The 144,179-nt window shown below is 39.7% G+C and overlaps 7 protein-coding genes across 7 annotated transcripts in view; 4 read left to right on the top strand and 3 right to left on the bottom strand.

Moving 5' to 3' along the window:
- Nucleotides 1-39,333, top strand: part of LOC143853553 (uncharacterized) — a 65,300-nt gene extending 25,967 nt beyond the window's left edge. Inside the window, exons 9-25 of the mRNA XM_077363363.1 lie at nucleotides 3,594-3,693; nucleotides 3,794-3,871; nucleotides 9,502-9,569; nucleotides 9,680-9,748; nucleotides 9,844-9,921; nucleotides 10,007-10,102; nucleotides 15,482-15,552; nucleotides 21,185-21,262; nucleotides 21,387-21,480; nucleotides 21,798-21,896; nucleotides 32,353-32,570; nucleotides 32,669-32,783; nucleotides 37,124-37,255; nucleotides 37,357-37,464; nucleotides 37,708-37,820; nucleotides 38,042-38,140; nucleotides 38,231-39,333. Of these exons, the coding sequence (XP_077219478.1) occupies nucleotides 3,594-3,693; nucleotides 3,794-3,871; nucleotides 9,502-9,569; nucleotides 9,680-9,748; nucleotides 9,844-9,921; nucleotides 10,007-10,102; nucleotides 15,482-15,552; nucleotides 21,185-21,262; nucleotides 21,387-21,480; nucleotides 21,798-21,896; nucleotides 32,353-32,570; nucleotides 32,669-32,783; nucleotides 37,124-37,255; nucleotides 37,357-37,464; nucleotides 37,708-37,820; nucleotides 38,042-38,140; nucleotides 38,231-38,726 (2,112 nt within the window). The 3' untranslated portion in view covers nucleotides 38,727-39,333. The remainder of the gene's footprint in view (nucleotides 1-3,593; nucleotides 3,694-3,793; nucleotides 3,872-9,501; nucleotides 9,570-9,679; nucleotides 9,749-9,843; nucleotides 9,922-10,006; nucleotides 10,103-15,481; nucleotides 15,553-21,184; nucleotides 21,263-21,386; nucleotides 21,481-21,797; nucleotides 21,897-32,352; nucleotides 32,571-32,668; nucleotides 32,784-37,123; nucleotides 37,256-37,356; nucleotides 37,465-37,707; nucleotides 37,821-38,041; nucleotides 38,141-38,230) is intronic.
- Nucleotides 39,334-40,082: 749 nt separating this feature from the next.
- Nucleotides 40,083-45,148, top strand: ATOEP16-2 (Mitochondrial import inner membrane translocase subunit Tim17/Tim22/Tim23 family protein). Its single transcript, XM_077362531.1, has 7 exons — nucleotides 40,083-40,307; nucleotides 40,393-40,444; nucleotides 42,970-43,041; nucleotides 43,805-43,836; nucleotides 44,016-44,049; nucleotides 44,591-44,658; nucleotides 44,788-45,148. The coding sequence occupies exons 1-7, from the start codon at nucleotides 40,191-40,193 to the stop codon at nucleotides 44,929-44,931; spliced, it is 519 nt and encodes a 172-aa protein (XP_077218646.1). The 5' UTR covers nucleotides 40,083-40,190; the 3' UTR covers nucleotides 44,932-45,148.
- Nucleotides 45,149-47,828: 2,680 nt separating this feature from the next.
- On the top strand, nucleotides 47,829-49,562 carry LOC143853072 (zinc knuckle (CCHC-type) family protein). Its single transcript, XM_077362795.1, has 2 exons — nucleotides 47,829-47,984; nucleotides 48,472-49,562. Exon 2 carries the CDS (start codon nucleotides 48,495-48,497, stop codon nucleotides 49,284-49,286), a length of 792 nt encoding a protein of 263 aa, XP_077218910.1. The 5' UTR covers nucleotides 47,829-47,984; nucleotides 48,472-48,494; the 3' UTR covers nucleotides 49,287-49,562.
- A 23,062-nt stretch (nucleotides 49,563-72,624) lies between these two features.
- Nucleotides 72,625-74,667, bottom strand: LOC143852283 (Pseudouridine synthase family protein). The gene is made up of 2 exons (XM_077361685.1): nucleotides 74,234-74,667; nucleotides 72,625-73,298 (listed from the first exon to the last, which is right to left on the bottom strand). The coding sequence occupies exons 1-2, from the start codon at nucleotides 74,622-74,624 to the stop codon at nucleotides 72,625-72,627; spliced, it is 1,065 nt and encodes a 354-aa protein (XP_077217800.1). The 5' UTR covers nucleotides 74,625-74,667.
- A 2,163-nt stretch (nucleotides 74,668-76,830) lies between these two features.
- Nucleotides 76,831-84,584, top strand: LOC143853095 (Cyclophilin-like peptidyl-prolyl cis-trans isomerase family protein). The gene is made up of 6 exons (XM_077362820.1): nucleotides 76,831-76,990; nucleotides 77,090-77,185; nucleotides 77,275-77,336; nucleotides 77,822-77,955; nucleotides 80,269-80,353; nucleotides 84,307-84,584. Exons 1-6 carry the CDS (start codon nucleotides 76,922-76,924, stop codon nucleotides 84,350-84,352), a joined length of 492 nt encoding a protein of 163 aa, XP_077218935.1. The 5' UTR covers nucleotides 76,831-76,921; the 3' UTR covers nucleotides 84,353-84,584.
- A 1,137-nt stretch (nucleotides 84,585-85,721) lies between these two features.
- DIM1A (Ribosomal RNA adenine dimethylase family protein) lies at nucleotides 85,722-91,621 on the bottom strand. Its single transcript, XM_077362995.1, has 2 exons — nucleotides 91,111-91,621; nucleotides 85,722-86,681 (listed from the first exon to the last, which is right to left on the bottom strand). Exons 1-2 carry the CDS (start codon nucleotides 91,423-91,425, stop codon nucleotides 85,920-85,922), a joined length of 1,077 nt encoding a protein of 358 aa, XP_077219110.1. The 5' UTR covers nucleotides 91,426-91,621; the 3' UTR covers nucleotides 85,722-85,919.
- Nucleotides 91,622-92,931: 1,310 nt separating this feature from the next.
- Nucleotides 92,932-143,170, bottom strand: LOC143853368 (uncharacterized). Its single transcript, XM_077363117.1, has 24 exons — nucleotides 142,655-143,170; nucleotides 135,448-135,817; nucleotides 134,478-134,632; nucleotides 133,916-134,155; nucleotides 128,190-128,299; nucleotides 128,024-128,101; nucleotides 127,802-127,908; nucleotides 126,779-126,873; nucleotides 126,574-126,686; nucleotides 126,281-126,384; nucleotides 126,092-126,169; nucleotides 125,863-125,941; nucleotides 125,314-125,482; nucleotides 122,532-122,602; nucleotides 109,469-109,549; nucleotides 109,027-109,097; nucleotides 106,850-106,946; nucleotides 106,705-106,764; nucleotides 105,034-105,088; nucleotides 104,513-104,922; nucleotides 101,601-103,688; nucleotides 100,678-101,250; nucleotides 100,515-100,573; nucleotides 92,932-93,408 (listed from the first exon to the last, which is right to left on the bottom strand). Exons 2-24 carry the CDS (start codon nucleotides 135,801-135,803, stop codon nucleotides 93,195-93,197), a joined length of 5,463 nt encoding a protein of 1,820 aa, XP_077219232.1. The 5' UTR covers nucleotides 135,804-135,817; nucleotides 142,655-143,170; the 3' UTR covers nucleotides 92,932-93,194.
- Nucleotides 143,171-144,179: the final 1,009 nt, after the last annotated feature.

Raw genomic sequence — 144,179 nt, 5'->3', positions numbered from 1 at the left:
TGTGAATTCGAGAAAGCAGCTGCGCTTTTTTTATTTTTCCATCCCACGTCACTAGTTCTTCAGTTTTTACTCCTTGAGCCAACTCTTCACATAACAGAGTTTTTGGCATATCACAACATCAGTCGGTCCATATACTACCGCTTCCTGCCACCAACCTCCCAATCTCTCCTCCATCTTAGGGATTTTAAGCTAAGCTTGCTCAAAGCGGAAATGGGTTGGACCTCACGGCTCCAACCTAGTATCCAAAAGAATGGGGGCAGCGATCCGATATTGTCCGAGGCCTAGAACATTGATGTGCGCCTGGAAAACCAAAGAGGAGATATATGAAACCTATGATTTGTGGAGACGGACACGGAGTGTCGGACACGGCAAACCCCCAAACTTTAGAAACAGGGACACAGCTAAAATAGATAGTATATGTGATCATGCTTTGTGGATATGAATTCGTGTGTCCATTTTCGACATGGATACAAGTTGTCGTCTAAATGAGGCAAACACAATATTCAATAAAAAAACATAATGTCTCACCTGACACGGTACAAAAACATGTCCACACACCCACATTAAGTCTAACGCTTCCAGCAACACAAGTAAAAGTGTCCAAAGGAGTGTCGACACATGTGGACACGGGTGTTGTGTCGGACACGACAGGACACGTGAGTCAGCAATAAATTCGAAGTGTCGGCCAAATCATAGTATGAAACTTATCAATCCTGCTCATGTTGGAATTCCTCGACCACGTATATTGCGCCTCACTCAAGGGAAGATCGATGAGTTCATTCCTGCTAATAAAATCCGAGATGGTCGTCATACTGGGCCTGCTTCTACAGCAACCAACCCGCATCCACAAATCTAGTCGCATTGAAATTTCCACCAATTCACCGCAGATTCAACCACTTGTTCCTGATGCCATCCAACTCTTCCCAAGGCAACTTGTGGTTTGCCATCTGGTTCGACACTTCGACCCTTAGACTCGTGAAAGTCCACTTGGAATTATTGACTACCTTCTTACCACCACTGTCACAGAGAATCTCCCTCCGAACTCCTCAACTAAACTAATTGCCCCATTGTCCCAAGTAACTAGGATCCCACCGGATGATCCCATTGCGTCTAGATTTACAAAATCCCAGCTGGAACGACCCCCAGCTCCCTGATCTGTCAAATTTTGTTTTCTGAATGCAAAGAAGCTTTGGTTTGTACTTAGACATTATTTGATTTACCTGGGCCTTTTTCTCAAGGGTTCCCAACCCTCTCACATTCCACACTAGAATCTTCTTAGCAAAACAGTCTACCGAGAGTTCTGCCCAAGAGGTAAATTCCCTTTATCTCTTCCTCTACGCCTGCCTCTAGGTTTGCTTGAGGATGCCGAAGGTGGACCATCTCCCTAATCATCTTTCTAAAATTCTCAAATCTTATTTTCTCTTCCGAATCTCGCATCTGATAGTCCCTTAACTCAGCCTTTGAAACATTCTCCTAAGATCCTCCTCTTGCCTTGAAAAGGACAAACCCAGCACCCTACTTGTTTCCACAATATGGTTGACAAAAAGTTCGCTCAGGTCCCTATCTGGTGCTTGCCATGGAATTGAGGGGCTTCTGCCTCATCAGATTGAATAATGTCTGAATGATTAACATCCCCAATGGCCGGCTCAGACTCCTTACTTTTCTTTTTGTTCCTCTTTGGGAAACCAATTCTGCCCACCTCAGCCTCTCCTCAAACCCTGCAACAAGTGAATGGTTCCATGCCGACCCGCCTTACCAATCTCTTATCAAATAAGGGCTTGGATCATTTGCAGCTTAATATTTGTTGTGGTCGTGGTTCTGGGCGGGGGGTTTCACCTACCACACCTTTGAACCTTATCCCTGCATCCTGCACCGAACCAAGAAATTGAGACAAAGATGCATAACTCAAGCAGGTTCTAGAACACGTACCTGAGATAGATGCCTCTATCATCGCCTGAGGAATCAGAAACGTGTCTAATGGCTTACAACTGGTTGAAGAAGAGTCACCCAAAGCCCTTTGAGAGCCCCCTTCCTCCGGTCTGACTACTCCATTATCCAGAACCGAGAGTTCCCTTGTGTTAGACAGGAAGGTTATCAGTGTCTTCTGGGGCTGCCAGCGGCCCAGTGCTGCAACGACCCTCTCATTGGCTAGCATCGAAGAATCAAGTCTCGGGCTCAACACCTTTTACCAATGGAATGGCTTCAATATTACTCGCACCATCATCTCTTGAGGGCCAAGCTATCAAGCTCTTAGGAACCGTCAACGGTGATTGCATTATGCCTGAAGGCTGTCTGCTACCTCTGCCGGCACCTTCAACAACCAACCAAACCTCCAGCAAGTTCCACCCGGGTTTGCATTCATCGGCTTTCACTTTATCAAGGAGGATTAACTCGACTGAGTCGTCCAACAACCTCCTATGGTCAGATCCAGGAGCTACGGGGGAAAGGGAGATTAGTTCTCCTTATGAGATGGGAGATACACTAGGAAGGGAAGGCAGCAAAAGGGAAGATCTGTGCTACTGGTAAGGAGCCACTCTGCCCAGCTCCACACTCTTATTGGAGTTGCAGATTCCTTCATCCAATTCTGCAGGCTCCCCATTCCGATTGTTCGAACCTGGGCCTTGAACTTGAGGAGCACTGCACCTCCCCCCCGCCCTCCATGCAGTAGCCTGCTGGGCCAGAATTGAAGGACATTGCTGGGTCCATCCCACAATCAAGTGGGCTTTCCGATAGTTGCTGCTGGAACATCGCTAGAACCAATCTTGCTCACTTATCACAAAACTTAAATAAGAACGAATAAATTCTTGAAAACCTTTTGCTGTTTCTTGTTGGCCTACTAACCAGAGGGTTTTGTGCTGCTCCATAGTCACTCTCCGGGTACAAAAAACTAAAAAAAGGAGGAGCCGTACCATTTTATAGAAATATTACTTGCTTCAGTTGCATGTGGTATAACTGAGAATCTGGTTATTTTGTTTGTTGGGAGGGACTAATTTTAAAAATTCTGTTTGAGTAGCCTCTTTGTCTGATTCCTTGGGAGGTCACCTTATTCTTTTGGTATTAGTGTAATGTCTTTCAGCATACTAGCTTACAGTGCATTTAATATGGTATAAATTAAATTAATGCTGGGAATCTTAAAAATATTTTGGAGGCAGACCCTGGGTCCTAAGTCTTCAACATTTGTATTTTTCTCTTGGTCTTACTGTATTGCATTCTTTCTCTCATTTCTGAGTTCTCAAAGGAGAGAATGTTTTGCATTGTCTGCTCTTTTTTCCCCATTTTTTAATTTTTTCGTATCTGTTTCTGCAGTGTAATTAGGGTGTGCTCTTTTTCGTTTTTATTTTTAAATTAAACTCATGGTATGGACTATGGATGTCATTTGTATGTGGGTTTCATCTTCAATTATGTATTATTTTTGTGAGCTTCATTTTGTGCCTTTTCTGTGGGGTTTGATAATTCAATTGTTATAAGAATGCTGTAACTTTGTTTTTCACTTTTTCTGCTCTTCCCTTTCTTTTATTCTCATTGATATTAATGGGTCTTTGGACTAATGTGTGTTACTGACTATTTTTCTGTTTTCTCTGTCTTTCTTGCAGCAAGAATTTTTTCCTAAGCTGACAGACTTGTTTAGGATCTGTGAAGACATTGAAAATATTGATGGTCTTCACATGATATTCAAATTAGTCAAGGGCATCAGTCAGTGCTTTGTTTTTACTATGCTATGCCACTTAATTTTAATCTGTTTTCTTGCCTATTGTTGTCACTTAGTAACGTGTTTTTTTTTGGTTTTCTGCAGTTTTACTGAACAGCGCTCAGATCTTTGATAAACTATTTGGGGATCAATTCATCATGGATATTATTGGCTCCCTCGAGTGTAGGTTCTTTTCTGTTTATTTCTCAATTTACATGCTTTGCTCTTATTGCATTTTTTGAACAAGATTTATGATAGCGTGATATACATATTGCAATTCATCTGGTGCTTGGCATGAGAAGCTTGTACTATGATAGAAGATTGGTTGGAGGATGGTGTCGATATTTACTGTTGTAGTTTGCATATTAAGTGACTCAAGGTTCTCCTGGTGATGCCAGTCTTAGCTGACACTGGAGTTTTATACCATGTTCAAGTGACATAGTCTGCAGGAGTCAGGCTGGTAATCTAGGTTCACCCCGCTTGGTTTAATTTTTCTTTCTACTTTTTCTTGCTGTTCATACATATGTTTAACTTCTTATTGCTTCTAGAGTTTATAGCAGTAGCAATTCCCTTGTTTTGTTGTCTTCCAATTGCAGAATTCGATCATAAAATTTTGTCAGTCAATGAACATCTTATATTGGTTTCGACTTTCTACAATACATTTTAATATTGCCAGTTTTTCAAAAATGTACCGCTTCCGCTGGAAATGATCTAATCTTATGTTTGTTGATGTTGGTTCTGCTGATCCATGTGCTGCTTTGCATGGTAGCATAGCCGCTCGATGCATTTGGCCGTTTGTAGTTTCCCATTAATGCAATTCAATTTTTTATGGCATTCACCTATGTAATCGATGATTTAGCGATTGCTATTAGGGAAAGTGCTGACTCAGATAAGGTAAGGTAAGCCAAGGGTGGTCCTGATGTTGCACGACAGAATATTTTGCATTTTCACTAGCATGTTTGGTCATGAATTTTTTTAAAAACTTGACATGTATACAATTCACCTGGCATATATTATGGAAAATAATAGGGGTGTAACTCGGGTCGGATTTAACCCGAAAAAAGTCAGGTCAGGTTGGGTTTGTTTCGGGTTGGGTTCGGGTTGGAAAATCCTAACCCGGGTTGAGTTCAGGTTGGGCTTGGGTTGAGGGCTCGGGCAACCCGACCCAAGGGAAACTTGCCATTTTTTATTTTTATGGTTTTAAAGCTTAAAAACTTTGGTTGGGTTGGGTTGGAACTCGGGTCTGGTTGGGTTTGGGTCGGAAAAAAGGGTTCCTAGTGTCGGGTCGGGTTGAACCTTGTCAGGTTGGAACTCTGGTTGGCTTAGGTTCGGGTTGAGTAAATGGTTCCTCGAGTCGGGTTCGGGTTGACCTCAAACCGACCCAACCCGACTCGAGTTGCACCCATAGAAAATAGTTGTTTGTCAATTCACTGGCACTTTTAGCTGTGAAGGAGTGAATGTTTTGCATTTCACTTGCATGTTTGGTCGGTGCTTCATGCCCTTTGGGATGTGTGCGCAATTGTTATTGAGTAGTAATGTGTTCCCACAGGTTGCTTTTGTCTTTTTCTCGCATGTTGCCTTTCAATTCACCTCCATGAAGAGAATATGATAATATATTCCCTTTGGGTTTCATGGTTGATATTGAACTTGTGTATTCCTTGCTAAGCATGCTTGGTCATTCCACAAGTAGGAGGGTGGAAATGATGTAATAATAATGTTTGAATGTTTCCATTCCTTCTACATTTCCAACTGATGATGCACTTGGTGTCCCTCTACCCTTGATGCTAGAGACCATTAGCACTTCTTTATTGGTACATTTCAACCTTATGTACCTTGCCTAATTTTGCAATTTTAGGGAGTTGAGGATTTTAGACTTTTAGTTCCATACGTGGTCATTTTATCTAAAAATTCTAGCTATTCTTGATCCCAAGCCAAGTTTTGATTCGTCAATCAACAAATCCATGCCCTCAAGCTAGAAAAAGGGAAGGAAGGTCTCATGGAATGAAGAACAAGGTTGTCTCTCACTCTTTGCATCCGGTGACCAAAGACGAGAGATAATGCCTTCATAGGAAAGAGAATTGGACGTGCAACAAATGCCGGTTCTGTATAGCGGAAGGCTTCTGCCAACATGATAGAGGCAAAGCTAGAAAATAATAAAGGAAGGTATTATGGGAAAAAGAAGCAATACACCAAAGGAACCAATGCCACGGCTGGCGGTATCCGCATCATCATATGTAGCAAGAGGGCCAAGCCCTCGCTAGGAAGAGTAGTAGACGAACCGCTAGGTAGGCTTTTTCATTAAATGGCAAAACTACCCTTCACATGCCATGTGGCATAGAGGAATTTGTTCTTCACATGCCATGTGTATCTGTTGTATACTTCATCTGTAGGATTCTAGTCCTAAGGGACATGGTTAATGCCGGTAAATCATAGGTGGGAAATACTACTTAATTGTAACGATAAGAGGTTCAAGGAGCAGTGGAGGAGAGGCTAAGACGGAATCTGGGCGACTGGGTGTGTTGCAGATGCTATTTTCTAACTTCAAATGGCAGACAATATGCTTTTGATGTGGTAAATGCTGGTCTAGTGCTCTTATCATGACATCCCGATGACTTCTGGGCAAGTGTGAGGTGGCCCTGATAGGTCACAACTAGAAGTCTAGTTTCCCCATGTGAGGTACCCATGTCCGACAGGGGAAGGTATTGCACCTTCTTCCGGACAGGATCAGGGGAGCCCCCACTATTTCCACACCAGGAGGCTGTTAGTGACAGCTTGCTCCAGGAACGAAGCTGCTTCTCTAATAGCCCCGTTGAATAGGGCTAAGGCTTTTTTCTAAGGTGTTTTTTGTCTTGTCTTACATATAATAGATTATATAGATATAATTTGGAGTTGATTACGATCTATGATTTGTGGACACGGAGTGTCGGACACGGCAATCCCCAAAAATCAAGACACGGGGGCACGGCTAGAAACAGGGGCACCATGTAAATTTGTTATAGTTATGTTGTTGCACAGTTCCCTATGAGTTTCTTTCCTTATTAAAATATTATCACATAGTTTTTTACGTTATACCTTATAATAGAAGGAAATGATATTAGCACCACCATGTTTTAATAATTGCACAAATCCACCTTGCTTTTTCTTTTTTAATTGACCTTTGAGAGCTTTTTGGGAACTGTAATAACCCTCTTTAATTAATAAAAGACAAGATGAGTTGGTGCAAATATCAAAACATGGTTGTGTTGATATCATTTCCCATAATATATTATTTAAAATCTGTCAAATAGATTGTTGTTTTTTAAGATACATATGTTCCTTCATATCTACCTTCACAGCCCAGAGATGATGTTAAGTCTATAAAAAACAGGTCTGTTTGCACAGTTCCCAATACTTATATACACATGTCATTGTTAAACTGCTCCCAGAGATAGTCTATCAGTCAGTAAAAAAACAAAGCAGATATGACAGTCATTTCTAAGTGTGACAACTCATATCAGACTGAGATGTCATTGTCAACTCAGTATTTTGTGACAGCTTATATCTGTTTCTGCTGAGAGATGTGTATGTAAATTAATAAACTTTACTGAAGTAGCTAAACGAAGTTTGATATTTTGAAATTACAATAGAAACATTTTGTACGCAGAAAGAGAAACTGGCAAAAAAAACCTGATGTGTCTGAACCTATGATTTGGCCGACACTTTAAATTTATTGTCGACACGCGTGTCCTGTCGTGTCCGACAAGACACGCGTGTCCACCCGTGTCCTGTCGTGTCCGACAAGACACGCGTGTCCACCCGTGTCGACACTCCTCTGGACACTTTTAAATGTATTGCTAGGAATGTTTTAATGCCGGCGTGTAGACACGTATTATGTAATAGTCAATGATTTTATGTGTATGTACATGTCACCGTTTCTATATTTTTAGATGTTGCCATGTCAGGCAACTCATATCCGTGTCAAAACTCGACACACGAATCCGTATCAACAAATTATGATTGTATATACTTTCTATTTTAGCCGTGTCCCCGTTTCTAAACTTTGAGGGTTTGCCGTGTCTGATACTCCGTGTCAGTGTCGACACGCGACACTCGTGTCCGTGTCTACAAATCATAGGTCTGAACACGTGTCGACACGTGTCCACATCCGTGTCCGTGTCGACACGTGTTGACACGGGTCTTTGCTGCAAAGTTGATGTGTCCACTAATCATAGATTATGATAGCCAGAAAGCCAAGCTAGCCACCAGCCATAAACAGAGCTAGTTTCCCACTTACGTGAACCCGAAGCTAGAGCACAGGTAGAGCCAGTTGAAGCGCATTATTGATTGAGGCAAGTTAATCCAGTTATCCTCCGATACCCTGACTCGACCCTTACTCAATAGGGCAATGAACTCGACCTGACTCAAGATCATCAGTGAGAAGCCATGTATTGCTAGCTTCAAGCTCTCCAACTAGGAGTTGTCAAATCGATTGGGAGCTTCCTGTATGTCGACTCCTGCACAGATACGTGCACAAGATAGGTTTGCCTATGTAGCTGTCGCTTCAGAATTCTTGAGGAAACGGTTTCCTATGAGCCGGTTGCAAGAAGTTCTAAGGTAGAAATGGTAAATTCACCCGGGAAGTATGTCGGTGTTTAAGGAGTTTGACCGTTGATGTATGATATAAAACACTGGTTCTGGCGAGTGGGGGGGTTGAAATACAGTGGTGGCTTGGGTACTGAGACCTTTCTCTGTCTCCATTGAGGTGGTACCAACAGACTGTTTCGAAGAGATGATTTCTTGGCTACGATGACAGACTAGTTGCCCCTTCCATATGTTAGATTTGGAACAAATGGAGTGGATCGGTGGATCCTTGACCTCAAAGATTTCGTGGGAGATCCGAGGAGTCCCTCATGCTTGGACACTTGAAACCTTCTTCGACTTGGGGAAGTTGTTTCATCGGACCAATCTTTCAAGAGAGTTTCGGATTTTTGGTGGTTCGAATATGCACCAAAATTGCTGGCGATTCCCTCGGAGCCTACTCCTTTAGCCTTGGGTGGATGGATGCCTTTTTGGTTTCAATGGTGAAGGAAGCGGCGGAGGGTGTTTCGTCTTGACGGACACTTTGCATCCTTGCTCGGACCGTCTTGCTACTCTGGTGGCGGGGCAAGCGGGCTTGGGTATGCAATCGATGAATGCAGTGGTACTGTCAGCATTTTTTAGCAAGGTGATGGCTCCACGGCACACATCCATTTTTGAGCAAGGCGCTTGCTCCTCTAGTCGTTACTTGTTGTCCTACCCTCTAACACTTCGGCTTCGAATGTGGCACCCAAATATGAATTTTTTTATTTTTATTTTTGTACATTATGATTAGAAGGTACAGTACTTGGTGTCCGCGATCACACTTGTCAAGCTTCTCTTAATTCTTTCTCATTTTAACTATGCTTGGACTTTTGACATTCATAATAAAGCGATGGTGTTGTTGATCATGGTGTGGTTTTTATTTCTTTTTTTTTTGTAATTGATGATAGATTCTTTGCTCTCTAGTATTTGTTTTCTCCCTTTTTGTTCAGCCTAATGCACCTCTATGTGTTCCTAAGAAATACACACACCTTGACTATTTTGCATTAAATCTGAGTGTGGATGTATTGTTTCTTTTGATTGTTTGAGAATTTTGAAAATTCTAATCAGCCCTATAGTTGCATTCGTGGGATGGAAATATAATGATTGATTGTTTGCTGCTTTTTTGTGTTATTTATCATGATGCCATAATAAATATAATTCCATTAAATCTGAAATATAATTTTCTGCTTTTACCATTATCCATTGTTCTACAGATGATCCCGAGGTTTCTCAAGTCCAGCAACATCGTGCTTTTCTAAAAGAACATGTCATTTTTAAGGAGGTAGTCTATTGTAATCTTTTCCTCATTGCAAGGCAATTTCCACCAAATGATATATTATGCTTATTTTTTTTTAATCTTACATGATGATTTTTGCATCCTTGTATTCATAGGTCATTCCCATTAAGGATTCCATAGTACTGTCAAAGATTCATCAGACGCACAAAGTTGGTTATATAAAGGTTCGTAAGCTTTTATTTATCTGTTTAGGCCAAATGATTATTATTTATTTCTTGTACGTGTTTTGGTGTGCTTACCTTATTCACTCTACTCTTAGGATGTCATTTTACCAAGAGTACTGGATGAGGCAACGATTGCAAATCTCAATTTCATCATCCATGCGAATAATGCTGTTGTAAGATTCTTAACTTAAAGTTTTCAAAATTTTGATTAATTTTATCTTATTTTAATTTATTAAATTTAATGCTTTTTGATTGCAGGTTATTTCTTTGTTGAAGGATGATAGTACTTTTATTCAAGAGCTGTTTGCAAAGATGAAATCACCCACCACTTCTGCAGAATCAAAGAGGAATTTGGTAAGTTTGTGATAGACTCATAGATATATTTCTATCTCTAAGTCTAAGCTTTGGCGATGAATGTTTCAGCATGATATTAATTGTGTTTGGTTATAATGGCCACGGAATGTCATTGTTGTATCATTTGGTTTTATACTGTGAACAATAAAAAATGTGCAACCATGTGCTGAAATTGTATTTGTGATTTGTCTCTATTATTGCTTTTTTTTTTAAATCCGGAATTTATCTTGGAACTCAGGCCAACACTTTCAATTTTATTGATGTGATAAAATAGTACAAAAAGGGGGGCCATACCACCTTACCTCCAAATCCACTAAACTCTCATAATGTTGGGCCACCAAGAAGCAGCATGTGCATAAGATGAGTGTTGCGGAGATGTGAATGTTTAGATGGATGTGCGGCCACACAAGGTTAGATAGAATAAAAAATGAAGACATCCGTGAAAAGGTTGGGGTGACACCAATTGTGGAGAAGATGAGAGAGCGCCGCTTAAGATGGTTTGGGCATATCCAACTTTGGCCTTTGGATGCTCCAGTGAGAAGAAGTGACTCCTGCCAAGTTGATGGAGTAAAAAGAGGTAGGGGCAGATAAAAAACAACTTGGGTAGAAACAATGAGGAAAGACTTGATGGCTAGGAACATAAGAGAGAACATGACCTTGGATAAGAGAGAATGGAAGAAAATGATATATGTGGACGAACCCAACTAGTGTCAGGATTAGACTTAGTCAATTTGAGCCGGGTAGATTCTTTCACCTTCTTCATGAAAATTTTCTAAGGATTCATTAGCCAACCCCAACTAGTTTGGGACAAAGGCTTAGTTGAGTTGAGTTGAGTTATCTGCTACAAATACTTGGAATGGCCAAGGCGTCGAAAAAGTATACGAGGGGACTTACCTGAAGAAATAAAAAACTAAAAAATACACAAAAATCTTGCCTTCTACAAATGCCGGAATTCCCAAGAAATCACATCTCACAACTCCTTTAGCCAATGTAGGAGGATCTCTCCAGTACCAAAGAACATTATTTTTCTTACACTTACAAGCATAGTTAGCTAGGTTATCCGCAGCCTAGTTGCACTCTCTGAACTGATGTGTCATTTTAGGCTTCAAATCAAGGATAAGAGAGTGAAGCTCCTGCTAATAGTATTTAATCGACCAAGGAGGATCCTTATTAGAAACGATCATGTCCTTTACGACCTTTCTTTTCGTTTCAATCCAAACTTTCATGGATCCAAGTGCTTTACAATATATAAGGCCGTGAAGAATGCATCTAGCTTCCGCTTGGATGTTGCTTCCTTGCCAACATGATTTCTAACAACCTCAATAAGTCCGGATGTCCTTTGATGCCTTATTAGTATTCAATTTTAGCTCACCTAGCTTGGGCCTTTCCCAGCACACACGAGCAACTCTAAAACTTTTCGATGGTTGAGGAAATAATTGAATGTCACAAAGAGCCATCTCTTCCCAAGAAGAGCAATCCATAGATGGAGTGTTGGCAAACATTTTTTTTCAAGCAATCACAACTTTAATTAACAAACTGAGTGGCTTAGAGGAACCCTCCATACGCTTAATGCATCCCTCCCGTCATATCTCCTAGGATATAAGTGAAGGAATGGGCCCAAAGAGCAAAATGAAAATTGACTTACTTTTCCTCTTGGGTAGCTCAGATCATTGAAGCAGCCTAGCGATAATGGATTGGTTCTCAAGGAGAGGTACCCCAAGATAGATAGAAAAGTTATACCATTCGCCGCATCACTGTCAATGAATACATGATTCAACTCCTCTTGTTTAGGCATGAAACAACACATGCACTTGGAAGGCAAATATATGAATATATCCTTCAATTGGCTATCAACATGGATTTCTTTCATAAAATTTTGCAAATAAAGCATCCAATTTTCGCTGGAAGACCTTTCCAAATGAATGTAGGCTACACTCTCCTAGGAAATTTAGTTCACAGCATTTTATGCTGATTTAATAGTGAGTCGCTCGATTCATTAGGAGTCCAAACTAGCACATCTTCAATACCAAATATCCGACCATAGATGCTCATTAACAATTCCTTGCGAAATATTATGCTCTACCTGATAAAGATTCAACACTCATTTATAACATCCTTGATTAGTAACTTCAAATTTAACTGCTCCTTGTTGGAAACATGATTAATCAATAGGTAATTATCAAACCATTTATTATTCCAAAAGGCAATCTTACTTTTCCCTATGATCCATTTACTGTTTCTAATCCACCCATCTTTCATCAGAATCAAATCATTCCATTGCTGGGAATAATCTATTTTCCTTTTCCTAAGATAGAAGCTTCCACCTTTTAGATACTTGGCTTCCATAAAGTTCCCCCAACAATTGGATTTGATACGCTGATTATGTATAGTTTTGATCCTGAAGGCATTGCTAACATCCTATGAGGACTTAATGTCAATACGTCTTTCATTGGGCTTACAAATATTTTTCCATTCTACCCAGTGATGCCTTTTTCCTTGATTTGTCATTCCCGCCAAAAGTTTGTATATGTGGTGCGTGTGGATGTGTCTCTCTCTCTCTCTCTCTCTCTCTCTCTCTATATATATATATATATATATATATATATATATATATATATATATATATATATATATTCAACCCTCCTTTGGACACACGTGTTATGTTGGACATAGCACGACACTCGTGTTTGTAATAAATTCGAAGTGTCGGCTAAATCATAGGTTTCCATTGCTGAAGAACCCATGATCCCCTAGGGAAACATTTTGGGGACGTATTAACCTGAACTGATTACTAGCACGAGGAGCAGCAACTTATCATCCATCCTCTCCATCTATCTTCAAACCCCGTGCGATTCATTATACAAGCTAAGATGTCCCAATCCGCATGGTCATATGCCTTCTCCATGCCAATATTACATAGAATTTTCCCAACAATTCTTAAAATGTGAATCAATGCATTCGGCAATCAAAGCTCCATCAAGAATTTCATGGCTCGACTTGAAAGCACTTTGAGAACTCAAAATGACCTGCTTATGAACTCCCCGATTTTTGACGAAAGAACCTTGACAATGATATTGTTGACGTCCCCTCCCGGCTAGTGGGATGAAAATCCCAAAGCAGATCATCATCATCTTTCATAGTGTTTAAACTAATGAAAGAAACACCTGTGCTTTTGTACAAGCTCAACCTATAATAGAACTTCCTAAACACCACCATGACATCTTTCTTCACAACGTCCCAACATTCTTGAAAGAAAGTTAGATAGAAGTTATCTGGTCTAGGGGCTGTAACACCCTCTATACCAAGCACATCTCCTTTCATCTCAATGGCTCAATCTTGAAACGCAGTTTTAAGACATCATGACTCGCATAATCAAGAGACTCCATCTGTAAACCCTATAGGTTGGGACAAAATCCCCTCCTTCGAATAGAGAAGTCAACAATATATCTAAATATCGAGGTTGTATCTTCGCATCTAACACCATTCGCCATAACAGGCGAGACTTTGTTGTGCATATGTACCAGCAATGTTATGGAAGAATGCTGTATTTTGGCTCCTCTTCTTGAAGCCATCTCACTCTAGTCCTTGCCTTCACTTAAATCGTCTTGGTTTGGTATCGATTAGACTTCCTCTTTAAGGCTTTGCCTCACATGAAGTTCGCCCTCTGAGAGCAGCCCTCCTTCCTATCAAACTAGGCAATAAGTCTGGGTCCTTCTTCCGTATCTTGATGCTTGTATCTTGACGCTTGTCTATCTGTCCCTTTCCTTTAATTTCAACTTGATAAAGATATTAAAAGTGGTTTTAGTTGTTCACCCTATAGCATTTTGCTTCCGAATATAAACCAATGGCGACATGGTACACATCCCTGAAATGAACCTAATTAGCTGTTATTTATTGTCTAGTAGTTTAAAAGAGGTTATAAAGCCCAAGACTAAACATAGATTAAATCTAGTAGGAACTCATTGGACATTAAGTTACAATAGATGAACAGAACAAATTTATGTTAAAATATAGAATCTACTTGTGATTTGGAGGATGATTACCATGAGGAGCAACGTTACATACTTCAAGATTGGAGTCTGGATAGTGCCAACCTTTCCTTATATTGAACTGAACTTTGGTCGGAGCAAGGTTTTAAATTTTGGTTTCGGTTTTGGCCGTCATGGAAATGGAAACATTTCGTTTTTGGTTGAAAATTTCAGTGGAAATCTTGTAAAATCATGGAAACATATGCAAATGATAGAATTTAAAGATGAAACTTAAGGGAGTGCTAGAATAAGCACAAAGACATCTATCACATAAGCAATACAACCATCCATAATGGTTGAAAAACATCAAATACCTAATGACGTGCACGGTTGCACATATCTAATAATTTAGTAGATATCAAATTGCACATGTAATTCTTATAAATTTTTATACATAATACATGCACCACATTTCATATGCAATTCATATAAATATAATTATGTCATACATATTGATATAGTATACCATTTTTACACTTACGATTTTGGTTTATGCATTCGGTTTCCGTGGGGATCGAAATAGAAACATTTCGTTCGTTTGCTATCGGTTTGGGTGGAAATTTAAAACCATGGGTGGGAGATCACATGGTAATTTGGTTAAGCCAGAATATGTGGGGGATTAGTAATTCAATGGTAGAAATTAATATGGACATATTTTGTGCCTATTGGAAACTGAGTCAAAAGAATTGGATTTGAGAGCACTCCTCGCATATCCATACATTGTTTAGGAGGAACTGTTGAATTTGTTAGTTGTTTAAGGGGATTCAAAGAATGCATTGAGCGCGCAAGAAACTTTCTCGGGCCGTGGAGGTTAGTGAAATTCATTTAGGAAATATTTCACATCATTCGGGAAATGCATTCATGATTTTATTATATTCCTAGATCTGCAATGAATTGGTTAATGGCCTAGCCAGAGAGGCAATGGAAAGGGATCTATTCACTATTATATTCCGAGATCTTGATTTACCTTTTTGTGCATCTAGTCCCATTCTTACTGTCCTTTTCCTTCAATAAAAATTTTCATTAATTTCTGAATACAAAAGGAGATGAGCATTTGCACTTTCACATGTGTACAATGTGGGTGTAAAAACTTATAAACCTTGCAATTTTGCAAGTGAGACACAAGTTGGTGTTGACAAATATTGAAGGTACAAATTGGTATATCTATAAAACTATAAAGTAATCGTAGATCTCATAAGATGTAGGGTGATTTGTGGTGCAATTTTTTGTCCTGATAGTTTCATTTCTTTTCCTCTGATAGCTATTTGGTGTAATTTTTTTTGTTTTAATAATTTATGATTTGTCTGGTATTTTATGGGGATTGACTCTATATAAACCTTTTCTCAAACAGGTATTATTTTTGCGAGAGTTTTGTAGTTTAAGCAAGAGCTTGCAGTTGGTCCAGCAATTGCGACTATTTCGGTATGTGATTTATTGGAGTTACCTGATTTATTTTTTGATATAGTGTTTTGGTCATCAGTACATGGAAACTGATCTTTGGAATTTGTTATGGATATATATGGAAATTTTGATCCTTGCCTGTTTTTTAAAGGTGAGACTGGGGGTGAGGGGTAATACATAATTAATGAGGTTGTTTGATCGAAAGGTGAGAGATAAAGAGTCTCACCCATTGACGGTGATAGTTAGCAGCTATATATATATATATATATATATATATATGAATATGTTATTTTTTATTTATAGGTATATTCATCTCAACTCAACGGTGAGGACGAGCCTTGGCGCAACGGTAAGGTTGCTCCATTGTGACCTGGTGGTCACGGGTTCGAGTCACGGAAACAGCCTCTCTGAAAAGCAGGGGTAAGGCTGCGTACATCTAGCCCTCCCCAGACCCCGTAATGGTGGGAGCCTCGTGCATTGGGCCGCCCTTTTTATTCATCTCAACTCAAACTCAAACTAAGCCTTTGTCCCAAACTTGTTGGGGTTGGCTAATGAATCCTTTAGAAATAAATAAATAAATATATTCATATAAATAAATAAACACATGCGCACACACAGATATTTATGCACACACATGAGATGAGGGGATATTTATGCCCCTTTATCTAATAGACACCCCTTTTTAGTGGTTTCAGCTCTAAAAACTACTCATGAAACCACTAAAACGGGCATTTATGGTAGGCCAATTTCTCATATTCTTATCTATAATATATATGGGAATGCTAAACTTAAGGGTTGATAGCTTGTTAGAAATCCAAAGAGAAAAAGTGTAAATTAAGAGAGAAGATTTTCAAAAACAAGGGAGTGAGGATATCAGATCCGTGTATGTTTATTATCTCTATGTGTGAGTGTGTGTGTGTGTTTCAAAAAAATATGTACATTATATATATATATTGTATGTAGGTATTTGGAAGGCAAAACAAAATTCCATCAAGAGCAGAGATGCTCCAACACTCAGTTAGAAGCAACCACAACCTATTTTGCTTTCCTAAGATCGTGACAAATGAGCGTTGTAATTCCTTTATAAAAATAAAAAAAATTCCTCTATAATGTTCGCCAAAAGCCCTTGACCAAATTCGTCATTAACACCCACAGAACCAAACTTTGAACTCGTTGCCTTCCATATAAAAGGTCATTTTTTTCAAAATGGCCTTTTTTTAATGGTAATATTTCATTTATTGAGAGACAACAAAATAATATATGGAACAAGATGGTCACAAACGGAAAAGCAATGACCTGCGTGAACAGGAAAAACTACATCTCCCTAGAAATAAAGAAGTATATCGATGACAACATGGAAGTTTGGCATACCTCCTCCTTGGCTAAGGAGAAGGCTTTCCCCTTGGCTGACCAACAGGTAAGATGGAATGAGATCTCATGACCACCCAAGAGATTATTGATTTCTTCGAACTAATCAGCAAACGACCAAGCAAGACCATCCTAGATCGTGCCCCATTTGATCACATTGCTAGAATCACCTTCTACATTAAGCGGAGTCCAGTGTGATGCCAGCCAAAATGGCATACACGTTTTAAGGGTCAGTAGATCCGCATCATTGTTGTCTTAACCCCAATCGCACCCGAGCAGGCAAGTTTGATTGCTCCTTCATGGTCCTTTAGGATTCTCTCAACTTCAGCTAGATGGGTTTGCCAAAGCTAGAACTAAAAAATATTAGCTTGATAGTACCCAAGGATCTATTAGCCGTGCAATGGATAAGAAGATGTTCACATAGTTTCAAAACTCCCCTACATCATTGTCGACGCCCTATTACCTTGGTCACATTCTTATCAGAGAGTGCATTTTGCACTACAAAGTCAATCAAAACCAAGGTTTTAAATTTTGACCGAAATCCGAAATTTCGGTTTTCGGTGGCTAGCGAAATCGAAATATGGAAAATCCGAAACATTACTTTGTTTTGACCGAAATTTCGGTCGAAATTTTGTTTTCCTGAAATTTCGGTTTCGGTCCGAAATTTCAGGGAGATCACGTTAAAAATTATCTTTTATTCTTTATTTAATATTTCCCTGAAATTTCGGGCGAAATTACCGAAATTTCGGTGATTTCGCCCGAAATTTCAGGCGAGATAAATATTACCTTTAATTGATTTCGTCAAATTTCGAACGAAATTTCAAAATTTCAGCAAAAATTTCGGTTTCGGTGAGCACTGAAACACATTCTGAAACCGAAATTTAAAACCTTTATCAAAACTCACTTGATTCTCTCGAGTTATGATTGCGTCAATCGAGTATTCAAGGATCGACCCAGGGCCTGATTCAGGGAATCAAGCAGCAAGAAAGAAATTAGTGACTTGGCAATTGTCTTTCTTTTTGCTTTTCTTGCTGGCTTTCAGTGAGCAGCCGTGGCCCCTTCCTGTGCGGTCATCAAATTCTCAATCAGGTTTAGTTCCTTGAACCATTCAAGCTCAAATCTATATAGGACAAGGCCTGATGGACCAAGGGAGGACTCAAAGCATGATAGAGCAATGGTTAAACTTGGGTTAGGCACAACACATTGGATAGAATCACGAAACTTCTCCAATAAATCATAGAAGGGGGACCATGATTCCGAGATCAAGTAAATTGTTCACCAGTGACCAGGAGGTCCACCAGTGATTTCCTATCTACAAAAATCTTATACTCCATCAATTTTAATGCATGCTGAAATATTACATCACTTATAAACACCCTCCGACATAGGCAGGCGATGCATTTAGCAACGAGCTACCGTGTATTTGAGGCTATGTTGCCTTCAGAGTAGGATGGAATGAAATTCATAACTCAATTCCACAATCCTTGAGCTGAGATTCCCACTAATTCCTTCCCTCCCAAAGCTTGAATGGTCATTGACCTCTTTTATCGTTGATATTAATGTTTAAAAAGTTTATCCTAGAGATCTATCATTCTCCTTTCAAGAACTAATATTTGGATTTTGGAGTTCATTACTTGTGAGGTAAGGCATCGAATTGCTTGTAGAGTTTCTGAGTACCAATGTTGATATGGTGGCATGAATAGGGGTATAATCATACATGGTTTTAAATTGCCACCGAAACGAAATTAACTGACCGAAATATTTATGTTTTCATCCTCACTGAAACAAAATCTCAATGAATTCATTCCACTTAATTATTTCGAAATTTGACCGAAATGAAAAAATGGAAAGATGTCCGATTTACAACTAGTAAAATTGTTTTTTTCTCAAAACTAAAAAATCCTGCCATAATCTATTGTAAATCGAAAAACCTGGGAAATCAAAGAAACACGTTTTTCCTACGTTTTCATGGATTTTTTTTTCTGAAAAAAAAACCTGTTTTGAAAATCCCGAAAAAAGTTTAAAATTTGTCTCAAAAACTCTTTCTTAGAAACTCTAAAAAGTTTGGATTCCCCCCCCCCCCCCCCCCCCCCCCCCCCATAAAACGTGTTTCTTTGATTTTCAACCTTTGATTTGTTGCATTTCTAGATAAATTGTCATTCGGATGGTGCAAAATAGGATGGTGCAAATAGTGGTGCCGATACCAATTGCAAAGTTGGAAAAACATTTAAGATTTAAAAAAAAAATCTATGTCAACCTTCTTTGCTGAATCAAAGGTGGGCCCACTCTTCATTTTAATGCGAAGTCACGAGAATTTCAAATTTCGAAAACCTATGCATCATACAAGTGGGATGTCAGATCGGCATGGGAGCAATACCAACTCATAAATCTAGGATGATTGGTCATTGTACTTTCTTATATTTCATTACATTGTATTTCTTTATTGACTGTACTGCTCCTGACATGTGCGACAACGCATGTCACTAAGTTTCGAAGTGATTAAGCCATTATGGATGGCTTTCTTGCTTATATTATGATTTTTAAGTTTGTATTTGTGCTCATTCTAGCATTTCCCGAAGTGTCATCTTAAAATCTTATCATTTGCATGTGTTTCCATACGTTTCCGCAATTTTTCAAGATCTTCACTGAAATTTCCAACCGAAACTGAAATGTTTCCATTTCCGTGTTGACTGTAACCTAATTTTAAAACCTTGTAATCAGATACATCATGGACACAACTTACACCATATCCAGCTGTTCTCATAATATTATGGTCTTGATTACTCATATTTATGTTCATATAATGAAGAAAATGCAAAATTTTTTATTATAAGGTAAGGTCCTTGTTATGTTGGATGATTTTATAACCATGAACAATTCTTTAAATTGGGCAACTTTTTACTAAATTTGATTAATAAAATAGGAATATCATGGGTTGTAAAATAAATTTAAAAGAAGAAATGTATAAGAACTCATATATATTGAAGAAAACACTTAATTTTGAACTAAATTTCACTACATTTGAGACATGGTTTTAGAAACAATTGTTAGTGAAAACCATAGTTATCGGAAAATTCGGAAGGAAGGTCGCTTTGGAAGCTAAGTTCTTTCGGCTTCTCAAATTCAGGGGATGATCCACGTGTTTCCTCTTAATTAAGATTACGGTCCTATTTGGGTAATTATTTTTTTCTTAACATAATATTTTCCCCTTTTGATAATGCCGGAGGAGCGTATTTAAAAAAAAGTGCATTTAAACTTAAAAACTCATCTTATTTGATAACTCCAAAGGAGCCTATTTTAAAAAAGAGTGCACATATAATATAAAAAGTCATCTTAATTTTCAAATGAAAATTGTGGATTTTTCAAAAACTTAAAATTAAATCTACATGAATAAAATATATGAAGCTATAAATCCCTAAAACTTGTTATTCTAATCAGTCGCGAAATCTTCTTTACTAATAATCCTTGCGCACATTAACCCTTCCTAAACTAGTATAAGCCTACTTTTACTGTATACTTTCGTTTGCTTCCAATGAGGCTTATAACATGCAACTATAAATCCCTGGAATTTGTAATTCTAACCAGTTGTGAAATCTTTTTTCCTAGTAATCTTTAGCTGCATCAACACTTCCTCCCTATCCTACTGTAACCCTATCCTTTCTATATACTTCTGTTTGCTTCCAATGAGGCTTATTACATTCTTCATGTTGACTGAAAACGTTTCCCACACTTTTCCCCTTTACTGTCTTTAGAGCTCTTGATTTCCTGCATGTTTTTCATCTAAGCCCCTTGCTCTCTGCATCGCTTCTCGCACTCATTTCCAATTCTGGCAACAATGGTGAAAAATTATATATCATACATTTCTTTTTCATTTTTTAAGCAAAATGTGGTTAAGTTTTCTATTATTTTATTTATTTATGTCCTTTCATTTCCCTTGATACACAACACCCTATCAATGTCAATGTCCCATAGTTTGGAAAATCTCAAGTGGTATGATCGATCCCCATATCTGTGTTTGTATCTATATATGTAATTGCACATCATAATTTGTAAAGTATGATTTTGGGAATGTATTAGATTCAATTTTTGTTCAAAATATCATAATTTCTTCAAATATATTGCTTGTTGACCACCATTTCAAAAAAAAAAAAAAAAATTGCTTGTTGACCTCTTATTGTACTCAACTCAACTAAACTCAACTAAGCCTTTGTCCCAAATTAGTTGTTCAAAATATTGCTTGTTGACCTCTTATTGTCTATGTTCTAAAATTATATATGTGCCATAGGGATCTTGTGAATGAAGGCATCTTTGATATCATCACTGATGTATTGCAGAGTCAAGATAAAAGGCTTGTATTGACTGGGTAATTTATTTTTCTTTCAGATTCTTTTGGATTTTGTCTGTACTTTTTATGTTTGATGTTTCCTGCATTGGGACTTTGTCCTTTTATTAGTTCTCAATTTACTTTTCATCTACCGGGAATGCAGGACAGACATCCTTATCGTTTTCCTTAACCAAGATCCAAACCTTCTTAGAACATTTGTCATTCAACAGGAAGACAATTCCCTTCTCGGGATTCTGGTATGCAAGTTGATTAATATGTTACCATGTCTTAATTCGCATGCAGTAATATGCATCCTCAGTGACTGTTTCCAATGCAGCTGTTTTCTTTTCTTTCTTTTTTTCTTTTCACGAACCCACTAATTAATTTGCGCCTTTCTGTTGGCATTTTTTTTCTTTCTCCACACTGCCATACTTTTCATGGTTATTCTTATATCCGTGAGCACTCTTTAACATCCGATCCAAGATGCATTGTCTTTAATAAGTAACATACACTTGTTAGTTGTGAATGTTTTAATAATCAGTGGTTGTATTAAATAGTGGAGTTCCATTTTCAGGTTAAAGGGATGATCACAGACTTCGGGGAGGATATGCATTGCCAGTTTCTTGAAATTATCCTCATTCTGTTGGACTCGTACACATTATCTGGATCACAGGTGCCCCGGAGTATAATTTACTTAATAATTTTCTTTCTCGAGTTGCCAATGTTGTATGCTTGTGCGTGAAAGGATGTTTTTCTTATATGTTTTATTGAATGCATGATGGCTTTGATTGATTGCTCACTAGTTGTGATTTGCTATGGTATATGTCATTCCTTCAAATATCAGAGAAGAAGCAAATAAGATATGCATGGAGATTCATTACCACAATGATATCCTATTTATTACCTGCCTATTAGCGGCTGGATTTGCATCCAGTTACATTATGAAGCCTTTTGAATATGGCCTATGCAACTATTAATTATCTTTCATTATAAACTGAGGCACAACATATCGATCCACAAGTGAGATTTGTCATGCCTGAATACTGAATCAGATCGTTTAGTAGAAGAATGACGGCCATTATTGCATTTTGTCTGAGCCCGGTTTATAATGATTGTAATCCCTAATTTGTTTGTTTGTTTTAAAGGAGATGCTGTCAGCTGCATATTTTCTCTCATTGTGCTGGGATAAAGTATAGCTAGCACTGTAGTCTGTACCATTAGTTACATGGTCACAATTGGGCTCACTTGGTTCCCTTTTACAGGCATAAAGGAGGCTCAAACAGGTCATGGAAGAATAAAGAACCTTCAAGAAGTCTAGAACTGTATAGAATGCCCTTGCTTAAGTCTAGAACTGTACAGAATGCCCTTACTTGGAAGCATGTAGTTATTTGTAGAGATGGTAGGAGTTTCTATATTCTTGTAGAAACTTTGCAAAGACAAGAGTGGTGAGTTCTAATAAGTCTAGAAGTCTCTAGGATGTTCCTTGACCATTGAATAATTGCCATGTGGCATGATCAGGAACATTGAAATAAGAGAAAGCCTATAAATTAGTCAGATCTTCTCATTTGCAGATCACATGTGAACCTCATAACTTGTAGCCATTCCTATTGGAGAGCATACAAGTCCTCCTTTCATTTACTTGTGCATACTTCTTGTGAGAGTATCCTAATTTTCTTGTTCCAATGCTAGATTACTTGGGGTTAGTCTGACTCGGGGCTAATGTGGGAGCATTGCATGACTGCTTCGCCTGTGTGAAACTAAGCATTAGTAGGCTTGTGACACATTTCTTTATTCTTTTCAATAAGCATTAGACACCAAGAATTTTCAAGAAGCCTTTCTAAGTTCAATATAGGCAACTTGGTGGATTTATAGGAAGACACTTGTTACATTTTAAGTTTAGAGAATTTATATGGTGGACGGCTGTGCATGCACATGCAATCCAAAAGAACAGTGGGGTCACATTGGTTGGGTGATCTAAATCGTTCATTTGTTGGGCCCTGATGTAGGTGTGCCCAGAAAATCTTCTCCATAGGATGATCCTAACCCTCCGATCCATGGCGATTTTTATACTGCGACATCCATTTTAAACCTCCACAAATCAAAGGGTTAGGAACATCCTATGGAGAAGATTTTCTGGGCACACCCTATCTACATAAGGACCCAACAAATGAATGGTTCGGATCACTCAAAAAATGTGGGCCCCACTGTTTTTTGGCTGTGCGTGCATGCACGGCCGTCCACCATATAATTTCTCTCAAGGTTAATAATACCTTTGAAACTCGACCCGGACTTGGTAAGGACTAAGGATAGTAGTCAGAATTTACTATATATTTGTTGAGTTTTCTCTAGTCAATGATATTTTTAAACGTTTTTACTTAGATATGCTACATTCTTGAAAGTAATAATGTATATGGGGACTAATAGTTGCACCCACACAATTAACCACATTGACCCTGTTGCTTGTGTTTGCTACAAATTTCACATGCATGAAAAAGAGAATCACACGTATAAAATGCATTGAGATCAAATTTCCCTCTTGTGAGAATAGGTTTTATTAATTTTGGTAGGGATTTGTACACTTCCGGCTCTATTGGCCGTTAATTACATTTCTTGAAGAAAGAAAACACCTCTTATTATCCATCAAGAGGTTCCCTATCCAAATACAACTTCGTAAAGATCTGATATTTATTTAAACAAAATCCTCTCGGACGCGACATGGTATTTTTTACTCTATGATGATTTTGTTTTCCGAGTCATATCTGATGACTTATTTTCGACTCTTTTGTAAAGGGTCTTCTTGGGTAAGAGAAACCTTTGAGTCATCTCGTATGATTTTATTTAGACTCTTTTGTAAGAGAGTTCTCCGAAAGAGGATCTCCCTTGAGTCATTTTATCTTTCTTCCGGATCTCGGAAGAGAGGTCTTCTTTCATCTTTCTCCTGAATCCCGGAAGAGAAAGGTATGAGTTTATTTGGACTCCTTTGTCCTTGATTCATTTCATCTTTCTCCCGGATCTCAGAAGAGAAAGGTCTTCTGCCATCTTTCTCCCGGATCCCGGAAGAGAAAGGTATGATTTTATTTAGACTCTTTTGTAAGAGAGTCGTCCGGAAGAGGAACTCCCTTGAGTCATTTCTATCTTTCTCCCAGATCCCGGAAGAGAAAGGTCTTCTGTTATCCTTCACGAGAACTTTATATCTCAAAATTATAGATAATAAAACCTCCCTCAGATTCGATGATTGAGATCAACTCAAATAATCACACATTCAGATTGTTCCTCTCTGTGATAATAATAAAACCCCATCCTCCATGGGGGCTTTATATTTGAAAATTAATAAAAACAGAAGGGTTCACAATATCCAATGACTAAGATCAAACTATCCAACCATTGGATACATGATCTTGTTTGATCATTGTTAGGTCTAAAATTGGTAACAGGTTATGGTAGGGCCGGAAAGGCTGATCTGGGCCTGAAGGGCTGATCTGGACCTTAAGGACTGATCTGGACCTGAAGGGCTGATCTGGGCCTGAAGGACTGATCTGGACCTGAAGGACTCATCTGGGCCTGAAGGGCTGATCTGGACCTGAAGGGCTGATCTGGACCTGAAGGACTCATCTGGGCCTGAAGGACTCATCTGGACCTGAAGGACTCATCTGGGCCTGAAGGACTCATCTGGACCTGAAGGACTGATCTGGACCTGAAGGACTGATCTGGGCCTGAAGGGCTCATCTGGACCTGAAGGACTCATCTGGACCTGAAGGACTCATCTGGGCCTGAAGGACTCATCTGGGCCTGAAGGGCTCATCTGGACCTGAAGGACTGATCTGGACCTGAAGGACTGATCTGGGCCTGAAGGGCTGATCTGGACCTGAAGGACTCATCTGGGCCTGAAGGACTCATCTGGACCTGAAGGACTCATCTGGACCTGAAGGACTCATCTGGACCTGAAGGACTCATCTGGACCTGAAGGACTGATCTGGGCCTGAAGGGCTCATCTGGACCTGAAGGACTCATCTGGGCCTGAAGGACTCATCTGGACCTGAAGGACTCATCTGGACCTGAAGGGCTGATCTGTGCCTGAAGGACTCATCTGGACCTGAAGGACTCATCTGGGCCTGAAGGACTCATCTGGGCCTGAAGGACTCATCTGGACCTGAAGGACTCATCTGGACCTGAAGGGCTCATCTGTGCCTGAAGGGCTGATCTGTGCCTGAAGGACTCATCTGGGCCTGAAGGACTCATCTGGACCTGAAGGACTCATCTGGACCTGAAGGACTGATCTGGACCTGAAGGACTGATCTGGGCCTGAAGGACTCATCTGGACCTGAAGGACTCATCTGGACCTGAAGGACTCATCTGGACCTGAAGGACTCATCTGGACCTGAAGGACTCATCTGGACCTGAAGGACTCATCTGGACCTGAAGGACTGATCTGGGCCTGAAGGGCTGATCTGGACCTGAAGGACTCATCTGGACCTGAAGGACTGATCTGGGCCTGAAGGACTCATCTGGACCTGAAGGACTGATCTGGGCCTGAAGGACTCATCTGGACCTGAAGGACTCATCTGGACCTGAAGGACTGATCTGGGCCTGAAGGGCTCATCTGGACCTGAAGGACTCATCTGGACCTGAAGGACTCATCTGGACCTGAAGGACTCATCTGGACCTGAAGGGCTCATCTGTGCCTGAAGGGCTGATGGAGTCCTGCGCTGTTAGGGCCTGACAAGAAGACAAAGGGTCAGAAGACCAGCCCGGAGTGGTGCTCCGGACGGGCGCTTCGACACTCAAGTCAGTATGAGCAGGAGTGCAGAGCAATTCCGAACTGAGGAGCTTAGGATCTTGGATTTCAGATCTTAGCCCCCTCACCTTAGCACAACTGAAGGCTATTTATAGTGATTCTGAGCCACCTGTCTAGGACAGGTGGTAATTCTGAGCCACCTGTCCAAGACAGGTGGTGGGCTCTGTATGGACCAGGTCTCATACCTAAGAAGGGCAGGTGGAAGTCCCTGATTGGTCCAGGTGCCACACCTAGTGGGGACAGGTGTTGGCCTTCCAACGGTCCTTGTGAGGGCCACGTGCCAGCAGCCAATTGGATGCTGAGTTCGGACCCCTCAGAGCTGAGTTCGGACCCCTCAGTGCTGAGTCCGGATTCCCTCAGTGGTGAGTCAGGATTCCCTCAGTGCTGAGTCCGGACCCCATCAGTTGCCCCCTGGTTCTTCGAGCCATGAGAGTGGCTGGGAGAAGCAAAGAGAGGGTTAAAAACAGCATCTGGCCGGCCTTAAGGCCTCTGGGCAGCTCAGGCCGGCCTCAGACTGGGCCTGAAGAAACTGGGCCGGACAGGGGGCCTCCGGGCGCTCTGGTCTGGCCTTGAAGTTTGGCCTGAAGGAGCACGGCCGGATAGGAGCCTCTGAGCTATCCAGTACGGCCAAATTTTGGAACAGAAGTCTGGCCGGCCAAGCCCTTCTGGGCGGCCTGAAAGGGCAGAAACTGCGCTGGAGGTCTGTCCGTCTAAGCCTTCTGGGCGGCTCGGCCGGGCCGAATTTACACTGGAGGTCTGTCCGTCGAAGCCTTCTGGGCGGCTCGGCCGGACAGAATTTGCACTGGAGCTCTGGCCGGCCGAGTCCTTCTGGGCGGCTCGGCCGGGCAGGTCTTTGTCTTCTAGCGAACGCGTCATATCCTGTCCGGGTAAGCCTTCTGGGTGGCTCGGCCGGGCAGGTCTTTTGTCTTCTAGCGAATGCGCCATATCCTGTCCGGACAGCCGGACAGGTCTTTTGTCTTTTAGCGCTTTTGTCGTCTAGCGAATGCGCCATATCCTGTCCGGACAGCCGGACAGGTCTTTTGTCTTCTTCAGATGACCAGATTTTCTGGTCGGCCTGAGATGACCTCATTTTCTGGTCGGCCCGAGCCCTTCTGGGCGGCTCGGCCGGGCAGACTTTTGGCATCTTCTTCAGATGACCAGATTTTCTGGTCGGCCTGAGATGACCTAATTCTCTGGTCGGCCCGAGCCCTTCTGGGCGGCTCGGCCGGGCAGAATTTTGTCTTCTTCACCGAACGCGTCATATCCTGTCCGGCTAAGCCTTCTGGGCGGCTCGGCCGGGCAGGTCTTTTGTCTTCTAGCGCTTGCGCCATATCCTGTCTGGACAGCCGGACAGGACTTTTGGCGTCTTCTTCAGATGACCAGATTTTCTGGTCGGCCTGAGATGGCCTCATTTTCTGGTCGGCCCGAGCCCTTCTGGGCGGCTCGGCCGGGCAGAATATTGTCTTCTTCAGCGAACCCGTCATATCCTGTCCGGCTAAGCCTTCTGGGCGGCTCGGCCGGGCAGGTCTTTTGTCTTCTAGCGAATGCGCCATATCCTTTCCGGACAGCCGGACAGGTCTTTTGTCTTCTTCAGGTGACCAGATTTTCTGGTCGGCCTGAGATGACCTCATTTTCTGGTCGGCCCGAGCCCTTCTGAGCGGCTCGGCCGGGCAGACTTTTGGCGTCTTCTTCAGATGACCAGATTTTCTGGTCGGCCTGAGATGGCCTCATTTTTTGGTCGGCCCGAGCCCTTCTGGGCGGCTCGGCCGGGCAGAATTTTTGTCTTCTTCAGATGACCAGATTTTCTGGTCGGCTTGATCTGGTCGGCCCGAGCCCTTCTGGGCGGCTCGGCCGGGCATAATTTTGTCTTCAGATGACCAGATTTTCTGGTCGGCCTGAGATGACCTAATTTTCTGGTCGGCCCGAGCCCTTCTGGGCGGCTCGGCCGGGCAGAATATTGTCTTCTTCAGCGAACGCGTCATATCCTGTCCGGCTAAGCCTTCTGGGCGGCTCAGCCGGGCAGGTCTTTTGTCTTCTAGCGAATGCGCCATATCCTGTCCGGACAGCCGGACAGGTCTTTTGTCTTCTAGCGCTTGCGCCATATCCTGTCCGGACAGCCGGACAGGTCTTTTGTCTTCTTCAGATGACCAGATTTTCTGGTCGGCCTGAGATGACCTCATTTTCTGGTCGGCCCGAGCCCTTCTGAGCGGCTCGGCCGGGCAGACTTTTGGCGTCTTCTTCAGATGACCAGATTTTCTGGTCGGCCTGAGATGGCCTCATTTTCTGGTCGGCCCGAGCCCTTCTGGGCGGCTCGGCCGGGCAGAATTTTGTCTTCTTAAGATGACCAGATTTTCTGGTCGGCCTGAGATGACCTAATTTTCTGGTCGGCCCGAGCCCTTCTGGGCGGCTCGGCCGGGCAGAATTTTGTCTTCTTCAGCGAACGCGTCATATCCTGTCCGGCTAAGCCTTCTGGGCGGCTCAGCCGGGCAGGTCTTTTGTCTTCTAGCGAATGCGCCATATCCTGTCCGGACAGCCGGACAGGTCTTTTGTCTTCTAGCGCTTGCGCCATATCCTGTCCGGACAGCCGGACAGGTCTTTTGTCTTCTAGCGCTTGCGCCATATCCTGTCCGGACAGCCGGACAGGTCTTTTGTCTTCTTCAGATGACCAGATTTTCTGGTCGGCCTGAGATGACCTCATTTTCTGGTCGGCCCGAGCCCTTCTGAGCGGCTCGGCCGGGCAGACTTTTGGCGTCTTCTTCAGATGACCAGATTTTCTGGTCGGCCTGAGATGGTCTCATTTTCTGGTCGGCCCGAGATGACCTCATTTTCTGGTCGGCCTGAGATGACCTCATTTCTCTGGTCGGCCTGAGATGACCTCATTTTCTGGTCCGCCTGAGATGACCTCATTTTCTGGTCGGCCTGAGGTGATCTCCACTGCTGGCGTCCTCGGCTGGAACTGATCTCCAAGCCACCGGGATGAGCCGGAGTGAGCCATTGCTGCTTCAAGGTGGTCTTCACTGCTGGCGTCCTCGGCTGGAACTGATCTCCAAGCCACCAGGATGAGCCGGAGTGAGCCATCGCTGCTTCAAGGTGGTCTTCACTGCTGGCGTCCTCGGCTGGAACTGATCTCCAAGCCACCAGGATGAGCCGGAGTGAGCCACTGCTGGGCTTCTAAGTCTGCAACCACCTAGCTGTGAGCTAAGTATGCAAACACTTAGAGTCTTCGAAGGTGGTATTCACTGCTGGCGTCCTCGGCTGGAACTGATTTCCAAGCCAACAGGATGAGCCGCAGTGCACCACTGCGGGGCTTCTAAGTCTGCAAGCACCGAGCTGAGAGCTAAGTATGCAAACACTTAGAGTCTTCGAAGGTGGTATTCACTGCTGGCGTCCTCGGCTGGAACTGATCTCCAAGCCACTAGGATAAGCGATCTCCAAGCCACCAGGATGAGCCGGAGTGAGCCACTGCTGCTTCAAGGTGGTCTTCACTGCTGGCGTCCTCGGCTGGAACTGATCTCCAAGCCACCAGGATGAGCCGGAGTGAGCCATCGCTGCTTCAAGGTGGTCTTCACTGCTGGCGTCCTCGGCTGGAACTGATCTCCAAGCCACCAGGATGAGCCGGAGTGAGCCACTGCTGGGCTTCTAAGTCTGCAACCACCTAGCTGTGAGCTAAGTATGCAAACACTTAGAGTCTTCGAAGGTGGTATTCACTGCTGGCGTCCTCGGCTGGAACTGATTTCCAAGCCAACAGGATGAGCCGCAGTGCACCACTGCGGGGCTTCTAAGTCTGCAAGCACCGAGTTGAGAGCTAAGTATGCAAACACTTAGAGTCTTCGAAGGTGGTATTCACTGCTGGCGTCCTCGGTTGGAACTGATCTCCAAGCCACTAGGATGAGCCGGAGTGGGCCACACTACTGGCGTCCTCGACTGGAACTGATCTCCGAGCCACTAGGATGAGCCGGAGTGGGCCACACTACTGGCGTCCTCGACTGGAACTGATCTCCAAGCCACTAGGATGAGCCGGAGTGGGCCACACTACTGGCGTCCTCGACTGGAACTGATATTCACTGCTGGCGTCCTCGGCTGGAACTGATCTCCAAGCCACTAGGATGAGCCGGAGTGCACCACCGCTGAGTCTGCGCTTCAAACAAGTTCTACGGAGTGAACCTCTGCACCGCTGCTGAGGTCTAAGTCTGCAAGCACTACAAACACTTAGACTCAGGACGCACATGCCTGTCCCGGAGGCTGTTGTCTCGTCTTGTGAAATGACGAGTCTGATTCCGGTCCGAGGGCGTGTGTTCTCGGCGCCAATCCGTCCTACCATTTTTGTCTGAGTGAGATTTCGAACAGCTTTTTGTTGCGGGGTCCCACGGATGGCGCCAAATCTGTTAGGTCTAAAATTGGTAACAGGTTATGGTAGGGCCGGAAAGGCTGATCTGGGCCTGAAGGGCTGATCTGGACCTTAAGGACTGATCTGGACCTGAAGGGCTGATCTGGGCCTGAAGGACTGATCTGGACCTGAAGGACTCATCTGGGCCTGAAGGGCTGATCTGGACCTGAAGGACTCATCTGGGCGTGAAGGACTCATCTGGACCTGAAGGACTCATCTGGACCTGAAGGGCTCATCTGGACCTGAAGGGTTGATCTGTGCCTGAAGGACTCATCTGGACCTGAAGGACTCATCTGGACCTGAAGGACTCATCTGGACCTGAAGGGCTCATCTGGACCTGAAGGGCTGATCTGTGCCTGAAGGACTCATCTGGACCTGAAGGACTCATCTGGGCCTGAAGGACTCATCTGGACCTGAAGGACTCATCTGGACCTGAAGGACTGATCTGGACCTGAAGGACTCATCTGGGCCTGAAGGACTCATCTGGACCTGAAGGACTCATCTGGACCTGAAGGACTCATCTGGACCTGAAGGACTGATCTGGACCTGAAGGACTGATCTGGGCCTGAAGGGCTCATCTGGACCTGAAGGACTCATCTGGACCTGAAGGACTCATCTGGGCCTGAAGGACTCATCTGGACCTGAAGGACTCATCTGGACCTGAAGGACTCATCTGGACCTGAAGGACTCATCTGGGCCTGAAGGACTCATCTGGACCTGAAGGACTGATCTGGGCCTGAAGGGCTCATCTGGACCTGAAGGACTCATCTGGACCTGAAGTACTCATCTGGGCCTGAAGGACTCATCTGGACCTGAAGGGCTCATCTGTGCCTGAAGGGCTGATGGAGTCCTGCGCTGTTAGGGCCTGACAAGAAGACAAAGGGTCAGAAGACCAGCCCGGAGTGGTGCTCCGGACGGGCGCTTCGACACTCAAGTCAGTATGAGCAGGAGTGCAGAGCAATTCCGAACTGAGGAGCTTAGGATCTTGGATTTCAGATCTTAGCCCCCTCACCTTAGCACAAGTGAAGGCTATTTATAGTGATTCTGAGCCACCTGTCTAGGACAGGTGGTAATTCTGAGCCACCTGTCCAAGACAGGTGGTGGGCTCTGTATGGACCAGGTCTCATACCTAAGAAGGGCAGGTGGAAGTCCCTGATTGGTCCAGGTGCCACACCTAGTGGGGACAGGTGTTGGCCTTCCAACGGTCCTTGTGAGGGCCACGTGCCAGCAGCCAATTGGATGCTGAGTTCGGACCCCTCAGAGCTGAGTTCGGACCCCTCAGTGCTGAGTCCGGATTCCCTCAGTGGTGAGTCAGGATCCCCTCAGTGCTGAGTCCGGACCCCATCAATCATATTACTCCAACTATTACCGTTTAAAAAAAAAAAAAATACTCCAACTAATGCTCTTAGTAAAATGTTTGATTAAAATCAGCACTTTATCTTTGAAAACCTCGAGTAAGGGAAGTCTAGAATTCAATAAAGAAATATGAATAGCGAAGATTTTGCCTTGAGAAGATGATGAAGGATAGAAGTTTCCAGGGCATCGCACCTAGGTATCCTAATGTATCACACCTTACGTTGATTGAGACATCAGACCAGGATTAATTGGAGAATCACTCGTCCAAGGCTTGCACGGAACAAAGAGATTTTTTATTCATAATCTCGCAACATTCGTTGTTTTGAAATGCACTAGGGCTATCTAGGGCTACATATATGAGAATAGGAAAGAGAACTAGAAAGTTCTCAATCCCTAATTAAAGTTAATTCATCGTTCATCTCTATTTGGGTATTTTTTCGTGCTCTGAATTGTTGGAAAAAATCTTATTGCTGAATTTGGCATGTAATAATATTTCCAGTTTCAGTCTTCAGAATGCTATATTGCCATTATAGTTTTCTCTATATCTAGTATATGCAACAGGGCATGTAATCAACTTTGTATTGTTTGCAGAGAGAGATAATTATAGAGATTTTCTATGAAAAGCATTTGGATCAGTTAGTAGATGTTTTAACAATATCATGCCCTCCAAAAGCCTTCGCTCGAACAATTGGTAAATCAGTTGGCTCTAGTGGAACAGTTGAAAGTCAGGCCGTCACGAAGCCTGAAATTTTGTCAAACATCTGTGAACTTTTGCGCTTTTGTGTTCTTCACCATCCTTACAGGATAAAGTAAGCTTCCGTTTTGGGATGTCTAGTTGATAATTTTCTGATGTATTTGACTTCTTATGCTGTTGATTCCATAACATGATTTATATATTTTTCTGTAGGTGCAACTTTCTTCTCAATAATATCATAGAGAAAGTTCTGTTTCTAACTCGCAGAAGGGAAAAATATCTGGTGGTTGCTGCTGTTCGCTTCCTCCGCACTATTATTTCCCGCAACGTGAGTAGTTATGTTTCTATCCTTTAGGCGGAGTGAATATGTTGTTGAAATAATAGATCATATTGTTGTTGTGGATCGTGGTTTCTTCACTGTTGTGTGCAAACTGAGGTGTAAATTTATTTTTTTCTGGCAAGAGGCCCAGCTGGGACTTCAAATCCTTTTCCTTCTTTGGAGAGGGCCGCTGCCTCCCTTTTTCGAGGTTTTCTTCTTTCTTGAAAGGAAGGGACCACATCGATCTATCTCCAAGTCTTTGTTTGCTCCCCTTCCATCCCGGGGAAGGAAGGGGACTTCAAATCGTTTTCCTTCTTTGGTCTATCATAGGGTACCTTAACTGTTTCTCCAATACCATTCTGTGTTTTGGATCTCATGAGGGATGAGTATCTCACTTCAGATCACAAAAGGTGATCTTGGTTTGTGGAACTTGGGATTGTTTGGGGAGTGGCAGCGAGAGCCATTCGATATTAGGCAATAGGTTCTGGAAAATCAAAAGGAGAATGGTGCTAGAAAATCATTCCTCTAGTTATGTGGAAAACTCCTGGACCAATCAGGACCTTCCCCCTGGAGGCTGAATAGGCTTCTCCTTGCATCCGCCTTCTTGACCTATCAACATAACAGGCAATAGTTTTTCCATGATTTCAGCTTGGGTCTTGATTATGTCGTAAGGATACTGTGTCATCTTGATAAAAAATTTTGAAAGTTGTGTGAGTTACCCTGGGTCCTCTCTGTTGTGGTGCCTCTTGGCGGGTTGAGTTTCTTGTCTTTGACAAATTTACTTGATCCAAGGAAAAAGAACTCTTGGGAAATCTAGAAGTTTCTTGTTCAAGATTTGCCACAAAGGGCATTCTAGCCTTCATTTCCTCGCAAAAACAATCTCTGTATGAGTTTATGAATAAACCATAATCATTTATCTCTACTTTGCATTCCTCAGGCAATGGTTGTTTTGCCTAGGCCTTTCGCCTATCAAATGAGAAGTTTCGATAATGTTTTGCCTTCAAAGTTCAAACGAGATAGTTGCTCAAAAAGCATTTTAACATTGTGGATATTGGTTTAACATGCTGCCATAACTACCATTTATTAGTTTGGTTCCTATCATTTATTTGGGCAGTTTCCTAGTTAGAAAGTCTTTTATTCCGTGATAAATTTTATTTGAAATTTTCCAGTAGAGATTATTTGGTTTTTTTTGTGAATATTTTTCTGAATCGCATCAGTGCAAATCAATGGACTCGGAAGTTGTTGTTTTGCATCAATGACATGCATCTAACAGTTTTGCCAATGTATCTCGATTCCATCTTCCTTGTGTTTCCTTTACCCAACAACTGTTTTGTCAACTCTGCCTCACCATTGGTAGCATGTCCTGATGTCAGCGTTCGTACAAGGCCTCTCTCTAAGTCTCCAATATCCTCATTTATCGTGGTCAGTGCCACTCGTATGGTTATCAAGTTATCATTCTCTGTGAAGCTTGGACAATTTTTTTGTGACCATTTGGCTTCATCAGCTTCGTATGCTCTCCCTGGGCCCAATTATACCCATGCATGCCATGTTTCTTTCATTTGAATCAGCATCGCTTCTGTTGCTTGAGCACATTTCCTTCAAGCATTGGTTTTACCTTTGCCTTATATTGTTCTTCTATTAGTCTTCCACTATCTAACTTTTACAGGAAGGCATTGTTTAAAATCTCAGGCTTGGATTAGTGTTTCAAAACGCAGATGCAGGTCAAAACGTGGTTGAAGAAAATACTAGTCAACTCGGCACGACCCGGTCGAGTACTCGGTTGACACGGCTGAGTACTCAGTTGACGCGGTCATAACTCGGGAGAGTCAAAGGAACTTTTATCGACTCTGTAGGGCAAAAGGCAGAACACGGCCAAGGGAAAAGGGAGTCGACTTGGGGAGTCCACGATGGCGTGTGGAGTTTTAAAACTGTTTGGATGCGGTGTTTAAAAACGTGGACGCAGTGCGGAATGCGGCTGAAGAAAATCCTAGTCGACGCGGCCGAGTGCTCGATTGACACTCCTAAGTACTCGGTTGATGCGGTCAAAATTCGGGAGAGTCAAAAGGAGTTTTTATTGACTCTGTAGGGCAAAACGCGGAACATGGCGGCGAAGTGTGGAATGCGGCCAAGGTAAACGGGAGTCGACTCGGGGGAGTCCATGATGATGCGGAGTTCTAAACCTATGCTTGGATGAGTTCATGCCCAAGATAAAAATGTGTTGAATCAGATGGGTTGGCTAATGCAAGCAACTTTTCATTTGACTCGGGTGAGTCAAATAAGTTTTTGATTGACTTAGTAGGTAAAATCGAGTTGACTCAGTCAATTTTTCGTTAACTCGGGCAAGTCGCAGGAGTTTTTGATTGACTTGGTAGTGCAAAACTTGGACTTAGGCGAGAACTCTGCCAAGGTAAATCCGATTCGACTCAGTCAATTTTAACTTGGCTCACAAAGAGTTGACTTGGGCGAGTCAATCATTGACTCTGGGAGTTTTTGAAAGTGTATAAACATACATGTCAATGTTTTGGCTAAATAATTCTTCTATCGAGAAAACAGAAGAGAATTAAAATACATTAGGTGGCAAGTTTTCACAATACATAAATGTCTGACCTCATTGAATTTTCACGTAGTATAATTTACTGAAGTGCCAATGGTTGATGTCAATCTCAAAATCCCTAATCTCTTTGATGAGGCTGGTTCGCTTAATCTCGTTAGGATCAAACACCTACTTGATGTTGCTTAAGAATCCCCTTGTATAAGTAATTTTGTTCCTAATCGAGAGTAAAAAGAGCCTCAGCCCTATCAAAAAGGCTCTACCGTCTGGGAAATGGAGGGTGGGATCTGGCTCACTCAAATACCAGAAAATGGAATTAGGGCCTTGGTCTGGACCATACTGGTGACATCTGCAGCGAGCCCCAGATTCCAGGTCTTAAAATTTGAGGGTGATCTTAATGTAGTTTATGGAGATTTTATTTTATTTTATTTTTGTTTAAGTTTCTGGGCCCCTATCATGTTAAAATGTGATAGTTTTGGGGCCTTGGTTATTCTGAATTTGACTTGGATTGCTGTTTTCACTTAGAAAAGTATCTTGTAGTCTGATTTAGGTTCAGGAATAGAAAGTTAGGACTTCTCACGAAGGTCCAAATAGGTTTTCTTACTCACTTCAGCCTTTTATTTTGGGAGATGGGATTTAGGAGTTTTCTTAATGCCTTAGAAAAATTTCTTTTGATCAAAATAGAAGTTGTAGGATCGTGGTGCTTACCAACTATCCCACCAAATCAAAACTTCATTTATTCTATACTCGACAAAAGCAATTGCTAATGGGAAAGGCGCTACCATTATCTTTATTAAGAGTCGAGACCAGGGGCCATTGTTGGCATAAGGCCTAGGACCACGCAGCCAACCTCCGATCTGGGTCCGGTAACCCGCCTAGGCCAACAATCCCCCTCCCCAACAATGACCCTGGGGGACTCGAACCTGAGGCTCGGCTCTGATACCACTTTGTAGGATCATGGCGCTTGCCAACTATCCCGAAAGCAATTGCTGATGGGAAAGGCGCTACCATTATCTTTATTAAGAGTCTAGACCGGGGGCATTGCCGGCACAAGGCCTAGGACCATGCGTCCAACCTCCGATCCGGGTCCAATAACCAGCCTAGGCCAACAGAAATCAAGAATTTGCAGTTGAGCAGGGTTTTTCCATCGGTACTGTTCGATTGAATTTCATTACAATCTGGTTTTCTCCATTGGAGTGACACCTTCTTCTGTCTTTCGTGTTCTCCTTATCTAGCCTAATACTTGTAAGGATTGTTTTATTCGTTTGTTGGTTTTGATGGATTTCGTTTCTGTTACTAACTCTTTGAAGAATGAATTTATAGAACAGTTTGAGTAAATGTAATACATATCAGTTCTACATACATACCCAATATCTGGTTTCATTCTGTGAAACATCTTCTCTGCTCCCAACTGCAAGCCTTATTGGCATTTTCACCAAGTGAAACAGGTGATTTCCTAATTTTTTCAAGAGGTAGTAAGGTCTCTTGAACTTTTGGGCCTGGGATAAAGTTTTTGAAATTTTACCAAGCTTGACAAAAAACTGTACATAGACTGTTGAACATGGTTCTCAGATATCTGATGTAACTAGCTGACATCCCAGCCAAGTTGAGCTAGCTGGTGTAATTAACTCAGTATACAACTTGCAACAATGTAACTTTGTTTCTGCATTAATTAACTGTTTGTGGATCATGTAGTCTTTAATTTTTGCTGTATATTATTAGGATTGCCATTTATTCATTTTCTGCTTTTTAATTTTTTTGGTGGATGAAATGATGTTGATTTTCTGCTAATTTGCAGGATGAGCATCTAATCCGTCATATCGTTAAGAACAACCTCTTGAAACCAGTTGTAGAGGCTTTTATTTGTAATGGTAATCGTTATAATCTGCTGAATTCCGCGGTTCTTGAACTTCTAGAGTATATCTGTAAGGTGCTTCTCTCTCTTTTGCCTCTTGGTTCTCTCCTGTATTTTTATTTTATGTACATAAAGTTATTTCTTTGTCTTTTCACTGTCTTATTTATTTCGTGCAGGAAAACCTCAAAACCTTAATTTTCTACATAGTTGGTTGTTTCTGGGATCAGTTAGCAAAGTTTGAGTATTTGGGAACCATTCATGCACTAAAAGTTAAATATGAGCAGGTAGAGATTTTCTTTTATTGGATTATGTTTTGTTAGGTAGTGAAGATGTAAATCATGGTTGCACAAGCTAAAAACAAGTAAAGGCAAACGGCATTATTTTTCTAGTAGAAACGATTAAATTACTCGTTCCTCTGATTATGCACTTCCTCGTCTTTATGTACAAGTTCTCGGGGATTCTATTTAAGCAGCTTTACTCTTTCAGCTCACTTCTTCCCAATTCCTGACCCTGTTATGTTTTAATAGTGCCTAGAAAATGGTGAAACAAGAAACACGATTAATAACACGGTAGACCCCCGAAAGAGGGTTGAGGACCGTGCACTTGAGAAGGAAGAAGAGGACTACTTCAATGAGGATAGGTTTGTACCTATTATTATAGTGGTTCTTGTATAATGGGCCGTACGTTTTAGATTTTGACAACCGATTATCAGTCCAAAACCTGTTATTGGACTCAAATTTACATTTAATTTGAGTCCAATAATAGGTTTTGGACTGACAATCGGTTGTCAAAATCTAAAACGAACAGGGCCTAAATGATCTCCTCATGGGCCTTCTAGCCACTAACTTGATGTTTTATCAGCGATGAAGAAGATTCTGCATCTGCCCGTGCTTCACATACTCATAATCAACCATCTCCTGCTCTGCCCAATGGAACCAGTGCCAGCTACCCATCATTTAGGTATTGAAATTGGTGCTCCCACACTCTTGCTCTCTACATCTGTGTTGTTTCCATTGTTCATCTATATATCTTGTCTTCTTCATTTTGTAGACCTGGGTCTTGTGGGCTTGTTGACTATGATGACGACGAAGATGATGAAGACTACAATTCACCATCTGGGAGTAGGCAGGAAAATTCCACTGGAGGTGACAGAGTGACAGACTCTCCCAAGTCGAAACGTAAATCTTCTAGTGCCAACAGCAACAATGAAGAGCTTGGGATAACAAAGAAAAGCAGGCTGGATAATGGAAATGCGGCTGCTGTCTCTGTTGGCTGTTCTACTTTAACTCACGTCAATTCATCTGGTAAAAAATCGGCAATGCCTAATAATCCTCACACCGCAGACACAAACAGTGGTTCAAATGAACTTCATAGTGGAAAGGAACTCATACTTTCAAAAAATTGTTCTAATTGCTCACCCAACACTCCAGACACCAGACAGTTAAGTGCGGAGGATGGTCCACTAATGCCAATCAATAGCACTCCATCAGAGATGGGCGTCAACAGTGCAAATGTTACCGGTTCAGAACCATATTCAGTTCGATGATCCTGTTTACATCTTACATCGTTAGATATTATAATCGGAGCTGAAGAAATCAAGGTTGCAGATTCAGCTGCTTCATTTTCAAAACAAGACACATGGACAAGTTGGGAAATGGCTGATTTACGACAGCAACTTACTGATAATTAAGAGGCCTATGTGCACAAGTTGCTTTCCTATCTGTGGCCGAAATCTGATTAATATCTCAACACAAAACAGCCAAAATCCATGAATACGGTCTCTCATTCATTGGTTTGTCTAGGCCGTCATCGGACATATTGTTTTATGTAAAACATTCAGTCTAATATTTCTACTTTTCTCATGCCATGCCATATCTTTGTGAGCTGTTAGAAGGGCTCCAAGCTTGCATTTCCCTGTGTTTTCCTCTCATCTTTGTAAAATTTTGTAGGGTTTTGGTTGAGTTTTTGTCGGAATTCAGGTGAAAGAAGGGTGGTCTCAGCATAAAATACCAGATGTAAGCTGTATCTCCACTGGCTGTGTAACTCCTCATTTGGAGACTACTGTACATTAGATTTGGTGGGAATCTTTATGTTGAGATGACATTACACTGGTGGCTTAATTAATTGGAAAGGCAGATCCTTGTTTCCTACTACTTATTTTGCCATGCATCTCTCCATTTTTTCAGGGTTGCTGGAATGATCACATACTCTGAACATCCAGTGTATATGATATTCACCTCAGTAAGAGTCTGATTTGTTTCCACACCCACCAACTGATATTAATCAGCCCAGAGCAGAACAGCAAGAGGGATATAGCTATAATCTGTCTTCTAATACTCCACACAAAGCTTAATGCCAATGAAGTCTTAATTCTTTGATTCTCTCAATTTATAGTTGTGGTTTTGATTTCTACAAGATTAATGGCCTTGATTTCACATAGTGAGACCCAAAACTTGCCTGCTACCATTGGATCCCAACAGTGACTATCAGCCACTCCTCCTTATCTGAATTAACACTAGTTAAAGTCATTTTCCAGGCATTGACCCAGAGTGATAGTTTGTGGACAAGTGAAAATTTCAAACCTCTTTTTTTAATCTCTAATTGGTTAGGGGAGAGAAACAAAAGTGTTTCTTTTCTTTTATGGTACTGATATTGCCACTACTATCTTTTAATAATTGCACAAACTCAGCTTGTCCTTTTGCAGCTGTTTGAATTATAAAAGACAAGATGAGTCAGTAGAATTATCAAAACATGATAGTGCCAATATCAATAGCCTTCTGCCACGTCTTGCATTGCTCTTTGTATAACGCGCCACGAAGCATCAGTCAGCCACGTGTCGACGCCTCCTCCCTCCCAAGAACTTTTCTTCAGCCCTTCTCTCTCTCTCTCCATATATATCTCTCGCGCCTTCATTTCTTCACTCAAACATTTTCGTCCTCTTCATCTTTCCTTGGATTTCCATTTCTCGCTTTTCTGTATCTCTGTTTGGTTTGCAGAAAAAAAACCAAAGATGAGCACTAATCGATCACTCCTGGACGAGCTCCGAAGCTTTGACAAGGATGGATTCTTCGATCTCGGCCATCCACTCCTCAATAGAATGTTCGAGAGCTTCGTCAAAGCTGCAGGGGTACTTTCCTTTTTTCCATCGACTTTTCTCCTTCTTCTTCTTCTTCTCTTGTTTTAGGGTTTCTGTTTGCTTTTTTTTTTAATAGATCGGGGCGGTTCAAGCTGTCGCGCGGGAGGCGTATCTTACCGCGGTCGAAGGTCTGTGCTTTTTCTTTAATATATGTTTTTGTATGAGATTATTACGAAAATACCCTTGTGAAAAAAAAGAGATGGGTGGAAATACCATTTGCACCCTACTACTTTTCGCTGATAACGTAATTAATAATTTATTATTGGGATTTTTACAGATAAATCAATATGCTAATGCCCTGTTCGTTTGGGTATGCTAATCTAATTTTGGGTCCCACTATCGGATTTGGGGTGCCCACAATCTCAAACGAACAGGTCCTAAAAAGGAGTAAAGGACCTGGGGCTGTTACTTTGAATTATGATTTTTTTTAAAAAAAAAATTTCCCAAGTGGACAAAAATGCCCTTTTAAGTAACCCTGAAAGAATGGATTTTTTTTTTTGCTTAGAAAAGTTCAATGTAATATTTAGGGACATTTCCGGAAACATCTATAAGGAAGTTGAATTGTTTTGCCATTTAATATGTCAATCTCTTGTTGGGGAAATCATTTGCAAATTAGGATTTATATGCAAAAATCCCTTTATTAATTTAAAACACGTTGAGGAGATGGATCGAATCCGCTAACAAAAAGTAAAATAAAACAGATTCTTCCTACTTTTATAATGAAAATCCTAATTTAGATTAAAACATTTATTAAATAGTGGTAAATCATCAATTCACACTGAGTAAAATTAAAATAAATAGTGCTTATTTCTTAATAAACACTACAAAAGGCATGGAAAGGATGTGGGTTCTGTTTTCTCTACAACGTCTTTTTCAATAATTTTGAATCACTCACAAGATTTTCATAGAAACTGAGAAAATGATGAATCATCCATCAGTTTTTTTAATTCTGAAATTGAAAATGACGAATGAGGGCAGTCTAGTTGCTATCACTTCATTATCATGTTGGCAGAGAGTATCATAGCTAGCCTCAATGAATGAGGCATAGATTCAAGTAGTCAATGCAGACTACTAAACAATTTTCCACAAATCCTTGTGGATTTGTGATGTATCTTTGAAGAAAAACTGGCCCAAGGTTGAAACTTAGGAATTAAGGTTGAATTCTTACCTTAAATAGTGCCAGTTTCGAGTTCTGTCCTATCCGTACTAGACCTTGCAGTTGCAATCTTGTTACTTGTGAAGGTTGTTTTAGACTATGATTTAGCTGACACTTTGAATTTATTATTGACACGTGGCGTGTCGACACTTCTTTTGACACTTTTAAATGGACGGCTATAAGTGTCGGTTTTGACATGTTTTTGTACCATGTTTGTGACATAGGCTCCGTTTCTTTCAATGTAAAACTGGACGTAAAATTTGTTTTATGTTATAAAAATGAACATAAAATAAATTTTGCTTCCATTTTTACGTTGTAAGAAATGGAGCTATAATGTTTTATTAGTGAATATTGTGTTTACCTTTTTTTATTATTATTAACTCTTTTTTATTATTGTTGGGAAGGTTGCCTTATTTCCCACCCACATGACTTGCTTGGGTGGGAAGGCAAGAAGGAAAAAAGGGAAAGTATCTTATTTCTCTTGTTTTATTCCCATTTGGTTGATATGCCAAAATAGCAAGTGTTGCTTCTAGGTTTCTTAGAAAACCTAAGTATAATAGTGAAGACGTGAGTGTCTCTTGTGTGGCTTGAGAGAGGAGAGTGAAAAAGAGAAAGAGATGAGAGAGAAAAAGAAGAGAAAGTGGGCTTTTCTTCTTGGATTTTTCTCTTGGCTTTTCTTCTTGGGTTTTTTCTCTTGGGGTTTTCTCTTGGGTTTTCTCTTGTACGGTCTTGGTTTGGGAAGCAAGGAAAGGGTTGCGAGTTTTGGGTTTAATCCATTGTAATCCTTGTATATTGTTTTTCTCATAGTGGAAGATCGTGTTTCTTGTCCGTGGAGTAGGCTTGGCCAAACCACGTAAAATGTTGGTGTTCATCTTGTGCTTGCTTGTATTATTTTACTTTTCCGTTTAATTTGTGCACGATCGAATTGTTTTACCCGGCGGATTTTCTCAACAATTATAAACTCTTCTTTTACCTCTTCTTTAATTAATATTTGCTATAATGTCCCCTCCCCTAAACCGAAAACCTTAAACAAACTCTTATTCCAATATTATTTTCATTATATCCAATTGGTCCCTCCTCCTCATTGCATATTGGAGACTAAAGAGAATAGATTAAATTGATGTGTGTGTTATTTGACTGTCTCATATTTGTTTTAGTTATAGTTGATTATTCCTAAGATTTGTTACTTTGTTAAATGAATATCATATTTATAATGTTGCAAATTATGATAATCATTAATAGTTTTATATGTGTAGGTGTACGAGTGTGTCACTGATTCTAGATTTTTAGGTTACGAAGTCGAGGTGTCCATGTTGAAACTCAACACACGAATCCTTGTCCACAAATCATGATTATATATACTTTATGTTTAGCTGTGTCCCTACTTCTAAATTTTGGGGATTTGCCGTTTCCAATGTTCCGTGTCCGTACCAAGCGGCATGTGTCCACGAGTCATACGATTTAGATAATATTGAGAAAATATGGGTGGATTTTCAGGTGCCGGCGTTGATTCAAATGGGATGCCACAAGAAATCCCCGGTAGAAAGAGACGGCTGACGGGACTCAAAGGTACTTAAAAAAAGCTTCCTACACTATCAAATTTAAGAAAGCTGTAGGGGCCAGGGGGTCTGCAAAATTCGCTGTCCCTCTTGTGTACTTACGAATATTATCTGATAAGAGGGTACTTGATATTTCCACCCACTCTGTCTTATCCTTAAAATGGCTGCATTTCAATCTCATTTGTTCATCTCTTCCTGGAAGTAAGGTCATTTTGAGGAAGAGAGAACAAAAGTGATGAAAATGTGCGAAAGGGGATAGAAATATCATTTTCCTTTAAAATATAACAGATTTCTGGCTTAAAAATAATCATAAAATTACAGTGTGTTGAATCATGGGATCATCTCCATCATATGATCTCTGATCAGAAATTTGAAAACGTGAACTACTACACATTCAAGCCTTCCAGTTTGGATGGTAGCATCCATCCTCCCAGTGCAATTTTGAGTGTATTGCACCTCCAGTCTTGGCTTAAAGTCATGGGTATGCTCCCCAGTAACGCGAGTTCGAATCCCCTGAGCTTACCCGATGTGCGTGGTCTACGGGTGATTGCTCTCATCCGTAGGGAATAGTCCCGCCCAAAAAATTGGGGTGGGGATACCCTATGTCATCAAAAAAAAAAAAAAAAACTCTACTTGAAAATGTAGAGAGGAACTCTAAGTTCCCAGAGTTGCACCTGTTTTGATAGTTATATCACTTTCATATCTTACTCTTTATTCTTTATGCCAGTTTCTCCAGTTTCTTCCCTTCTCATAACTGCTTATGCCTTTTGCAGGAGAGACTTGTGCAAAATCCCTGGAAGCCATGGTAGGAAGTCCAAAACTTTTTGTGAATTAGGGATCTCCTTTAGTTACTTTTATCTAATAATGTGAAGAATATCACATGCTATGATTTTTAAGCACGAGTAGAATACTTCTATATCAAAATGGGTCATATCTCATTACATGATGAATTGCAACTGGCTTTTGTTGTTATTGTTTTCTCAGGTGAGGAATACGGGGAAAGAATCAATGCAATGGGGTAAGCTTAATCATTTTTGTTTGTCCTAATTTGACAAAAAAAAAGAAGGGTGGATCCATGGATCGAGGTCGCGATCTGCTCAATTCTTAATTTGACTGCATTTCCAGCCCTTTACTTGGTTTTCTTTTCCAGAAAATAAAGGTTCAGGGAAAGACAAACAGGAAGGGGTGGAGATCCTAAGATTGGTGGAAATACTATTTCCCTTAAAAAACTTGTAATATCTAATAATACGTAGTGTAGAGGGTGAATATTTTGCACATTTATTACATATTGTTGAATCACACTTATAATTTATACTAACCCATCTTGTAAAAATTATAAAGATGGCCTCATGGCCCTATAATCCACCCTCTTGCTAGTCACTTAATTCATTGGACCTTAATATGATCCAGAGTCCAGAGTCCAGACATCATTTGCTGATCTTGAATTTGGATCTATAACTTCTCTAACCCTAATCACATCCCGAAAACGGGTCTTTTAAGGGATGTCCAGATCCATTTTTCTCTTCAAAGAAACATCAGCTAACAAGGCTTTATCACAGGACTTGCTGCTGGCATGTATTCTGGTCTTACATATGGCTTAAGGGAGGCCCGAGGTGCCCATGATTGGGTAAGTTCATTTCTTATCTTATTACCTTCAACATTTTCATCAAAAGTTACTTCAATGGTCTATATGTTACTACTCTTGAATTTCATAAATGATACTGTTAACACCTGGGTGGTTTGCGATTTGCTGCAGAAAAATAGCGCTGTTGCAGGGGCAGTCACAGGAGCAGCATTGGCACTCACCTCAGAAGGTGCCTCCCATGAGCAGATTGTTCAATGCGCCATCACTGGAGCGGCTCTGTCCACGGCGGCCAATGTTCTCGCTGGGATTTTCTAGACATTCCTGGTTAGATTTTCATAAGTGGGCTATTAGATGCATGCAATGTTAGGACTTAGGACTTGTAGATCAATGTTCTGAGAATAGTTTGCTTTTCATCTTTTTGGTGGTTCTTGGATTAGTGGTTTCTCTACTACTAGTATCTATCTTCTTCAGTTGCTTTCTTACGTATGGGTTTTTGAATGTTGAATTGGAAATTTGTGATTTCTTTGTTTGAGTTAGACCGTCCAGTTGATTTGCCCTGAGCCACCTACTTGTAGGGAAAAATGAGCACTCTTTTTCCTTATTTTGGGCCACTTATTACCCTCATCCCAATCGTGCCCTCTCAAATCTCTCTCCTCCCTACCCGCCCTACCCCTAACTAATTTATCATGAAAAAAATTTCCTGGCTGCTATACATGGCCCAAAGGGTAAGCTTGCATGGTTGTACATTTGTAATTTCCAAAAAAATGAGGGTAATTTTTGGAAAATAATTCCTTTTATGGGTAAATTTGGAATCTCAAAAAGAGTAAGAGAATAATATGGAAAATTGAGTTTTAAGAGTAAGGGTACCCTAATAAATCCCATGATAATGGATTAATTGTGTTGATTCTTTTTTCGCACACATGATCTTGATCCTTTTTGTTTAATCAATCCATTTGCAAGCCATGGCTTCACACACGATGTATGGTATATGTACACTAGTATGCTGACCTGGCAGCGTTTCTTGGATTTTAAGTAAGAAATTCAGGTTTTAGAAATCTCTCCCGCATCCTGCGATTTTTAAAACCTGGAAACATGGGACGGTCGTCAGCTCTCTTGCTGTCGGAAAGAAGTGCTAGAAATCAGAAAGAGGTTGTTGTCTTTCTTCTCTTGTCTCCCAACTACAATTCTGACGAAATACAGTATTCTAAAATCCCCGTGTCCTAACCCCCTAAGGCCCTGTTCACTTGTTTTTCCGGGAAAGGAAAAGAAAATGTTTCCCGGGAATCTGACGTGGCATTAGGAAAAGAAATCTAGGGAATCTGTGCAGGAAAAGGTTTCCCTGGAATGTTCACTTGCGCAGGAAAAGGTTTTCAGGGAAACTGCTTGCCCTTCTTTTTGCACTAGTTTTTCAGGAAAACGAAATCCGTGTGTTTTTGGTCGGAAATGAAATTCCTAAAAGGGGGGAAAATTGGTTTTTCCATGTTAATTTTTGACTTCTTGCTGAAATTCCACATGTATAATTATATTTTCCGTGTAAAGCAAGTGAACACTAGAATTCTGTCTTGTCAAGGTCTTGTCAGGGAAAAAAGAGGCTGTTTTCTAGGGATTTACTTTCCAGGGAACGCAAGTGAACAGAGCCTAAGAGAATTTACAAATAACCAAAAAAATGGTTTCCCATAATAGACAAAAACAAATTTAACAAAATTTCTTTTTTCAAAGTCAATAATATTCCTAGAGTTTTAAAAAGGGAGAAATTATATGATGAATGGGCATACAAAGCCGTAAAGGTAGTAAGGTGGTACGATGGAAATATCACTCTTGATATTTGATCCAACAGTAGATTCTCAAAAAGTAAGCTGTTGTTTTATCAAAAGTCAGTATCACCCTTGATATTTAATCCGACAGCAGATTCTCAAAAAGTGAGCTGCTGTTTTATCAAAAAACAGGGAGGGGAGTACGTTATTACACCCGGTCATCATATAATTTCTCTTAAAATGAGTACTAAGGTGGCGTAGGACTCTTTTGTTGTTTCATGTTTTATGTAAGCGAACACGGGACAGCCAACTCCCATGCGCGTGGCAACCAGGACCCTTAATCCTTCCCACGTGAAGTAAATCAGTCCCTCTACAGTTATAGATACTTACTCATAATGGATCCACCAATGTCTTAGTCACGATCCATTCAAATACCTTAAGCCCATTGAGTATTTTTTTGGCACACTTTCGGGTGGCCCAGTGCACGAGGCTCCCGCCATTGCGGGGTATAGGGAGGGCTAGATGTACGCAGCCTTACCCTTGCTTTGCAGAGAGGCTCTTTCCGTGACGTGAACCCGTGACCATTGGGTCATAATGAAGCAACCTTATCCTTGCACCAAGGCTCACCCTCTAAAAATTGTTCGGTAAAAAAAAAGGCCCCTCCATAAAGATGGTCAGGATCACCGCATGGGTCAATAGAATGTATGCTGATCTGAGTATTATCTAGACCTGGCAAAAAGTGACCCGGACCCGTGGGTCCACCCGCCCTGCCCGTAATTTATAGGGTCCAGGTCACTAGTTAGTGACCCGTTTGAAATTTGATCCGGCCCGTACGGCTCACGTCAAAACTGGGTTGGGCCCGGTGGATCCGCGGGTGCTTGTAAAAACCCAAGTGATTTAGATTTTATATGGTGTAAGCCCTTATAATCCCGTATTTTTCAGATTGTACTGTATAGACAACATCTTAGGATGATCTAAACCGTCCATGCGATGTAACACAACTTAAATAGGTTGTGCCCCAAAAATGATATCCTTAGGATGATCCTAGCCCTCCGATCTATAGGGGTTTTCCATAAATAATAGTATGTGATTCCTACATAGATCAGAGGGCTAGGATCATCCTATGGAAATGATTTTTTGGGCTCAACTTATTTACGTTATTGTCCATCGCATGGATGGCTTGGATCATCCTATTATAGTGTGGGAATAATACCAACAAAAAGAAAAAAAAACGGGTGACCCGTGGGTTGACCTGGCCCGTACAGGTGGGGTCGGATCCGCGATTAGTGACCTGTAAATTTTACGGGTCATTTTTGACCCGGCCCGTTTGACCGGGACCCGTACGGGTCGGGTCAAACCGTCGAGACTATTAATCTATTATCGTATCATGATTGATCAAAGTGGGTCCACATAAATGGACGGTCGATATCCCCTATCGGACAAAACGCGTATGGTAATTGACCCAAGGGGCCGCATACTTCTATACTTCTATATAAAAATTAAAAAAGCTATGGAAATATCGCCTCTTTTCGGTCGACACTGCAAAGTTTTACAGAGTTTCTCCGTCTGCTCTGAGAAGAAGGCTTTTCCGGTTTCTACTCTGTGATCTTGCAGGTATTTCGATTCCTTATGTTTATTTTTTTTTCTCTAGGGTTTCCATGGCGTTGATTGCTTTTGGTATCATTCTTATGGTGTAAAAAACCCTAAAACACGCAAAAAACCTTCGATCTTGAACCCACACTGTTAGCGCTAGGGTTTGCTTGGTTTTGGAGGGATTAGCCGATCTCGAACCCACACTTTTTGCGCTAGGGTTTGGATTTGGAGGGATTTTTCTTTGTTTTTCCAAAGGTTAATGCTTTTAAACATTATCTGGGCATTTTTGCCTTGTAGAAATAATGAATTTTTATCTTAGGTTGCGGACTAAGGGCCTGATGTTGGAAATTTTAGGGTTCTTTGAAGTTTCACCTTCTGTGTTTTGAAGAAGTGGAATTGAATCGATCCTGATATCAGGAACTTGTGCAGTTTTAGGTTCTGGGTTCTGAAGAAATATAAATAAATCGATCCTGATTTTGGGAACTTCTTGTTTTTCTGTGGTTTTTAGGGTTAGGGTATCGAGTTTGAGTAATGTCGAGCAAGAAAGAAGAGAAAGCTCAGGTAGCGTCCGAGCGGATCAAGGCGGCCGCATTGACAGCTGCTAAGGGTCTCAGCCGTGCTCAGGCCGAGCGTGCGGCTGCAGCTGCCGCTCGAAATGTGAATGCATATGGGCAGAAGGAAGAAGGGCCGAGCCGATGGCAAGAACGTAAAGAAGCCAAGCGTCAGATGTATCTGATGAGTACTGAAAAGGCTGTGAAATTGGGTGAAAGAAAGGACCTCAAACCCTCGATGTCTTCTATCGGGGGGTCATCTTCTCAATGCCAAAAGTGCTTCCAACCTGGTCATTGGACCTTCGAATGCAAGAACGAACGCGTCTATATTTCACGCCCCTCTCGGACCCAACAACTCAAAAACCCTAAATTGAAGATGAAGCTTTCGGTCTCGTATGAGTTGGACAATCCTGATATTCCTCCTAAAGCGGAGAAGGGCGAAAAGAGTAGTAAGAAAAGCAAGAGGAAGCATCGTGCGGGTACTGATACGGAGAGCGACAATAGTGAGGCTTCTGTTTTCGAGACTGAAAGTGACTCATCGTCAGTGACAGGGTCTGAGTATTCTTCGGCCGGGAGTAGCTCGAGTTACAGTTCATCATCGGAATCGGAGGAAGAGCGGAGGGGGAGGAGGAGAAAGAAGAAGCAGCAGAAGAGGAGGCACAAAAAGTACAGCTCGTCATCAGATTCGTCTGATACAGAGTCGGCTTCAGATTCGGATTCTGATGATAAGGGCAGTCGAAGGAAGAGCAAAAGGCATAGTCGAAGGCATTAAACGAGGTAGTGAAGAAGATATGCGCTCTCATTCTCGGTAATGATTTTCATGAGTATCTTTGTATGTTTACAACCTAAAAGTGAGTAATTGCTTTCGTCGGTATGCTTATTATATGCCTAGAAGTGTGACTTTAGGTCTTGGATCTAGTTGTGGTCAGGGCCCTCTTAAAGAACTTTATAAGTTGCTTCATGTTCTAGATGTAGCTATTAAAAACTTTTGTTGATGACTGTTTGTTGGAAGATCGTTTTATTACATTTTGTTATTGACTTTGTTTCATATGTCTATTCATCTAGGCCATTTAAATAGAATATATGGTGTGCTTTTGCAAATTACTCTTTCCAAGTTCAATATCTTTGCAATCCTAAGGTTTAACCAACAATATATTTCTATATATATGAATTGCAATCATTTTGCATAAATATTTTCCAGTATGGGGTTGGGCTTGTGTTAGTTCAGATGTGATTTTGTTTTGCCTACTGTAGAATTGCCTTTAGAGTTTATTACAATTTTACTTAAAGGAAGCCTTCTCACACCAGCCACCACAGAGGTACCTTAGAAGAAATTTTGCTGGGTTAATTGTGAAGTGGGGCATCATGACTCAGTTCATCACTTAAGTACTATAGATTTACTTATCAAAATCAGATTTGCACTCTGAGTTCCCCATAATCATGTTTTCAGGTTTTGACCTATTTATTCATGCGGCAGCGCCCGGGAGAGGAGAGAAGAGGGGGTAAATTTCTATATATATGAATTGCAATCATTTTGCATAAATATTTTCCAGTATGGGGTTGGGCTTGTGTTAGTTCAGATGTGATTTTGTTTTGCCTACTGTAGAATTGCCTTTAGAGTTTATTACAATTTTACTTAAAGGAAGCCTTCTCACACCAGCCACCACAGAGGTACCTTAGAAGAAATTTTGCTGGGTTAATTGTGAAGTGGGGCATCATGACTCAGTTCATCACTTAAGTACTATAGATTTACTTATCAAAATCAGATTTGCACTCTGAGTTCCCCATAATCATGTTTTCAGGTTTTGACCTATTTATTCATGCGGCAGCGCCCGGGAGAGGAGAGAAGAGGGGGTAAAACAAGTGGTTATCTCTTTACTTCTAGTTTATAAAATATTGATCATTGCCTGGGTGTATCATGTTGGGGATTTAATAAGTTGAGCATATGCATTGCGTTGGATCAAAATCATAGTTTACAAGCGAGGAAAGCAGGTTAAAAATATAAAGACCCATAGCTGTCCAGAGTTCCTTTTCTACTTTTCCGACCCTTTCTTTGACTCAAAATCGAATTATTTTATCTTCATTGATCACACACACACACACACACACACACATTCTTATTATGTATTATAATGTCTTTCCAACATGGAACTAGTGCTGCTCACACAAATAAATGAACAGATTCTAAGTAGACACGCTTTATCTTTGTTCAATGGTGGAAATGTAACAACACTATTATTTATTTTTTACTTTACTTTTTTTAGTTGGTGAGAAATATCAGAATTGGCAGCAAAAAATGAAGAAAATAACGCCTTTGGCTGAAATCTTGCTTGATCTTTTTTTCTTCTTCCTTTTCTCTTCCTATTTACTCTTTGCGTTTGTCTCCTTTCTTCATATTCTTCACTAAATCACCGTCCTCGAGAATCTTTTATGGCAACAATAAGATTTTTGTTGATAAACTTCAATGCATGAGGTTACCTTCTCTAAAATGAGCGTGCAATCTAATAATTATTTGAAACTTAGAAAATGCTCGAATTATATTATGTCTTACCAGAAGATATGAGGAGACCTCCCCTTTCCTCTATTATTGACTTGACATCTAAGTACCTGACTCATCTGTTGGTATCTTTTTGTTGTGAAGCTAATAAGCATCATGGCGCTCTCCCCTGAACTATTAAGGCTGGAAATCCCGAGAATTGAGAAGACTTCTATTGAATTGAAGGTGTAGGAAAGACAAGTTCGGAAATGACCAGATTAGCAGCAGGGAGTCGACCTCACCCTGAAGTAAAGCTGTACTTACATAAATTAAGATGCCGGTGATGCCCATCTGCTTCCCATCTATCTTGATTGAGGAGAGAGGGAGAGAAGGGGGATTGGAATTGTTATTTAATAATGTCTGCCCTAGTGTATATAGAGGTTAGGAATTGGGTGGCGCTGGTTATGGAGTACTATGAGAGCTGTTCATACCTCATTTGGCTGGTCGAAGCTTAACTTTAGTGTCAGATAGGTGGTTGGCTATGAGCAAATTTTATCCGATTCCAAGGGGACCTCCCCTTTCCTCTAGTACTGACCTAACATCTATCATCTATTGGTAACTTTTAAATGTTAAAGTAATAAGCTCCTGCTTCTACCTCTAACTAGTTTTTTTGAATTTCATCCATCCCATCCCTCCCCATACTTCTCAACAATTGCCCTTCATAGATTTTCTCTCTCCTCTCCAAACCTCCAGAATCACTTCCTTGGGGTGTTTGGTTGCTTGGCATTGACTCGGAGAGTAGCAGAATAAGTAGTCAACAGGGAGGAGACAAGCATATTGGATTTTCCTAGAACTTACCTCGAAGAATAGCTGTAAGTAGTGTTTGGTTGTGAACTTTGTATAGTGGTAGGGGTTGTCATTATTATTATTATTATTATTAAGACAAGCATATTGGATTTTCCTGGAACTTACCTCCGAGAATAGTTGTAAGTAGTGTTTGGTTGTGAACCTTGTATAGTGGTAGGGGTTGTCATTATTATTATTATTATTATTATTAGATAGATATAGAGCATCATTCCCAAGAAATCCAATCAAAATTTCACCTTTTTGTGCTTTTGGGCTTGGATATTATAAGGAGGGGGCATGAGTGACACATCATTAGACATGCAATGATTAACCATGAGACATCTTTGAGTCTCTCCAAGGATTTCAATGCTATATTGGCAACCAAACAAGGAGTTTCGCTGATGTGGCACTCAAATGCCAAGCAAAACCCCTAAGCCACCCCGGCTTTTGTTCAACCAAACACACCCGATGGGCCGTAGTCCTTAGGATCATATTTCCAATTTCCAATTTCCAATTTCCAATTCCCCTTGTTTCTTACGCCTATACACCAACTCCCACTTTACCAAATGCTTTAGTCTTTTTATCTTTTTTCCTTTTTTCTTTTTCCTTCCAATAAAAAGTTCCTTTTAACTCTTTCGTTTCTCTCAGCCCTAACCCCCGTATTTTTCTTAAATAAGGACAGTTGCAGAGTGGGGGAGAGAGAATGCTCACTATGAGAATTTGAAGTCCGACGCTTCGATAGAGCGAAGTATTTCTCTTCTGCATGTCCATGGATTTTGAAAAATTCGAACATAAAATAAATTGGTAAGTTAGAGAGAACCTCCTTAATTAGGGTTGTACAACCTCCAAAGGAAAGGAAAATTCTATTCCAACCTGCTAATTTCTTCACCATCCTTTCTAGGGGTGCAACTCGGGTCGGTCTCAACCCGACCCGACCCGAGGAACCCTTTTTTCCAACCTGAACCCGACCGACCGATTTCCAACCCAACGAGGTTCAGCCCTGATGCCCGAGGAACCCTTTTCCCGAGCCCGAACCCGACCTAACCCGAGTTTTTAAGCTTACATAAAAAAAATTTGATAAAAAAATGTCGGGTTTCACTCAGGTTGGGTTGCCCAAACCCTCAACCCGGGTTGCGAAAACTCAAGCCGAACCCAAACCCGACCCGACCCGACTTTTTTTCGGGTTGAACCCAACCCGAGTTGCACCCCTAATCCTTTCTGTAATAGGGGACCACAAAGCCCCAGATGAGCTGCTGAATCACAATGGTAAGCCCGGGTAAGAAAGCTGAAACTCAATGACCTAGCATCCAAAAGCCTTGGCAAGTTGGATGGTAGTGTCTTTCTTCACGTCGCATCTCTCCATTACACTCTTCCCCATACTAACCTTGAATCTGAAAATGGCTTGAAACCAGTGGAGGGTGATCCTTGAGTTCCTTGCCTGCGGCAAATTTTTTGCAGAATATTATGATATCAGCAGACTGGACCCGTGATAGACCCCACTTCTCTGATCTTGGCTCCCTCTAACAGACCTTTCTCCACCCTTCTAATTGCCTCCCTTATCAGATATTATGTAAGAGAAATTCTGTACTCCACCTTGCAAGACGACGAACAACATGTTGGCCAGTAACATCTTGATGGGATAATATTGGGACTTTGTGTCTTTGGAAATAGAATGGAATATTTCATGGAAGTGGGGAGGTTTTTCACGAATGACTTCTCATTAGATTCTCATTATGGTTTCATGGGTTTGATCTTCTTGTGTCATTTTTGTTGTCGGAAGCGACTCCTCGTTTCCCCTTATCCGCGTGAGATTTTCTCCGGGCTAAGGTTTAGGTTTTGGGATATTGATTACATCCGTGAAGGCATTGTACTATGGTTCAATGGGTGAGGATGCTAGGTTACCAGGTTCTCAAATCGGGTGGTTTGGCCTCAATGGGAAAATGGAGCACCTAACAACGCATCTTCACAGACCAAGAACTACGAGATCACCCCTTTCATTCTGGGGTGACGTTTTTATAATAATAAGTCAAGTCAAGAATCAGAATCGAACTGGAGGAGCTTGCCAGCATCTTGCTCCAAACCTTCGTAGATTGCTAAAGTGACGGCCTACAACTGATATGGATGCGCTCCAGCGCCATCTAGTGCTGGCACCTAAATTTCCCATAATCCCATGGCACAGCAATTCCAGAACTTTTAAGGTGTTCTACATGCCAATGATCCTACTCTCCCATCTGAAATGCTTGGGATTGAGTTTATTCCTTGCTGTGTGTTGGTCCTATTGCGATGCATATTAGAAAATCACACAGAAACTTGTGCCTACTTCTTTCTTTCTTACTGTAAATGGTTTAGCAATCACAGTACATGAGTGAATGACCATATGCATAAACATGAATTTTCAGTTTGAAACTTGAAAAATTATTACTGCAGCAGAGATCTTGCTGCTCCTGTCAGTCCAACCAGATCACGGGGTCTTTGCCACAAGAAATCCTTTTTGCTTTTCAATGCACTAGATACCTCAATGGTCTTTCTACGTTCTCCAAGCAATGCCTTTTCTGATCTCAAAACCAACATTTGTTGCTTGACACAAATTGTTTTTTTCTTCAGGCAGCTCCACGAGCTCCGTGACATTACGCATTTAGGGCTTCCATCACATTTTACACCTTATGCCAGTATCACTTTCATCACAGCTCTTTAATGTTGTTCCCATTGTCTAAATCCTGCGTGTTATATCTCCTTGTACATGTTGATCTTATGTTCTCTCTTTGAAAGAGGCAGAACGATGCCTTGTGTAGCTCCCACTCTCTAAGCACATCTCATTACATTGAAGGTTCTTGCGTTCTGGATCACCAGGCATATACCCAAGGTTTTAAATTTCAGTTTCGGTTTCGGCATCGGCTTTGGCTTAGGTCGTCATTGAAACGGAAGTATTTTGATTTCAGTTTGAAATTCCAGTGAAAATCATGTAAAATCATAGTAATATATGCAAATGATATAATTTAAAGATGGAACTTCAAGAAATTCTAGAATAAGATGCAAATATACACTTAAAAAACCATCACATTGAACTGTGCAAGTCTAAGTGCTTCCTATACAAGTTGGGTTACCTCAAGGTTCAGACCTTGTGCATGCACCACGACCAAAGCTAGTTGCTTTGAACTTCTGTTCTTCCCTCTTTTTCGGTCAATGGTTGTATCATTTCATGAACCTGTTGAACTAGAAGGCTCATTATTTCCCCAGTCTGTCATCAGAATTGGATCTTGACCAGTAGTTAGATGCAAAAGCAGGCTGATGATTAAGGTCTGCAATTTTTTGGCGGGGTTCCAAATATTTTCTAGGATTTGAGAGATTGTTGGATGATTCACGAATGCCCTTTGTGCAATGAAAAAAAAGGCCCGGTTACAGTTTGTTCACTTGGTTTTCGGGGGAAGGTCAATCGAAATCGTGTGGCTGACGGAGTAGACTTCCAGTTGGTGGAAGCATCGGTATCAAAGCAATTAAAAAATAGCGTTAATGATGGCTACAAAATGGATGTTGGGAAATTAAAAATAGCGCTAACCAATAGAGATCAATCTCTAAAGAAGCGTGTCAAACCTAAGGGGAAGCAGAAAGCCTCCGTGTTGGAAAAGCTAGCTCCATGCGTAGGGGTCAGAAAATCGAGAAATTTTTATTAGCTATGAGAGGCAGCCTTTCTTTTTTTGAAAGGAAGCTTCAGAGTCATTTTGCAAGGGAGTAGGAGAAGAAAAAAACTCTTGTTTCAGAAATCCAGAGAATATTGCTGTCAGGCCAAAAAAGACCTTGGTCTACGATGAACAAAAGGCCTTTGAAGAGTCTCTGACTCCCACAGAAAGATCCATGGCTATTTGGAAGGAGTGGAAACAATTCAAAAAAGTCGCAAGGGAGAACGCAGAGGAATTCTTTAGGTTGATTGGAAAGCGAGATGTAAAAGAAATATGTGTTCTAGTCTACAAGCTCCCTCATTTCAAGGAGGCTCTGGAAAAGGAGCGTAGAGAGAGGTGTTTGAGATGGGAAGCGCAAATGGTGATCGAGAACTTAGAAGTGGTACTGCTTGCTCCGGCTCCAGATGAGGAGTCAAAGGTTTCTAGGTGTTTGAGATGGGAAGCGCAAATGGTGATCGAGAACTTAAAAGTGGTACTGTTTGCTCCGGCTCCAGATGAGGAGTCAAAGGTTTCTAGGGATTCTCTGAATGTGGAGGTTAGTTAGTTGGTCCGTACGCTTCTTGCTCAGGAGGAAGGCTCAGGAGGAAGAGTCTAAAAGGAGAAGGAGGTTGAGGTGAACTCAGAGGAGGCTAGAACTTTAAAAAAGGAGGAGGTTTGAGTCGGATGAGTTTGATGAGTTGCTGTCAATTGGTGATGTGTTTGGGATTGGTTATGACGAAAACTTAGTTGCGACGAAGAAGATGTTCCTTGGTATGGAAGAAAGGGATCGGCGGGAGTAAAGGGAAAAAGAAAAAGTGGATGGAGAAGAGGGGTGAGAGTGGAATACTCTCAAGGAGTAGTTCAGTCCTCCTCCTGTATATAGTCTGTGTTGAGGGATTTTGTTTTAGGGTCACTTCTTTTCTGTTCTTTTTTCAGTCTTAGGTGGAAATTTTGTTATGGTGACAAGATCTGCCTCTAATAGTTAGTGGATGTATGGAGGCTGTTGCATTAAGACTCTTGCTGCTGTTAGCGGTTAAATGTGTGGATCTAGAGTTTAGATGGGAGACAATCTTGGTTGCATTATCTTTTTTTCTAAGCAGGATAGGTTGTTAGGAGGGCTGTAGTCTCTGGGTGTTCGGGTGAGGTTTGTTGGTGACGGTCAAAGGATTTTGGGAGGGCGGTTGTTTCGTTGGTAGGTTGTCTATTTAATGGAGTTATTAAAATTTCTCAGGAGAGATCATGGGAGCGAATTAAACGATGAAGATCCTCGTTAAGCTTGAGAGACTTTTTGTCTTTCGCTTTTTGAGGCATTTTATTATGGAAGTCTCTTGGGTGCAATGACTGTTTGGGTTGATATATTAGAAATTCTCAAAACGATGTAGATCTTCACCTAGCTTCAAAGACTTTGGCCGTCGCCTTCTGAGGCATTGATTTGATCATGGAAGCAGTGGAGCATATGAAACGAGGTAGATCCTCATCAGCTTGAGAGACCTTGGCCTTTCGCTTTTGGTGGCATCTTTTTGTTGAGATCATTACTTGTCCTCGGGGAGTCTAGTCTGGAGTTATGATTGGATGATTGATGGTTTGTTGGGAAGCTTGTTGGTTTGTCTATTTAGGTGGTTTTGAGTTATGATGGAATGATTGATGGTTTGTTGGGAAGCTTGTTGGTTTGTTCATTGAGATGGTTTTTTGTAGTGGGACTGAATAATTATCTTTATTATGATGGAATTGTAAGTAGATCCTAGTTTTGTTCTACTTATGGTTCAGGAGTATGCCCTTGACCAGATATGCTATGTTGCAAGCTGGGGCTCTGGTCCCCAATGTAATTCACTTTTGTCGACTTTCAAAAAAAAAAAAAGTTTACGATAGACCAGCGACGAAATGCCTTTTGCAATGGACCCTAGCAAATCCCTAGGGTCCATCGCAAAAGGCATTTCGCGGCTGGTCTGTCGCATGTTAGTCCATCCACATCGTGAATCGAGACAACAACATTTCGCGGCTGGTCTGTCGCATGTCAGACCACCCACCTCGTGAATGGAGACAACAGCTGTGAAATGCCTCTTGAGGTGGACCCTAGCAAATCCCATTTTTAGTGGCGGTCTTGGAGGAAGAGTTAAAACACATCAAAATTCCCACATTTTCGAACTTTTCGTGGAAACATGAAATTATCAAGTGGCAGGAGAGGGGAGGGGCAATGAGAGTTGGGATAGGGAGAAAATTGTCAGGGCATGAGTGAGAAGGGTCTGAATAGAGTTTCTTCTCTCTATTTTCAGCCACCTCTCACCCCTCCTCACTCATGCTGCAAAAGAGGCGGGGAGGATGCTCTTTTTTTTCCCCTGGTTGTAAAATCAGATAATCATATGAATCATGTTTGCCAGGTAAAATATGGATTAGCACAATCTTTTGTTTCATTTCTTTCCGTTCAAATGTTAAAAAAGAAACAATAAAAAAGTAAATGATATCTACGCCACAGGTGTTTTGATAAACATGCGCTCCACTTGTCTGTTGTGTATTATTAAAAGGGGATTTACGGTTCTCGAAAATCTCTTAAAGCCCTTTAAATACTACATGACAAACAAGTGGAGCGCATGTTTGGTAGCTGGAATTTTTTTGGTTCTTGAGACTTTTGTGGAATTTCCGCATAAAACCCACGTTTGGTTGCTGGGCCCAAAATAATCCCAGGAACCAAAATAACCCACCACGAAACCCTACCCTGAAAAAAGGAAAAAAAAAAAAAACTCCCAGGAACCAAAAATAAGCTTGCAGAAGATTTTTTTTTTTTTTTTTCTTCCCAACAAGTCATGCAACCAAACAAAGATTTTTTTTCCCACCATAGTCCGGTCAACAAAAAATGGGAATTTTATTTTACCGGGATACTTCCAGGGGTTTTTTTTTTCCACCAATCTCCCAGGGAATTTTTTGTTCCACAGAAATCCCAAGAACCAAAAAAAATTCCGGCAAAAAATAGAAGAAAGAAACTCGTTTCACAGATGGAACAGAAACGATCATTTTATTGGGAAAGAGCCCTCGCATCTCCTTCTCAAAAAAAAAAAAAAAAAAAAAAAAGGAGAAAAGAAAAAAGAAACCCCTCTCGTCTTTAAAATACGCACACACTAGGATTACCACCAACATTGCTTCCTGCTGCCACCAGCGATGGGTAAGCTAGCAATTTGGGTAATGAAATTTTGGCAGGCGTAATGCAATCTCTTTTCACAACCGAATAAGCTACCTATCCCATGTATTACTCTTTCTACTCAACAATCAATTTTGTCAGCCAATTATAATTCTATTAAAACATGGTTGTGCTGATATCGTTCCCGCAAAGTAAATAGGTTGAAAATCATTACGGAAACCTATATATGTGATACTTTTTGAATAATACTGAACTTTACGGTCACACCATATAAAAACTCTCGCAATAGGGTGGAGATATGGGGAAAAACAAAGAAAAGAAGGATCCCGCTTGTATGAAATAGCACAGTTACTCATATTATTTTTAAATAAAATATGTGCACCCTTTAAACCTTGTGTTCTGTAAAATAGCATTCAAATGTTGTCATATCATATTTTATATGGTGAAAGCCCTTATAGACCCGTATGTTTCCAAAAGTAGGATGATCCAAACTAAACTGTCCATGTGATGATGGGCCATAACGTATTGTGCCCAAAAAAATCATTTCCATAGGATGATCCCAACCCTCATCTATTATCAACATTGTGAAAGTTTCTCATGACTATAACTTCTCATTTTGGGTGTATGCTTTGGATCTTTTCTCATTTATTTTCTTGGGCAACATGCTTTGGGTGTGCCTCCATCTTAGACGGTTTTGTATGAAGCTCTCCATTCACTCTATTAGAGAATGAAATCAAATCAAGATCAAATATTCTGAGATTAGAAGATTTGATTTGATTAGAGTATATTGGTTGGTTGGGTTAGACTGGGCAAGTAAATTAGATTAGGATAGTCTTTCCATAATTATCTTATTCTCTTGTTATGTTTATCATTTGAGTGTTCTATAAAACACTCCTTGTGCTTAATGTAAATCATCCAAGAATAATAGAAATTCTCTCCAATTTTACACACTCCGCATGGTGGAAGCACTCGTTTTGTTCTTAAAGGCCATTGTTTTAGTATGATTTATGTGTATGAAGGTTTGCTTTTGGCTAAGTTTTGGGTAGGAAAGATATAAGCAGTAATTTGCTTTTACTTGGAATAGTATTTTTACATATTTCATTTTCAAACAAAACACTGCAAATAATTGGATTATTCAATTAAATTGAGATGATTTAAATTTGTCTTTTTCTCCCTTTCCTTCAAGATGCTAGATGGTTTTCCTGTTTTTATTCTATATTTGGTTGTGGTTTTGTAAGATTTTCTTCATATTTCCCAAATGTAACAATGATTATATTATTTTTGTTCTTGCTAACTATTACTTCTTGTATGATTTTCCTTGCATTCATCAAATTGATTTCTAAAGACAATTAGACTTTGAACAAATCTGCAACCTTACATCTGTGATAGATGTGGTTGCTATTTATATGAAGTAGATAATTCTACAAGACAGCAGTGCCCTTGAGTGAGAGCGATATTACAAGACTACCATAATTACAGAATTGCATATGCTATTACCCTCCCGCAATTTGAGCGGGGTTGGAACAAACGGTCAAATTGGATCATAAAAACGCAAAGCGTGATGAAGATAAACCTTTGGTAAATATATCAGCAATTTGATGTTCTGTCGGTGTGTATAAAACTTTGAAGTTCCCCTCAGTAAGCTTTTCATGAATGAAATGATAATCAATATCAACGTGCTTTGTCCTTGAGTGCATAATTGGATTTGCAACCAAATAAGTTGCACCTACATTATCACAGTGCAGTGTGACTGGCTTTGGCAGGGAGATATCAAGTTCTCGCAACAAAGATTTGATCCAACACGTATCTGCCACGGCATAGGCAATAGCTCGATATTCCGATTCAATACTGGAGTGAGAAACAGTTGGTTGCTTTTTAGCGGACCAAGAAATAAGATTATTTCTGAGGAAAACACAAAACCCAGTAGTAGATCTTCTGGAATTAAGATAGTTGGCCCAATTTGCATCAGAAAATGCACGGAGATGAGTAATAAGTGATGAAGACAAACAAATTCCGTAGCTTTTTGTGCCATTTAGATAATGCGATATCCTCTTTACAGCTTGGAAATGATTTTCCCTTGGAGCGTGCATAAATTGTGAAACCAAGTTAACGGCATAAGATATATCAGGCCTTGTAAAGGTTAAATATTGTAGAACACCGACTACACTCCTATATTCAGTTGGATCTGGTAATAAGGCACTAGAATCATCAAACATGTCATTTTTTTACGCTATAGGAGTTGAAACTGATTTGGAGTTGTCCATTTTAACCCTTTCCAAAACATCAGTAGTATATTTTTCTTGGTATAAAAATAAATCATTGCCTGTTTTCTGAGCCTGAATTCCTAAAAAGTAATGTAAATCACCCAAGTCAGACATTGCGAATTCTTGATTCAAAGACTGTATTATGGAATCTAATAAGGCGTTGTTGGATGCCGTCAAAATAATATCATCTACATATAGTAGAAGAATCGCCATATCAGAATCTGTTTGAAAAGTAAACATTGAATGATAAGATTGGCTACACCTAAAACCTTTCTCCTTGAGAAAACCTGTGAACCATTGAAACCAAGCGCGCGGAGCTTGTTTTAAACCATATAAAGCTTGCTTGAGTTTGCAAACATAATTAGGATAATCTAGATGCACAAATACTTGTGGCTGTGACACATACACTTCTTCGAGTAACTCACCGTGCAAAAACGCATTTTTGACGTCAAGTTGACATATAGACCATTTTCTTGATAAAGCAAGAGATAAAGTAATACGAATTGTTGCAGGTTTAACTACTGGAGTAAACATTTCATCATAGTCCAAACCTTGCCTTTGATTATATCCTTGAGCAACCAATCTGGCTTTGTAACGTTCAACACTTCCATCCGCATTGAATTTGATTTTGTAAACCCATTTTGAACCAATAATATTCTTATATTTCGGATTTCTTGCGTAAAGGAAATACCCAAGCGAAATGAGAATAGTCATCTAAAAATAAGACATAATATTTATAATTGGAGAAAGAATTTATAGGGGACATCCATGCATCAGAATGAATATTTTCTAAAGGGAAAGAGGAACGAGAATTTGAGTTAGAAAATGGCAATCTAGTACTTTTGCCAATTCCACAAGCTTGACACAAATTATTTACAACTTTTGTACATTTTTCTAAAGGAGCCGAATGACACATATGGCTAAAGGATGGTTGACCAGGATGGCATAGTCGATTATGCCATATTGATTGTGAAACATGAATAGCAGATAACGATTCTTCCTTCGTAGGATTAACTTGAGCAAGAGACGGAGGAAGTTCGTATAATGAACAATGATTAGTGCAGTGAAGTAGAGGCTTCTTCGTCACCATATCCTTCACACAAAAACCATTAGATGTAAATTCAAAAGAAACATTGTTATCCAAAGCAAATTTTTTTTACAGTTCTTTTTAATATTTGGAACTACTAAGATATCATTCATTTCAAAGTCGAATTTCCGACATGAGAAATTGGCAACAAATTTCATATAGTGGCAAATCTCACATGTTCCCAGACTTCTTTTTTTTCATCTCTTCTTCGGCACGAAAAAGATTTCTTGTATAAAAAGATAGGCTCTTCCTTCTTGATCTCTAAGTCTTGTTTCTTATTTCTTGTACTCTCTTCAGTCCCATTCATAAGTTTATAGCCCGTAAGTTTGGATGGCTAGGATTGTTAGATTGGTGTGGTCCATGAGTTGTTTTGATCACCAAACACATGCTACAACTGAATACCAAGTATGTTATTCGATGGACTAAATGTCAGTTCTGTAATTAAAAAAAAACCCTTGAGGAGTAGCACTTTTTGCAAAAGGGAATGTGTAGGCAGCTAAAATTGAGTCTCATACTATGAAGTTCAAAGGTTTTGAAAAAGGCTACATGATGTGGTATCATAAGCTTAGATGATACAACACGACTCTTATTAAATCAATTCTCCAACAACTTCGATTCAACGCCAAAAGAAACAAACAACTCCAAATGATGTGCGAAGAATTGAAATAGGCTCACATTTCAGTACTTGGCAGTTTACAATAATGTGTCAGAGTTTTCTTAAGTGAGTTTTTAAGAAAACTTAATATCTTTACCCAAACAGTAATAGAAACACATTGTGAGCAGCAAGTGTCAAAGACTCGACGGGGGATGCAGACCAATCGTTCATTCTAGTGAATATCTTGAATTAGAGAATAGAAATAAAGATGAAGAAGAATAATGGGGCCAAGGAGATATTAAATCAGATCCACGAAACCAAGAGAATCTTGAATATGACAAACCCAAGGACACCACACCCGCCCTTGTATCCTGGAACGTATCAAAATATTCTCTTCTGGAGCATACATGAACAAAACACCCTGAATCTAAAATCCACTCATCATGAGGAGAAGTGTGATTACCTGTGGAGACTGTGAGAACATCTCCAAACTCTTCACTCTGTTCATTTGTTACTGCCACCACAGTATTCATAGCACCATTGTCCGCCTGGTCAGCTCGCTTTGGACAATCCAGCTTGATATGACCATATTCCTTGCAACGGTAACACTGCCCGCCCTTTCCGCCGACCCTGAATTTGACCTGCCTTTTCCTAAACCCCTATCAGACAACCATCCTCTTTGATTCCCACCATGAACAACCAACCCATGCTCTTCATTTTTACTAAGAACATATTTTTTTCACATCTTATTTGATAAAAGCGACGATGTGACTTCCTCTAACTTTATTGTATCCTTACGATACAACAAAGTCGTCACCAGGTTGTCATACGAATCAGGAAGTGAAGTAAGAAGCAAAATGGCCTTATCTTCTTCCTTCAACTTTTCGTCAACCTTGTGGAGCTTATCCACAAGCCCGTTGAACACCGTGATGTGTTCCAGAAGATCATCGCCTTCCTGCATCTTCAACCCGTAGAATTGCCGCTTCAGATATAACCTATTGGCCGAGCTTTTTGACATGTAAAGCTTTTCCAACTTCTCTCATAATTTAGGCGCATCTTCTTCTTCCATAACGTTATCTGCCAGACATAGTTGAATCGTGCTGACCGCTTTCGACTCAACGTCTTTCTACTCGGCACCCGTCATCTTCTACGGCTTCACTTCCTTTCCCTTCAACGTCTTAGCCAAGCCCTGTTGAACTAGGATGTCCTTCACCCTCGTCTGCCATTGGGTGAAACTGCCATTTCCATCAAATTTGTCTATGTTGAATTGAGTAGAACTTGATTTTACCGCCATCTCAGATTACTTCGTACTTCTCGGTGTAGCACTCCACCTCGAACAAGAATCTTTCTTAGACAATATTTCTATCTCAAAAATCGCCCTAACTGCGATCCAACCACAATACCCACAATCACTCCACCCGGCCTCGATGATCGCTCCACCTGAGCTCTAATACCACTTGTTGAGGAAATCTGCCGGGCAAAACAATTCGATCGTGCACAAATTAAATGGAAAAGTAAAATAACACAAATCAAGCCACAAGATGAACACCGAGATTTTACATGGTTCGGCCAAGCCTACTATACGGACGAGAAACACGATCTTCCACTATGAGAAAAACAATATACAATGATTACAATGGATTAATCACAAACCCGCAGCCCTTTCCTTGCTTCTCAAACCCAAGATCGTACACAAGAGATAATCCGAGAGATAAACTCGAAAAAAAAACCAAAGAGAAAACCCTGAGAAGAAACCCGAGAAGAAAAACCTCTTCTCCCTTTCTCTTTCTCACTTTCTCTCTCTTTTTCTCACTCTCCCTCTCTTTTCTCTTTCTCCCTTCCAAAAGGCAGCCGACACACCCCCTAGAAAAAACCCACTTAGGTTTTCCAAAACCCAAGAAAACAAAACTTGCCTTTTTTGTTTTGCCTTCCCACCCAAGCAAGCTCGGTGGGTGGGAAATAAGGCAACTTTCCAACAATTAAGAATTGGAAGACGATCTCGCCGGGCACAACTGTGAAGAAGATGACATAATCTTTGTGGAAATCTCCTTATGCCAATACTCAGCAACCCCGGCAAAGCAGAGGAATTGGGGTGTATTTAGAGATAGCATGGCTTCATCATTCATGTGTTTTCAGGTCTAATTGGCTTAACAAACTCCACGGAGTTTGAGGTTCGGACTATGCACCTCAGCATGAGCATATTTAATTAGCGAATGGAAAGTGAAATAGAAGTGGAAGGCGGTTAGTCTAACGTTATTTCTTGGGCTGAAGGTAAGAGTGTAGTTCCCTTGGAGATTAGGTAGGCTTTTTTACGAAATTTCTATAATGTATGATGATTGATTTATTTCTTTTGCCCATATGCCTAGGAGTGCCAACAATCTTGTAGATCAATTGGCCAAATCAAGGGCCTTGCGGGAATCCTTGTATTTTGGGCAATCTTTGTCCGTTGACTTGGGCCTGTAATATTTTCTCTCTTTTAATACAGTTATCTTTTGCATATTTTTTTCCTATGGCGTTGATTTTCTCACCCCCTATAGGATTATGCACTCCCCTTTCAACGTGATTTGACGTCAAAAAGCGTTAGGGGGAGGGGGGCATAATCATACAGGGGGGCAAAAAAATCATCTTTGAAAGCTGGGCATTCTTTGATTTTTAGACCGGACCAGACCAAACGTGCAATCACCGTGAAACGCTTCTCCAGAGTTGAAACTACAAAATGGGGAAATTTGGCACTGACTATTTTTTGTTGTCTTTCTCACCAATGAAAAGGGCACAGATTTGCTGGAGAGTGGTTAAATAACATGACTATAGGTTTCATTTTGGGTGTTTGCTTTGGAGCTTTTCTCATTTATTCCACTGTGCAACAACTTTTTGGTGTGCCGACTCCATCTAAGAATGTTTTCTGTTAAGGTTCTCCATTCCTTGGGCATGCTAGAAGCACACCTTTTGTCCTAAAAATGTTAAAAGTCATTGTTTTAGCATGATTTATGTCTATAAAGGTTCTTTTTTGCCATTAAGTTTTCTCCCAAGTGGATAGGAAAGATAAAACCTTGAGTGATTTTATTTACATACAGTTGTTAATGGAATAGGTATTGGCACCCATAAATTTAGCCATTTCTGACCGTGTTTATCTGATTTGCTTATCAATCCTTTATTTTTGTTCAGCAATCTTTTAAACAAAGATGCCATTCCGTGTTTTGCATTTTAGGGTGGATTATTTCAATTAAATTGAGATATTTGAGTGAACCAACAAAGAATTTACCAATACACACAGTTTCAATTTCAATGTGCGTGGAAATTGAAGCTGGCTCTTCTCTCCCAGACACCATCCCCATTAGAACCTCAACTGAAATAACCCACCAGAAAATTGAATACGACTGGAAACCTATCTCATGCCCTACTTGTAAAACCTTCAGTCATACCTCAAGGCTTGCCCTTACTCCTCAGGGAAGAGAACCATCAGAGCCAAGAGAAAGTGTGGAGACCGATACAAAAGCCTCCCACATCCCCAACCATCCTTCCAAAGCAAAGATAGCCCAACCCAGTGAAGAAAATGAAATAGGAGCTACCCCATCATTTAAACCACATTTCTTTCAACCAACTTTGAAAGCCAAAACCAAGAGGGTAGCCTGCACTCAGCAGAACCTGAACCGGAAACCCATGCTCTCATTCCTGAGCCTACCCCCATCATTCAAACCACTAACCCTTACTCAATTCTTGAATCCTTAGTTGAAGACGAAGAACAATCAAAAGACCACATCCAAAATAACGATAATCAAGACGAAGAGACGGAAGACGAAGAAAGTGAAGACGGCATTGGATCCGAGGACTATTCCGAACATAAAGCGACTCCCTCAAGCATAAAAGCCCCGGAATCTCTTCAAAAAGAATGAATCATTGGCGGAAGAACTCAATCAAGTCCACCTGATTCAAGTCGATCATGAGGATAAAGGTGAAGAACTTGGAAAATCAAAATGGCAGGAAGTTCCCATGAAAACCTGACCAAAGCGCTCACAAAGAGCCCATCACACCCCTTCAAAATTAAATGATTATGTAATTCAGAAATATTGATTATTTCGTTCTCATAGGATTAGTGCTTGTCGCTCATATATGTAGAGCCTTGGTTCCCCTCTTCTCGCTGTCCTGAGTTAGGGGCGGTTATATCTAATAAATCGGTAAGGTCCCTGTTAAACCCCAGCTTACCTATAAAAAAAAAAAGGGGTCTGTTATATTTTTTAAAAGCATATTGCTTGTTTTACTTCAAACTAGTAAATTGAATTATGTATGTGTATTTAACTGTGTAAAAGTGCATGTCGTTTTTCTATTAGTTGCAAATCACTGGTGGTGGATTCTCGCATTAAAATGAAGTTGAAAGACTCCGGCAGTGAATATAAGGAAACTAAGTCATCCCAATACGAGAGGCAGTAAAGAGAGTTGCAGGAAAATGCAGTTGTGATTGAAGACATTCTAGCAAATGAAGGTGAGGTAGAGCAAGATAAAGCTAGAAAAGCTTTCTTCCTTGTCATGTTTTCACGAGTCACGACCGACGGAGTCCTGTATGAAACCAAATAGACCAGATCATTTTAAAATAGTTCACTCGTCATTTTTCACGAAAGACTATTTTGGCCTTTTTTTTTTATGAGGGAGTATTTATCATTTTTTCACGAGATAGAGGTATTTTTGTCATTTCTGTAGGACAAAGGCATTTTGTAATTTTTCTTTAGAGAGGTGATGATGAGCATTTTACTCATGAGATAGGGGAAATTTGGTAACTCTTGATCATATGTGTAATAGGGAAATTTTGGTCATTTGAATAAGATCCGAATATTTTTTGTCAATTTGCGTGACATATGGGTATTTTAAGTATTTTTCATGAGACATTGAGTATTTCAGTTATTTCTCATTTGATACCAGGCGACAATCCATTGCTACTGGAAGTAGGAGTCCTCTAGCTTTATAGATGCTTTCAATGTGGCCTAAAAAATTTTGAAAAAATATTCTTCCTTCATAAATTTGGTAAACAGAACACAAGAAAGCTATTTTTTAGATTTTTTTTTCCTTTTCAATTTTGGTAATCCAAAAAGTAGAAAAGTATTCTTAGACGGGTTAGTCGCGCAGGATTGTTGGTCACTCTGGGAATGCCTGGGACTACGGGTCATTCTAGGAAAGTCCAGCGGATTGTTGGTCACTCTAGGAATGCCTGCAACTCCTCAAATAGGGATTTCCACCCAAATTTCTACCCAAACCCCGCAATGGCGGGAGCCTCATGCACTGGGCCACCTGACCATACTGATCCCAATATTGCAGGTCCCACTAAAATGGGTCGAAATATTTCTACTCACATATATCGATTATTATTTTTTCCGCATAATTAATGGAGAGGAGAAGAACATAACAAGAGAGCTTGAGGGAGAACACTGTGTTAACTTACCAACTTCTCCAAAAGCTTAAGCTGTTGGAGAAAGGCATTATTTATGTTTTATACTTTAACACTCCCCCGCATGTGTGGCCCACTCGACAAACACGTGGCACATGTGGTCACCTTTGGCTCTGATACCATGTTAACTTACCAACTTCTCCAAAAGCTTAAGCTGTTGGAGAAAGACGTTATTTATGTTTTATACTTTAACACAATGAAAGCCATGCTTAACCATGAAAGAGTCTCTGGGCCTCATGGTTCTGCTTAGTCTAGAGTTGATTTTGAAGCAAGCTCTTGGTTATGCCCTTTGCCATAAGGAAGTTTGCTTGATTTTTATTTTTTTCAATAAGTTGTTGTAGTTAGCTCTTTCTTGCATTACCTTGTTGAAGAAGGTGATGGGAATTAAGGCCTACTCGATTCTAATCGGGGCAAATTAAGAGAAAAAGGCACAAAAGCCACTAGTTGTCGTTCGGAAGTTTTCTTTGGTGCTTTTGTTGAGTTTATTAATGAATATGGTCCATGTTGTTGAATACCAATAATAAAGCATACACTGACACTTGCAATTCATTCTTTGCATCAAAAGTGTGGCCTTTTAGAACTCAAAATTTCACAAGGGCAGTAGCCGTTAAAGTGCTTTAAAAACATCAACTTGCATTCAATCTTAGTGAGCAGAATTCGGCATAGATGTTTACACCTGAAGGTTGATGGAAATTGCTATTAAATTTCCATTAGAATGGAACATATCACTTCTATGTTTTGAGGTGTTTTAAACCCAAATTTGAGGAAGAAACTACTTAACAGACAATTCCATTGGTACTAGCGCAGAAATTCTGCACTGATGATCTTGGTGGATTCGAACGACCATACTCTTGAGAAGCATAGGTTAGGCCATATTTCCCAAGTGCTCTTCGATTTGAGCTAAAGATCCATAAGAAAATTGTTGCTATAAGCCATAACACATATGTTTTTTTTAATAGAAGCCATAAATACATATGTATAATATATGTATATGTGCATATTTAAGAATTGATATCCACACTTCCTTTTTCAACAATGGAACTCATCCCTCTATTGTTACTTCTTTATTGATTAGTTAGAGACTGTTAAAATTCCCAAAAGCTACCAGCAACCAATTTGAAATGTGTTTAATAAAGTGACTGAGTGCCATTATAAAAAAACGGCATATATCATTTTTTTTTTAAAAGAGAGCTCATATCATTTCCTTGTATATGTTATATTCCTAAATACTCAAAGCAAGTGAAAAGGATACAGAGTCATGATCAAATGACTTCCCTGTTTTGGATCTCAAGGGAAGTTCATACCCTATAATGTGTTTTCAACCATTGGATGTTGACTATCCCCAACTTTCCTTGTAAAATGCATTGGCAGTAAGCTGGTGAAGTAGTTAATAAGGTCATTTGGTCATGACCTTCCTCAAGGGGTCCAAAGCTGGTGAAGTAATTAAGATGTGCACAACAGGGTGGGTTTTTGCAATTGCAAATACTAACAGTTTGAAAGCAGCAGGAAATGATACCCTTCAATTGTACTACCTTGTCAGTGCCTTTGGGAATAGGAAAAGAGCTATAAGGAGAATGCCAAATGGCATAAGTAGACTCAAGCAACTCACTGCTACTGGCATGATTGATTTGGTTGGCAATTGAGTGTCAAAAACACCACTCGTATTAGTATTTTATACTAAAGCTAATCTTTTGAGATTTGCCAAAAAAAAAACCCCACTACATCAATTTGGGACCATATAAAATATGGTTGGGCAGTAGAAAAATGGGTAATCTAAAGGAGCATCTTGCACCCATTTTTACTCCAACATGAGCTGTTTAAGTACAAACTGTTGGAAAATATGTTGAGGGTACTGTTGATGATAGAAAACAGAAACTTGTTTCTTCAAGGCGTGATATCACTTTCCTTAAGACAAGATTCGCCCCCACTAGTAGTGTGCAAAGGGGATCCGCGAATTGCCTCCAAGATACAATGAAGCCTAGTAGGGAAGCCCTACTAATGTTTGATGACGCGTAGCACTAGCGGAATCAAACCCGAAATGCCCTTCGAAATTTCAAGCCTTAGAGAAATCTCTAGATTCTGTTTCTGCAGAAAAACAGTATCTAGAACAGTGAACAAAAGAAAAAACAGTATGTAGAAATACTTGGGGATTTTTGTAGGAGTGTAGAAGAGAGTGTAAAGTCTGTCAGAATTGCCAATTCGTTTTCTATATTGAAATGACTGAATTCTGCACATTTTGTAGACCACCTGGTGTCTTTTCAGTGTGAAAAACACCTCTACAGGGCACCTTTCCAGAATGTGCGAAGTGCAAAGTACGCCTAAAAAATCGTCAATAAAGCGCCACTATGCGCCCTATAGCCCATTGCCCACGCCGCGCGCGCGTGCGCATGTGCGAACGGTGCGTTGCACCGTCCCGCGGGTCCAACCATGGGTTCAACCCAATGTGCAATCAAACAAGTAATAGAAAAGTGTAGTGCTTTATAAGCCCTTCTCTTTCTTTTCTCTCATCCGGTACGGGACTATCTTTTCAACTACACTTCTACATCCTTTTGTAAAAGCAAATCTTTCCAAGAAAATATTTTCTTTTTCCCAAACGCTTTTGATAAAACATTTTCCAAAACACTAAAACATGCAAAACACATGATTTTGAAAATCCAAAATCACTAACACAAACACCAGCTGAGGAAACAATCACGTCAAGTTGGTGTACAACCACAAACATCTTACACTAGCATATTAACAAGGAAATAAGAGAATGCTAAATGGAAATGGAAAAGAAACCAATTCCCTGCTCAACATATTTACTTGCTCCTTTGACGAGTTATAGCTTCAGCAGTTCAAGCAAAACTATCGCTGACAAGATAGCTGTAGGTTTCTAGGTTTCTATTTGTTTGGATTTAACTCTGCTTCTTTAACATAAGGTTGTTCAATTCTTGCACAATGTATGTTCATGTCAAAGCTCCTTAGCATCTAAGCAAGCTAGGCAGCTCTGCCTTTGCATTCTACATAGCCACTAGGTGTTGTAGATTAGACCATAGTGTTTGACTACATCAACAAGAATTCATTCCTTTGAGGCTCGTAGACTACCCATCTAACTGTAATTAAAATCAGCACAACCAAGGTGGGATTAGTGGATTGCAATATTACACAATTTCAAAACGGGCTTTACAACAAATGGCATGCTATATAATCGGCTTAGGGACATCATTCAGCCATCAAAGAGTTCTCCAACTCCATGAATCACCCAGTGTCTAAATTCTACATAATAGTCAGAGTAAATGGGAAACCAGCACTGCCAATTAATGACCACAACACTTTCTGCATTGGAACCTAATTAGATATAGACAATTAGGCATGCAGTAAATTTCCTCCCATATCTTTCTTGGCCTTCGAGATTAGCAGAAGAGGGAGTTGAAAAGTTGAACAGAAGAAGAGGAAGTTGAGAAGTAAATTTCCTACTATATCATGCTCATTGTTGTATCTTCGACCATGAAGTTTCTGATACAGAGTAATAATTAATATAGGGATTGAGAATTACAGCCTTCACGATAAGGAAATAAGAGAATGCCAAATGGAAAGCCTAACATGAAGTGCCAAAGATACAATAATAAGCATCTTAACTCCTTGGGCGTCCTAAAACCAAAGCTCAATCCTCTCCTAAACAGTCACAAGAACTTCAGATGGAGAATGCAAAGGAGACCATATCGATCTAATGAATTAGAACATAATTGCAGAAAAGATCAACATCAAAACAGAAGAAAATTGAGATTCCTGCAAGAGATTCATCCCTATCTGAAGGTTTATAGGAGAAAAAAATCCAGTAAGCACCACGCCTTTCCAGAAAATCCCAAACCTAAAATTCGTGTGGAACCCTACTCAATTTCTGGCGAGAAAGGAGAGGCAAGGGTTGAGGGAAGATGACAAGAACCAAGGAAGGAGAGGAGGGAGAGAAGGGAGAGGCTAGGGTTGAGTATGCTTGGAAAATTCTGGAAAGGAAAAAATCATCCCAAGAAAAGATTTTCTACGAGAAATGTTTTTCTTGCAATCCCTTTGTGATTCTTGCTTCTTAATTATATCTTTCTAATCTTAACCCCTATCTTCATAAGATCATTGTTGAAAAATTAGGTATGAGTGGCTTTACATGGTTTAGAAACTGTCTGAGTTGGTCCAATCCTTAAAAGAGTACTCATACTCCAATTTTCTTGTATCTGATTTTAACAAACTCTAGAATTCCATTTGTAGTTGATAACATCTTCGAGAATATAAAGATTTGCCGCTCTCATGCAGATGCCATGCGGACATGATTAGATCTTTAGATCCAATCAGTAACTACAAGAACCACAAATCCAACCTATTTACATTGACCCGCCTTAATAGGATAAGGTGAAGACCATTTTTTGATTGGTTAGCATTGATAGGGAAGATGATTGTGTACCAAATTGGTTTGTTAGAAAAATCTTTTTTTTATGCGATAGCCTGTGTAAGAAAATAATGAGGATGAAGTTGTTTAGTGTTAAAGTCCGAGAAAGAATGCATAAGTAACATAAAGGTTTGAAAAAAATTTGACTGTTGAGATGACTGGAATCAGCAAAAAAAATTCAACAAGATTAAAAGTGTCACATGCTTTGTAACATTGCCGTGCTTGCCCATAGAGGAAGCGGTGCACAAAATTGGATTGGAACACCTGTGATAGGATGATCAAATGACAAGCTCTCCGCATGGAGGGCATGAGCATCACATGTTTCCCCCCTCCATTCATGGACACCTTCGTACTTCACATCGCCTCTTATTGGAATTCCGAGATATTGACAATGCAGGCGAATCTGATGTGTTCTCCCACTCCGGGGATAAGCCCTTACCAAGATCTCATTTTGTTCATCCATCCCACTCATTGATCCTCGGTGTTCAACAAGCAGCAGTTCAGTCTCATCTGTTAAAAACTTGTTCGGCTCTCTGAAGTTCCCTTGCCCATTAACAGATAAAACTTCGAAAGAAGTCTCCATATCTCTGACTAAAGAGCCTCCTGGAAGCGCTCGGCCGATGTCCGAAACAGAATACACACGCCAAGCACCGAATTTTGATCTTCCATGGCCTGATCTTAATCTGATCTTTTCCCATTCAGGCGTGGCCCCAATGCATAGAGCAATGTATGTTTTCTTCACTCTGTGATCAGTGAAGGCCTTAACAAGTTTCCTTGCCACCTTATGTGATTTAGTTATTACCATTATACCACTTGTATCGCGATCAAGTCTATTAGCAAGATGAAGCTCCAGTGGGGTGATGTAAATCTCTACAAGTTGTAATAAAATTCGATAGTATAAATAGAATGATTTCAATAACAGATAATGGGACAACTTAATCCCACTGTCTCACAGTTCACATTTTTTTATTCGTTGTCTAACAGTCCATCTTAAAGAATGATTTTTGAAAAGAAGAAGAAGAAGAAGAAAATGAATTCACCTGCTGAACTCTCTGAGTTGTATCTTCAAATAAAGCATAATGTATCATCTATTGGATTTCAGATGAACAAACAAGTAATGAATTGAATGTTCTTGAGTTTATTTTTTTGTTTAATTATCGCTGTTGGTGGGTAATAGCCCACAAATCACTTCAAACAATGATCCTAATCATCCATTCGATCAAACTTAGAAGAGCCACTACACTGATGAGCCATGTTGAGATGGGTTCAACAAACTTATGGCATACCATTGCCACAATTTATTTATTTTTAAAATTTTTCAAAATTATCCATCAAAGTTACAAAATTTGAATACTTAACAATGTTTTACATTTTATTTTTTTTGGAGCATAACAAACCTATAGATTAAACCAACAGACTGAAACTTCGCAATCCCTAAAATATCATTGCTATGAAAAAACATTCTAAAAAGATTTCAAGCTTTAAGGACTAATTATTTTTATAAATGAAATTTACGCCTTGCGAAATTCAAACTATTTTCATCACTTCATGGTAGAAGTTGTTGCCCCCTCTGTTTCTAATAAACATACAAATAATGAAACTTTTTTTTTTTTTTTTTTTAACATTTTTATAGTTTTCTTTACTTGTTTTTCTAGTTTTCCCAAAAAAAATTTATTTTCTTCCTAGTTTTCTCTATTTTGCTAAAACATCTGACTCACCGAGTCTGAGTCATGAAATTGAAGAACAGGAAACCCTAAAAACAACATCCGAGAAGAGGACCATTAAAAAAATTAGAAAAAACGTACCCAATTTTGTCGAATCCTTAGAAACTTCGAGAAGACGAGGGATCGAAGATAACACGTCCTCGCAATAAATCCCTGAAGGTTTGTTTACAACGATTAGAGACTCGTCTTCAAAGATAATATCGGTTCTTGAGAGAGAAAAGAGAGTGGATTTTGAAGATGCTGATATGGCTCTGTTCAGTTCTATCTGTTTTGATATTGGTGGGAATGGAGGAGATAACGGGGTGGGATAAATTAGGGTTTTGGAGCTATTTTGATCGTCTGTTTTTGTGGAATCGAATAGGGTTTTTTCTGACATGATTGGAAGAGGAGAGGGAGGGAGAGGGGAGGAGAGAGGGTTCAAGGGGAATAAGAGGCGAGAGAAATAAAGTCGGGTGAGTGGTAGTTTCGTCATGCTGGAAAAATGTTAGAGGGATTGTATTTGGTTTTCGAGTTGCGAGGAGGAGTGATTACTGCCAAAATCTAGTGGCATCTTCACCGTACATGTGTAACAGCAAATCTTCTGATGGGTATACACCAAATGCGACTAAAATACCCTCAAATTGGTTCACCGTTAAAGGGAAAAGTTAAAAGTGGAAAGTCTTCGTAGTCAAACTTCAGAAATAGAAACTTTTTAAGACGGCTCTTTTTGGTGGATAATATCAAACTGGATCATTTGGCATTCTCTATGCATGTCTATTTAATTTTCTTCAAACTTGTAAATTGTAATATTTATGCATGTCTATTTAATTGTCTAAGTATATATACTTTTTCTATTGTTTGCACTTCACTAGCTGTGGGTTGTGGCATTAGAATGAAGTTGAAAGTATTCCAAAACGTCTGCTCCGTTCTATGGTGTGAATACAAAGAATACCAGCAGAAACAAGCAATAGCAATACTAGAAAATGGAGTTGCAGCAAAAAGAAGCAATAGCAATACTAGAGGCAGTAAAGAGTTGCAGAAAATGTAGGTGAGTAAAAAAAACACAACACAAGTATTTTTTGGAATTTTGTCCCTTTTCAATCTTGGTGTTCCAAACAATAGAAAAGTGTTCTTATGAATTGTTTGGAAAATGTTTTTCTTGCAATCCAAAAGGGACCTTTGTTTTTTTTGGGTTTTTTTTTCCTTTTCTTAATTTCATACCTCTTCCTTGTTGGTCTCTGATTCTGGTTTCTTGTAACTCTTGCTTCTTATATCTTTCTACTCTTAACCCTATATCTTGAGAAGACCATTTTTAACAAAGTAGGTATGAGCGGCTTACATGGTCTAGAAACTGTCTGAGTTGGTCCAATCGTATTCATACTCCAATTTTCTTGTATTTAATTTGAATAACCCAACTCTAGAATTCCATTAGTAGTTGATCCTATCTTCGAGAATATAAAGATTTGCCTCTCCCATGTAGATTGCTATGTGGACATGCTAGAATTCCATTTGTAGTTGATCATATCTTCGAGAATATAAAGATTTGCCGCTCTCATGTAGATTGTCATGTGGACATGATTAGAGCGTTAGATCCAATCAGTAACCACAAGAACCACAAATCCAAGCTATTTTCATTGACCCGCCTTAATTGGAGAAGGTTATGTCATGCTACGAAGACCATGTTCGTCACTTTCACGAGAGTGACTCAATTACACATACATATTCCCATGTGAAACCCTAACAACATTGATCTTTGCGTTAGCATTAATAGCTATGGTGATTGTGTAACAAATTGGTCTGTTAGAAAAATCTCGTTTAATGTCATAGCCTATGTAAGAATACAATGAGCATGAAGTTGGTAAGTGTTAAAATTCAGAGAAAGAATGTATAGGTAGCATAAAGGTGTGAAAAAAAAATTGAGTGTTGAGATGACTGGAATCTGCAAAAAAAAAAAAAAAAAAACTAGTTATTTTTCCTAAAATTGAAATAGATGCCAGTTCTCTAATAAAAACCCTCCAAGACTAGCATTTGTTATATATTCAAGAGGGAAAATTTTCCAAAGGATGACATCAAAATACGAGAACTGCCAACGGGGGACGCACTTTTGAAAAATTGTTAAAGAGGGTTGATAACCCTCTTTTCTGAGAGTTTAATAACCCCACTTAGAGCATTGACAACCCCCTTTTAGAGACTTGATAACCCACATTTCGTCCCTCTCTAACAATTTTCCAATAGTGTGTCCCCTGTTGGCAATTATCGTATTTTGATGTACTCCATTGGCAATTTTTCCATTCAAAAGTGTAATGAGTAGTACCAAAAGGTATCAGGCCAAATTCATCAGTCTCATGTTATGATGTTTTAGAGGTTTTATCATAAGATTAGATGATACAACACGTCTCTTATTACTCACTTGTTCTCCACAACTTCGATCCAAGGACAAAAGAAACAAACAAGTCCAAATGAAGTTTGAAGGATTAAAATAGGCTTGCATTTCAATACTTGGCAGTTTACAAGAACAGCTAGAACAATTACACCATAGAGGGATAGAATGTCAAAAAAGGGGCTGTCCCAAGTACAAAAAAGGGCACACTGGAGAGGGCTAGGGGGCTGTCCCAAGTGGAAAAAAAAGGGGCCCAGATGTACTCCGAAAGCTACTTTCAGGCCCCACCTTATGAATCGAACGGCTGAAATCACAGAAGACACCAAATATCCCAGCAAATATATGGCTCGACACCATTCTTTCTGACCCCAAAATAAGGTGAGAAAGGAACACAGCAGAAGAAGAAGAAGATGTGGGTAAATGGAGAAGGGGCAGCAGAGGTGACCCTCGAAACCTCCATGGGCCCTTTCACAGTCGAGGTCAGTCTCTTCCTCTCTTTTTTTCCTTATAGTTTTTCTACTTTCCCTTCTTACCCCTATTGTCAATTGAAATTTCTCTGTATTGCCATTTCCCCATAGCTATACCACAAGCACGCCCCCAAAACCTGCAGAAATTTCATCGAGCTTTCTCGAAGGGGTTATTACGACAACGTCAAATTTCACAGGATCATCAAGGTATTTTCCCTCCCTAAATTTTTTTTTTTTTTTTTTTTTTCTATTGATGAATTTTCCTAACTTTTTTTTTATTATTATTATTTGGGTAGGATTTTATCGTGCAAGGTGGAGATCCTACTGGGACTGGGAGAGGTGGAGAATCCATTTATGGGTCAGTTTTTTTTTTTTTTTTTCTTTAACATTTAGGTTATATTGTTCTTTGATTCAATGTGATGTTGATATTGGCACTACCATGTTTTGATAATTGCACAAACTCAGCTTGTCTTTTCTGTTTTAATTAGCTTGTGAGAGCTTTTTGGGAACTGTAATAATCTTTGACAACTGTTTAAATAATAGAAAAACAAGATGAATTAGGGAAATTATTAAAACATAGTAGTGCAAATATCTGTAGCCTTTTTTTTTTTTTTTTACTTTTTGATTTAACTTACTGAGCAGAAGGTCTTAACTTCTCTGTCCACTGACTGTATTGAATTTACATTATCAAATGCTTATTCTTGAAACTTTAGTAGGTGAATTTGTTCATAGTTCAAACCCAGATACTATTTTGTCAGGTCTTTTTAATAGTTAAGGTGGGTCATTTGAAGAGTTAAACATTTATGATTGTGGGGGTCTGTTCTGATTTGTAAACTTATGCAGCTCCAAGTTTGAAGATGAGATAAAACCTGAGTTAAAGCATACAGGTGCCGGTATTCTATCCATGGCAAATGCTGGTCCTAACACAAATGGAAGTCAGTTCTTTATTACTCTGGCACCTACTCAGTCACTTGATGGTAATGATATCCTAAAAAATTTCAATATTTTTTTTTTTATGATTTTGTTTAGTATATACTTTCGAATCCTTGTATGTAGTTAGATAGTGGCAGCAGGTTCCTTTTTTAATTACATTGATCTACTTTGCTCTTGATTTCCCTGAATGATCTTTGGTAAGGGATGAAGAGATTGATATGAACCTTTTTGCCGTGTCTTTAATGAATTTTGGATGAAAAATCACATTTCTGATTTTTCCTGTTTGATTTGCAAAGCTGTTCAATTTATAGCATTGTACATGTTGCTTTGACCTACTAAGGGAGTTGACTTTCAAATAAATGCAATTGTGCTACATTTTTATTGTTCAAAATTGATTTTTTCCTTACGAACGACGAATTTACTAAATGAAAGGTGTTATTTAATTTGAGTAGTTTGTTCTTTATTTTTGAATTACCTCCAATGCAATTTAGTTGGGATTCCATTTGATAGGATTGGAATTGATTCTACCAATCATGCTGAGAGAAGGTTTGATGCTATCAAACAAAACTAGATGTGAGGATTGAGGAGATCGGATTGGGTACTATTGGCATTCCAAACAAAACAAAGATTTTTTTGGATTTCCATTGTGGTGTCTGATATCTAAGTATCTACCGAGTTTTGAATAGGAACATTACAATATTACCATCAGACATGCTTTTTTTCCCTCTTCTTGTAAGTAGGGCTGCAACTTGGGTCGGTTTTTACCCGACCCACGTCGACCCGACCCGAAAATAGCTTGGGCTGGGTTCATGTTTCTCGGGTTTCAGGTCGAGCCGGGTCTAAGATCCAAAAGCCCGCATGAATCTCGGGTCGAGCCGGGTTTGAAGGGGCCCGAACCGACCCGAGTTACTTAAGTTATAGTATGCATTTTTTTTTCTAAAACTTTGTTACTTTAAAAGTGAAAACTTAAAAGTAAAACTCACGCACGCACGCAATCACTGGGACTCTTTCCATCTTCTGTTCGTTTCCCCCCTTTAGCTCTAGGGTTTCAAGTTTCAACTAAATAGTTTGTTGTTTATCTCATATGAGAATAATCATTTTCATTGCATCAATTTATTCTCTTTGGACTAGTTATTAGTTAATGCACTAAAGAGTTTGCCATGCTTGAGTTTTTCTACTTCTATGAGTTGAGTTACCTTGCCAAACAAGAGTTTTCCTTAAAAAATTGCGTCAACGTAAAAAAACCCGACCCGACCCGACCCGAGATATTCCTCATGTAGGGTTGGGTGCTTCAAAACCCGACTCGCCCGACCCGAGTTGCAGCCCTGCATGTAAGGGTTATGAGTATTTGCGACCTATTTTTTGCCAAAGTTGACTCTGCTAACGTCTTTTATCGATCAGTCAGTGAAAGTTTTCAGCTGGGGTTCAAGTGTCTTGACTGGAACAAAAGATTGAACTTTTTAACTGGGCGTAGGGCTCATTATTTCTTCTTAAAACCCCACAATGCATCGAAAAGTGGCTGGTCTCCGAATCTGTGGAGCATAGTCAATTTAGTTGATGAAATGGTGTTTTCTTAAGGACCCCTAAAGACATGCAAAGGTCCGACTTCTGCATCACGCATGACCATGCCTTTCTGGGCTCAGTTCCCATTATTTCTTCTTAAAGCCTTGTGGTGCATCGAAAATAAGATAGCCACCAAATCTGTTGAACATAGTCAATTTACTTGGTTTTTTCTTAAGACTCTCTAAAGACGTGCAAAGGTTCGCTTTCTGCATCATGCATGATCCCACATCCCTACAGGGCAGGCTAAGTTGCTGAGGTCACTTATTCAAGCTTCAAGTCACCTCGGCTGGTTTTCAATCCTTTTTTCAAGAAATAAGTACTTCCTATATTGGTCAACTTGTCTCGTGATATGATTTTGATGCTGAAATGTATCCCGTTGGAATTTGGATTTCGCAGAGATTTTGATGATGCCTTAAAATTGACATTTTGGAAACTAGAAAGTAGGTATTCCTACCCTTGCATGATTTTTATCGGCCAAACAGCTAGAATTTGAACTGCTGAAACCCATTGGAAATGTATTCCTTTTACAACTTGCAGTCCCTGCCACCATTCAAAAAAAAAAAAAAAAGAAGCTTGCGGTCCCTGCCAAAGTATGTTCATCCTGTTGTGTCATTTTTTTCTCAATACTTGTGCTGTTATTTATTTTATTGTTCTATATTGACTAATGATCCTTTGTATGGGATGTACTTGCCTCATTTCTTCTAAGAATTGGTGTTCTGATCAATTGTCTATATTCCAATACGACCATGATCCTTGAATGGGGATTTTAATCTCTAATTTTCTCGAATGTGCAGGAAAACATACAATTTTTGGAAGAGTTTGTAGAGGGATGGAAATCATTAAACGACTTGGAAGCATCCAAACTGATAATAATGATAGGTGTGCATTTTACTGTTCTTGCTCTATTGGTTTTGAATTACAGTAGTTGGATTCTTTTTTCTTCTTAGTGATTTGTTATTAAAGTTAGCTGGAATGACTTGCCTATTGGTAGGAACTTGATTGTACTACTAAATTTAAACAAAATGAGAAAATGACCTCAAGGAGTTGAATTTGAACAAATATTAACGAACATTCTGAAAATTTAAGTGGATCCCAAAAGCTTAAAAGGGCTGAATCGAATAGTACCACGAGATTGGATAATTAACGACAATGTCCCTTCAATCTACAATATAAACTATAAAGTAAACTTCAAGACCATAAGCAACCATGAAACCATCTGCTAATTTATTTATGAGTGAAGTATATGGTTCCTTTGTGATTTCTTATTTTCAAGTCGAATCATATATTGTTCTCTATGGAAACTGATTCGAATCACATGCATTTGAATCATTAAGTTGTAAGGTTCTAATGAGGATTCCATCGACTAATTGAGGAACCGATGCATTTTATGGTGGTTTGAGGAAGGCCTTGAGATTCAAAATAAACAGAGGGAAAAGCTTTATGATGTGGGCCAATACGGAGGTGGGTAGAGTGGTTGTTTTGGTGGAGGCTTTTGGGTGTAGGATACACCCCCACCCCCTTTCTCTTACATTTCCGTGTATCCCTGCCCAATCTTTGTAGGACAAGTGATTGACAGGGTACAGGATTAAGAAGTTATGTCATGGGACAAAGGCATTTCTTTTTTCTTTTTTTTTTGTGTGTGTGTGTGTGTGTTTGGGGGGGGGGGGGGGATCACTCTAATAAGGGAGGCCTTATATAACCTCTATACTTTGTATTCCTATTTAAAATACTAGTGCCAGTTTCAATGCAGATTGAGATGCTACAAAGGGGTTTTTTGTGGGAAGGAATGTAAGAGATTGAAGCACTTGGTGAAGTGGGGCGACATTTGGCAGCCTAGATCAGAAGGTGGTATTGTAATAGGTAACATTCGAATGATGGACATTTAAAGATAATAGTACGCCTAATTTTCAAAAAAAAAAAGAAGATAACAGTACCCCTTCAACAGTTCAGCCCCTTTCCAAAATCTTTCATTTGTTATTGCCTTTTTAGTTGTTCGCTTCATGTCAACAAACCCATTTCAAATATGCTCCCTTGCTGAATCCATAAACACCCACAGGACAGCAACCATATCTTTGTTCTTTGTGACTGAAAAGTGTGGCTTCAGATTTTTGCTCTTTTTGGTATCCAAGGTGTTTTTTTGAAAGATAGATGATTTTATTAAAGCATAGCAATTGGTATACTGAAACACAGTACAAGATGTCTCACACGTTGTAACCAGCCGTTGTAATCCAAACCTAAACTCTTACAAAGCTATCCACTACGGCACGAAATACAGCATTTATATCCCCAGCTGATGCATCTGCCATGTTACTCCTCTACAGCAACAGAAAAATAGATAACCTCCTCCTCTATTCCATCTTTAGCCAGCCTGTCCACTACTTTGTTTGCTGAGCGCTTCATGAGGATAAATTCCAGACGCACAGTCAAGCAAAGGTCGTGGATCTCTGAGATAATGTTGGCCAATTCCCATGGCCCCGGAGCCTTGCTTGCAGCCCAAGCCAAAGCATTTAAAGAATCAGCCTCTATGATTAATGGTCCATGTTTTGCAGATGTCTTGTATTTTGGCATTATACAGGACCTGACAGACTAATGTGCGCGACGCGCACACGGGTATTGCTGGGGGGTGACAGGGGCAGCGCCCCGTTAGAAAATTTTTATTTTTTGTTTTTTCACTAAAGGGTATTTCGGTAAATTTCTCCATGTAGTAGCGTTGATATATAAGCCATATGTTAGGGTTACAGGATTAAGGTTTTCTTTGTATTTCTTGGCCAAGAAGAAGAGAGTTTCGTAACCCTAGTGCGAAATAGTGACCCCCCCGGTGGACGTAGGCAGTGCCGGCTGCCGAACCACGTAAAATCTTGTGTTTCTTGTACAATTGTGTTCTTTGCATCGTTTCTTGACATTTTTTTGCTGCACATCGTGTTCGATCCGTGTTGAGAAGATATTTCTCGGATTTTTCTACTGTCCGGACCTAGATTGCGCGAACCATTTTAAACCACATAGAAGTGGCTTGGCTTTGGCCTCATTGCGATAAAAACACCAGCTGGACCCTCATTTTAAAAAAAAACACCAGCTGGACTCACCTCCACTATTATCCCAAAAGATAACTCCAACCCAACCCCCGTCTTTCCTTTCGAGTTACTATCAAATTTAAACTTCACTCAATCCAATGGAGGGGGCTGCCACTTTTGGTGTTAGTAGTAATCTTCATCCCATTCTTAGAAACGACATTTTTCCAATTCCATGATATGCCCCCCATGCTATAAGATGTTAGCATGTTACCTTGCCTTCCCCAAGCTATACTAGATCCTTCCTGATTTCCGTGGCAATCCTTTCCAACGACTTAGTTTTCTCTCCAATTATATGGTTATGCCTCTTTCCATATGTGCCAAATGATAGCTAAAGGAGCTAGCTGCCAAGGAGCACAGTCCGCCTTTCCAAACCGGTCACTACTCCAATGTAAGATTAGCCTCCTGATCCATCTATGAAAGACCCATTCCTCAAACGTAAGACTGTCCTCTCGATCGACCTATGGAAGACCCACTCCATTCCAAAACTTCTTATAGTGGCACTCGTGATCGGAGCAGCAAAAGGACAATGCAAGAGCACGTGATTTAGATATTCCTTCTCCCGCTTTATACACCTTTCTGTTTTTTTTGAGGTGGTTGTGCTGCCACACTTGGGGGTGCCGTCAATCTCCAAATGGGGTGAATATTGAGCTGGTGGATCTGTAGTCACATGTCAACCTGTAAAAGAAGGAACAAACAGAGAATTGGCCCTTAGGGTTAGGGGACCGCACTCTGTGATGCCTTTACCTTGGTGTTAAAGGCCTTATCTTTTGGCTCTGAGGCCCGTTTGCAGTGGGTGTGTTATTTGGAGCAAGATATATCGGAGGACCTTTGATAACAAGATGTCCATTAGTGGTTGATTGTTTAGGGGGATTAAAGAGGTACTCTTTGCTCATGGTCAGCATAAGGAAGAAGTTTAATCAGTATTCTATCAAGACGTCCACTTTAATTGGGCAGAAATTATTGGAGATAGTGAAAAGAAGAAAGCTAAGTGGAAAACCCACCTCTCAGCATGCTTAAGCTTAACTTCAATGGTTCCCCCTCTTGGTAATCTGGGCCCGGCAGGCATTGACATTGATTCGATGTTTAAGGATCTCTTTGGACAACATCATACTTTCCTTCTACGGTCCAATCGGAAGGAAAGACTCAAACGGCGGAAGCTCAGGCCATCCTTTTTGGCCTTAAGTTTTTTACTTGCGAACTTGTTAGGAACCTGGTGCTGGAAGGGTGCTCCACGAATGCATCTCTTAGGCAAAGAAGGTCCAGCGGACAATGGTGATTAGCGGGGATCATTAACGAAATTTCTGACACCTGTAACCTCGATTCTTATTCCTCTCATACCATATGCAGTGCGAATGACTTAGCTGATTTGCTTGCTAAGGGTTGTGTGAATAGGGATCCAACTTGTGCATGGGACATTCCGTGCCTCATATAATCCCGGTTTTCATGTGAGTAGGGAGTCACTTGTCCGCAGGGCAATCCCCGCCCCTTGTAATCTTGGGTTTTTTGTTTGCTTCTCATGTTATCTTAATATTTTTTTTATTGTATTAATAGAAAGAGAGATGGGTTGGCTTTCTAGTTCTTACGCAAAACTGGATATTTCAAACAGTTAAACTTGCATGCCAATGCACAAGGGTATCATTTCTTACTTTGTTTATCATGTTCTCTATAATGTTGCTTTGTATGATCAAGCATGACTTATTTTGTATTTCATGCTTCTCAATGAAAATAAGAATGTTGATAGGTTATATTCTGCTGATGCAGGCCTATCCACGATGTGAAGATACTACGAACAACAGTCAAAGATTGACCTGATCCTGTTGGAATCGCCAAGGAATCTATCTTTTCTTTTCTTTTGAAAGATAAACAAACAAGGATTTCCAAGGAATCTATCTTTTGTTTTTTGCCCAAACGACTAGTTGCAACAAACATTATGTTGAAAGTTGGCTGGCTGGTAAAACATTCATGTAGCTCATGGTTCTGAATTTTGAGTTTAAATTAGCAAATGCTTATCATTAACACATTCCCTAGTTTGACAATCAGTTTTAAGTTGATCATTCATTTAAAGCATCTCTCTCTCTCTCTCTCTCTCTCTCTCTCTCTCAATACATCCCTTGTGGTGGGCGTGCTTCAAACAGGTGCTGTAAAGAGAAGAAAACAAGAGGGCTATTGCTCCCTTAAAAATAGAGTTTTTGCTACAGACGATACTGTGCTTCCACCTCGAGTTCTTCATGAAATAATTGAAAAATCTGTATTTCATGAGTCAATTTTTATTCTCATTTCCTTGTGTATCTCGCTCGTAGGTACAGGCTCTTTAACATGAACAGGCTCGGGAATGCATGGCACAACAGAGGCTCACTTAACCAATGATCTACCCAGAATTTATACCCTTCCATCATCACTTGAAACCCCCATTCCCCAAATTTCTTCCCTTCGTCTCTTAGCCAGCGCAGAAATAGAAAGAGTACATCTGGATCTGGATGCATGTTAAGTAGATGGAAAGTTAACTGACGTTATTGTACAAGTAAAACAAATTAGAATGAAGTCCTGAGAAAGGAAAAATAACATAATTTTACTTTCCTTTACCAAGAAAACACTATTTCATGCACCCTAGGCTATAGCAAATATTTGATCTTTGATAGTTAGGATCATTCAATTAGCATGTTTATATCCATTGGAGACTTAAGATGTGCCCATCTAGCTTTATTGGTCATTGGACTTTCCATAACGGCAAATAGGAAAAAAATTTCCTGTCCGAACTTTGCAAATCAAACAATATAAAACTTTTCCTTTCAGGGCTCGGTAAACCAAACAGCCAAAAAGTGTTTCTTGGAATTGTCTTAAAAACCCTGGAAAGAAAAAAAAAATCACAAGAAAAATTTCATCCAGAAATGTTTTTCTTGATATCAAGAGAGCTCCAAAGGGAAATATAACATATACACTTGTTTTAATAATGGGACTCTATTTTATCTTACCTTTTTCTAATTAGCTATCGCAGTCGTAGACTCTTATAATTCCCCAGAAGCTATCAACACCCAATCCAAAAGGTTTTTAATAAATTGGGCAGAACCATTACCCAAACAAGTGAGTGCAGACATCATTTCCTATCATGTTTTTATGCATTTTCTTCAGCCATATTGTTATCTCACACACAATAAAAAGAGCTTTGCTTATAAAAATGACCAAAATAAACATAGGTACTCTGCCATTCCAACATAATAATAACAGCCTCCTCCTTGGTTGCCTTAAATACGACAGAATAATCCTACAAACAAAAATTTCCCGCCACCCTCAACAAACACCAAGTTGAAGGCCAACAAACTAAAACAAAACTGAAAATCCCAAAAAAAAAACAGAGATAAATATTTCCAAACTCATCAGCTAGAACATGAAGAGAAGTGTATACCAGCCTTGTTAAACAGTGAAAGCAGATATAAGAAATCCACTTGTGTGAGTTTGGAAGACCTCTTCTCCTCAAAATCTCCCTGCCTCAAAACACCCATCACCTTCTCTTTGAAATCAGACACTTCTCCTCCTTCCATATCAGCAGCATCCACCTCCACCTCTTCCTCATCTCTTTCACCATCAATCTCCATACTTGGGTCACCACTAGTATCACCCAGAACAGACACATCACCCAGAATCTCCATATTCTCTAACTGCCCTTTCTGTGAAAATTGTAGTGCTTGCAAGGTCTTGTAGTTCTTTTCCAGCAAAGAGAGGACAGATTTCTGTCTGAAAATCGAGCCTAGTGTTTTGTTCTTCCTGTTGAAACATAGACGAATCAATCCATCCCATTCCTTGAAACTCACAGGCGGAAGAGGTTTCCTTGGCTCGATTCGGACTACCGAAGAGTCCACCTTAGGTGGAGGTTTGAAGTTGTTTCTCCCTACTTTGAGGAGATGGGAAACACGAGCCAGGAGTTGGGTGTTAACGGAAAGGCGGCAATAAAGTGTGTCACCGGGCTTTGCAACGAGTCTCATGGCAAATTCCCTCTGAAACATGATGACGGCACACCTGAAGGCCGGTTTGTGTGACAACAGCTTGAAAGTGAGAGGAGATGAAATTTGATAAGGGATGTTTGCAACACAGATATCAAAATAGGGAAGTTCACATTTGAGTACATCTCCTTGAATAACCTGTAAAAACTCCCAATGGCAAGGAACAATCAGATTCAAGTACTTCACAGAAATACTATGGAAAAAGGCAGAAGATCAATAGATTCAATAGAGAAGAGATAATGCAAATAGAATAAGGCTACTTCGTCTATTTTCTAGCGATAACTGTGGATATTTTGGTTGCACTCAGGTAGAACTGTTATCAGTCAAAAAAAAAAACAGAGAGAACACGCAGAACTGTTCTAGTTCTGTCTGAATGCCAATGTTACATTACTTGCTTCTTTTCCTTCAAAAAGAACTAGTGCCATTTTTTGAGTGAAGGACATGTCAATCATATGGTTACCTGGAAGCAGCAAACACCAATAGATTCAATATAGAAGAGATAATGCAAATAGAATAAGGTTACTTCATCTATTTCCTAGTGAACACAGTGGTTATTCTGGCTACACTCAGGCATAACTGTCCTAGTTCTGTTTGGATGCCAATGTTACATTACTTGCTTCTTTTCCTTCAAAACAAGAACTAATGTCATTTTTTTAGTGGACTACATGTCAGTCATATGGTTACCTAGAAGTTGCAAAGACAGACAACATGGAAATTTGTAAGGCAAATTTGAAGAACATTGATGAGTTACGTCGTAATGTTTCATAGATTTATCTGTTTCTTCAATAAAATAGAAGGAAGCCTCTTCTTCTACTTTTTTTTTTTTGAAATGATTAGAAGGAAGCTTGTTAACATAATATAATTTTGCAATTGGGGTACACAATCCCATATTCTGATTTAGTTATGATCGACTCCCAAATTTCTAGGTCCATAAAAAATGTAGTGTCAGACTATAAAGTAGGAAGCACCACATTCAATCTTATGTTATCCAGTTACCTTCAAATGGGCATGGAACCCCTGTACCAAAAGCACAAAGCACATCACACGGTGACAACGCAACATATACAGACTTCTGAATAAACAAAAAGATCGACTCAGAGACTTTGGATTGCTTCAGCTGTGAAGAGTCACAATGATGCATATGGGATTCTATGGATATGCTGTATTTCATGGAATAACAATAATTTTACATGAACAGTCTAGCAATCGAAACAGATAAGTTGATGGACAACCGATGCTTCCTAACTTCTCTATCTGGGGTTCTCTTCTTCTGCTCTTACTGATATCTCCTCACCATGCAAAAAGTTTTGAAATCATACTCTTCTTACTGAAAATGCTAGACATCAAAAAGGACTAATTACCATGAACATCTACATAAACATAGTCACAGAGTTCAGATTCGGGAATAATTTGGTGAGGCAACAGTTGTTTATTTTTAATGACAAAATTTTTATTAAAGGGAGCAAAGCAAAAAAACCGTGATGGTCAAAACAAGCCGAACAAAATCAAAACAAGACAACAAAGACAAAATTCAAGAAGGAAGAAAATCAAAAGCCACAATCTCCAATCATGAAAAGAAATGGAATGCCCTTCAATACTGTCTAAAATCTCCTAAATAGCATCCGCAAAATGCCAAGGATAAGATCCCACATCCATCACCTAACGAATAACGTTGAGCGAGTTACCTTCCATAATAAGCGAGTCGGGGAGATCATGATCCACTAGCCAAATCCCATCCAACAAGGCTTGAACTTCTTCCTCACCAATCAGACAAGAGAAGGCCCACCAAGTCTCACTCCCAACATCACGAAGCAAGCCCCCAGTACCAGCAGGCCTGAATTACACGCGCTAGATCTATCGAAATTCAGTTTGACATGACCCAAAGGAAGAGACCACCTAGAAGAAGGTTTGTCTACTCTAATATCACTCAATCAAATCTCGTCCTAAACTCCCAAATAGAAGACTCCAAAAATCGTGAAAACTAGGAAGAACGGAGACTCAATGAACAATCGTAGGGAAGACCTGTTGCTGGACAGATACCACTCTTAGAAGAACTTTTAAAGAATCTATTTATTTCTTTACTACAAGAGAAGCCACAAGGAAGCGAAGAGAGCTAAATGCCAATGAATATGGCCTCTAGCTGGACATGGAGCGAAAGCCCAACCCCCCACGAGCCCATTTCACAGCAAAAAGATTCCAAAATGGAATACTAGATTTATCTACTAAACTAGCAATGTACGAAAAGATGATCCGTCGTTTCCTCGTTGGCAAGGCACAAGGTGCAATGACTAATGATAGTTTGATGGACCGCGAAAGGGGTCAATTGTCAGGATCTTATTGAGACGAGTAGTCCAGCAAAAAGCGCTTACCTAATAAGGAACAGGTTCCCTCCACACCTAATAGCCGGAGAGGTAGAAGAGGGATTGCCACTAGGTGATGATAGGACTAAACTGAAAACTTTCCATTCGACGACCAAAATCCAAACCCTTCTATACTTATTCTGATGAAGACCAGGTCAAGCCTAGTGCTAGAAGCAGCCACAATATCAATCTCTTGGTTGAAAAATTGGCTACAAATCTTGAACATTCCAGACAACTTTACCCTCAAATCTACTAAAAGAATCCCCCACTCATCCCAATCTCCAAGGCAACACAAAAAATCTCAGGAAAGTCCTCCTTAGGGTAGAATCCCTACACCAAGGATCAAGGCAAAAGTGTATTTGTTCTCCACTACCAACTTTGAATTGAATCCCTTTTGGAACTGAACAAGGGATCTACAAATATCTATCCAAGCCGTGATACCCTGAAATCTGAGCTCATCAAGCGAAGACCCACCCCAAAAGATAGCACCATACTTCTCTATCACCATTCTCCAAAGATGAGTTCTTTTTGTTCCAAACCTCCAGTTTCATTTACCAAGGGGCACATTGTTCATCATTCTAAGATTTCTAATCCCAAGGAAGCCGGGCGAAAAACTCCCACCCAACTAACTAGGTGGTAATTCCACTTTCCTCGTCATTCTACAAGAAATTACGCTGAAGTTCATCCAGCCTATTAATAACAGCAGTTGGGCAGTAAAAGAGTGGCATGCAGTACAACAAAAGACTGACAACAACAGATTTGATCAAAGTGACCTCCCCTCTTTCTCCCCGAGAGAAAGAAGACTCCTATTCCAAGGAGAACCTCCTCTCAATGACATGATCCTACTAACTTTTGGGAGGCCAAGCAAAGCACAACGGGAGCTTTAAATACAAATTTGAAACTGAACCCTCCCTACAACCAAGCAGACTATTGAACCATTCCCCTTCCTCCTCATTCATATGTATGGCATCATAAACTTAGAAAAGTTATAATCATTTGCCTCGATATCGCTATTCATAATTTCTCCTTAAAGCACTGCTAAACAGGAGAATGTCACCTGCAAACTGAAGATGAGTAATCTGTCATTGTCATGCCCAATCTGAAACCCTAATCAAGCCACTAGCCATGGTCGTGTCCATCATTTTGCTCACAGAGTCAACCAAAATAGTATAGAGAAATGGGGATAATGGACCACCCAGACAAAGTCCCAATGGAATAGTGGAAAAGGCCAACCCATGAACCCACACCTAACACCAAGCAGATGCTTGGAAAATACAGGATGAGTTTGGGAAAATAAAAAAAAACGCATGTGTTTTGATATATGTACACACACACAGTTAAAGACTTACTTTTCTAATGAAACACACACACACAAAAAAAACTAATTGAAGGATGGTAATGTGCATATGCTGACTAGATCGATATAAATTTATTTTATACTACAATTTTTTTATTCATTTTGAATTTCTCGCAAGATTTATAAATATTATATGGTAAATTAATGAACTGTGTCAAATTCACGTATAACTAAAAAAAAGTTAGGTTTAATTTGGAACTTTTGAAAAATACGAGAACTTATGAATTAATAACTTTTTTTTTTCTTCTTCTTTTTCCGAATGGCAACTTTCGAATTATTAACAAGGCATCAAATTTTCTGGATTTTCCAGTAGTCTTCAAATATTCAGAGAATTCTGTAATTATGTATATAATCACTGCAAAAAAACAGAATCAATCAATATATGCAAAAGATCATCAAATGAGTCTCAAATCTCAATCATCCAAACCATAAAGCTAAGCATCTACATCCAAGCACAAAACCGTCCGTCTTCCCGAACAACTAAACAGATCATAAACCCTAACCTAACAATAACGAAAGAGAACAACCAATAATAATCTCCAAGACCTAAAATTCGAAACCCTAACCTTCAATTTATTGGATAAAGTACACAAAACCATCCATCTAATTTTCGAACTACTAATTAAACAGATCATAAACCCTAAACCAACAATAGCGAAAGAGAACAACCAATAATAATCTCCAAAACCTAAAATTGGAAACCCTAACCTTCAATTTATTGGATAAAGGACACAAAACCGTCCATCTAATTGACAAACTACTAATAAAACAGATCATAAACCCTAACCTAACAATAAAGAAAGAGAACAACCAATAATAATCTCCAAAACCTAAAATTGGAAACCCTAACCTTCAATTTATTGGAGAAAGGAGTTCCTTGAAATCGACGCTGCAATTCAAGAACCATACGGGGATCTAATTCGACGGCGATTACAGATTTGGCTGCTTCGAGGAGTTTTTTGGTGAGATTTCCGGTACCGGGACCGATTTCAAGCACAATATCGGTGGGTTTTATGCCGGATTTCTGGACGATTGTGTCGACAAGCATAGGGTTTTTTAGGATGTGTTGACCCTTTGATTTGTGGAAAGGGACACCCCCTTGGTAGTGATTTGCAACCGAAGGAGGAGTATGATTTTTTCGCTTCTGGATCTTACCACCCGCCATTGGAGAGAGAGAGAGAGAGGGAGAGGGGGGGGGGGAGAATTTAGGGTTTATCTCTAGCTTCTTCTGTTATGTTAAGCAGAAAAGATTTATTTTAGGGTTTATCTCTAGCCACTTCTCTTATGTTCTAACTTCTAACATCTAGGGCACGGTTTCATTATAATCAGTGGCCCCTTTAGTGGGTCCCACATTTGATGGTGCCCATAATAAGGAAAAATGGGTCCTACGGAGATGGTGATCTATATAGGGAGGTGATATATTCGCTCTTTTCATCCCCAGGCCACTCCTTTGCAGTGTATTTATGAGTTATTACGTGTAAGGTATGAGTTATGACTTATGAGTTATGACTGCTCTTTTTACACTATTTCCCAATGAAAAGAAAAGGGCGATGATAAAATTGTACCCCCACCCTTGTAGGATAATTCGCACCACTGGAAAGGGGGATATGTGGCAGACTTTAACACTTTTTAACGTCAATTCACGTTCCAGGGGTGCGAATTAATCATTGCACAAAAATGGGGTGCGAATTAATCATTGCACAAAAATAGATAAAAAGATGGTGACTGTCAACTAGACCGGGCAAAAAGTAACCAGTAATTTCTGAGGACCGGGTCACTAGTTAGTGACCAAATTTGACCCGGCCGTATAGGTCATGTCAAAACTGGGCCGGGCACCCGCAGGTGCCCGTAAAAACCCAAATGATCCCATATTTATATGGTGTAAGCCCTTATAATCCTGTATTTTACAGATTGTACTGTACGGACCACATCATAGGATAATCTAAACCGTCCATGTGATGGAACACAACTTAAATAGCTTGTGCCCCAAAAATCATTCTATAGGATGATCCTAGCCATCTGATCTATGGAAGGATTGATCCCTCCAAAGATCAGAGGGCTAGGTACATCCTATGGAAATGATTTTTTGAGCTAATCCTATATACGTTATGGCCCATCCAATGGACGGTTTGGATCATCCTATCATCCAATGGGGTCCGGGTTCACCACATTGTGACCCAAAAAATTCTGGGTCATTTATGACCCATCCCGTAAGACCCAGAGCCATACGGGTTGGGTGCAACCCAGTCAGTCCCAACCGTTTGCCAGGTCTACTGTCAACTTCCTAGCTGACACTCTATGGGTGATGATAAATTCGCACTACCTGTAGGATAATTCGCACCCCTTGTAATGGTGAATTGTTAATTGTGATTTGTGACAGTCAAATTACGTTACAAGGAGTGCGATTATCCAACAGAGGGTGCGAATTTATCATCACCAAAATAAAAAGAAATTATATTCATATAAGGGTTGAATTTTCAAACAAAACTGTTCAGAATTGATTTTGAGTCCAAAAGTGAATACTGAACTCAAAATCAATTCTCAAAATCCAAAACGAACAGGGCGAAAATAAACTTAAAATCAATGGAGCACGGTCCCCCCTGTTGATAACATGCTGACAAAAAGAAAACATGATGGCAAAACAAATGCCACCCTGAAGAGGAAAAGAATGTAAAGAAACTTTTGACTTTTTTTTTTTTTTTCTTATTGATGGAAATGGGTGTCTGTACAAGAATGAATTCTGAGGATGAATTTCCACAACCAGCTCCTGATATCCCATCCTTTGAGAGGGTTGCAAACAATCTCTTAAACAAAAATCAATTCCAAAAATGAGATCAATGGATACAGAAGACTGGAATAGAAGATAGTAAAATTAATAAAAAAGAATATCTACAATAATCAGTGGGCTCAAAACTTCAACGTAGACTGATTCTCCTACAAAACATTTTCTGGGGCCAACTCCGGTAACTTACGTGCTATCAAATCTGACAACCGACGCATCTTCGTTGCAAGCTCCGCATTCTTGGCAAAGTAGGATTGGGCATTTGTCAGCATAACCGTGGTGTCGTGTTTAACGGCCTCCAAACTACGATAATAGTTGTTCTCTAATCTCCTGATTATGACTTCAAGAGATAGAGGAACTGGAAATCTGCAGGAAATCATACAGCAGGAAAGCTTGAATTCTTCAGATTCATTTTATTTCATCAGAAAGAATTTCATAAGAAAAATGTGAATGACCCACATAGTTAAGAATTGAATGTTACTGTCTACCAGATTCTTAAGGATGTGATAAAAAAAAGTTGGAATAAAAACTTCTGCTTGGACCAGAGCTTTGCCCAAGGCAAGATTGGGTTGACTCTGGTGAATCAGACGCACTGAGATTTTTTATTGGCATGGGCAAGTTCAGTACTTTTTTTTTATTGACTCAGGAGGGCTAAACAAGTGAACTTGGGTAAGTAAATGACCTTGGGAAATTTGAAAGAGTCATAGAGAGGGAGTGTATATGGATCTTACGTTTGATTTTGCATTATCAAATCATGGCCACCCATTTTTGAGATGAGAAAGAAGGAAGATCTGGGTGAGCGTTAGACAGTGTACCTTGACTATACGCATTTCCTTCTCTAAAATTTTACTAAAAATGGGGAGTTCGAGGAGGGGGACATGCAATTCCTTATCATTCATCTTTTCGGATGAACTATGACGACTCCCCTCAATGCTTCTGGATTCAATCCTTAGATGAGCCCATTGCTTCTTCACCAGAGAAATCTCACATGGAGTGGGGAGTTCCTTCCTCGCCAGCTTCTCGTTGTAATTCAAGTCTTTTAGGAGGTCTAAATCTCCAGCTTCAAATGTAAATTCCTGAGCACTTCTTTTATTACTAATCTGGCTCACTTCCTCTCCTGACATGGATGGATCGGGAAATTTATCAAAGTCTTGAAGAATACGTTGCGAATCGGATATGAGTTTCCTCTTCCTATAATCCTCTTTCCTAAAGAGGCCTCCGAGTCTTCTTTTAAAAACAGAGAATCAGCCTCTATTAGCTAACAGTTGTGCCTCCGTTTAGTATCTCTACGCGATGTATTTCCTTTCCCAATACGTAGACGCTGATATGCCCTAGATTGGTTAGTACCATCTTCCCTTTGTTCTCATTGATTCTCGGCTTTCTCACCTTCTCCTTGATGCTTTTATTCTCCTTATAGAGTCTGTTTTTTTATCTTTATAGCTTTTTTCTCTTTTGCCGACGTAAGTGTACAGCTGTCAGCAAGGTCTTTTTGAAGAGCCTTCCCCTTCCCGCCACGTGCTGCCACATTTAAGGATTTATGTGGCTCCTTTTCCAGGCTGACCCCACTTCCCACCAACGGTTCCCTGCCACTATCACTACCCCCGGGATGGGATTAGCATCTGCAACCTTTTTCGGTCGGGCAGCCATCACCAGAGACGCCTTGTCGGATGCCTGCATTCAGAGACCTTCAAAAAAGACCGAGTTATCTTTACCAAGGAAGCAGGATTCTTCCCTGGGAGCCTTCGATTCCCGCTCCGATTCCCGTTTCGATTCCCACTTTCGATTCCCGCTCTGGCAACCTTTAGTAGGATTCTTCCCTGGGAGCCTTCGATTCCCGTTTTGATTCCCGCTTTCGATTCCCGCTCTGGCAACCTTGATCTTTACCACTTGATTCCCCCACCACCGACAAAGCCAGGCTATTAATACTATCCTTAGAAACCACCTTAACTCCCACTGAGTAAATACTGGAATCTACCCTTAGATTAATAAAAGATGGGATAGATTTCCAAAGAGGTGTGATGACCAAGGCAGAGGCAAAAGCCATGCAGTGGTCATGGTTGCCATAAAGGCGGGTCTGAAGCACCTGACCCAAGTGCTGACCAAGGATCTCCACGGCTGATGTGGACCACGTATGAAGAGGGATATCATAGAATCTGATTCTCATAGTTCTAGTGCCCATGTTATATGCAGGAAACCACAGCTGAAGAGAAGATATGTATCCACCTAGAGCATATCTCCTCCACGCCTGAGAATATAAGTGGCCTGGGATTCCGATTCAAAGCAAATAGGATGTCCATTTAGTTGATGAAAAAAAGGTTTTTGCAGATCGGGGAAACCCCAGCATCGTCTGGCCCATTCCCAGACATCTTTCAAAAGCCATGAACCAGACTTCAAACTCCCAATGAGGCAACTTTAAGGTTCTTTTTTTTTCCTCCGCTAGACTAACTAGGATACCAATCACCAGGTGATCGTTGTGAATAGAAACCTGAGGGAGACCATCCTTAGGCCTCCAAACCATGGATGGAGCCACTTTATTCTTTGGTCCTGACCAATTCCTACAGGCATTGCGCGAACCAAAGTTTTAATAGTGGCACTTCGAGCACATCCGGTTGTTGCAATTCGGAGGCACACGTCGATTAAACTCAATGGCTCTGCGACCAGAGAACTTTTTGGCCCCAAACTCCAGTCTTCTCACTCTAGTATCCCTATCCACAATGCTCCCCAAAGATCTAGAGTAGGATCTAGGGGGGCCATTGGGGTCTTACCAGACTGTCTCCTTCTCCAAACAAGCTTAAAGACCGTCGGCAACAAATATTGAAAACCCCAAGGGATTCAAACACTTCCAGTGCAGGGTAACCGGACTCTATAAAGTTTAGAAAATGCCCCGCTAATCGGTTAAGATTAAAACCACAATTGCAAATGAGATTATCTGGCGGGAAACCAGGGTCAAGAGCCACCGGGGGGATATTCCGGCAGCTTTTGAAAGTTGTATGGCATTCTCTTTGTTGGGGAAGACTCTCATTCTCTAATGATTGGAGCACCCATGATCTCGAAGGATAGTACTGCCTTCGCTTTTCATTTTAAGCCTCCTACTAAGAGTCAGGGTAGGAGTTGACTCAAGGGTAACGAATCACATGACTATTGAGTAACGTAGTTTCTCTTTGTGTTCACCTTTCACATCTGCTCGGTTCACCAAGCTGGTGATTCCTCTACTCTTGAATACCGCCATTTTTTTCTCTCTAGTAATATCTCCTCTAATATTCTTTCGGTTAGTAATCAGGAGCTTCCTACGAGGAGGGTTTTTGGTAGAGGTGTTGAGAGAGGAGGCATTTACTATTTTGTTGTTACATCATACTATGTGGTGGTTTCTGTTGTGAATTTTACTGTGGATACCTTTGTTTTATTACTTGCTTTCTATTCCCTATTATAGACAGTCATAAAACTCTCTGTGTGGCATGCCAAACCGAGGCATGTAGGAATTCATTCCCTATGCATTATGGTACCTCAATTTAAATCGTTGTCTGTCAAATTTCAATGTATACTTGTGAGTTATGTAAACATGTTTGCACTGTCTACCCTTCTTGAATGCATATATGTAGTTCCTCCTTTGATTTGATGGTTTTCAATATTTTGTGATTTTATTGACGATTATTCTCCTACTATTTGGTGTATCTTATTAAATCCAAGGATGAAGTACTCTCAATTATTTAGATTTTTATGCTATGGTTCGTACTCAGCATGGGATGTATGGGCAAGTAACCTAATGTGCAATCACATGCTCTTGAAAGCACTGAGCAAAGGCACGAGAAGCACACTCCTTCATAACTGGCAATTAGGTGGTCCGTAGACTTTTGTTGCTCTCCATGGCGCTTTTGAACTAATAGGTTTCATGCTACGTCAATTCGAACTTGCTTGATCTGTACAATTGCGACCTTATAATACAATCGCATTCTCTAATCCAATTGTTGTTTTTGTTTCCGTATACCTAATTCCACTAGGTCAATCTGGTTGGTTCTTTGCGTCTAGTTTTCGTGTAGCAGCTATATTTCGATTCATCGTCTTCTAAGGATTTCATGATTGGACGTTGAACCCATTTCATATGATGGGAGTTGCTGGAGTATTGAGTGTTGCTCTGTTATGAGCTATTTATGGTGCTACCGTAGAAAATACATTATTCAAAGATGGCGATGGTGCAAATACATTCCGTGCTTCTTCTTTTTATTGTGAATGGCTACATTCCGTGCTTTTAACCCAACTCAAGCTGAAGAGACGAAACGACCAGATTGTTTTGTTTCTAACCCTACTGAAACACACATACCGAAACCGAAACACATAGCAAAACCAAAACCAAAGCATATTAGGGGTGGTATACTATATCACTGTGTGTTACATAATTATATTTATATGAATTGCCCATGAAATGTGATATATATTATATATAAATATTTATACGAGTTAGATGTGAAATATGACATGTACAGAATTATTAGAATTACCGGACATGCTCAATAGCGTGTGCTTTTTTTTTAGACTGAGTAGGACTAAGAGTATATGGAGTGCAACTTTAGTAATGTAAGGATGCGGGAAGAGGATGCAGTAAATATGACTGGACAAGAGGTACCTAAGAGGGATATCTTTCGCTATCTTGGTTCAATTCTACATAAGGAAGCAGAGATTGAAGAGGATGTTCAGCATAGAATAAGAGCAGGTTGGTTGAAGTGGAAGCTTGCCTCAGGAGTTTTGTGCGACCGTAAAATCCCTACCAAGTTGAAGGGAAAGTTTTATAAGACAGCTATCAGGCCAGCCATGTTGTACGGCTCAGAATGTTGAGCCACCAAGAGGCAGCATGTGCATAAGACGAGTGTAGCTGAGATGCAAATGCTTAGATGGATGTGCAACCACACAAGGTTAGATAGAATTAAAAATGAAGACATTCGTAACAAAGGTGAGGGTGGCACCAATTGAGGAGAAGATGAAAGAGCACCGCTTAAGATGGTTTGGACATATCCAATGTAGGCCTTTGGATGCTCCAGTGAGAAGAGGCGACTCGTGCCAAGTTGATGGAGTAAAAAGAGGTAGGTGCAGACCGAAAACAACTTGGGTAGAACAGTGAGGAAAGACTTTATAGCTAGGAACATAACAGAGAACATGACCTTGGATAGGATAGAATGGAAGAAAATGATCCACGTAGAAAAACCCAACTAGAGCCAGGATTAGAGCCGGGTAGATTCCTTTCACCTTCATAAATTTTTTCTAAAGGATTCATTTAGCCGACCCCAACTAGTTTGGGACAAAGGCTTTGTTGAGTTAAGTTGAGATGAGCTAGCGTATGTCACAAAGGGTTCGATGTCGTTAAACCATTATGGGTTTTGTGTTTTTCTTATGTGATGGTTTTTAGTATGTATTTATGCTTATTTTAACACTTCCAAAAAATACATCTTAAGATGTGTTGCATGGATTCTTTGCTCCCCTATGCCGAGTCCGTGTCGACGCATCTCCACACGCGAATCGGACAAGGATTCACGTGGGACACATCCGGATTCTTGTCGTAGCCATGTTTCGCATGAATCCTGTGTTTTCGGGCGAATCCGACTCATCACCCTCTTCTAAATGCAAATCCTATATATTTTCCCTTTAAACGTCTTTCCTTGTTAAAGTATAAAAGATAAATAACGCCTTCCTCCAACAGCTTAAGCTTTTGGACAAGTTGGTAAGTTAACATGGTATCAGAGCCAAAGGTCTCGAGTTCACACCTCTCGGATAGCAAAATCCACATGTGATGGTCGGCCCAAAGTGGGACCACATGTGCCACGTGGGCCTCACGTGCAGGGGAGTGTCAAAGTGTAAAAGATAAATAACGCCTTCCTCCAACAGCTTAAGCTTTTGGACAAGTTGGTAAGTTAACACTTCTTAACCTATATATATATGTGTGTGTGTGTGTGTGTGTGTGTGTGTGTGTGTGTGTGTGTGTGTTGCAGAATACACACACACACACACACACATATATATATATATGGGAAAATGATTTATGAGCTCGAGCGCAGAAAGCTTATCTGCGCTCGAGTGATGATAAATCATGTGCGCCCACATTTATGGGATGATCCAAAGAATCCATTTGGAAGGCCCTTCCATAGATAGGGTGTGTACCAAAAATCAGATCCATAGGATCATCCTAACTCATCCAATAGTGGAGGGGAAAATGGACAGACACTGTTTGTCCACAAATCTGCCCATTTCCCCCCTCCACAAATGGAATGGTTAGGATGATCCAATGGAGCTGATTTTTTGCGGACACCCTATCTATGATAGGGCCTTCCAAATGAATGCTTTGGATCACCCCAACAATGTGGACCCACCCTGTTTCTGCACTCGAGCGCAGATAAGCTTATCTAAGCTCGAGCGCAGTATATATATATAGGGAAATGATATCTGCGCCAAGGTGTTTCGATAAACAAGCGCTCCACTTGTTTGTCATGTAGTATTTAAAGGGATTTCAGAGGATATTAAGGTTCTCAAAAAGCTCTTTAAACCCTTTAAATACTACACGACAAACAAGTGGAGCGCATGTTTATTGAAACACTTGGCGCAGATATCATTTCCCTATATATATATATATATATATATATATATATATATATATATATATATATATATATATATATAATTTTAATTTTAACAATTTTATTTTATTTAAAAATTACCAAATCCACGAATCCTACTTTTTGGGGTTTGCCGAATCCATGTCGGATCGCGTGTATATGTTTCTATCTGTTTCCGTAATTTATAGGATTTCTACTGAAATCTCCATTCGAAACCGATATGTTCCGATTTTCATCACAAACGAACACATTCAGAAACAAAAACTTGAAACATTGCTCGTATCCTACAGGATCATACTCCCTACAAGTATAAAATCTGGTGTACCAGAAACGTGGGCTGGGAGAAGACAAACAATTGAACCAAGTGCCACATAGCTAGAGTTGAGGGGCGAGGTGATGACAGTAACTACCTGATAATTAATACTCTCCATTACCTTAATAAAATGTGGCCACTAACAATATAAATTATTAGAGCCCCAACTGTATAGAGAAGAGAATGGGATAAAGAGGAGGAATTTACGTCCTATACAGAAGCTACTAGAGCATCACATAGAGCTAACCTAAGGCACCGAGCATTAGGTTGACCTAGGCAATGCACAAACATCATTGGTTGGAGAATCACTCCCACAAGACTTGCATAGAGCAAAGAGGTTTCATTTTTTAATTTTTTTTGGCGGGTGGGGTAGTGGGCGTGGGCGTGGGCGTGGGCGTGGGGGTGGTGGTAAAGGCCTTACAGATATGCTTCCCGAGAAATTCCCGAGGCAAATATTTGTGACAACACCTCATTGGAAGCAAATGAGATGCATACAGTATAAAAATATCAGAAGTATGAAGAGTATAATAACACTTATTTAATAACAGGAAAGGATATACCTGTTTAAAAAATCAGATTTCTGTGAGATATGTTTCAGTTTTTGAATCCCATAATAATCCTGCAATGTTCCAGAAAAATAATCAATCACAAAACGCCAGATTATTTCATCAAAAACAGGAAAATGTAACACATCGATAGTTTCTCAATGATAGAAAAGTTAACCTTATTCTTATATGATGTCTGCTCTATCTTGGAAAAAGAAAAAAGCAGTTCCTTTCTGCTTTGGTCATCAATATGAGGGTGCTCCCATTGGCTATCAGGGTCATGAAGTTCCCATGCACTATGTAGATGTTGTTCTGAGGTATCACTTTTGTACTGAATAATATATCTTTCCCATGGACTGTCTGGAAATTCGGGGGATTTAGATTTTACTGACAGAATCCGACCCACCCACCAACTTCCACCTTCCTCATTCTCATTTCTCCACCATACCTGACATTTGTCTCTATGTGTCCAATTTCTCTTAATTGCAGCATCATAGCGTGTTCTTTCAACAAGAAAGTCTGAAAAGTCGATCAGCTCAGGCAAAGTGAGTTTGAAGTTTTTACCGAATACACTCGAAGAATGATCTGTAAATTCCAGGGTGAGCTTGCAGCAGCTTTCCCCAGATCCGGGAAGTGTAGAATAGTCAAGGCCTTCAACTTTGCAAAATTCTACAGCTCTTAGATTTCCTTTGATTGACCTCCAAGGCCCTGACTCGTGGGAACAACACCATTGTATATACTCGTGATGGCCCTGCAAGAGCAGTTAAGAAAAGAGACAAAAATTTTAATATTAAAATTAACACCAACATGCCATGAATCAGAAATAATAAAATAAGAGGAATGAAATGAATGACAGAATGAAGGCACCCTTGCAAAAACCAATTTCAAGGGTGTCCCCATTGATTAGTTTAAGATGATGCAGAAAAAAGTAATTGTGCACAAAAAATCGGAAAATGCTTCGACTTTGATGAAACTGACCAATTGGGGCGCCCTTGAAGCTGGTTTTTGCAAGGGCACCCTTCATTCTATCATTCTTCATAAAATAATGATACCCAAAACTTGGAATAAATGAGAAACAAAACATAATTCGGTGTTAGTTACCTGTCTTAAGTATGCAACTTCATCACCATGCTGAGGAATATATCGGTAGCTCTCCTCATGCTCTGATAACATCAACCATGATGGTTTTCTCACCGAGTGATGTGTCTTTCTTTTATCAAGAGGACTTTGTTCCCTATGATAATAATTTCCTCTCCTATTTCTTGCAGACCTTAACCCTACAGTCACTCTTGAGCTTGACTTCCATTCATCACATAAAAGTTGCTCCCGACCCTTTAAGGTAAACTTTTCGATACTGTTTGATGTCTCTGCAGAACTGTGACCTTCTCTTACCCTGAAATTATATGTGGCAGGATCTTGCTCACCTGTTGTTACCTTCGTGCTCATGGACCTTGTTCTGCGGATACTGTCGGTCATAACTTCAGGAATTTCCGCTTTCCAATCAAGATTATAGTCGTTAGAAGGTGAAGTATTTTCTTTCGCAGCACGGGTTTCACCTTCCGAATGCATTCTAGATGACTTCGACCTTTTATAAACAGCATTGTACCTCTTACCGTTTGAATCAGAATGCAACCTTTTTGTATCTTCCAAAATGGATGGCCCAGAATCTTGGTCAAACTGAGAGACTGATTTTCCAGACCCACAATTCCAGTCTTGATGGTCCAGACTGGGCCCACTGGTACCATCCTCCTCCTCCAGTAGTACACCCAAGATTGGATTATGTTCCATTTGTGTGGGACTTTCTTCCATTAAATCACATCCAGAACCTCTCTGATCATCTAGCAAAGTAGCAGAATTTTGTTTGGAAGATGGACTTTGGGATTCCACCATAATACTTTTTGATCTAATCCTCAACTTTCTGGTGACTGGTTGAGTGTTCTCTCGCACTTCTTGACTATGGTCCGCACTACTCTTAGAGGTAATTATAGATATATTCTTGTGATTGGTTCCCATGCCATTCATTTCTAGTGGCTCACTGTAGCCCCTATATTCACTGGTACTGGGCCAATCTTTGTCCACCGTGTTCATATGCCATGATGCTTCAGTTTTTCTGCCATTACATTTGACGGAGACTGCTCCACTTTTCTCGTGGTGAGCATTTGGTGATAACTGCTCAATTTCATGTGCAGAGTCAGAAGCAATCTCTTCATCATTTGCACCATCCAACCCCTCTGAGGTTCCATGTCTTAATTGTTGCTTATTCCTGAAAGCCTTAATTTCAATGTTATCTCCGCGAGTTCGATTTTCTGAATGAGAAGGCATCATTCCATATTCATCCTCTGACTTCAGATGTCCACTAACATCATCTTCAATTGCGTTAGGGTTATCTATACCGACATTTGATGCCCAAATATCAGTTACCGGAACATCTCCCAAACGCAAACGCTTTGATGTGCGTGCCTTCACTTCTCCCCATTTAATCTTGTTATCTCTGTACCCTGCAGACAAGTCATGATAACCCTCACTGTTTTCCGCTTGCCCTCTCTCTTTAATTTTACTTACACAGTTTTCAGACGGAATACCATCAAACACACCACTGGAAGAAGGTGCCGGCTCATGGGAACTTGAAAATTTTCTATTTCGGTTACTAGTTTCTGAAGGAATATTGGCCGATGTACCTGCTATATCACCCTGTTCATTGAATACGGATTTTGTGTTTTCCAGAGAAATGAGCTTTTTTGAATCGCGAACTGGAAACTTAAGAACCAGTCTCCTTTTTCCAGCACCAGTATGAGGTTCATGGAGCTCGGGAAGCTTGACCACATTTTCACATTCATCTAAAGATACTTCCTTCTCTTTTGGACGTTTTTGTTGCACATTTTGCATTGACCTGTCAGATTCATTGCCCTCAATGTTTGAATCTTCTAATATTGATTCGCTGTCCAGGGAATCACTCTCAGAGCCATCATCTTCACCATCTGATGCTACGGTAATTTGAGAAAACAAATTAAGAGCATTCCGTGCAGCACGTCTTTGAGGCCGCATTGACTTTGATTTAGAAGATTTTCTCCTTGAAGCTAGCCGGCTGTGTCTCGATTTCCTTTTTCTGTTGCGCCTGGATAAAGTGCCATCACGCTCATCTAAGTTTCTCCTTTTAACACGCCTCCCGGAAGAAGTCACCAACTCAACCTGACAAACAACAAAGGCATCAATCTTGCAAAAGAGGAAATTTTATTTTGGGTAATGCAAGCTGGGGTGAATCTATAACCTTGTAGTGCACCTTCCAACCAAGGTTTTAAATTTCAACCGAAATCCCAAATTTTGGGTTGTAGATACCCGAAAAGTTACAGTATTTCGTTCGAAATTTAGAAATTTCGATCACTCCCTGAAATTTAAGGAATTTCACCCAAAAATCTAGATTTTTTTAATTATTTAATACTTTCCCGAAATTTCATCCGAAATTATCGAAATTCCGGTAATCTCAGCCGAAATTTTCTATGAAAAAAATATTATTTTATTTGGTTTCGTGGATTTCGCCCTAAATTTCGAAATTTCGGTTTCAATGAGGACCGAAACACTTTCCAAAACCAAAATTTGAAACCATGCTTCCAACAGAGATATGGGCTCAAACTATATCACAAATACCTCCGATATTTTCAAAATATAGTGTTCATAAAACAACAAAATCCCGAAATAATCCTGGCGTTTTAAAAATATAGCGATATTTCCATTTTTATCATAAAATATCACAATAATATCACGGTAATATCCCAATATTTTACAATTTTTTATTTTTTATTTTTTATTAAATTTTACATATTTATATTTTTTTAAATAATGTTATTTTTATTGTTTTTCCGATAGAAACCCGAAAAAATTAAAAAAATAATAATAATATATCCCAAGATTTTCCCTTGCGGAGAAATTCCCGAGAACGATATTTGTGACATAGGGCTCATGCCCAAAAAGCATTGTTGTGAAAACTTGAATGAAAGAGATGAATTTTAACTTACCTCAGCTTTGTGCTTTTTCCTTTTAGACCTGCGAAGACCGTCCCTATTACTACAGTCAGCTTCACTGTCTTCTGCACTGCATTCTGGATCACCAGAAGAACTGGTGCTTAAAATTCCATGTTCCCCTTCACTAGAATATTCCTCTGTAACGTTATACTCTGAATCAGTATCATCACTTTGAACTTCATTTTCATGTTCCCAGTCCATAGCATCTAAAAACTCTGGTAATGGTTCATTAAATCTGTCCAAATCCACAAATGGCTGCCCCTGATAATCTGGGAAGCCAAGATGGACATTATCTGATGGGCCCACAGCAAATTTTACAGAAGGAGGACGCCACTCAATACCAAGAGCACCTAATCGCCGTTGCTGGTACATGTTTTGATAAGGTTCAGTGTAAGGAATCATGCCTGGCATTGCCCCATCACAGCAACAATGTCGTGAGACTACATGAGTTTAAGAGAATGCGACCTAAAAAAGGAGCAATATTTATTTTGACTAAAGGAACCATAGATACATACCTAAATCACAGAGAAGATCTTGCATATTCCTTCTATATGGAGCAAGTTGAGTCTCCTGCATCAAACATAGCAGAATTTCATATAATGTACTTGATGTAGTTGGCGACATCGGGAAACATGTAAATAAGAAAACACGTATGCGCACGTGCTCACATGATAGTTTTCTTCTTTGCCTTTGTCAAATCTCTGTAGAAGAAAATCTCACAAACAGGTTTTTCTTTTTTCCTCTTTCATCTTTGGTTCTTCCAAAAAGAAAACTTTTGTCAAATCTCTATAGCAGAGCATCACAGCGATAGTTTTTTTTCTTTTTTCTTTTTTCATCTTTGCAGTTTTTCACTTTCTTTCAAAACAACTAAGTTTGTATCCAATTATACTGTGAAGCCTATTTTTTTAGGACGCTTCTTTCTCAATTCCTTAGTTTCTTTTTGCAGAGCTTTAGTTACTAATGGGAATTATATCCAAGTGTCTTAAAACTTAATGGTTTATCATTCTGAATTTCTTTATTTTAGTTCTGACCCTTTTGGGTTTTTTTTAATGGAGGAAAATAGTTTCAGTTAAGCAGAAAATCTTATTTGTATGTTAGATACTTGATTCTATTTTAGAAAAAATGTTAGATACTTGATATGGAATTCCTTTTTGCTGCAGGGTTCTTATTTCCTATTAAATTGCCCCGCCATTCCAAGTTCTATTTTTTTTACCAGCATTTATGTGCTGTCTTTAGCTTACTGCATCATTTCAAATATGCATTCTGAAAATTTTGTTTCATATATGACCTTGCAAAGCTTTTCAGCTAGTCAAAAGTGTGAAACAAATTTTTCACACAAGACAAATGAATGGTTTATAAGAATTGCTTTGGATGAATAGTATTCTTTCTACCATTCCAAAAAAAATAAAAAATGAATGGTATTCTTTCTAGTCAGCTAGTCAAAAGATAGACTGTCTCTATCTTGAACCTATGATTTGGCCACACTTTGAATTTATTGCCGACGCACGTGTCGTGTCGTGTCCGACACGACACCCGTGTCCACGCGTATCGACACTCCTTCAGACACTTGAAGTGTACTGCTAGAAGTGTCAATAACTTTATATGTATGTACGTGTATGAGTGTGCCATTATTTCTAGATTTTTAGGGGTTTCCATGTCAGATGCCTCGTATCCGTGTCGAAACTCGGTACATGAATCTGTGTCCACAAATCATGATTATATGTACTTTCTATTTTAGTTGTGTCCCCGTTTCTAAATTTTGGATGTTTGCCGCGTCCGACACTTTGTGTCCATGTCGACACGCGACACTCGTGTCCGTGTCCACAAATCATAGACTTGAACTAATTTTGCAATTGTAAGTGCAATTAGAACTAGACCAATTCTTTGGAAGAATAGTATTCTTTCTAGATTAGATGGATTGAGATAATCTTGTAACCACCATCTTAGGGAATAGCCTATCTACAGTGGGGATCGAAAAATGAATGGTTTAGAACATGCATGCACCATATAAGAACTCCTTACAGTAACAAAAATTGAGTCAGAATTCTACGTGACTTCCATGAATAACATTATTCCTATGTAATTTGAAAAAAAAAAATTCTATGTTATTCCTAAGTAACTGTAGTGAACCAATACCCAAAGGAATAACAGATTAACTCGTAGGAAGAAAATTTTACTCAGCTAACCTGATCAAGAACATTTCCATGGGTGTCGTGGATAAGAGGACGATAATCCCCAAGGAAGAACTGTCGAAAAATATAGCAAAAACATACATCAGAACATGAAAGTCCAGCCTAATTTATATGTAGTGGGACTAGGTGTTGAGCCTACCTGTTCATATTTGGCATCCTTTTGAGACTCCCCTTGGCCTGTGGCTAATATGTATATTTGGCCAGCTTCATCAGAAAGCACAATTGATGTCCCATCCCTGACAGGAAAAAAAAAGGATTACTCGTCACAAAGATGCAACTACCATTTGAGAGAGAGAGCTCAATATGTCTGCCAAGACAACATGAGAACTGCATGGATAATTACCCCTACATAAATCCATACATGACAAAAGTCACAACAATCAGCACATTGAATTGGAAAAAATAGATATGATCATCTTAAGGTTCCAATTATGCTGCCAGACACCATAAAATTGGGCCACAACCACAGGTAGAACTAGATTTTTGGGGGGTGCTCGGGATAGAAAATATTTTTCCTTCAAAGAGGGAATTCATTGACAACTAAAATCCTCACAACAACAGCACTGGGAACAGACATGGTGAAGTGTTGATGCCATGTTCTCTCCATGACTTACCCTTGTCATTCTAATCAGCGCCACATCCTTGAGATTTCAGCAAAAGAACAATGAGCATCCGGAAATGATATCACTGAATAACCAGTCTTTCACAAGGGGAAAAATCAATTTTAGGTCTCAAAAATTGCAGTTCATGGAGTCCAGATCTCCCTCTTTGTGAAAATCTCAGCTCCTTTATTAGTTTCTTTTTAAGTTCTACAAAATTTTAAAAGGAGTCAAGTAATCCCTCTACTTCATTGGTCTTCCCTCCCCTCCATTCTCTTAGTCCGGTCTTGGTCCATCCTATCCCTCTGACACAGCTGTCCACGATATTTCAAGCAGGATGCCAATCTCCTTTTTAATTTTTTTCGGCATCAAATAAAAGATTAAAAATCAGTGGCTACCATTCCTACGAAGTCCACGAGTCTCATTCCCAGCATACAAAGTACCTCGCCATCTTAGCCCAAACTAAGTCGAACTGTAAGTAGTCTGGGATAGGCTCTTGGTGATGGTCAGAAAGGCACCATTGCTGGTGTCTACTATCGTAGCCAGCTCAGACAGACAAAGCAACCAATGTATGATTTCACCATTTGATTTGCACCCAAGAGATGGTAAGAGCTATGGTGTTAATGTATAGTTGATAAGGCGATCTACTGGATCCCTCAAATACCCTTGAATTTCTCTCCTTCCATAACACCCACGATGTAGAAAGAAGGCAAATTTTCCAAAGCATCTTAGCCTTTTTCTTCATTGGCACCAACTCCCAACACAGAATCACATCAGGGATAGAGACGGGGAACCCCCAACAAATACCAAATCTCACTAGAATGTTACCCCATACTTCTCTAGCAACTTTGCAATGGATAAAAATATGGCAAGCCGACTCTCCATCTTCCAGGCATAAGGGGCAATGGTCCACCAAGCACATACCCCGCTTACGAAGGAAATTAATCGTTTGAATCCTATCCCTGCTTGCCGCCCACCCAAATAAACACCCTCTAGGTGGACAATGGAATTTCCACAACTTTGCTGAGATAGATTGTTCAATACAAGGAACTAAATGCGAGTAAAAAGATTTAACCGAAAATTAATAATGAGCAACAAGGATCCTCAGGGTTAACTCCTGCTAAGCTTTACAACCAATCATCACATTCTTCAATGGGAATTTGCATCTTTCCGTAAAAGAAATTGTAAAAGACTGACGTTATAATAAACAATAAGACCCTGTTCGTTTGAGATTGTGGCAACCGATTGTCCACCCCCCCCCCCACCCAAAAAAAAAAAACCGATTATTGGACCCAAAATTAATGTAATTTTGGGTCCAATAATCAGATTGGGGAGTGGCAATCGGTTGTCATAATCCCAAACGAATAGGGCATATATGTACCTTTAAACAAAGATATTAAAGCATAAATGCAAGTGATATTTTCAGAGAAAAACAGATCAAGCTACAGGAGAGAAGTGTCAATTTTGCCATAATTTTGGGTCCAATAATCGGATTGGGGGTGGCAAGCCGTTGTCATAATCCCAAACAAACAGGGCATAAATGTACCTTTAAACAAAGATATTAAAGCATAAATGCAAGTGATATTTTCAGAGAAAAACAGATCAAACTACAAGAGAGAAGTGTCAATTTTGCAGTACAATACACCTTTTTTTTTTAATGATAAAGTACAATACACATTTGAAAGTTAAATCTCAACATCCTGTGCAGATAACTTACGGAGAAAACTTTCCATCAACCAACTTTAACCGTTCAGTTTCATATACGCGAACAGGTGTTCCCTCCCATATCTGGAAATAGCAAATAGCAAGGTATTCAATACACACAGCATTAATTTACAGTCCCCTCCATACCTTTTAGAGGGCCTAATTAGAATATTTCATTGACTCTTCTTTTTTGTTTTTCTTTTCTTTTTTTTCTTTTTTTTTTGATTGGTAAGCTGCCTTGAACCCGCAACCTCGTGCTTTTCATATAAAGAACGTTCAAACTGGAACAAAAACTCTCTCTCTCTCTCTCTCTCTCTCTCTCTCTCTCTCTCTCTCTCTCTCTCTCTCTCTCTCTCTCTCTCTCTCTCTCATGTGTGTGTGCGCACATCACCGTGTGGCATTTTTACTAAAACAAATAATAAAGCGTGAAGGAGCATTGAGAAGCAGAAACTCACATCCCACACTATGGTTTTTCCATCATAGCCTGCACTCATGGCTATCCGAGGGTTGAAAGGATGAACATCCAAAACATACGTCTACAATAATAAGGAATATTGTCAGGAAAGGCTCTTTCTTACAAATATACGACAACAAAAAACAGAAATTTCAATAGGAGTTAGTTCAAATCAGAAAATGTAAGCAACCAAAATAAGAGGTGAAGTCCTATTTTAACATTATAATACAATTTTTACATATGCACGGAAATGGCGGTCCAGGAATATAGCCAAGAGGTGAAACAGCCATCTAGAGCTTTTTTGTCTTGTTTTTATAAAAAATGAGATCCTGTTGAAAAGGAATAAATAGCCATGCAAAGAAGGTTTCAACTTTCAAGCAACAACTCAACACCCGAACTCAGTGTTTCAAAACTTGGATGCGGGTCACAACGCAGCCGAAGAAAATCCTAATCGACTCGGCACGATGCGGTCGAGTACTCGATTGACGCGGTAATGATTTCGGAGAGTAAATGGGGTTTTTATTGGAATCTATAGGTCAAAATGCGGAATGTGGCCAACGTAAAAGGGACTCGGGAAGTCCACATGAAGCGGGGGAGTTTTAAAATTATGCCCCAACTAGATAGAATACCATGTAGAATTCAGTATCAAGAAACATAAACATTGAAAATTAAAGGATCATAAAAGTTACCGTTACCGATAACTCATATAAAAGATAGAAAGATAGTCAGAGGAAAAAAATTTAATTCACAATACTAATATACATAAATATAATACGTACACCACATTTCACATGCCGGACCCGCGGGTCGACCAGGCCCACCCGTAATTTCTGGGTCCGGGTCCCAATAAAGTGACCCATTTCAATCGGGTCCACCCAGCCCGTCAAAACTGGTCCGGGCCGGGTGTACCCCTGGGTGCCCGTTAAAAAAAGCCAAATACTTTTTGGGGAGAGGAATAGAGGATATGTGGCGAAAATACCTGAAACCTGTGAGGGTATTTTCGTCAAATCATTAAAATCCCACTTCCCAAGTTGAGCTGTCGTTGTCATGGAAGTAATGATCCCGAAGTACCGAAACTACCCTTCCTTTAGTTGATAAGTGATTAAATTCTTTCATGGTGGGTCTACGACAATTTGGTCACTGCAAATTTTCCTCTACTTTTTGTAGAAAAAATGTCGGCGACCTTTATGAGAGAGGTGATATATTCGCCACATGTCTGACGTCACATGTCTAACGCGTGTCTTAGCATACGCCATGTGGCAGAGAAGTTTTTGAAAAACAAAACAAACATTCGTTATAATAAACCGGGTGACCCGAGAGTCGACCCGGCCCAGGTGCGGGTCCAAGATTAATGGCCCGTATATTTTGTGGCCCGTTTCTGACCCGGCCCGTTTCACCCGGACCCGAACGGGTCAGGTCAAACCCGACCGGCCCACCTGTTTGCCAGGTCTATACAAATATAAGTATGTAGCACATTGATGTGGTATAATACACTTATAGTTTTGGTTTCAGTATGCGTTTCAGCTTCAGTAATGCATTTCGGTGGGGATGGAAAATGGAAACATTTCAGTCGTTTCATGTAGGTTTTTGTGGAAATTTAAAACGACGACTGCTAAAGAAACTGGGGAATCACTACGAGAAATATATTCATCTGACCAGAACATTTCACATCTTTACCAAATATATCAAGAAATATTCAAGGGGATATGAATGTTGGGGAATATTATGCAGTTCTTAAAGGAGTATGGGAGGAGCTTAGAGTATATCAGCCTTTACAAGTGATAATTCACTTTTAAAAAAAGCAACGTGAAGAGTTCAAAGTAGCTAAATTCCTCTCTGAACTACAATTTGAATATGAGGCAATAAAAACTCAAATCTTGGGAAGCAAAGAGATATCCTACTCGAATGACACCTTAGCATATCTTGAAAGAATTTCACTTGGTGGAAGCTAATTGCAAGCTTCTGCTGGAGACAGATCAGCCATCGTTATAGCTAGATTTTGTGGCCCTGGTAGAGGTAGTAGAAGTTCTCATGATAGTCATGGTCGTTTTGATGGTCTCAATGAAGGGGAGGTCCTAGAAGAGACCATGGAGCCAAGAAAGCGTACCCATTTTAGACTTAGAAATCATATAGTTGATGCTAGATGGGATCTATGCGGCAAACCACCATGGGCTAATCATATATCATTCAGTGAAGAAGAAAATAATGGGATAGTGAATCCATCTTCATCTCAAAAACCCTATCCCACTAGTAACATTGTAACTCTCACACGAGTCGAGTATCAGTAGTTTGTGAAAAGTCAGGAGACTTATCAGATGCATTCCGCTTCATTTGCCACATTTTCCAACTACGGTATTGTACTCTTTTCTTCTGAGTTATCTGCTTCACAGGTCATTGGCTCAGGAGCATCGATCACCTTACCAGTGACATAGGTACAATATATTAAACAAATTGTCTCAATCTTTCACTAAGGTGTATGCTCTCTCTATTAAGCAAATTTTCTGTCTATCACTTAAGGCGTGCCTCAAAGCCAAACACTAAAACACCTCAAAACATAAAAAGAAAGGTCAGACACAAAAGACGCACAAGCTTTGGCATAAGCTGTAAAAAAAAGGCATACACCTTTCACTTAAGGTGTGTACGTCAAATGAAAGGCATATACCTTTTTGTGGTTTCTTGACAAGACAGTGTTAAGTGACAAGATGGGCACCTTTTCAGCATTTCGGCATATTAAATTCAGTTTTTGATGAATCAGAAGATAAAATATGAATTCAAGTACGGTTTTAAGTTTAGACTAAAACGGACACAAAACCAGAGTAGCAGGATTCGTTCCTGGAGTTGGGGATTCGCGAATCCCGGATTCGCGAATCGGAATCGTGATTCGATTCGATTCCCCAAAATATGGGAATCCCGAATCGATTGAATCGGAAACGCGAATCCAAATTGGGGATTCGCGATTTTGATTCCACCGGAATCGCGATTCGTAATTTATAAAAACGCGTTTTATTTATAACAAACTCGCGGTTTTACATAATTAAGATTCGGGAATCACAATATGTAAAACCGCGATTCCCATTACGTAAAATCCGTTCCTTTAAGTGATGTGAATCGCGATTCCCATATTTCGACGTGAAATTACTTTTTTAACCCAGCTATCAAAGGGTATGGGTTGCTTTTGAGTGGGGGCTTTCTTGTAATTTCCCATAAAATCCTTTAATTTCGTATAAAAGGAGGGTTTTGGATGAAACCCTAAAAAAAACCCTTATCTTTTTCTTCTCCTCTTCCACCGCCGCTCTCTCAAACCCCTTCTCTCAAATCATCTCGCCGTCGGACTCCGACGACCGTCCGACGGAAGAAGAAGAAGAATAAAGAAGAAGAGAAAGAAGTCAAAGAACCCTTCTCTCAAACCCTCGTCGTCCGACTCCGACGACCGTCCGACGGAAGAAGAAGAACAAGAACAAGAAGAACTCAGGTATTTTATTATATTTTTTCATTTTTTTAAAAAAGAAAGAAAGAAAATGAAATAATGCCCTCTCTCTCTCTCTTTACGGTTTATGTGGATGGTTCTCACAGAAACCATTCTCACAAAACCATTCTCACTTTCTGTGAGAATGATTTCTGTGAAAATGAAACCCCCCTGTTTCTGTGAAAAGGGTTTGGTACTTTGGTGTGCAATTATCAAAACTGATGGTAGTGCAATTATCAAAATTCAAAACTGTGAAAACATGTTAGCAGTTAGCACTTAGCAGTAGCAGTTTTGTACTTGTTTTTTTTTGTGTGTGTTTTCTGCTTAATAAATTTGTGTCGCTTGATCAAAGGAAAATAGAGGAGATTGTCAATAGAATTCTAAGGCATGTTTTTCATGTTTTATAATTACGACAAAGTCGAAGCCTTATATTAAATGAATATTTCCATTCAAAAAAATATTAAATGAATGCATAGAATATGGATTTTGTTTTATATGGAGTAAAGATTTGGTGGTACATTGTGAAGACTTCATGGATGATTAGTGAGGCCCCAAGTTGACCACTCCCATGGTATCCCAAAGGTCTAGACAAGGGGATCCAACATTTAATTTTCTTGAATTTTTATATCAAGTCCAACATTTTCCAAAAGTACAGTGGAGCCCTCTTCATAGTAGCCCAACAAATGAATGGTTTGGAATCTTGGATCATCCTAAGAAGTTTGCCCCACTGTCCTTTTTGAAAAAAACTATACTTGACGGTTAAGTAGTTGACACTTGACACACACTACATGAGATGTGAATTTTGATTCCAAAAGTGTTTACTGATTCAAAATTGCATTTAGACCCAATTAATTTTAGAATTTGAGAAGTGAGTTTGAGTTCAAAATTGAATATTAGTTTAGATTGAATGAGCTGATTGTATGATTGAATATTTTTATCAAATATTGTTTATGATTGAATGTGCTGAATTGCTGATTTTTTGTCTCTGACTCAAATTGAATGTAGTTGAACAAACTCAAATTGTCTCTGACTTAGTATCTATCTCTGCACAGCCATTCATTTGGCAGTGATTTTAGCCCAGTCATTTCCCTAGATATGTGTTGGAAATTATTAAAGGGAAATGATTTTAGCCCAGCCATAATTTGATATTCAATGCAGCTTACGGTGGCCTATAGCTTATCTTTTGAGCTAATAAGATATTATCATTTTGTCATTCGATAAAAGTACGAGAGTACATACGAGCCTACGTGGGGCCTTTACGAGTGATGGCGAGCGGAATGGCTGAAGTCTCCAACAATGGTTTATTGGCATGGACCAATGGGTTGCATCAAGTGTAGGGGTGTAAATGGATATTCGGAAATTCGATTACCGTCCGCATCCGAATCCGTTTAAAGCGAATATTATCCGAATCCGTTTCAAGCGGATATTATCCGAATCCGTTTATGAGATATCCGGCTCTTAGCGGATGCGAATCTGGTAAATGGTATATCCGATCCGTTTAACATCCGAATCCGAGAAGTAAATCCTTTTTATTTATTATTAATAATATCATTAATATTTATTTTTAGTAATGACACACTATCTTTTGTTTCTATAAGAAAAGTGAATATTCTTTTTAGAAAAAAATATAAAAACAAAAATAGCCCAAACCCATTCCATCAAAATAGCCCAAACTCATTCCATCATATACAAAAAAAAAGAGGAAAAACCCAAAGACCACTACCAGCACTATCATCCATTCCCATCGCCTCCCTCTCTCTTTCTGTCTTTGTTTTAAAAGGAAGAAGATGATCTCATATATTTTAGGGTTTGAGAGTTAATTTTGTGAAGAGAATGTAGAGGTCTAGTTTTAAGGTTTGGAAAATTCATTTGAGTAAGTACGAGAAAAAAGATAAAGTGCTGCAATAAAATGTTCGAATTTACCGGATAAACGGGTACGGATAATATCCGAATTCGAACAATATCCGACGGATACAAATTCGGTAATAGATATTAAATATCCGTCGAATCTGAATCCGAATTCAAATTCGGATAGTGTATACTCTAATCGAATTCGGATATAGCCATATCCGCTCCGAATTCGATCCGTTTACACCCCTAATCAAGTGGAAGGAGTTAATCTTGGCACGGTGGGCCTATGCAGCTTACGCAATATTGCCACTGTCTGTGTTGATTGGGGTTTGCTTCGTGCCGCAATTAGTTGTTGGGATCCAAATTCGCATGTGTTTCATTTTGGAATGCAAGAGCTTTGTCCGACTCATGAAGATATTTGCATGATGCACCGCATTTCTCCTGATGGTCCCATGTTCAAGCCTTCCTTTAAGGAAGGCTATGATAAGGCATTGAGCCGTCTGATTGGCGTGCCACAGAAGTCCCTACGTCACTACCGTCAGGCAAGTAGTATCTTCGTGCATAAGCTAGTACAAGTCTTTTCACCAAGTAGAGAACTGGATATGGAGTATCGTCGTTGCCATGAAAATGCATTAGCATTATGTGCTTATCCAATGTTTCTCTTTCCGGGCCGATCAGAGTCATCAGACTTGATTCCATTATATTTTGTAGACTTGGTTGATCAAGTTCGCCAAGGTACAAATCTAGCTCATACTGTCTTAGCGGAACTTTTTGATAGCCTAGATAGTGCTCGCCGATCTACTGGATCTGACTTCTTGGGAAGTTCTGTCCTTCTTTATGTAAGTATTGGATGGTTTATTAAAAATGCTTGAATGATGTACTTGGTTATGGATAATTATTATTTCTAACTTTTTTTTTATTTAGGTTTGGCTAGTAGAGAGATTACGAATTTTGGCTCCACCACCTTTGCCAAGACGAGCCTGGACGAGGAGTTTTAATACTCGGGAGGTGTTGGTTTCATTCGATGATCACGACAGTTGGGCTATATGGCTTAAGGGTCGCGAAAGTAAGGACATTGAGTGGACTCTCCCATGGGCTCCCATTTCCTCTGCAGTCCTCGAGACTTCTGGCCAGAAGTGCGTTCGGATAATGGGTTTCCAGAGCACTTCCTTTTACTTGCCTCTTCGGATCCTCCGACAGTACTTTGGAGCCCAACATCACATAGCGATGATGGATGTTTCGGTACCGGACTCCATTCGCCCTCAATCCTTGAAGAAGAGAACAATGAATGCGATTGATAGAGACTGGAATCGGCGAGCCATCGTTGTCGTTCAGAACAACCCCACCCCTGGAGAGGTGAACAACTATTTTTGGGAATGGTATGGGACTGGTGAGGCAAGTGGTGCTCCTGAGTCAAGTGCTGCTTCTATGAGCGGTGCTTTTGAATTAGTTGATTCTATGACTGGTGAGGCACAGTCAAGTGCTGCTTCTATGACTGGTGAGGCAAGGGGGTGATTTATTTGTATTTTGATGATGTATTTTGCTGAACAGGTATCAGATCTATGAAATAGTTAATTAGTTGATTACTATTTTGTATTCTCAAATAGGGCTTATGTAATGGTAGTTGGATATAAATCAAATGGATTCGACACTGCGCCACGGGAAACCCAACCCTGACCCTACCCCTGCAAAATAGTGAATACCCTCGGAAATTCCCACGTAAGACGGTCTGTTGGATATAAATCCAATAGATTCGACACTGCGCCACGGGAAACCCAACCCTGACTCTACCCCTGCAAAATAGTGAATACCCTCAGGAATTCCCACGTAAGACGGTCTGTTGGATATAAATCCAATAGATTCGACACTGCGCCACGGGAAACCCAACCCTCACCCTACCCCTGCAAAATAGTGAATACCCTCGGAAATTCCCACGTAAGACGGTCTGTTGGATATAAATCCAATGGATTCGACACTGCGCCACGAGAAACCCAACCCTCACCCTACCCCTGCAAAATAGTGAATACCCTCGGGAATTCCCATGGAAACCCAACCCCGAGCCTACCGCTGCATACCCTTGCATGCATGCATGTAAGACACTCACAGTAGAAAATATCTATCATACTATTCAAATATTTTACAATTTGATTTTGTCAAAGGCAATTGAGGAAAGATGGAGGAGACTGTCGACCAAGAATTTCAAGGCCAAGGTGTAGGTGATGATGACATAGTTTTTGAAGGGGACCTAGAATACAACTATGATGAAGAATATGTGGAAGAAGATTATGACGAGGACATAGTGTTGGGTCCGAACGCAAGGTCAGCGACAGTTTTATGGTCACACGTAGTCAAAGGAAAGAAAGCTGGCGAAGGACATGGGGGAACCAAAAAGTGGAAATGTAAGCACTGTAAGAAGGTTTACACTGGGACTTATACAAGGGTGCACGCACACCTTGTGAAAGCACCAAGAGGTCAAGGTCAAGGAATAGCATATTGCAGTGCAGTTGCAAAAGACAAACAATTACAAGAGCACATCAGAAGCCAAGTCCAAAGAGCAGAGAATTTACCTGGGAGACTGCCACTGAAGAAATCACGGTTAGACATGCTTGGCAAGTCTTCCAACTCCGGTGCAACTTCTTCAAGTAAGGTTGGTGAATCACCACTTGGCAAGTCTTTTAGAGCAAAGGATAGAGACGATGTTGATCATAAAGTGCTGCGATTTTTGGCCGCCAATGGGATTTCCTTTAACGTCCTCCGATCTCCATATTTTCAAGAGATGATAATTGTCGCCAATTTTGTGCCTGGATACAAGTTGCCTTCTTATGAGAAAGCAAGAACAACTTTATTGGACCATGAGAAAGAGAATGTAACAAAAGATCTAGGTGTTGTGAGAGAAAAATGGCCTGAACATGGGCTTTCTATTGTCTCTGATGGATGGACAAACGTGAAGAACAAAGCCCTGATTAATGTACTGGCATCGAATATGTTCGGTTCAATGTTTCTCTATGCGCACGACTTCTCTGCCGTGGAGAGATCAGGGAAAAACATTGCAAAGTTTTTGTTGGATGCTATTGAAGAAGTAGGGCCTTTTAATGTTGTGCAAGTGCTGACAGATAATGCAGCCAATTGCAAGCTTGCTGGGACAGAGGTTAATAAAGTTTATCCCCACATATTTTGGTCTCCTTGTGTAGTTCACACATTAAATCTGATATTCAAAGACTTGACCAAGCATAAACACCTAGGTTGGATTGGAGAGACTTACCGTTCCTGCAAGGATGTCGTCAAATATATTACCAATCATTCGCAGGCTCTTGCTATATTTAGAAGCAATTCGAAGTTTGAGTTGCTGAAAGTTGCGAAGACTAGATTTGCAACTCATTATACTACACTTAAGAGACTTCTTGATGTAAGGGAGGCGTTGCAGATGACAGTATTAACAGATGCTTGGAAAGATTGGTTGAATGCTTGCACCGACAAAGTGATGATAGAGAGGGGCGAGATGACAACTACTTGTGTAGTCTCTGATGAATTTTGGACGAACATAAAATTGGCATTATTAATTACGAAGCCCGTCTATAAAATGACTAAGTTCACTGACCAGGAAGGTTGTCTGATATCAGAAGTGTACGAAGGCATGGACAATATGTTAGGACAAATAAAAGATAACTTGAAAGATGTACCTGACATGTACAATCATATTCATGGTATTGTGGTGGGACGATGGGGGAAGATGAATGTTCGAATGCATGCCTTGGCTCATGTACTCACTCCAAAATATTATGACCCTGCATATCTCAATATTCCAGCACCAGGCGGTGGTAAACGAGTCACCCCAGGTATGTAATTGTTTCTTATATTGTGAATTTTCATAATGTAATTGTATTTATCTTCATTTATGTTATCGACTGATCGATTATTCAATTTTATTTTCAGATAAAGACCCTGAAATCATGGATGCTGTATATGAAGCCATTCTGGATCTCTCCCCTGATGATGAGATGAGTGGTACGATTAGACGTCAGTTATATGATTTCATAGGAAGGGTTGGAAGGTTTTCCAGTAAATTTGCCAGGGATGATGCGAAAGATCCCAATGTGTGTGTGACCAAATGGTGGAACTTTCATGGAAGTCATGTACCAGAGTTACAGTCAGTGGCCATCAAAATTCTCTCACAGCCTATCAGCACATCTTCTGCAGAGAGAGTATGGAGCAAGTATAGCTTCATTCACAATGTACAGCGCAATCGCTTAAATTCACATCGTGCTGATACTCTTGTGTACATCCACTCAAATCTTCGACTCCTATCCAGGTTTAAAGTTTGTTTCGTTTTTGCATGCAATAATTGTTTTTTATTATTTATGTCAGATGATTTATTTAATTTCGAATCTATTATTTAGATTTAATGCGGCTGCATACAAAGAATGACCAAATAGAAAATGGGACATTAACCCAGAGCTCCCACTTATGGATGACTCCTCTATCAGAATGGAGGATATGCGATGGCAGGATCTCGATGATGATTTCCTTAGACCTTCTACATTTCGTGCGTCATCTCAGTCATTACTTTCAAGTCCTTCACTCACTATTCGTGACTTAGATGACAGTGACGAAGCTGCAGGATCTGGGACTCCAAGAGTGGTCAGTAGCTCGGAACTTGAAATTGGACGACCATCCAACACTCAAGGTCGTATTACTAGTTTCCTGGGGCGTGGAGAACGTACAAGGGGAGGTACAAAAACTTTAACACTTTCAATTTCCCAATGAAGATATTAGTCTTATAAATATTAATTCATTTATTTAAACTTTTCCTTTACAAGAAATGTAGAAGGAAGAGGACGAGCTGATCATGCTTATTCGAAGGGAAAGAGAAAAGCTTAACTTTATTTCTTTCTTTTTTTTAAATACTGGAGAAATTCTGTAATAATTTTGATATTTCGCTTTTTGGAAACTGAATTTTTTGTTTAATGGTGGAGTCCTGGACTCCTGGCTTCTAAATGAAAAACTGTTATAATTTCAGTATTTGGATAATCATGTTTATGTTTAATGGTGTACAGTTGAATGCTTAGATTTTGATTTTCAGGTATTTTTTCTTAAATTTTATCTTTTATTAATTTTTTATCGCTCTCCGACGACTCCCCGGCGAATCCCCGGCGAAAAATCGAATTCCGCTCCCAACCATCCCCGAAACCTTCGAATCCCGCTTTCGATTCCCGAATCGAATCCCGATTTCGAATCCCGCCCTGGCAACCTTGCACAAAACAACCGAAATATTTCTGGTTTCATCCCCACTGAATCACATACCAAAACCGAAACGATACTGACACCAAACCATAAGTGTATTAGTAGTATAATATAGCATTTCGGCATATTAAATTCAGCTTTTGATGAATCAGAAGATAAAATATGAATTCAAGTATGGTGTTAAGTTTAGACTAAAACGGACACCAAACAACTGAAATATTTCTGGTTTCATCCCCACCGAATCACATACCAAAACCGAAACGATACTGACACCAAACCGTAAGTGTATTAATAGTATAATATAGCAATATGTAAACGAATTACATATTAAATAGGGTGTATGTATTATGTAGACATGTCTATATAAAATACATGTGAAATCTGGCATGTACGGAATTATCAGACATACACGGCCAAACAAATCACTAGGTTTCCAATGTTGTTAATTTATGGGTTTCTAGAGCCTCATCTCAAATGTCAATCATATTAGCATATGTTTCCATTTTTTTTAATGGTAATATATGTTACCCTGATTTTTAGGGGTGGTTATTCGGTTTAAACCGAACCGAATAGACCGAAATTTGGTAACCGGAATAATTTCGGTAACCGAAACCGAACTGAAATTATCTGAAACCGAACCGAATAAAAATTCGGTTATTCGGTTATAACCGAATAACTGAATTGTGGGAGAAAAAGAGGGAAAAAATCAAAATCTCGGTTTGGATCGGAGGGCTAGGATCATCCGATCGAAATGATTTTTTGAGTACAACCTAATCAAGTTGTGATCAATCAAATGGACGGTTTTGATCTTCCTACGGAGTGCACATATAGCACTTTTTTTTTGGAAAAAAATGGTTTTCATCCATAATTTCGGTTATTCGGTTAACCGAATTATTTTTTTTTGAGAAAACCGAAACCGAACCGAAAAGAAAAACACCGAACCAAACCGACCAATTCGGTTCGGTTCGATTATTCGGTTTTAACCGAATAATGCTCACCCCTACTGATTTTACAGATTTTCCACCAAAATTTCCATCTAAAACCGACATGTTCGCATTTCTGTCATGACTGACATGCATGTGAAAATTGAAACTTGAAACCTTGATTGTGTAACTACTATTTGGATGTGTTTCAGGGATGAAAATTAGTGTGTGGATTGTCATGGAAATGTGCTGATTTTCTCCCACCAATTTTCAAAGTGAAGCAGTGCTTTTGGCCAGTGTGTGCTCCTCCAAATCGTATGCGGTGTGTTACAACTGTTGTAAGTTACTTTATTCCATATTTACTTGGTTTTTTTTTTTGGATTATAATGGAATGAAGATGAGGAATTATCTAGACTGTTTGCTTCTTCAGAGTTTCTTATACTTCAAATGGCATCGAGTAAATTGAATTGATCAAATTGTCACGAACGGTCCAAAATGGTTCAGGTTTCCTTGAATTTGAAGTGTAAACTAAAATATCTTTCCGATGAAGTACCTTCCCCAAGTGCCCTAGTCTATAGTAATTAGATTCAAGAGAACTACTAAAAAAAGAACATCAGATGACTAAAGCCATCACTGAGGAAAGTTCTTTCGAATTGTTCCTAGTAAACCAAAATCGGTGTTTCTGGAGTTTTTGCATTAGTCTTTTGTCTTTTACACTTTAATGTAGCACCTTCACATAAATAAAACCAAAAAGGGAAAAAAACACTAATGCAAACGATAGACATAACAATGAATTAATAGATGGATAACCCTTGAATTAGCACTCTAAGTCCTAACAAAAAGGTAAACAAGAAGGGCCTGAGAAAGAAGATTACCCAATCAGAAGAATGCAGAAATGAAGGGTAGGGGCACAATGACAATATTCCAGAAGAAAGTACAAAGGGAAACCCACCCAAAGACAAAAGTGATAACTTCTAAAGTTTCCTGGCGCCAAAGAACTTATAGAGCTCAAAGGTGTAACTGTCTCCAATATCATTTAAGATTTGATAAATCATCTTCCGGTCAAGAGCACTAGTACATTGAAGGTTCCAAGTGGTCACAGGAAGCACAAAAACATACATTTGGGGAAACTTATGGATGGTCAAAAACCCTTAAAATGCTCCTTTCATTCAGGTAGCCAAAGTGTCCGAGACTCATTCTGAAGAAAAAAGGAAACTGTGTGTTTATAATATAGCTTGTCACAACAAAGAGTAGTCACGGAGAAAGAGTGATCTTGATATGCAGTTAAACAGTAGTTTCAGAAAAATAGACATTACTGCCTGTCTGTAGGAGTTTTATGTATGCATATAAAGATGTCATCATAAGCGATAACCAGTTAGCGAGAGCATAAACACCAGCATCATGCCAGCTGTCAGTAGCACATTTATCTCCACTGACAAAAATATAAGAAGAAAATTTCCATGAAAAGCAGACGAGAAGTATTCCATATAAATATCTATTTTTACACAAAACTCAACAGTGTGATTTAGGAATCTATATATGATCAAGGTCAAATATGAGAACCGAAAAGTAGGAACACTCACAGATTCACTGTGACCAGTCAGAGAATGGACCAAGCTGCCATCAGCAGCATTCCAAACACATATTCTGCAATCTGCAAAATGGATTTCCAAGATCTATAATTAGAAGTAGACGCTTGTGTGAAAGATACTCTAAGTTGAACATTTGCAGCATTAGGGCATAAAAGTAACACACTATGAAAAAAAGTGATAAAATCCAGTTAACACGTGGCGCCAAGAAAAGAAACCATAAATACATGGTTCTTTACTCCCACTTCATCCAATGTTCAAAGCCTCCAGATGATCGAATTCGAGCCAGGTAGGTTCTTATTCCCACAGTTACAAGATCTCCATTATAAAGAAGAACGCAGCACTCAGGATAAAGGGAAACACGGATTTTGACCCATTGATCCACTAGACTAGTTTTTTTTCTGGTGACTAATCCTTCACAAAAAACAAGCTACCAAATCATCCAAAGAGATGTAGCTTTGGACAGGATACTGCCTTTTAAATGACAAAAAAAAAACATCCAGGGGCTTGGCACCCAATTTGCGACCAAGTAGATTTTGTGAATGACAATTACCCAGATCTTTGAAAAAATTATAAAAGCAAACTACCAGGGCAGAAGAGGCATCGAAAATGGACATGGCTCACAAATGCTTTCGTAGTTTAAGGATGTTTGTGTGTGTGTGTGTGTGTGTGTGTGTGTGTGTGTGTGTGTGTGTGTGTGTGTGTGTATTTTGAATGGCAAGGATGTTTGTATATTAGAAACTTCATATTTCAAAATGCCCATGCAGGGCCAGCCCTTCAGTAGAGAGTAAATTTTTTTTCTGCCGGCACCTTGTTAACACCATATGGAAAAACTTTGTCCCAATACCATTCTTTTCTTTGTTCTTTCATTCAGAGAAAATTGTTCTGATTGTGATAGCTTCAAAACTTCTCCAAGTTATCCAGAGAACCTAAAACTTCATAAATGTCTTGTTTTTTTGCCTAGAAATCATAGCAAGTATCCATTCCTGTTACATCAAAATAAAGAACAAAGTATTCATTGACCCAACCATTCTTGTGCTTATTAAGAGCATTTAAGTTTGTTATCTACATGGCAGACCATTGTTGATGAAGTGTCTTTGAATTCCAAGACGGCATGTCGCATGTTGGGCATTGTGCAACTCTTCAAATGTAGCAAGGCATAGTAACACCTAGCCCCAGATCATAGAAACTGAAGGCCACTAGCAAATGCAAGATCCAACATTTGGAAAAAAATGACGAGAATCTATTCAATTCAACAAACAAACACAACTTCTAATATCTCGAGCTTGGATCTTCAATGTTGGGCGTTGTGCAACTCTTCAAATGTAGCAAGACATAGTAGCACCTAACCCCAGATCATAGAAACTGAAGGCCACTAGCAAATGCAAGATCTAACACTTGGAAAAAAAATGACGAGAATCAATTCAATTCAACAAACAAACACAACCTCTAATATATCAAGCTTGGATCTTCAATTTCGTTGTGAACACAACAAACTAGACAATAAAGTAGGCTTTGGGTCTTGGGTGATCGTAGACCTATCATAGAACATATACATGCCTTTGTGGCATCGCTACGAACTCTTCTACAGCCCACATGAACAAATAAAATTCCACATGACGCTTCGTGATAGTATTAGATAAGTTCTATATTTGTACTGCCCCATGAGCTACTGGAATCTATTATCCGAAGTGCAAAACTATCCTTACAACTTACGTCCAAAATACCAACAATTCACCAACAAACATTGCACTAAATTGAAATTTTATAGAAATAAATCGACTGCATCACAAAATTCAACATTGAATGATCTCATATCAAAAGAGACAACAAGAAGAAGTGGCCAGGCAAGAAAATGGAACAACTAAAAGCATCATCAAAATGTCATCACAACTGCCAAAATTCCGTGTGTGCGCCTGACAAGAGTTGCTAGAATGGGAAACAAAAGCGCAAAGCAAAAGCAGGAAAAAAGGGGGTCTATAAAAGAGACTGCGGGAGCCAAAATTCCGTGTGTGCGCCTCACAAGAGTTGCTAGAGTGGGAAACACAAGCGAGAAGCGGAAGCAGGAAAAAAGGGGGTCTATAAAAGAGACTGTGGGAAGCAAAACAGCTCTTAAGGAAACCAAAGAGGAAATATGTGGGAAGTGTCATCAAAATCCAACATGAAAAATGTAATAAGCCTCATAGGAAGCGAACAAGAAGGGTATAGAAAGATATAGGGTTATGGCAGGTTAGAGGGGAAGGGCATCATTCAAAAAAAACATAGTACAGAGGACTCTGTGACTGATTAGAATTACAAGTTTTATGGATTTATAGTTTTTTTTTTATGATATTAGGGATTATCGTTTTACATGTTATTTATGTAGATTTAATGTTAAGCTTTTTAAAAAGGACCTGCCATAAGTTTTATTTGAAACTTAAGATGAGTTTTAAAGTTTTAAATGCATTGTTTCTTAAACACACTCATTCAACATTATCAAGAGGAGAAAACACTTGTTTATGAAAAATAATTACCTAAATAGAAAGCGTAGTATTAATTAAGTGGAAGTATGTAGGAAGCGTGCTTTCCCTAAATTTGGGAAGCGAGAAGAATTTAGCTTCCCACCCAACTAGGAGCTTCCACTAACTATGTACCTGACATAGAAGGGTCCCAAAAGGGAATGCCTGAATAAATGTTCAAGCTTATGTAGAATGAAGAGAATTCATCTAGATATTACAAGTTATCTATAAACAACTACTTAGAGATGAAAATCCAAATCAAATAAAAATTGTCTTACCCATGATGGCAGCAAGCACAAAGCGGTTATCTAGGCTCCACACAATCATATTAACACCACGTGGAGTTGGAAGAAATCTCTGTCGAGGGCCTCCACGAGGTGGTTGAGGAGGCATTGGAGGGGGTGGAACTTTTAGATGATATGCTCGTGTCCAGCGCCCAACTTTTCCCTACAAAAAGTAATGCATCAAAAAGAAAAATCTAAGCCTTGATATTTTGTATTCATGGCCTAGTTTAAAAAAGAATGCATTCTAGTGCTATTACAACCAGCAAAATCGACTTGCAATCAGATGAAGAGAGACAATTGATCGAGTTATTGGAAAGAGAAGTTGGTAAAATTATACTAAAACAAGTTTACAAAACAATTAAGCTAAGAACCAGGAGCAGAACTAATTTGTGCAAATCTGGGCCATGTTCATTTCATTTTCAAGGTTTCAAGGAAGATTTAGTATTGCATGAGAAGGTAGAAGCAGAAGCAATTTCAATTGGAAATATTCGATTTAACGGGAGGTAAAATTAAATGATAATTCATCTGATCAAAAGAACTCACATGAGATCTACGCGATCTTGGAACCCAAATAATTGCACTGCCGTCGCGAGAACAGGTAACTATGTTGTCATGAGTGAACCTGGAATGCATAAGATCCAAAAATCAGAAAATAAATACAAAAGATGTTTTAATGTCATATTGTTCCATGTGAATACAAGGGAATGAGGCGGTTGAAAAAGTGACCAACATGCTAAGGTACTTGAATTAGACAGAAAAATATAAAACAGACCAGGAATTCTTAAATTTTGGAAAATTCTCCTCCTTTGAAATGTCAGTTGTAGAGGATCTTGATGCCACAGCACAACCACTGTACATGAGGTAGCAACCAGGATTAGCATGTAAGAAAAAACTTAGAAAACGAATCAAAAAAGAAAAAACTTATAAAAAGAAAATGGGTATTCAGAAAGGACAAACAAACCTGAATTGCACATAATTGACATCATTTTCGTGGCCGGATAACACATCCATCTCATGATTTGGCTGCTCGAGGTCCTCTGGGTTAAATTTAACAGCATTCCACACCTGTGACAAACAGCCTCTTAGTAAAACACTTATAACTACATTCAGGACAAAATTTAACTCCATGATCTGATTTTTAAGATGAGAAGAAAGACTTCAAAAGTATCAAGATTGCAAGCAAAATATAGTTAAAACATTAATTACTTAAGACGCTCCCTAGCATGCCTAATAAAAATAATTTAATAAACATACCCTTGCATAAGTGTCTGAGCTACCAGTGACAAAAACAGTTCCATTAGCATTGTATGCACAGCACAATATTTGTCCCCGTTGGCCAGTAGTGGGAAGGGGATCATTGATCTTTCCTGATGTAAAGTTTCATACATTTTGCATGAGTACTCAGAGGCAGTGCCTAACAAACCAAAAATAAATAAATACATACAGTTAGCAAACTTACCAGCTACAGCATCTGGAGGCTTCGGAATGTAAATTCGTGGGCTGACCTGAGAGGACCTAGCGTCCCATATTCGACATGTTCCATCGTCGGACGACCTAGAAAGTAAAAGGAAAGAAATGGCATCATGTAAATCACAAAGCACATAAAAAGAATTAGCAGGTAAAAAGAATTAGGCCATTCATAAAGCATGGTGTTAATCACAAAGCAGACGGCATCAAGCTTGCAGAAATTTCTGAGCAGGTAAAAAGAATTAGGTCATTCAAGACAAAGATTAGACCAGCATCCCTGATTAGTGTTCGAGCATGAAGCAGATGATTCAAATCAAAACTATTACAAGGCGTTGAAAGCTACGTAAGTTGACTAGTTCTTAGTAGTACATCATATACACACAACAACAGCAACAAGCTTATAGAATTTAGAAATCCATCCATAATCCAACATTATTTATGGCACTAAAGGTGTTAAGGCATGCATTACTTGAGGCACAGCTCAAGCGCCACAACCCCCCCGCTACATCCCCACCCAAATGATACCGAAACAGAAACACATATCGAAACCAAAAAATGCAAGTGTATTACTGGTATACTAAATCAGTATGTATTACGTAATAATATTCATATGAATTGAATGTGAAATATGGTGTGTATATTATGTATAAATATTTATATGAATTACATACAGTAGAGGTTTCACAGCCATTTATGATAACTTCATACATAATTTTCTTCATGGACCTGACATGCAAACTGAAGAAACATGCCAGTCAAAATGAAGAAAAAGTTGTTGAAAATTAATTGCAGATATTGTTTGTTCTGTTCCATACAAAGCCAACACCTCTCTCACAAGGATGAACACAAAGCGGAAAGACCTTAATGAGGGTAAGAAGAAGAAGCTCATCAAATGGAATCCGCCGTACTTAATCAAACTCTTTAAAATCATAAATTATACAGCCCAAGAAAGGCCAAAAGGTGCAAAGTTCAAGGCAGCAACAACTAGGGGTGACAATTGAAGGATAAGACTCACGATAAAAGCTGGTAAACAGCGCTTGGCCTTGGACTAAATGCAATAGCAGTAACCACTCCAGTGTGTCCCCGCAAAACCGAAATTGGCAACCCATCAGGCAGCCGCCACTACATTAGACCAAATAAAAAAATCAAAATATTAAAGCAGCATAAAAGCAGAAAATATATAGGATTAAATACCCATATATCTAAATATTGAGTCAGAAAAAGAATGAGAGCTTACAACTCGAATAATGAAGTCATTTGAAGCAGATGCCACCAATGCATTATTTGAACTCACAGCCAAGTCAGTGATATCACCCTTCAATAGTACAAAGAAAATAATTAAACCAGATAAAAGCACATGTGTACGCAGGGAATAAACCATAAAAGACCCATCCGATACTTACTTCATGTCCACGGCAGCTGGACAAGCAAAATGCAGTTTCCATTGACCAAATCTTTACAAGGCGATCATCCGAACCAGTAACAACATATCGTCCCGAGCGATCAAATATGGCTACAGGACCCATAAACCAATCAAAGTTTATTTGTTACTGATCCAAAATCAGGTGTGGTGCATAATAACAATTTCAAAACAAAGATTCAAAAAAAATAGATAAAGAAATATTTATAATGCTAAAAGTAGAGAAGGACAGAAGAGAGCTGCAGTAGAAAGAAAATGAAAACAAATCAAAACTCCTCAAGTAACAAGAACGAAAGAAAAAAGAATAACTAAAAGTACGAGAAACCACTGTGCCATCATGTAACTTATAAATGTATGGTCACAGCAAGCACAGCATATTCAACTGGACAGACCTAATTTTGAGGTACAAATTTGACGGCAACTATTTTCCATTTGGAACAAATACAAGCTGAGAGCCATTCAAGAAAAAATAACAATACAAGTCGAGAGTATCTTTTGTTCTTTCAAAAGAAAAGGTATATTTTGGCAAAACAATATTTTGCCAGGATCCATTTTAACTGAATTCCAACCACTTTTTTATTTACTGAAGAATGAAAGAGTGGAAAAGATATACACCTCATGTTTGCAGTTTGCAGGCAAGACCCTTATTTTTTTTCCGGTGCCTTGGAGCAAGCACCTAATTTAAGATGTGTTCTTAGGTATTTCTGAAGTGGGTTCGGTCCAAGGGTTAAATCTTAGCAAAAGTGCAGTGGCAAGCATATAAAAATTTCACAATAAACAATTATCGGTTGTAACGTGGGAATGCCATTAGGCTGTATCTCCCATTGTAGACTCTTTCGAAAATACCGATTACGTGATTGAAATGCTAGAAAGAAAGGTTGTGACACAGAAGTGTAAATATCTCTGTTTTGCTTTTGGGTGTTTTGAACTGTGCTCATTAAAGCAACTTAACATCCCTATTTATTTCATCTTGAAACTCCAGGTTCTAGGGGCAGTGGCAGATCAGTTAGAAGGAGCTTGAAGGGACTCCACATTGGAGGGAAGAGCTAAAGGCTCATGTGTATGGAGTTATATCTGTAAGGTAGTGAACTTAAAATAGATGTTAGCCTGACAACTACTATGAAGGAACATTGACGCAAGGGCACAAACGGATGCTCTGATAGAAAATGCGTGGATACAGTAGCAGAAGCTTAAGGTTAACGGGTAGTCTAACGTTAGGTAATCTTGGGAAAGGGAAGGGAAATTAAGGAAAAAGATGGTAAAGGGTAGCTGAAAGGGTTGAAAAGGGCTTGGAAAAGGGCCTCAAAAGGTCATGAAACTGATGAAAATCTTTGTGGAACTTAACATGATTGTGTAGGAAATCCTAAGTGGGTTTGATAGAAGGTTTCAAGATAGGGAAGAACAAGGTGGAAGTCTCGATTCTTCAATTCACGGATGATACCATAATTTTCTATGTGCCGGATAATATTAAAATGTTGAGTCTTAAGGCAACCCTCAGATGCTACGAGTTGATATCGGGTCAGAGGTCTAATTTTGTGAAATCAAGTATGATCGCAGTAAATATCTCCTCTTTGGAAGCTAGTAGTTGTGCTATTACATTGGGATGCAAGGTAGACAATCTTCCTTCTTCTTATCTCGGGCTTCCCTTGGGAGTGGGGAGACCAAATAAATCTATGTGGGAACCTATAGTTGCAAGAATTGAGAAAAGGCTAGAGACTTGGAAAAGAAGATTAGTATCAAAAGGGGGCAGATTGACCCTGGTTAAAGCAATTCTGGCAAATCTACCTGTCTATTTTCTTTCTCTATTTAAATGCCCTGTAAGTGTGGGGCTGAGGATAGAGAAGATTCAACGAATGTTTCTTTGGGGGGGGGGTCGAATGTCAAGGATGGTATTCCCTTGGTCAAATGGGAGAGGGTATGTGTTCCGATTAAAAAAGGAGGATTGGGAATCAGAAAATTAAAGGTTTTAACTCTGCTTTGCTGAGTAAATGGTTATGGCGTTTTGGGGAGGAGGACTCATCTTTGTGGGCTAGAGTGATTGGGAGTAAGTATGGTGTGATTTCTGCTAATTGGGAATCGGATGATGCTTTCGAGAAGAGAGGAGTAACTATTTGGAGAGATATATTAGGTTTGAGGAATGAGTTTAGAAAGGGTTGTTGCTTTAGAGTGTATTCTGGAAGGCGTATCAGGTTTTGGCGTGAGTTTGGTGTGCAAAGGAGCCATTGGGCTCTTTATTTCCAGATTTAATGAGAGTTGCAGCAGACAAGAATGTTCTTGTGTGCGATTGTTTTGAAAGATTGGAACATAAGGTTATTTGGTGTCCAAGGTTCAGAAGAAATTTTTTTGATAGGGAATTAGTGTCCCTCTCATCCTTTTTTGAGTTGATTGAGAAATGCTATATAAAGAGATCCGAAGAGGATAAAAGAATCTAGACTTGGAACTCTTCGGGAATCTTCTCGGTGAAATCTGTTTATGCTAAGCTTGTGCCGGGTGGTGTCGACTCTATTGCGGATAAGGTATGGTCTTTTCAGTGCCCCCCTAGAGTGAGTTTTTTTGGCTGGTCCGTTAGTAGTGGGCATATCCAAACCATTGAGTTTTTAAGAAAAAGGGGTTTATGGTTAATTGACCATTGCCCGTTATGTTTGGAGGATGGTGAATCAATTGATCATTTGTTTATGCACTGCAAAGTAGTAAGGGTTATTTGGGGATTAATCTTGACAAGGTTTGGTATTCATTGGCTATTCCCTCAATCAATACCCCTCCTCTTGGAATGTTCGGATTTTGCTCCCTGGAAAAAGAAAAGGAAGGTGCTGTGGAGAATCTGCCTGGTAGCTCTATGGTAGTCAGTTTGGAAAGAAAGAAATGAAAGGGTCTTTGAAGGAAAAGCTAGTTCAGCCTTCAGTGTATTTCAGAGAATTATCGCCTTATCTGTTCAATGGGCGAAGAGTCTTCAATGTTCAGATTCGTGTCGGCTTATGATTTGTGGGAGAGGTGGGATATTGTCTGTAAGGAGGGGGTAAGTAGGCCAAAGGTAATTCAAAAGTGGGCTCCGCCTCCCTTGGGTTTCTGCAAGTTAAATGTTGATGGTGCATCTTTCGGAAACCCGGGTCCATCAGGCTTTGGTGGTTTTTTGAGGGATCATGAAGGTGTAGTGGAATGGGCTTTCTCTGGTCCAAACGGGAATTTCTGATTAGTCAGAGGCTGAAGTGAAAGCAGCTTATTATGGCATTCTTCACCTGGAAAGAAGTGTTTTGGATAAGGTGATTGTGGAAGGGGATTCATCTAATGTTGTTAGATGGCTCGCTGACGTCGTTCCTCCTCCATGGAGATTTCTCAGCCTTATTAAGGAAATTTATGATCGGGTGTCGGGGTCAACGATATCTTTTGTGCACGTTAGAAGATCAGCGAATGGAGAAGCTGATGCTCTAGCTAAATCAGGGGTTAATAGGCAGAGTTTGGAGTGGTTCGATTATTTACCGCCATAATTGTATTTTTATTTGTTTTTTCCTCTTTGTATTTTGTGGACCATCTCGGTTCCGCTCTTTCTTTTTAATATATATCGCCATTTCAACAAAACAAAAAAAAAAGGAAATCATAAGTGGAATCTTGGTAAGATGGAGGAAGGTAGTTGGAAGCTCTTCAAGGATTTAGGTTTGTTAAAGAACTGATTAAAGGGGAATCAAGAAGAAAGGCTTGGAATTTTGGTAGTTCTGAAGGTGAAGGAAAGCAAGAATTAGGTTTGTGTAATGATCAAGATTCGGTTTTGGCGGTAAAAGGAACATCAAGGAGTGGATGTCAATCGGTTAACAAGTGAAGGATCTTGGTGGTAGTTTTCAAGAAGAGTGGGCAAACGGTTGTGAAACAAGAAAGGAAGAGTGGCTATAAGAAAATTCTTAGATTTTTAAGGGAATCATGATTTAAGGGTGGTGATGGTGGTTGTGAGGGCTAAGAATAAAGGTGGTGCGGTCGGCTGAGATCAAGGGGATGTTTGATAAAGGTCAAGAAGGTGGAAGTCGTTAGGTAGTAGTTTGGTATTAGAAGAGAGGGTTTGGGGTTGCTGCCGGTAGGGTGTTTTGGGTTACGGAAGGAGAGATGTGGGTTCATGGTTGGGAGGTTGGCGAGTAAAAGCTAAGGTGTCTGAAGGACGTCTCTGTCAGCCAGACAATGGGTTTTACTTGTAGGAGGCTGGGTTAACAAGAGGGAATAAAGTGACGGGTTAACGATGGGTTTGGTGGTCAAACAAAAGGGAGTATGCTTTGCCAAAGGATGAAAAAATTTCAGTTCTCAAAAGGAAAACCCGTGTGTTTCTAAAAGGAAGACAAAAGGAAAATGACGAGAAAACTGAGTAGACTATTGACTACAGCCACTTCGTGGAGGTAGTAAGAAACTACCATATTTTTTTATTGAAAATAAGAAACTACCATATTATTCCTAAAGAGCTCTCCTATCAACCACACAAACTACGAAAGGTTAATATAATTAATGCATGACACGGACCCAACTTTTGAGACCATGTCAAAGCTATCTTTCTCTTAAGTCTAAATCCAAAATAAATCAAGAGATCAAATAAGTGCATATAAAAATAACACAATAGAGAGAAATTGAGATGACGTAAATGCATATATGAATGAGTATAATAGATGAGAGTTTCTGAAAGTTCAGCTAATTTAAAACATGAGAATATAGTGAGACTCCTAAAAGAATGCCTAGCCATGTGATGAATCATGTAAGCTTAGACAACAAGCCCACAGGAACATCTGTCCAAACAGACCTATAGGGGCACTGTTATGAACAGGTACGAGAAGCTTAAAAGGCATACGAATTTCAACCAAATCAGACGTGTATCCAAGAAGCTTCGAATAACTGGTGGCTGCGCACTTTTGCATTCAATAAAGAAACCACTCTCCACTTACCCAACTGTATGCTACAAATCCTAAATAAATCAAAAGCCAAAGAAGTGCATATATAAGGATCACAAACAACAGAAAATGACATAAATGGGTCTATAGATGAGTATAATAGATGAGAGTTTCTGAAAGTTCGGCTAAATTAATATGTGAGAATATAGTGAGCCTTCTTAAAAGATAAAAATGAAGGATGCCTAGACAAATGATGAAGTTTGTAAACTTAGACAATAAGCTCACAGCCACATCTGTCTAAGAAAATATAAAGGGATAATGTGCTTAAAATGCACTCTTAACCTCAACCAAATTCAGACATATGCATCCAAGAAGTTTTGAATAACAGATGGCTGCACAGTTTTGCATTAAATAAGTAACTCTCCAGTTTCCCAATTGCATGCTTAGAGGGATCCCTTCACCACAACCCCTCCTGAAGTAAATCTTCATTTTCACAATTGTATGTTTAAAGGGATCCCTTCACCAAACCCCCACGTGAAACCACTCACTGACCTTCAAACATGATATTAATTAATTAGCACATAAACAACACAACACTACACTTCATACTCCAAACTATTTTATGCACACATAGGAATTACAATAACTACATAACAAATTATGTTTGCGAGTGCACTTTAAACATGCACACAAGAACGTTGGGGATCGGCCATGACATTGGGTACAAACACCCCACCTGACATGGCAACATTGCCAATTGCCACAGTGCTTGTGCGCAAGCTCTGAGTGTGTGTTCCGCAAAAAATTCAAAGATAAAATTATACCAAAAAATTCAAAGAAAAAATTATACCACAATAGACTGCATTGGTGTGTCCCCTTAATTTTTTTATTATCTGCATCTTTTGCACCATAGTTGATGGCTTAGCAATGGCATAACATGCTGCACGAACAGACGGACCACGATGGTGTTTCGCAAAACCACCTCCAATCTCCCTCAAACTTAGTCCGCGGACCTGATCAGCCTGCATGTGCGGCCAACGCAAGTACCCAGGTAGTTGACTTGCTTTATTATCTTCTCTATTCCTATCAGCTGCAAGGAACAGATAAACAACAAAGATTCTGAAAATAATTAGACAAAAGGACTTAAGTGGAGGCACCAAACAAAAAATTAAATAAAAAATAAAAAATGGAAACTTAAAACAGTCAGGAGACGGTATTTAAATAAATTATCGATGAACTGATATATGCCAGTTGGTCGAAGTTTAAAAAATAAAAAATCATGAACCAGTCACACCATGGTATGCAGTGTTCGAAGGGTGTAAAGAAAAAGATTACATAAAATCATGAACTAATCACAACATGGTATAGTGTTCAAAGGGGGATAAGGAAAAAAGGATGCAAATATCACTTACATTCTAGAAGTGAGAAGGAACCAGATCCCAAGAGCGTAGGAACATCAGCTGCATTTGGAGCATTTCCTCCAACCATTCCATGCAATGGAGGAGCATTACTCAGTATTAATTGCTTCAGAAGCTTTACCAAGTGATCTTTTTCAATGTGAGGATACCTAAATGTAGTATTAAAAAACATTGATCAAATAAGTCCAAGCACAAAGATGTCATCAAAATCATCTCAATTTTTTTCATTAATCTGTTAAGGGTAGAATAAAAGTCAATAAAAGCAATAATCTTCAAGAAGAATCTATAACTCACAAAGTTATTAGAAGAAAGTACCTAATCATGAGATAGGGATTTGCTAGCGACCATCGCAAAGGCATTTTTGGGCTGTTGCATGCATAGTTTTAAATTTCGACCGAAATCCGAAGACTGAAACCGAAATTTCCCGAAATCCCTTTTTTCGCTAAATACCAAATTTCGACTGAAATTTCGAAATTAATTAAATACTCTTTTAAATTTCTTACCAAATTCCGACCGAAATTTCGGAATTTCAGTCGAAATTTCGGTTTTCCAAGGGACCGAAACCGGTATTTTAAACCATGGTTGCATGTGAGAGCAGCCACACAGGCTCACTTTTCAGCAAATTTTGTCTTATTCATTTAATTCTTCTGTGCGGCAGCTCTCACATGCAACGGCCCATCCACGAATGCTTTCTGCAATGGTCGCTAGCAAATCCCCATGTAATATTAGAATACTGTAGCCGATTAAACAAAGGCAAGTTAGCAGTAACTATCCCTTGTAAAATTGGAAAAATTCAACCTAATATTACCATTTTTTCCAGGCCAATTAAGTAATTCTGACAACAACAAAAATGAGACTTTCGTAGCACTTTTAGGTGAGCAAAATCATTGGGTTATGCACGCAAGAAAACACAAGAACTAAAACCATAATGAGGTAGTGCCAAGAAGAGAAATATATCGTTAACCTCTCCACCAATTTGTTGTAGCTCAAGGGGAACGAAAAACCATTATCATCTTCATCTCCACTGCGTGCACCACTCCTAGAATACCAAGCGTGATATCTCCTAGGAAGCAGTTGATGCTCCAAAAGTTCATTCCAAAATTGTCCATAAGTCCTGTGACATGGTCCAGCTGATAGAAAATGCATGATCAAAAAGTACACTTCTCTAAGGTCGATATCTACATTGGCTTCCACCTGAGGACTTTCATTTATCTCTGGCTCTGCAATTTGAGTCTTCTCATGCACCTTTTTCGAAAATTTCAAAGGTGCTATACTACGAGGAGATGCATCACTGGAAGGTATGCACTTCCTAAGAGCCATGTTTAATGTAAAACCTGAGACGCACAAAAACAACACAGTGAGACGCTTACATCTAAACCAGACCAGATATACAGATTTCATGATCAGCCCATGCAAATAAATCATAGATAGAATTGATGATTTCAACTATTTGATTGCAAAAAAAGAGAAGGCTAGAAAAAAAATAAGGATAAAACCTCCATAAATAACTCTTTATTAACTCAAAAGGCATCCCCTATCTTAAAAATAACATATGTTACACAGCCAGCAGACAACAGTACCATAAAGAGATGTGTCAACACGATATATGAAAGCCAAATGAAGACCAGCATGAAATAAATGAAAGCTTTCATCTGAAATTTATCACTCCACACCAGCAGCCAGCATGCAATAAATGAAAGCTTTCATCTGAAATTTATCACTCCACACCAGCCTGAAAACATAGCTTAACAAAGATACGATGATAATGGTATTTTGTTCCAAACAAATAGCATAAAGAAACAACAGAACAAAATGGGCTAAAGAAACTCTGTTGAATCATAATTTATAAGCTCCAAAACGCAACTCAACTCAAAAGTGTATTGAGTTGAGTCAACTTGACTGAGTCATCACTAACTCGATAAAAACTCGTGTGTGTACATCAATTACAATATATCACCTTATATATAGGGTACTGATTTTTTATTTTTTATTTTTGAACAGGAAATAGGCTACTGATATTTGCACTGCCATGTTTTGATATGATGATCTTTTATTATTTAAACAGCTGTCAAAAGCTATTACCATTCCCAAAAAGCCCTCGGCAACCAATTATAAAGGAAAAGACACGGTGAGTGTGTCATCATCAAAACATCGCAGTGCAAATATCAATAGCTTTATATCATTTCTCATAATATGACTTGACTGCATGCATGGCTTTGTAGTAGAGCATTTGGTTTTCAGAGTTCAAGTCCCTATTGGTGGCGTTTTATGCTCTTCTTTTTTAAGAGACGAGTAAACTCGATTTGCTATTGAGTTGAAACAATTCAGCCAAGTTTGGAGTTGACTTGTCGAGGTTCAATGTTATCATTGAAATCATGCTCCGGAGAATGTTCAACTTCGATAATTTTATAAGAAAATGGTGAACATCATATGGAAGCACCGATTTCTCAAGATCTTAAGGGGGTGTTTGGACTTTGGGTATAACAACTTTTCTGACAATAAAAGAGTATTCCGCATAATACTTATTTTATAGGGTTTGGGCAACACATTTACTGCAATATTTTTTCTCTCCAATCTTAGGGCTGGACACAAAGAAAATAATAATAAATATATAAATATACAAAAGAATAAATAAACAAATAATTACAATTAAAAGAAGAAAAACAAAGTAACTAATAAATAAATAGTAATAATAATATAAAAATAGGCAGTCATCTATTTACACTCTTTTCTAATGGAAAATGATATCTCAGGGGTGTTCACGGTGTTACATTAAGATGGAAGGGTGTTACATTAAGATGGACGGTGAGGATAAACGGGTTTGGATATGGAATCCTTCAGGGGTGTTCACGGCCAAGTCTTTCTACCATCACCTTGTGCCTTGTCCTGTATCTTCCAGAGTCGCTAGAGTATGGACCTTCCAGGTGCCGCCCAGGGTAAGTTTCGTCGGTTGGGCTGCTCTCCTAAATATAATTCAAACCATCAACTTCCTTCGCAAAAGAGATATGTTGATCATTGAACATTGTGCTTTTTGCATAGAAGCAGGGGAATCGGTGTAGCATATCTTTATCCATTGCAGTGCGGCGAGGGAGGTTTGGAACCGTATTCTAGGAAGATTTGGGCTATCTTGGGTCATCCCCTCCGAGCTTATAGATGTCTTCGAGGGGTGGACGACTGTCCCATGGAAGAAAAAAGGTAAAATTCTTTGGAATGTGTCGTTATTGGCGGGTCGATTGTTTGAAGGGAAATGATAAATGCACCCCTTTTCATCACATGGCACACCCATCTGCAGTGTACGTGGCAATCAAATCCATTGAATCCTTCTAACGTGAAGTACATCAGCCCCTCTGCAGTCATTGATGCATTGCTGTTGGGTGTCCCAAGAGATGAAAAGGGGCGCATTTATCACTTCCCTTGTTTGAATTTTATTTAGGAGAGCAGCCCAACCAACGAAACTTAACCTGGGCAGCACCTAGAAGGTCCAAACTCGACTTCCTTCGCAAAAGATAGATGTTGATCATTGACCATTGTGCTCTTTGCATAGAGGCAGGGGATTATGTGGACTATATCTTTTATCTATTACAGGATGGCTAGGGAGGTTTGGAGCTATCTTCTAAGAAGATTTGGGCTATCTTGGGTCTTCCCCACCATGCTTATAGATGTCTTCGAGGGGTGGACGGCTGCCCCATGGAAGAAGAAAGGTAAACTTCTTTGAAATATGTCATTGTTGGCGGTCTTGTGGGTGCTATGGAAGGAAAGGAATGCCATAATTTTCGAGGGTTACTCTAAAAATGCCACATTTCTTTACTTTAAAGTGGTTGCCCTTGTAATCTCTTGGGTGAGGGTTCTCCGGTGTTTTAAGTTTGTATCAGCTTTTGACCTATGGGAAGGTTGGCAGGAGATTTGTGTAAACATAGAACGGCGCCCTAAGATTTTGTTGAGTTGGGAATCTCCTTTGGTGGGCTTTCCTAAACTGAACTTTGATGGATCGAGCATGGGGAATCCAGATTCGGCTGGTATCGGTGGGGTTTTGAGAGATAGTGTGGGGTCTGTGATTTGGGCGTTCGCGTGCACTCACCGATGCCAGTGAGGCGGAGGTGAGGGCTGCTCACCAAGGTCTAAAATTATTGGCAGCGGGTCGTTGGAATAAAATATACGTAGAGGGGGACTCCGTCAATGTGATTAGATGGCTCGGTGGATTGCATGGATGCCCTTGGATATTTGATCACCTTTTTGACGAGATTTGAGACTGGATGGGGGCAATGGAGTTATCCGTCCGTCATGTTAAGAGGTCCGCTAACAAAGTTGCAAATACACTTGCAAGGAGAGGGGTATTCGTGGAGGAATTGGAGTTATACGATGACTTACCCCCTTGAGTAGCTCTGACTCTTTGTTTCTTTTGTTATCCTTTACCTTTATGTCATTTTCATGATCTTTCTTCTTGTTCTTCTATACTGATGTATGACCATCTCGGTGTTCTTCTATACTGATGTATGACTATCTTGGTCTTCCTTTTTTCTATCAATGGAAAGTCATGAACATTAAAAAAAAATAGCCATTCCATACTGCAACCATCTCGGTCTTCCTTCTATACTGTAGCTCTGACCCTTACAGTAGCCATTCCATCCCATTTTAATTGTCTTTTGGGCTCTACAATAGACTTAAGAGGTGTCGTCCCTGCTCTGTCGTCCCTGGTCTATGCCTCTATGTCGCCTCTACCAATCGTTGGACAAGGTATGTTTCTCAACCAAACAATGCAAACAAAACTTCAAGAAAAATACAAAAAATGTCTTCAAAATAGCATAAAATTGCATCCTTATAAATAAAGTCACCCAAACAATGCAAAACCCAATCCACGGAAAAAACTCCCCCACGTCATCGTGGACACCCCCCAAGTCAACTCCCTTTCACCTCGGCACATTCTTGTCCGAGTCAACGTTTTTTGCCCTACAGAGTCACTCAAAACTCCTTTGACTCTTGAGTTAGTACCATGTCAACTGAGTACTTTTTTTTTTTGAATGGTCAAAGATTTCATTAATGGGACCGAGATGGTCAAAGAATACAAAAAGAAAAATTGACAAAGAACAATAAAGAAATACAACAGAAGAATCACGGAGGGAGAAAATCAAATTGCTCCAGGGATCCTATATGAACTCCACTTTTGGCTAGCTTGTCCGCCACCCCATTGGCAAATCTCCGTATATGACAGAATAAGATGGAAGAGGAACCAACAATGCTTGTCAACTGAGTACTTAGCCGTGTCGACCAAGTACTTGACTGTGTTGTGACGAATCGACTAGAATTTGCTTTTGCAGCATTTTGAGCCGCATCCACGTTTTGAAACACTGCTTTCAGTGAATTGGAAGTTTCTTGAAAGTAAATTCAGCATCCAAACACCCCAAACATTGTTGAGGCCAATTCAGTATTTCAACTAAGTTATTTTATGTAAATTCTAAGAAAATAGAAATTTTTCCACAAAAGTTCATGCATGTGGCATCTATTCAAATCAGAGAAATACTTATATAATGAATCCTCGAATAAGGGATAAGGAATTTGTATAGAAGATTGATAAAATGCCATAAATCAACAATTCCTAATAAAAAGATCACACAAAATTACATAGATTAGAAGTAAGAAAGGGTTTTTGTCTTTTCACTTTCCATCTTCAATCTATATCTTCCGTGTTAGTCTCTAATACCAGAGAATTACAATTGTTAGTGTAAGAAAGTTCGTGATGTGATTTTAGAATCATAATGAACCTTTACAGTGGTCTTCGAACCTACAAAATGTTCAAATGATAAATGGAAGTGTGGAACCTATGCTAATAGACAGTAATTCAAACAGAAAATATCATGAGTAACAAAGGAATAAAATTCAACTGAAAAGAGACGGCCGGATGATACTCGGATACTTGTATTGGCCCAACATGCTGTGCCTCATACGACATGATACCGATACTCATACTGAATACTTGATGGATACTTCTTTTGGTCAAATTATTGTCATGTTTCAAATATAGATCGCTCTCTTTGAATTAACCGTCATGTTTTTTTTAATAAGTATGTATAAATAAAAACAAAAGGAAAACAAAATCCAGAACAACGAAGGGAAGCGGAGATGCACCCGCACCAGCAAAAACAATTCCATGTGGGTAGGGATGCAAATTTGGGTCGGGAAAACCCGACCTGCATCGACCCAACCTGACCCGATCCGAAAAAACTCTGGGTAGGGTTCAAAAGCTGTGGGTCTCGGGTTGGGTCGGGCTTGGGATTTAAAAACCAGATGTAATCTTGGGTTGGTTCAGGTTTATAGGAAATAAACCCGACCCGGAGTTGTCCCTCCCTCCCTCCCTCCCTCCCTCCCTCCCTCCCTCCCTCCTCTCTCTCTCTCTCTCTCTCTCTCTCTCTCTCTCTCTCTCTCTCTCTCTCTCTCTCTCTCTCTCTCTCTCTCTCTCTCTCTCTCTCTCTCTCTCTCTCTCTCTCTCTCTCTCTCTCATCTTCCGGCAAGGTTCAATGGTTGCCTAGGCTGACTGTTGGTATCGTTGGTGTTACTTTCTGCTGCAAATGGGATATATGCTGTTGATGTCACAGGGGAGGGGAGGAGGACGAACACTAACAACAGCTTGAAGGGGAGGAGAAGGTTAAGTACAAGAAAAATGTTGGAATAGGGAGTTGGACTAAGTGTGGCTGCTCAAACTCACCCTGGTCTTAGCACTTCGAGAACAGAAGCCGACCAGCGGGAAACCAATACGAAAATCGTCGGCAGAAAGAGGGAAACAGTTTGGGGTGGCGAAACTAGTTTCAGGTAAGGTTGTGAGGTTGAAGATGGCCGTATGCTAGGCATCCATCGGAAGCCAATACATGGGCGGTCCACTTGGGTGATCGAAGGGATTATGAGGCACCTACAGTGCTAGGCGATGAGGGAAGGAACTGTGGAGGACTGAAAGAGATGAAGATGAAGAGACTCACAGTTTCTTATTTGTGCAGAGGAAGATGGAGGGAATGTGCTTGGTGATCGAAGGGATGATAGGGAGCTTACATCTGTATTTTTTTCCTTTTTTTTTTGTGCAAAGACAAGCAGTTCTTTTGTAGGGAATACTCATCAATGGCCAATTCCTGTGTCCCACCAAATTGCGAGAGGACCGAGCTCGAATAGCCTAATAAAGAAATTCCCAAAATATTTTACCTGCTAGTGCTTTTAAAAAAGCAAACTTCTACAATTCTCATGTGTAAAAACGCCATTTGACGCAAATCATCTCACACTTCCTACACGTACGTAGTTTATAAGAGAGGAGATAGCATCATTTTATTTTCTACTAACTGGTCAGTTTCACCATTCGCTAGTATTGATTTCCAGATTTGCTTGTGCAGGGACAGTCACCTAAAACCCCCTAGCGTAGGGCTACACCTCCACACCCTGTTCACCTACGCCTCCCAATAGACCCAAAAAAAAAAAAAACGGAAGGTTGCATTATCCATGCATGATACCCTTATCCAGTTATCCCTCCCAGACTCTCCATTGTCTAAGGGGAATGCAGATAAAATCCATGTTTTCCTCCCCTCAGCCATGTGCCAACATTCTCACTATAGAACGCGATATCCCCATTCATCCCTCGCAATATCCTATCTTCTTCTCCCATTTTAAAATTTTTCTCACAGTGAAATGAAAAAGAACCCATACTCGAGACCAATCAAGGATTCTGAAGTCAAATAGATCCATCCATCCATCCAATATACAGTCATCAAAAGCAAATAGATCCATGCACCAACACCGCCTTAATACCCAGAAATTGCTTGACAAAGATCTCAACTATCCACAACAAATCTCAGTCAATTGACCACAGATTCATTGTCTCAAAACCCTTGTTTGACAATATCATTAACCAAAATAAATCCACCAATGAGATCTATATAGAACAGAGATAAAATATCTGATCAAACATGTGCATAAACAATGCCCCAAAATAAATCAGTCATCAAACCAAAAAAATCAAACCATAACGCCAAAAAACAAACAAACAAACAAACAAAAAAAAAAAAACCCTACAAAAGCAAATACTCCAAACGCAACAACAAAAATCTATATCTCATGAACCCTAAAAAAACAACAGAAATAACAAATAACAACAGCAATATCAATAGAAACAATAATAACAAAAAACAAATACTTACATGCGATTCGAAACGATTGATTGGTCCAAATAAGGTAACCAGATGGACAATTGTTGGATAACTGAAAATCGCTTCTATGATTCAAAAAACCCTAATTCGCCCAAATCCATCCTACATTCCTCAACAAAACAAATGCCCCAAATTCGCTTAGCCCTCCTTTAATTTCAGAAAAAAACACGTGTGAGAGAAAACCTAAACGATGAGAAACACGTGTGAGATCTACTCTCCAACATGCACAAACCACTCCTGATTCCTCAAGCCATGCCTCGTTCGTTAATCGGGAAAAAAAAATCGAAGAATCTTTTTTTCACAGTTTGGGAGAGATTGAAATATAGAGAATAGATTGAGAGGCGAAAACGATAAACCCGATTATGATATTGGAAAGGGTTTGTAAAAGGTGAAATAATCGCCGATTCTTTGCCTCCCCATACGAGGATTTGGGATTATCCTAGCAAGATAGAACTAGAGAGAGACAGGCCTGTTTTTTTTCTCTTTGGTTCCTTCTTAGAGAGAGAGAGAGAGAGAGAGAGGCGTTTTAACACCCACTTCCTTCTTAAAGGCCCGGAGAAAACAAAGTAAAGAAAATAAATATAAACAAAATATATAGGGAACTGATATTGGCACTGCATGTTTTGATAATTGCACTAACTCACCTTGTCTTTTCTGTTTTAATTGGTTTTTGAGAGCTTTTTAGGAATTGCAATAGCCTTTGACAGCTGGTCGGATAATAAAGGACAAGGTGAGTTAGTGAGGTGATTAAAACATGGTAGTGCTAATATCAGGAGCCAATATATATATATATATATATATATATATGAGATTGTGATAGTAAATTAGTGATAATGATATTCGATAAAAGCATGGCAGTAAATTTTAAATTGAAAAACATAGATATGTACAGTAAAAAAAGTCATCGGGGTTGGGAGAGTGTGCTTATTTTGTTTTTGTTTGTGATGAAAATGGTGCATATATTGATATTATCATTTTTCATGTGTGTAAAAAGTTAAACAATGGTGAAAAAATAGGTTATGAGATTTTAAGATATTTGCCCTTGGATATTTCTTATTCTTTTTTGAACTCAACGGCTATACATTTTTTTGGATGAAAAAATCAAAATGAGAAGGATATAAGTTAATAAAATCACCTTTTTGTGGTATCATGGGTCAAGGTGCACAATGGTCATTTTCGGTAGTGGCACTCTTTTGAAGTTATATTTAGAAAAAAAAATAGCTTTTAATTAGTAAAAGCAAAACGTAAAACGAATGAAGGGAAAGTAGCCAAGAATTTATTAACACCGAACCATCCGCTGCCGAGTTTGCGGATCGTCTCAAGTGCATAAATGCTGTGGAGGAAGAACCAATCCGATCAAACAGTTCATCAAAATAGCTGTCAAATCTCCAAGGGTGATTTTGCGATCTTTTTAACCATCGAATTACATTTAAGAAGTCTCCTTCCACAACCAAGGAAGCCATTTGATGTTGTTCCACTAGTTTTATCCCTTGGTTATTTGAAAATTATTATCAAA

Source organism: Tasmannia lanceolata, unplaced genomic scaffold, assembly GCF_043159265.1.
Source record: "Tasmannia lanceolata isolate RefF3 unplaced genomic scaffold, GAP_Taslan_0.1 ptg000019l, whole genome shotgun sequence".
In the NCBI taxonomy this organism is placed as follows: Eukaryota; Viridiplantae; Streptophyta; class Magnoliopsida; order Canellales; family Winteraceae; genus Tasmannia; species Tasmannia lanceolata.
Note: the sequence above shows the minus strand (reverse complement) of the source record. Positions and strands in the feature narration are given on the sequence as shown.

Coding starts and splice junctions, on each gene's coding strand:
- LOC143853072 (XM_077362795.1), top strand. CDS start 48,495: ATGTCGAGCAAGAAAGAAGAGAAAGCTCAGGTAGCGTCCGAGCGGATC.
- LOC143852283 (XM_077361685.1), bottom strand. CDS start 74,624: ATGACGAAACTACCACTCACCCGACTTTATTTCTCTCGCCTCTTATTC. Junction 73,299..74,233: donor TAAGGATTCGACAAAATTGG/GTACGTTTTTTC, acceptor TACAACTTGTAG/AGATTTACATCACCCCACTG.
- LOC143853368 (XM_077363117.1), bottom strand. CDS start 135,803: ATGGCTCTTAGGAAGTGCATACCTTCCAGTGATGCATCTCCTCGTAGT. Junction 134,156..134,477: donor TTCCTTCTCACTTCTAGAAT/GTAAGTGATATT, acceptor TGTTCCTTGCAG/CTGATAGGAATAGAGAAGAT. Junction 126,385..126,573: donor GCTCAGACACTTATGCAAGG/GTATGTTTATTA, acceptor TGTTTGTCACAG/GTGTGGAATGCTGTTAAATT.
- DIM1A (XM_077362995.1), bottom strand. CDS start 91,425: ATGGCGGGTGGTAAGATCCAGAAGCGAAAAAATCATACTCCTCCTTCG. Junction 86,682..91,110: donor CTTTCTCCAATAAATTGAAG/GTTAGGGTTTCC, acceptor GAGTTTTTACAG/GTTATTCAAGGAGATGTACT.
- LOC143853095 (XM_077362820.1), top strand. CDS start 76,922: ATGTGGGTAAATGGAGAAGGGGCAGCAGAGGTGACCCTCGAAACCTCC. Junction 76,991..77,089: donor TGGGCCCTTTCACAGTCGAG/GTCAGTCTCTTC, acceptor ATTTCCCCATAG/CTATACCACAAGCACGCCCC. Junction 77,956..80,268: donor ACCTACTCAGTCACTTGATG/GTAATGATATCC, acceptor TCGAATGTGCAG/GAAAACATACAATTTTTGGA.
- ATOEP16-2 (XM_077362531.1), top strand. CDS start 40,191: ATGAGCACTAATCGATCACTCCTGGACGAGCTCCGAAGCTTTGACAAG. Junction 40,308..40,392: donor GCTTCGTCAAAGCTGCAGGG/GTACTTTCCTTT, acceptor TTTTTTTAATAG/ATCGGGGCGGTTCAAGCTGT. Junction 40,445..42,969: donor GTATCTTACCGCGGTCGAAG/GTCTGTGCTTTT, acceptor GTGGATTTTCAG/GTGCCGGCGTTGATTCAAAT.